Below are 142,664 nucleotides of genomic sequence, written 5' to 3' on the forward strand. Positions count from 1 at the left end.
TGATGAGTCAAAACACAAGGGAGATCTATGCAATATTAGGATGGTGGTTATAATATTATGCCTGATCAGTGTATATTTGTAATACTTTGATTGACATTTCATATGTTTTGTCACTCATTGTAGTGAAATCAGGCTCAAAGTTAAACCGTATTGCTTCTGATGTAGTTTGGCAGAAAAATCATAATTTGCATATGAGATATACAAGATGAAGGTGGCTTTGCTTTACTGTTGGTGAATATAATTATTTAATATAAAGTGAGAAAGGCTTTAATATCAGCATGGGATCATATTTGAGGGACATTCATGCAACAGGAAAATAACTCAAAGACAAGAAAGAGGTAAGCCTGGAAAGGGAAAAATTCGGCCGTGTTGTGGAAAGACCTCCCTCCCTAAGTGTGTTGGAGTGTGTGTGCAGCAGGTTTGTGTTGAAGGGGACAGTTGAGTGCGTGCAGAGCGGAAGTGTCACTCGTGCGTCCTGCAGCCTTGAGGTTGTGGTAAAACCCAGACCACGGTGGGGGAACAGGGAACATGCATACAAACACACACGGCCTACATAAGCCGGTCCACACACACAGTTACATGTGACCCTGGAAAACATTCCCAGACTCATGACCAGAACGTCTGGAGGGATGACCTCGTTTTCGTCCGGCTACTTTTTGTTCCCGTTTGTTCTCTGATGCGCGTCTCGATACATGAGGATATTAATCGTTCTTCACTGCGGTGGAGCTCTACTCATCTATATTTCACTCTGATCCGTCTAAAATTTAGAAAAGCGGATGGACAGATGCTTCTTGGGATTTTCTGACTGTTTACTGTTTCGTCTTATTTGGATTTCTGTAATAGACTGAAATAGAAAAGTCCCGAGAGCGACTCCAGGCTTCAACAAAGACCATTTTATGAAGGATGGAAACGAAAACAGTCTGACTGACCTACTACCAAACTGATGCATCCTTCGTATTCCAGCTTAGTTATTTGGATTGCTGTCATAGCTGCAAAGGTGGAAGCCGGTTTTTGGAAAATGCCACACTGCAGGCACTTTAAATTCTGCACCTCTGGTATGTTATCTTATCACAAATTTATTAATAGGCGTTTCTTCCGGAAGCTTGCGAGTTGTGTCATTTTCAAGAGGGGTGAGTACGATAACACACCATGATATTATTGCCATTAGCTTACTTTCTAAAAATAAATTCTTTGTAGTGAAATGAAATGAGAATATTTCAGCCACATGGTCCGAGTGTTTTTAAGCTACTGCCTGATGCGTCCGGAGCACGAGGAGCCCGGTGAGCTCGGCCCAGGTCAGCCACCGTACCGTACCTTGTCGTACCACGTGTACGCATGTGTATGAGCAGCCTCTGTCTATGTCTGGAGACCGGAAAAGTATGCAGATCCAAATCTCTCAGGAAGGCCGCCTTAATCCCCTCTTGTGTTGCGTCCACATGAGACGGCTGCAAATGGAGAGCCGTCTCTTTCTTCTTTCTTTTTTTTTGCGGCGTCCGCCTCGGACAAAAGGCGAGAGGGTGCTCGGCAGGAAGTTTTATCATCAGACCGAGGCTTTGTGGGTGTGCGCTTTTTTTTGCTTGGACTGGCTGGACATCCTTATCATGAAACTCTTTCAATTGATTTAATCGCTCTATTTGATGTTACTTTAAGCTGTAGATGGTATGTTGATGTTCTGAAATGTTTAAAAGTGCCTAATATCTCAAAGACTAAGCCGTGCTTTTGCTTAGCTGTTATAAATGAATACATGTTTAACTCTGGGATAAAAACAGAATACTGATTTCTTGCACAATTTACATTTATTGTCAGTCTCATACCTACATGAAACCTTTGTCTCAAAGGGATCTTCGGTCAGAAGTTGGAGGAGACCGTGCGCTATGAACGCCGCTTTGGGAACAAGCTGGCCCCTATGCTGGTGGAGCAGTGTGTGGATTTCATTCGGCAGTGGGGCCTCCGGGAAGAGGGCCTATTCAGGCTGCCAGGACAGGCCAACCTGGTCAAAGAGCTGCAGGATGCCTTTGATTGTGGAGAGAAACCTTCTTTTGATTGGTAAGGGGAAAAAAAAAAAAACACGAGCACACTGGCTGGTTGGATTTCTGTACATTGCAATGCTTTGTAGACGTGTTCAGACTCTTGGCGGATTCAATTCAGGAAACACTTTCAGCTTGGAACATTTGAAAATGTTTGGCATTCAGGAAATTTAAATCCAGCTCCACATTTTATCAAACACAAACTTTACCCATAGAAAGGCAGGTGGAAGAAGATCCATGCATCAATACAAAAAGAAGTTTAGGCCCCAAAAAAGTAACTGAAGACAGGAAGTGCTAACTACCATCAGCTAGCAGAAGCTTGCTTAGTCACCGACAGTATTTGTACATCTAATCTCTTTCTCAGTGCTTCTTCTGTTTAAAGTTGATTTCAATTCACTGCCCAAGCACAAACATAAAGCTACAGTAGCTTCCTCCATTTGGAATCTTTCAACTGTTTGCCAAGATTGATTGCTGCAAATTAGCGTGTCAGAGTTCAAGAGAGAGGTCACAGTCTGCCTTGGTATTATATGTGGTGTGAACACTGAAACCAGTTTTTTAGTGCCACAGCTCTTTACCCATAACTCACGTTGACAGAGAAATACGTGAGTGACGGTATACCACCCCCTCCACTGTAATCTCTGTATTCTCTTTCACTCCGTACACCACCCCTCACCCTCTTCTTTGATGACCATTAATAAAAACCTGGACAGGACTGTCAGGAAGCACGGCTGTACGTCAACATCCCGCCACTTCCTAGAAACACGGGATACAAATTCACACTCAGAAGTTCCGCGATTGTGTCAGCTTCCCAGTGACACATTTGTGCACTAATTCTGCCATAGCTGTGCAACAACTGCACCCACCCGTGTCTGATTTTGTGTTCCTAACTGTGCGTCACCTAGCTGGTTCCCTCGTTAGCCCCGGTTACCGCCTACCTGCTTCACCAGCTGCCCCATGTTGGCTCATTACTGTCTGTAAGCCAGACAGTGGAAATCATGTTGGCTTTTTTTTTGCAGATCATCCGAACTGCCGTTGTGTTTCTATTGTTTGTCTACCTTTCTATATTTTGCCCCATGTCCCAGCAAAATTATGAGTATTTGCTTTCTTGCATGGAGTGAGCCAAATAACACATCCAGATGTGTGGGAATGAGCCATCAAGAAGGATTCTCAGATTACTAAATCTCCAAGTGTATCTAGAAGTTGTTGTGTTTCTGTGCTACAAATTAGGCCCTTCATATCCACGTATCCACAAACCGTTGTTTTTTTTATTTTATTTAAATTAAGTGTCAGCGGGTTCTTCTACACGCTTTGAAAGTGAGTGGTATTTAGTAGGTTGTAATGTGCAACCTCGCCACTAGGTGTCACTAAAGCCTATACATTGGGCCTTTACAGAAACAAAAGAAGAAAATGAAGTGAAAGCTGGCCTACCTGCATTAAATCTAAATAGATTGTTAGTCATGTTGTTAATTAGTGATCTATGAAGATGCTAGCTTGTTGTTATGTTAGGTTTCTTGCCTTGATATACACCGATCAGCCACAACATTAAAACCACTGACAGGAGAAGTAAATAACACTGATCATCTTGTGACAATTCAATGTTCTGCTGGGAAACTTTTGGACCTGGCATTCGTGTGGATGTTACTTAGACATGTAGCACCCACCTAGACCAGACCAGGGACCTCCATCCCATAGCAATGACACCCCTCAACCCATAGGATCCAAAGTTCCCCTCAGAAGGCCCATGTCCATTCTCTAATGAGTCACAACTGTTTTGGATGCACAATGGAGACCTACACCATATTAGGGAGGTGGTCATAATGTCATGATGAATGTTTTTGTGAGGATGCACAAATTGAACTGTTGTATTTTTAAGTCACACACATTCCCTACAGTACTTTTCCTGTAAGAGGCTTGATTCGTATTTTCCTCTACTCATTAAACTTTGCCATCTTTTCTGTTTGCCGTCTCGTCTCCCTCACCAGTAACACGGACGTGCACACGGTAGCGTCTCTGCTGAAGTTGTATCTCAGAGAGCTGCCGGAGCCCGTCATCCCCTTCCAAAAGTATGATGAGTTCCTGGCCTGTGCCAAGCTTCTCAGCAAAGATGATGAAATGGTAAGAAAGAGGACATGATGACTTCCTTTTTCCCCCCCATACCTAACTACAAATTGCCTTTCACACATTTTATCCCCAGGCATACATAATTTTAAACTCACTTTATATGTATGTCAACAAAAGTTTGGCGCGGAAAGTCCCGAAGTCCTGTTGTGAGGGAATAAATGTGGTCTCTTGCCTCCCAGTCATCCACGCTCCACTGTTTCTCACACAGTGACTTTGTTGTGCTGTCATGAGGCGCGGTCAACAAGCCGTCTTTTGCTTCCTCACAGTGTCCAAAACACCTTCACCATTTGAAAACCCAAGTCTGCGGCTTTTGTGTGTGTACATGGTGTGTTCCTACCCGTAAGTCCAGAAATATGTTTTAGTGCAGGTGAGAGCTTCTCTGCTTTTTAAGCTTCTGGGACTTTGAAGTAAAAATGGAACAGAATAATACAAAAAAAAAAAATCACATTTTTCATGGAAAGAAACTTAACTTTACCAGTTAAGGTTTGCGCACAGGTAATCCTGCGTAATCCTGCAGAAATCGCTTGAGATTCAGTGGTGCATAAATGTAAGCAGCATATAAATGGTTATATTGATTAATATTTGTTTCATTTGATTAATGTTTCACACTCAGGCTTTCCTCTAAAGATGGTACACATTTGTAAAATCGAAGAAAATACCAGTGGGTTCTTCCATTAGTTGTTAAAATCCTCCTGTAAAGATTTATATATAAAAAAAAAAAATGCATCTTCTGGCAATACTAATTGTTTTTATATGAAAAAGATGGATATTTTAATCACCTTGTATTGGTCTATAAAATATAAATCCTTATTTTCATAAAAATCCTTTAATGGGGCTCATATATGCGGCCCATAACCATAAAGTTCTATGGGTTGTGGTTATTGCCACAGACACAGGTGGCGTGTGTTTTTTCTCTCTGCATGTTCATCTTGCCCTTGCCAAGACCTATAACTCTCCAGCTGTTGCAGGCTGGGTTTTCCCCCTTTTCCACTGATTTGTTTTCTCATTGGGCTGTGAATTATTGATTGAAATACTTGAAAGCATGTTGTATCTGCAGGGTATGAAGGAGCTGAGAAAGCTTGTGGAAAGTCTACCTCCAGTGAACTACAACCTCCTCAAGTACATCTGCAGGTATTGATTGAACAGCCGAAGCGGATGCGATATGAAATTGCAACCGTTATAAAGCTGACGTTTTTCTTTTTCCTAGATTTCTCGATGAAGTCCAGTCATATTCAGGAGTGAATAAAATGAGCGTCCAGAACTTGGCTACGGTCTTTGGGCCAAATATCCTGAGGCCAAAAATTGAGGATCCAGTAGCAATTATGGAAGGTCAGCATTCAAGTCTTCATTTCCGATAATTTGCTGTAATGAATAACGGTTTAAAAATGCAGATAATGACGTGCCGTCTCATTTTATCAGGTACTGTTCTGGTCCAGCAGCTCATGGCAGTTCTGATCGGCCGCCACGATGTGTTATTCCCTCGAGATGAGGACAGCCCCACAAGCCTTGAGCTTGTCAACAACAACATTGAACTGCCACGGCGACAAGCCACTACTACTACCTCCGCCATCACTACAGTGTCTCAGAATGCAGAGAACAACAACACGCAGGTGATGCGGCAGTGTGTCTGGGAAGCCCCCGAGTCTCCCTCACACCGCCAACAAGTCGACAACTCTGGCTCCCCGCGATCAGCGAGCCCTCGCAATGGTGTCATAGGACGCTTCGACATCACCCGCAGTCCCCCGCTGACTGTGAAGAAGAACCCGGCCTTCAGTAAAGGCAGCGGGATTGTTACGAACGGCTCCTTCAGCTCCTCGCCCTCTTCAGATCCCAATATGGAAAAGAGCCAGACTCTGACAGGAGGTGGGAGTTTACCGGTGCGTCGTAGTGGAACGCTCAAAGGCTCAGGCACAAAAATGGGCACGAGTGGCGTGACGAGTGGAAACAGCTCTGCGGGGAACGGGGCTGGCGTCGTGCGCATGGGTATTTCTGGCACTGACATGGTCACGGGGAGTCTGAACGGCCGCAATAGTCTATGGGTACCAAACGGCTGTGTCATGTTGCGGGAGAGCCACAAAACACGCGACTGCTCCAACGGGGATCAAACAGCCAATCAGAATCGCCTGTCAACATATGATAATGTACAATTAAACCATCAGAACCTGCAGCAGCAAAACCAGATAACCAACACCTGTCTGAACACCAGCTGTGAGGACAAGCAGAGCGTGGACAGCGCCACCTGGTCCACGTCCTCCTGTGAAATCTCTCTTCCTGACAACTCCACCTCCTGCCGCTCCTCCACCACTACCTGCCCAGAGCAGGACTTCTACGGTGGCCACTACGAAGACTTGGATGGACCAGCACAAGATAATGAGCCTCCCCAGTCTGGTGGAGGAGGAGGAGAGGGAGAGGGAAGAAACAGCAACAGAGAAGGAGGTGGCGATGGAGCAGGGAGGAGCAGTCGGGGCACCAGCAGTAGTGATAATAGTGATGGTTTCACCGTTGGCAATGGACCTGGCAGCCACAGTGCCCTGCACAGTCTAGTGGCCAGCCTTAAGCAGGAGATGCACAAGCAGAAGACTGAATATGAGTCCAGGATAAAGAGGTAGGTTTGTAGTATTGATAAGATATTTGAATATCGGAAAGCAGTGTTGCATCCAGCTGACATCTAAATTGGGTCAGTTTAGTGGACATCCCAGGCACTGGTTGTCTGGGTAGTGAAACAAATTAGTGAAACAAGCCAAATATAAGAATACTGGTAGGACAGAGCTGTCTCTTCTGGTTGTCACAGCTCTGTGTTTGAAAAGGAAAATTTGCCAGTGCCCCTGCCACTCCACCTGGGTTCCCATGATGCTCCGGGTTCACCGTCAGTAAGGTGAATGCTGTGGTAGGAACCAAAGTCATGGGTGGTAATCCTTTGGGGAACTCTGTGTTGCAGTTAAGTTTAAACGCAGGCCTATATTCCTTCCTAAACTCTTAGCTGGTTTAAAAATAATGGCAAATTGGGTTTCACCATTAAACATAAGAAATGTATTAGCTAGTAGAGTCTTCAGTTATATGTATATGGGTTTCTAAGACATACGTACTGTATAGTTTCTTCTGATCAACAATTGATCAAGTAACAAACTAGGTAGATATTAACGTGGCATATCCATTTATGCTAACAGAACTGAGGTCAATTTATGACCTCATGAGGGGACATGGCCTCGCGTTTGAGGAACTGGAAAGAGGAAGCACACAGCCGTCGAACCCTGACCTAAACAGGAGTTGTTTTTCTGTAATGATATTGTGTCCTCTAGACATCATAAAACAGGAACGGCAATGGCCAAGTTTCGATATCGACTCTGTATTCCATCTCTGCATGATTAATAAACTTAGTTCATCCTCTCGAGATTGGCATTCGGAGTTCATTTATATTAGATTAGAGAACTTCTCCTACAACAGATATAAAGAACCCAGAGAGAAGGAGAGGGAAAAGATTCCCCTTCGCTAGCATCAGTTATCAAGCTAACGTTAGCTTAGTCACTTGGTTCAGTTAGCTACATGAGCGGTACACCTGTCACTTTATAAATGTGTATAATATTTAATACTTTAGGATCTCGGTGTAAATTTGTTGTAATGCAAGTTATTTTTCATTTACTAATGCAAAACAATGTATTTAGTAAACACATTAGAGCTGTACTATGTTTTAAGCTAATAGACCACTGGCTAACTCTTGAAAGAAGTTTCCCTCCAGTACACAATTCGTCTCTCAGCAGTGACTTAGGCTGCTGCATGTAATTTATTATGGGTCATTAAGAAAATGAAAATGAACTGCAGCTGTTACCAACTTGTTTTATGCTCTCAGATGGGACATTGCCAGTTCACTGCAGGCGCTACTATCTATTTTCATAATCTTGTTTCAACCTCCTTTGCAGCTTGGAGCAGCGTAACCTGGAGCTGGAGGCAGAAATGGTGAACCTCCACGAGGAGCTGGACCAGGAGAGGAAGAAGTACACCATGGCGGAGATCAAGCTGCGCAACGCCGAGCGGGCCAAGGACGACGCTGAGCGGCGAAACCAGATGCTGCAGAAAGAGATGGAGCAGTTTTTCTCCACATTTAGTGACCTCACTGCCACTGGCAACACGACGGCCGCCGACCCCCGCCGACCGGACCGCAACAACCCCATCTGGATCCAGTGAAGGGGGAGGCTGAGAGAGTGGGCTGAAATGCCGGTGAAGACTGGAAACGGTTTACTACATGATGTGAACATCTTTGGCTGCTGACTTAAGGAGGCATATTGGGAAATGACGACGCAGGGGTTAAAGGCGTGGTTTAATTTAATAAAAAGGAGCTGTGTAAGTCATCAGTGTAAATGTAGACATCACCTGGAGTGATGCCAGAGCGACATTATCTGTATATAGCTTTATTTAAACTACTCATGAACACTGTCCTGCCTACTCAAACTGTTGGTGCTCATTCATCAGTCTGCGAAGACAAGAAAAGGGACAATACTCCACGGTTTATTATGACAGACGGTACTACTACCACTACTCTACGTTACGTTTAGGTAGATAGCAAGGAAGGTAAAATGTACAAGGCGAAAAATAAAAACATAATACCAACCTTGGACCTGATAATAGACAAAGACCATGCCAAACTCCTCCCTGCTTTTATTCACTTTTAACATCTAACCAAAAACATCTTGTCAGTGTAATTCTGTGTCTGCTCATGTACATAGTGGGGAAACAATGCAGAAAAACACAGTCACGTGCTCAAGAGAATTTAAAGTAATGCTTAAAATGTTTATCTGATATTTAAGGCAAAGTTATCGACGTGTGATTATTTTGTATTAAGATTTTTTTTTTCTTGCACTTACGTGTTTGTTTAGCCTCCGCAAGTTGGTACTGAATGTCCTGTCCGTCAGTGTACGTACCGTTTAACTTGGAGAGTATGCTGTATATGTGCCTGTGCTTTTGTGCTGTTACATTTACCCATGACCAAAAAAGAAAAAAACGAGCCTGTACTGTAAATATTTTGTAGTTAAGCGTAGACACTACTTGTTAGTCCGCACTGTGGTTTGACTGGCGTTCAGATGGCACGTTTTAAGCTGATTGAATGTTTCTTAGCTTGTAAAAATCCATTGGAGTCATTGGCATAAATCCCTGATATATATATTTTCAAGTGACAAATTGTACTCTCACCATTATGAGATGCGTAGCTGTTATCATGAATGCTATTGGGAATTTTAGATTAAGTAGATGAGTCGCCATTTTAAAAAAGACAACAACCCTCCAATCGTTTGTCTGACAATTTCCCCACAGCTGCTTTTCCGTTCTAAGCTAGCGCAGAACTACAATCGGCTGCAAAGAAGTACCAACTCAGAGCTGCATTTGTGGGTCATAACTGTGAAAAAAGGGCATTGGAGCATCAAGTTTGTCAACACTGAGGACAGTATCGGCCCACCTGCAAGATTCAGTAGCAAGTGGTGTGTGCATGATGGTGCATGAGGCCACAAGGATCCGTGTAGAATATCTGTATAATGACTGTATATTGATGAAGAGTATTTATGTCGCCTTAAACCAAATGTCTACGCGCAATGCGGATTTGCTAATGGGTACAAAACGGGACAGGTCTGAGGACGTAAGAAGTCTAAAAAAAAAAAAAGAAAAGGAGTTTATGTGTGCACACGCGCCTGCCGCTGGCTACTTCTCCTCTGGAGATCAGGTCCCATTTAAACCTGCTGCTGGTCATTGCAGGACATCTGGAATGTGCACGCGGACGGGGGTGGGGGGTGAAAAGTGCCTGAACAACCGAAGGAGGGAGGGGGGAACCTGCGCTTCTCATTTTGCCGGGAAATAATAGGCTTAGGCCAAGCTGACAGTGTCACCTCGTTCTGTGAATTCCACACAAAAGAGCAGATTATGGACGAAGGGCAAGACGGAGAGGACTGGGATAGTGGAATATTTTCATGACATGATACTTGATACACAAAGGAACTTTAAAAAAATATGACTTAATATGAATAAAGATACATTTTCATGTGCGTCTCTTTTGTTATTGTTCTTTTCTTGTGTTGGGACACATAATTGGTCCCACATTCAAGCCACCCAAATCAAAAACCAACATGTCTGGACTCAAGAAATGCAGAGCAACATAGAAAACAAAAAAAAAAGAAAGTTGCCACCTGGATTTAACTAAGCAAATAGGTACGAGCCTCCTATTGGATAATTACTGCATGGGTGATTATCTTTCAGCTGACAAGTTGTTTAACCCTGACTGATGCAATGAGTAGCTTCTCATTTCTTAAACAACCATGTCTAAAGACACATCCTGTGGTCGTGGAAAAGATGTTAGTCTGTTTGAGAAGGGTCAACTCATTGGCATGCAAGAAGAGAAAACATTTAAGGAGATTGCAAAAACTAATAAAATTGGGTTAAGAACTGTCCAACGCATTATTAAAAACTAGAAGGATAGTGGGGAACCATCGTCTAATAGGAAGAAATGTGGTCAGCGATCACTTAAATGTTTGATGAAATCAAATCAAAGAAAAACAACAGTAGAACTCAAGGCTATGTTTAATAGTGAAAGTAAGAGCATTTCCACACGTACAATGTGAAGGGAACTCAAGAGATTGGGACTGAACAGCTGTGTTGCCTTAAGAAAACCACTAATCAGTGAGGCTAACCAGAAAAAAAAAGGCTTCAATTTGCTAAGAAGCATGAAGGTTGGACACTGGAGCAATGGAAGGAGGTCATGTGGTCTGATGAGTCCAGATTTACCCTGTTACAGAGAGATGAGGGCATCAAGGTAAGAACAGAGGCAGATGAAGTGATGCACCCATCATGCCTAGTGCCTACTGTACAAGCCTGTGGGGGCAGTGCTATGATCTGGGGTTGCTGCAGTTGCTCAGGTCTGGGTTCAGCAACATTATGTGCCCAAAGAATGAGGTCAGCTGACTACCTGAATATACTGAATGACCAGGTTATTTCTTCCCTGGTGGAACGGGCATATTCCAAGATGACCAGGATTCATGGGACTCATATTGTGAAAGAGTGGTTCAGGGAGCATGAGCATTATTGTATTTTGTTAAGTTCTGGTTTTCCATGTTGTCCGTCATGTTGTCCGTCATGTCTTTCGTTTCTGTCATGGTTTCCATCATGGTTTAGTTTCTTGTGTTTCTGTTTATTGTATTTTGTTAAGTTCTTGGCTTTCATAGTTTTCTGTTCTGTTTCCTGTTTTATTTTGCTAAGTTCTCAACTTCCTGTTTTGTTATCCCATGTTTTCTTTTGATTAGATCATTGGTTTCACCTTGTGTTAATTCTTCATTTGCTTCACCTGTGTCTCGTCACCCCTGTTCCTCATGTGTATTTATAGCCCTGCCTTCCCCTTTGTTTCTGTCGCGTCATACTACTTGTTTACTGCTTGTTCGCCATGCGTTTCATGTTAAGTGTTTCATGCCAAGATCATGTCATAGATTTTCATGTTTCATGCCACGTTGTGTTTTTTTTGGATTTCCTGCCATACTGGCAGCGTCCTTGGGTTTTGTAAGTTTGTTTTTTTGTTAATTAAATATCTTTTTTTGCCAACTCTTGCCTCCCCCTTTAAGTCCTGCATCTGGGTCCAAACCTCCAATCCCCGCTACCCTTTGTGACAGAAACTAGGTGGGCTTGTAAGGAGTCATCCACAGATATTATTATTGTCAAATTTCAAGCAGTTTTCTGTAGCGGTTTGTGAAATCTAAACATGTAGTGGTTGTAGCACCCCCTACACCCCGAATTTCACAAAACTTAGCATGATTTACAGATAGGTATTTTTTATTTTCTACAGATTTCACACTGTGAGATAAAGTAACTATTCAGAAGAACAGGACTAGGCAGATTCAGAACAGCAGTACATATGATGTTACAACATCAGACTCCATGGACTCCAAGTCGACTCTGCTGGATGTTCAAGCCTCTCTGAAGGCCAGTTTCCTGTGTGGGCTGATTGAAGTTGAAGGATCTGCCAGTTATCTGAATGACAAGAAGAAATTCAAGAAACAGAGCAGAGTGGCACTTCAGTACAAGGCTACAACTTCATTTGAACGACTGGCGATATCTCATCTTGAAGCCAAAAACAAGCAAATAAAAGATGTGACCATGAAGTGCTCTGCAACTCACGTTGTCACCGGCATCTTTTATGGGGCGAATGCTTTCTTTGTGTTTGACAGCAAGAAGTTGTGAAAGTGACGGCATCAGATCACACCAGGGTTTTGCTTTGCTTCTCATTTATTGCAGCAGATGATGATTCAGGTGGTTCGGCAGAGACATCGAGTGCAATGATATGTTCAAGCCTGAGACGAGGAAGCTGCAGATGACATAGCGTGAGGCTAACTGGAAATATCACATCAGGTATTTTCATGTTGAAACAAGTCCAGGCAAAACTGTTGTTGTAGATAACAGAAAACCTGATATACAGCAAGTGACCCCCTCTTTCATTCAGTTGCACTTTCAGTGGAACACAATGATAATGGTCATACTGTGTAGTAGTACCAGTCACAAGTCACTGATCAATCAGCTTCCAGCTGGCTACCTACAATGGACATGTGCCAACATTTATTAGTTATTCTATTTGTCTTTGTCAGTACAGTTGAATGACTGTTGTATAAGAAAGTAGTCTCAATAAAATGGATCTAAAGGCCGGAAACAACTGAAGGTGTTCCTTCAGACAGGGGGTGGAGTTTTAAACATGATAAAGCTGTACGCTGGAAGCTTCACTTACGAGTCAAGAAGACTTTCAGACAACTCAACTGAACTACAAACCTCCACCAGGTAATGAAAAACTGGATAAACAGATACTTGATTTAACTGAAATCTGTAGTTCTTTTAATTTTGTTTTTAGCATTTTAGTTTCCTTACATATTAAATTGTAATAGATTTTTTACACTAAAAGCCAGTCAGTTTGTCTTGTCGAATGTGTTAAAAACACCTGCTGTACCCCTGACAGCTTTACTTGATATCAGTCTAATTTAGAAAGTGTTTGGTTTTATACATGATACTTTCTACTTAACTCAGGTTGGAGACATGGATTCATATGGGGATGTGGCTGCTCTGGGTCGACCTTTTGCACTAGGGATGCTGTACGACGCCCGGAATGATAAACTGTTCACAGGTGAGATGTGACTTATTGTGGCAAATCCACATTTGCACAAATAGCTACTGATTTTCTTTAAAAATGAAAGTGGCTGCAGTTTAGAAATTTCCTGTTTGTATTTACTTGGAGAGATTTTGGCAGTTTTTGCACCTTGAAGGTATAACTACTATTAGTAGTAGTTTACAAAGTGACCATTAAACTACTTGTTCAATCCTTGAAGTATTAAGCAACGCGAAAACTTAGGTGGGATGGAAATTCTTAAAACAGCATCTGCACAGATGATGAAAGGTTTCTTTGTCACGCAATCTCTGTGAAACCTACATCTCTGTGGGAATCCTGTTCTCATACGGCTCAATAAGAACTTTATGAAATTCAAATCTTTGGTCATTGTACAAACTCTAGATCTGATCTTCAGTTTTGACTGTGTAATGATTACACCAATATCCTGCAACAGATTTGTGAGTGCTCCATCACATACAGTAACATAGATTTCCAAAGGTCTCGAACTAGGATTAAACATAGTATTAATGGATATATGTATATGACAGCCTGCTTCAGATAATTCTGCTATTTTCTCAAACAATAATCTACAAATTACAAGACAGAAAAATAAAACAAAAGTATAAAATGAGCACTAATTTCACAAAACCCTTCAAATGTTAGTCGCCCAAAGTTGTAGATATTGTTAAACATTCAACTATTTCTATATCAGGGTGCCTACAGCTTCATGCAAGTTAAATGTAAGACTTTTTAATGCCACTTGAAATGAAGTTTAAGACCAATGACACAATCAACACAAATGGAAGCATTTATTTGAACATAAAAACATGACTTTTTGGTCCAGTGAAAAAAGTTTTGAAAAACAACACATTCCAGCTTAGGCATGCAGCTACAGGCTTTCTTCAGTTCCTCCTCCACCTGTTATAATTCTGCCAATTTCTTCGTAACGCTTCCTTAACGTGTTTGATTTGGTGATGAGCTGTGCCATCAGGGTGCCAGGGGTACATGTAAACAAAGTTGCAAGATCCCTATTGATTTTGTTGCGATTATTATTATTATTCTTCGCCTACACCTTCGCCTTCATTGTTTTCTTTTTCCCTGAAAGTGTCTGCTCAGGACAAACTACAAAGGCCAAAGGCATCAGAGTTGGTAACTTGGTAGAAGTCCTAGCATGTCACTTTGCCAAGGTGTCAATACACATGTCTGCTGCTTGGCTATAATAAGCCAATTTATGTTTTGGCTCATATCTCGAGAACCCTGTGCCCTAGAAACAAAATTCTCCCTCTGATTCCTTATATAGCACTGGTTCTAATAGACTAGGCCACGCCCATTTCCACCCACCATTTCTTTCTGCCATTTTGAAAAAATTGCACCTCAAAGCAAAACTCCTCCTAGCCCGTTCATCCAATTCTCACCAAACTTGGCATGTATCATTTATGGATAAAGACAATAAAAATTCTTCAAAAGAACTTGAGCTTCTTACAAAACTCCCATAGCTCAGAGTAGCATTTGCTCTGGAAATCTTGAAGGAGGAAGACATCCACCATTGTCTCAGTGGGTTGGTAGCAGTGGAAGGTGTCGTTTCTAGCCTCAACGGATAAGAAATCACAGAACTGCTGTGTAATCACGTCACCTGCAAGAAACAATACAGAGGCACAGGCAAAGTTCAATGAAAAATGCAAACACTTTATTTTACAGTCACACTAGGTACTAGATAAGAACAAGGCAAATTCATAGTAATAATATACGCTTGCTGGATACCTAACACTTCTTTAGATGCTATTTACCTCACTCTTAGTTTCTTTTATATTTAGAGACAGACATCATAATGAATGCAGAAAGAAAACTTTATTCTCTCATACCGGCTGAGACACCTGACAACTGCTTATCGTGCAGAAACCTTAGCTTTCCCTGTCTCCATTCTGGATCAGAGAACATCTTTCTAGGGTCCAGACAGACCAGCTGCCTCACAATGGGATATTCTTGTCTTGCACTTTCTGCAGGATAGTTGACATCACCTTGATGCAGTCCTTCTTAAACTCTAGGACTGTGAGTTCTCCTATCTTTTTCTGTCTTTAGAGTTTCTGACGGGGATAATAGAGTGACCTATGTAACAACCAGTAAATCCATTATCTGGATCCTGGTAATATTTAAAACAATGAGGGGAAGGGTCTGAAGGTCCTGATGACAGACATGGAGAAGTGAAGTTTTGCTATGATGAGATGATCTTTCCGTGCCGTTTCAAGGGTGTCAAAAGATGAGGTACCTGGATTTGGTAGCCTCTTCATCCTGACTGCATCCATGTGGTCACTGAATGCCATACCTCTAAAGCCCTCTCCACAGCTGGTAAGTTCTCAAGCCACCGGTGGCCACAGAATGGCAGTGGAAATTGTGTGGTTTTGGTAAGAACTGTGAAGGTGTATTATGGAAGAGTGTTTGCATGGCCCTCAGAACTTTGTCCAGTTGCCACATGATGATGAAGCCGCTTTGCAAGCTCTATGTAAGGTGTGGAGGCCACAGCTTCCTACCACAATCAGTTGATCATAAGGTCCACTGCGAAATATGCAATGTAAAGTGTTCCTCTGCACCCAGAGGGTACAAACTTTAATCTACTGCTTACTGTTCTACAGATTTCACACTGTGGGATAGAGAAACTATTGAGAAGAACAGGACTAGGCAGCCTCACAGCACCAGTGAATATAATGTTACGACATCAGACTCCATTGATACCAAGTCGACTCTGCTGAATGTTCAAGCCTCTCTGAAGGCCAGTTTCCTGTGTGGGCTGATTGAAGTTGGAGGATCTGCCAGTTATCTGAATGACAAGAAGAAATTCAAGAACCAGAGCAGAGTGACACTTCAGTACAAGGCTACAACTTCATTTGAACGACTGACTGATCTTAAAGCCGAGAACATGCAAATAAAAGATGTGAACAAGAAGTTCTCTGCAACTCACGTTGTCACCGGCATCCTTTATGGGGCAAATGCTTTCTTTGTGTTTGACAGCGAGAAGTTGGACAGCAGCAGTGTTCGGGACATCCAGGGCAGCATGGAAGTTGTGATAAAGAAGATCCCATCAGTTGATATTGAAAATAAAGCTAAAGTCCAGCTGACTGATGAAGAAAAAAAAATGACACAGAAATTCTCCTGCACATTCCACGGCGACTTTATTCTAGAAAGCAATCCTGCGACATTTGAAGAGGCAGTGAAAACCTACAAGCAACTTCCACAGCTACTTCACAAAAATGAAGAAAAAACGGTTCCTGTCAAAGTCTGCCTGACGCCGCTGAAGAGTCTGGAGCCAGAAGCTCCTGAGTGTGAAGGAGAGATTTGCGTTGTGTTACTGAGGAAAGCTGAGAATGCTCTAGAAAGCCTCAGGGAAATAGAAATGAGATGCAATGATGCTCTGGATGACGAAGTGGTAAAGCATTTTCCACCCATCCACAAAAAATTGAGCAAATTCAAAGATCTCTGTGAAGATTATACAAAAACACTCAAACAGGCCATGCAGAAGAAGTTTTCTTCCATCCGTGCAGGTACAGAAGATGGTAGCTCTCTGGAAGAACTTGACAACCAGGAGATGTCACCGTTCAGCAAGGAAAACCTAGACAAGTGGCTGGAAAATGCAGAGAAAGAAATCAGTGTTGTCAAGTTCTGTGTAAAAATGATGGAAGGAACAAAGATTGCCCCGAACAAGTCCGATTTTGGCACGGAGATTCTGGCTCCAGGTGATTCTCTCTGCTTTGTTTTCACCTCTCTGGAAACTGATGACCCCTTCATGGACCAGATGGCCGACTATCTGCAGAGTCATGAATCCAAAACAGTCACTCCGCCTACACGAGACAAGTGGTTCTTCTCAGATGAAGTGTTAACCAAACAGAAAGCCACTGAATTCTCTAAAACTGCCAAAGGACTGAGTAGCAGCAGCAGATTTCATTTCCTAGTTGTAGCTGTACCCAATGAGAAGTTCCAAGGAGCGACCATGTACCATTACAAGGATGGCATCCTGATCACGGAGGATTTTTCAAAGCCAGATATTCCTGAACCCAAAGCTATAACAGACAAACAGGATCTAATGTGGTGTGAGTATCTTTTTGTCAATTTCTTTATATATATATATTTTATTTTCTACTCATCAACATATTGAGGAACTTATTTTAAGAATTAAAATGATTTCATGTGAGACTGATGTGGTCAACCAGAGTGAATGGTGATAACTGGTAACAGATTATTGTCTTGTTCTCTCCATCAGACTACTGTGACCTCACCCTCGACCGAGAAACAGCAAACAACTGGCTCACTTTGTCTGAGGACAAGAAGAAGGTGAAATGTGGAAAAAAGCAGACATATCCTGATCACCCACAAAGGTTTGATATGGTGCCTCAGGTTTTGTGTAAAGAAGGGCTCAGTGATCGCCATTACTGGGAGGTAGAGTTGAGTGAGGGTACTTCTATTGGTGTTGCTGTCACATACAACAGAATCACAAGGAAAGGAAATGGCCCAGAAAATAAGTTCGGATGCAATGCCCTATCTTGGTATTTTGGTGTGAGTCCACAGAATTATTATAGAGCATGGCATAATAATAACATGTGGCAGGACATTAAGCTATGTCCTGGAAGCAAACAGATTGGAGTGTTTCTAGACTGGCCTGCTGGTCATTTGTGCATTTACGAAGTCACCTCTAACACACTCAGTGTCATCTACTCCTTCAAGGCACACACATTCACTGAGCCGCTTTACCCAGGGTTCTACATTAACGAGAGTTCCAACTATGCTGCCCTGGTCCCAGCTGAGTAAGAACAGTAGAAAACACCTGTAACCACAAACAAAGTAAACTAAAAACAAATTCTTTACTTCACTCTGAGTTTATATTTGCATATCGACCTAATCCATGTTTAAAGGTTTTGTGGTGCTACAAGATATCATAACTATTAATACCAGTGAGTCTAAACTTTATGCCTCTCTACTGATACCAGACCTGGACTCTACCAGACCACCAAAGGTGTCGTATCTGGAAGAAATACTTCAGCAGCAGATCCTTTAAGCCACCGTCTTCTTCCCAAACTGCATCTAGATGTCATTACTTATCCTGCTGTCCACATGACTCTTTGGACCAGGTGACATCCTTTCTTGACTCCAGGGTCTAGTTTAGACACTCATATTTCCAAAAACATCTTCTGACCTGTGGTGCAGTAGAGTCTCAGTGTCAATCAGTTGCCACACACCACTGCTGACTGGGACCATCCCTCAAGCCTCAAGAAGTTCCAATAAGTCATCCGGACAGAACCATCTGGTCCTGGGCCGTGGTTCAGTTCTTCACACCTAAACATTGATCCCACATCCACCACGGTGACTGCACCAACCATGTGTTGACTTGTTGTCGATACATCCAGACCCTGACAGAATATCAGTTTGCTCCATCGGTGAATGGTCATGAAGTTTAGACTCACTGGTGTAAATATTCATTGTTTTTTGATTGTTTTTTTTTTTTTTTTTTGTCTTTTTCATAGCAACAGAACATCATGTCACTGTAATAGACTTTGAGAGAATATACCGTATAATCACATTATGTTTCAGAGCATGTTGTTGTATTTTACATAGTTTATTTGTTAATGAGTAAAAAGGGGATTCCCAAAACGACTCTAATGCTTCATACCTGATCACTAATCATCAGTCAACATTATTATTAGTTGAGGTGAATGTTAGGTAACTAAAAAGGTAGTTAGGTAACATGTAATCAGTTAATTTTTTAAAAGATATGTGGGAAATGTGGTGGTGGTTTTGCATGTTCTTGTTATTATTTTAGAACACAAGTAACTCAAGTATCTCTTCTTTAATCAAGTAAATGTAGTTGCTTTTTTCTGAGATTCACAATGACAGCTATTAAGGTGACAAACCTTAAATATTAAGCAAACCAACTAGTTGATGAGGTAAAATAATAAGTGTTATTACTTTGTTCTTTTGGAAATTAAAAGGTTTGAATCTACAGGTTATTTTCATTTAGTATTGTTGGACAGCCCGGGGCATTTGATGCTGTCTGTAGCTGAAATAAGTTGGAGTGGTCATGTAGAAGGGTTGAAGCCTGACTCAATCTAATTGTACTCATTGTGATAATTAATTGGGACAATAATTCTTCTTCTTTTAAATAAATAAATGTGCCACTCAGGGAAGCTCTCCAGGTAACGTCTTAGGACATTTCGAGTCAACAACTGAATATACAACACCGACCCAGAATCCAGTGCATCAGTCTGGGTTTCAGCACATGGACGTTAACCTGTTCAGATTATTGCTAATGTCTGTAAAGTTGGAAAAACTTCTGTAACACTGTTGGTTAAAATCAATAAAGCTGAATCCTGAGTTGAACATTGTGTACTGTTTCCTATTTATTATAAAGTCCTGTCAGGAGTATACAATTATTAAGACAAATGTCAATAATAGTTTCACAGTTTCAGAGATACACTGAAAACTTATCAAGACTATTTTTCAATTCATGAATGTGTCAGTCTATTGTTTGTGGAGTTTGCATGTTCTCCCTGTGTCTGTCTCTCCAGCTTCCTCCTACCGTCCAAAGACATGCTCGTTGGGTTCATTGGTGATTCTAGATTGGCCATAGGTGTGAGTGTGAATGGTTGTCTGTCTCTCTGTGTTAGCCCTGAGATAGAAATGTCCAGGGTGTAACTCTCGCACAATGACAGCTGGGATAGGATCGCACAATGACAGCTGGGATAGGATCCAGTCCCGGCATGATTGTACGCAATCATATTATAATGACGGTGGCTAAGTTTCATAAGGATTGGGTGAATACTAAAGTTATAGGCCTTAAAGTCATATGAAATGTTTCCGTGTCACCTGTAGCGCCCCCTGTAGATGTAATGTCACACAACTTCATGGGCGTCTGCATATTTTACAGATTGTGTATGCCAAATTTCATGAAGTTAGCTATTGCAGTTTTTGAGATAGTGAAGTGTTGCTTTTGTAGTGCCCCCTAGAGACCAAGGGTCACAAAAGTAGGGGTGCTTGTACAGAATCATATTATTATCAATGATCTGAATTTTTATTAAGTTTGGCTAAATACTTCACAAAATATTAGCTTTAGAGTTATACTGTGCCACGCCGTAAAAATTAAATAGCCATTAACTTTATAATGTTAATTATAAACACTAAAGTTTGCTAAAGTTCTTTTGGAAACTTTTCATTATATTTGTCAATAAATGATACATGCCAAGTTTGGTGAGAATTGGATGAACGGGCTAGGAGGAGTTTATTTTGCTTTGAGGTGCAATTTTTTTCAAAATGGTGGGAAAAATGGGAGGCGGAAATAGGCGTGGCCTAGTCCATTAAAACCAAGGCTATGTAGGGCAGACACTTTTGGCTAAGCAGAAGGAACTTTAGAAGAATAAAAATCGCGACAAAATCAACAGGGATCCTGCAACGTCATTGCATGGACCCCTAGAAAACACAAGAAGCAAGGACACACTAACAAACACGAAGGTAAAAGGCAGGAAAACAGGTGGAGGAACATCAAGGTGAAACAGACGAGATGAAAAAAAGACAAATGAAAACAAGACTACAAACAAAAAGGCTGATGGGAAAACAAGAGACAGGTGAGGCTGATAAGGGACACACAAGTTAGGAGTGCATAACAAGACACAGGTGAAAATAATCACAGAATCTAAGAATAAATCCAACAACAACAAAAAAATTATAATTCAACTGAAGCAAACTGTAACCAGAAAGATCCTAAAGGACAAAAACACAGGAAGTAATGAGACACCAAGAAACTAGAGGTTAAAAAGCAGGAAAACAGATGGATGAACGTCTCTGGAAACAAAAAAGAAAAGAGGCAGGTGGTGGAACATCCGGGGGAAAGAGAGGAGCAGACCAAAGGGAAATTAAAACATAAGACTACAAACAAAACGGCTGGCGGGAAAACGAGAGGTTAGACTGATGAGGGAGGAGCACATGGACACACATGGAAGGAGAGGTTAACAAGACGTAGGTGGCAAAAGAAAAAACAAACACAATCACAAAACCAAACTATGTCAATATAGTATAATGTATATATCGTACCTTTAAATCCAACACATTCAGTCACTTCAAGTTAAAGAAAAAACGTCCACGGGAATGTCCAAGATCAAAGGTTTTGTTTATTTTCAATCACATACATATACTATTTTTACATACACAGTTCCTTTAAAATGTCGTGTTTACAGTAACAGCTTTCAGTAAATTTTTTTTTTTCATTTTCTTCTGCATTTGTTTTTTGACTTTACTTTGAAACGCTAGAGCCTGAAGCTTTTTGAGATCAGCGTGAAACAGATACAATTTCTTTTCTCTTTTTTTTGTTTTACTTTTTTATAATGTTTTTGTTTCTCAACCTGACAATGTCAAAAGAATGATTCATTTTTAAAACAGCACGAAGTAAAAAGAAACGAGAGAGAGAGAGACAGAGAGAGAGAGAGAAAGAGAGAGAGAAGGAATCAGAAAAGAACCGAAGAACAACGTCACCTGATTCAGATGAGCTATACAGGGTTTCATCGTTGCAGAGTTCCACATTTAAGACTCGAAACGTTTTAGCATCACCTGCCTGACCCTTGCAGTAGCTTGCCTCCCTGTCTGAGTGCAATAAAGAGTTTATTGCGTTGTTGGATTGTTTTTTATTTACAGTGAAAAGTGAAAATCAATAAGTCGGGGATTCACCTGTGCTGAGTCCAAAGAGTTTGATGCTGGCACAGCCGAGTACGAGATGTGTCCTAACGTCTTAGATGTAATTATTTTCTTCATACTGGCAATATTATTATGGCTGAATGACAAGTCAGTCATTTTGAGATTACAAATAAATGGCTAACGAACGTGATTTGTACTGACCCTGAACTCAAAACATATCATTTTAAGACAAAAAAATAAAAATAATTAACAGTTATGACAATTGACACATTTCTAATTCAACGCTTAGTGTGGCTGAACACGAACACACACGTCATCAACTACCAACTCTTCACCGACATCCTCAAAAGCAATCGCACATAAAATAAAACAAATTGATTTTATTGAAAGAAAAAAAAACATGACGGCTGGAAAATAACTTGTCCAGACACCAGATCACCTCTTCCGATTCAACCTTACATACAGTTAGTGTTGAATGCTGGTTGGTTTAAAGTCACACACACCGATGGGCAGAGCAGCAACGACGTGCCTAACTCTGAAATCATTCACTTCTACATTCAGTGCTGACCACCCAGCTGATGCTTCCTTTTTACATAAGGTGCCCCCTAACAAGCACCTTTTTGTTTTAAAATCACAATTACTTATTGTCTGGAGGGATATAAAAAGATCCAACATTCAGAAAAAGAAAAGACATTAACATGTGTCAGTAAAGCATGTAAAGATACAGAAACTGCAATATTGGGATGGTTTGAAATGCCCTGTAGAAAAAACGCCAACAGTACTTGTGTGTGTGTGGTTGTGGTGTAGGGGCCGAGTCAAACGCTTCAGACCCCGTCGGAAAAAAAAAAATATCTGAAACACAAAGAATTTCAAAGTTGCACCCTGTTTTGTTGTTTGAAAGATTGCCCTGGCCAGACCCTGAACAGAAAGCCAAGCTAGCCGTAGCTTATTCTGGAGACGCCAACCTCAGCTACCCTCTTAGCTCCGCGGAGGTGCTGTTAGTCTGTGTGTGGTTCGCTGCACACAAGTCACAGGCAGGGAGAGTGTTAACCAAGTAGCTTTTTTGCTAAGTAATTTAGGAGGTGTGTGTGTGTGAGAGAGAGATTGTATGTAGACTCCGTGCAAAGAGAGACTCTCTGCAGCAGCTATAACTGGATACACACAGTTGAACTGTTGAATGACATGATCAGAAATAAATCTCCTCAACGTCAGGCCTGGATTTGAACCTACTTTTGTATTTTAAATTTTTTTGTATTTATATAATGTTTACTGCAAGAAGGTTCTGGTTCCATCTGGGGCCTTTCTGTGTGGAGTTTGCATGTTCTCCCTGTGTCTGCATGGGTTCTCTCCGGGTACTCCAGCTTCCTCCCACCATCCAAAGTCATGCTTGTTTGGTTAATCTGTGATTCTAAATTAGCTGTAGGTGTGCGTGTGAGTGTGAATGGTTGTCTGTCTTAGCCCTGAGATAGACTGGTGACCTGTCCGGGTTGTACCCCACCTCTCGCCCAATGACAGCTGGGACAGGCTCCAGCACCCCCCAACCCTAACCCTAACCCCAACCCTCACAGGACAAGCGGTTACAGAAAATGAATGAATGAATAATGTTTACTTTTCCTTGTCTTGTGTGCACTGTCCTTAACTATGTGCTGCAAATCCCCGGACCGTGGGATAAACTAAAGGATTATCTTATCTGATTTTACATGAGCCAGTACCAACATCTGTGAAATTCCTTGTGTGTCTCATTAAGTGTGTCCTTCATCTAAAAATCTTTTATTTTTTTTTGTATGTTTTAATATACCTAATTTATTTTGGAGACTATGCCTAATTTAGTTCTTTAAACCTACCAACAACAGGCCTTTGTCTGTAGACCCATCAAAGCTGAAAGAAAATGACTTTTTTAACTAATAACACATAAAGAATACACTTACGGGTTACCTGCTTGGCTTCAAATTAGATTCAGTTTCATCTCAAGCATGAAAGAAAGCCGCAGCTGACAGCAGTCGACCGCTGTGCATGCAGCAGAAAGCGGGCTTAGGTTAAAATACTATAGCGGGAGAGTCACGGAAGATTAGGAGCATCGTCCAGACAGGACAGACGAACTTACTTTGTGTCTGTTTCCATGAAACACAATGTGTTTGCACAGTTAAATGTTAGAAGAGTGAGAGAAAAGGGGCAAAACGAAGAAAATCGACGAAGAAAATCTGGCTACAATATTTTATCTGCTCAGATTTTCTTTGCAGGAGAAATAGAGAGTAAAATTAAATGAAAATGTTGATATTTAAATTATTTTTTTTGAGTCAAACCATTGGAGGATAACAGTGGGGATAGTTTTTAAGGCAGAACGAGAAGAAGCAGAGGAGAAAACACTAAAAAAAAAAAAAAAAATATTCATATCACTTCTGCACCTGCAATGCTTCATTCCAAAAGGCACTTGCCATATTCAGACTCCATCTAATCAAAATAAATCATATATATATAAATCATGCAGTCCACATAGCCGATGGGTTGCCTCTGTCCAGTTCTATGTCAGATGTTTTTTGTGCGTGCGTGTAGTGAGATGAGAAAAAACAAGTCATTGCTACGTAGTTAACACTCGTCGCACGCCTTTAGACTTCCTACTTCTTGTGTCTAAAAGAGATCTCTGTTTTCAAAGAGTCAAATAAATAGGAATAGTCTGTTTGTGGTTACGCCACAGTGAAACACGCCCACCTCCTGTGCCTGTGAGGAGTTAATGGTACACAATGGCATGCAGGGCTGTTGCAAAGCCCGTGTTGTGTTGTGTTGTGTTGGAGGGACCGGTCGTCGTACGCTGCCACGGAAAGGGCCTATACACGCAGACCAGGCTTCTTAAAAATCCTCTTAAGAAGTCTGAGAACAATCGAAATCATTTCAATCTGAGCACGCCGACCCTTTAACTGCCTGTGGTTCACCAACACACACACACACACTCACTCACACGTCCCACTGTGACCAGACCTCCTCCTCCCTATGTCTGGAGTTGAGTTAATTTACATCGTATATAAACAAAAGTCTCTATACAGACTCATTTTTAGCATACAGTGAGATTAGCATTGTTTAAATCTAACCATGCAGGACTACAGCGATAGGCGGGGGCAACTGAGGTGGAAAGCGGTGATGTGGCAAGGTGCGCTAGTCAGAAAGCAACTCCCAGTGTACTGGCCGTCAGTCCCACTCCGTCTGCCCTTCAGCTGTACAGAATTACAATATTTACAAGTAGCTCAGGGAAGGGAAGGGAAGGGAAAGGGGGGAGGGCGGGCGCCGCTCTGGGTGAGAACGACTACATATCCCTGCAGAATTACCACATAAAAACACACAAATCAGGCAACCTTACATTTGGGATGGGTGGGGGTGTCTCAGACAAAGCTCAGAGGTCAAAATACAGCAGTGTAATTAAATAAGAGTTGAACAGGGGAAGGGCGGGGGTGAAATGTATTTAGCCACCTTGCCACAATGATCGGAGCATAAATGCTTCTGTAAGGGGTTGAGTGACCAGCAGCCAGCCAATATGCACTTTACAGGAGATGCAAGTCTAAGCACTTGGTCGTTTTTGTTTGGATGCCATATACAAGATATGTGGGGGTAATATAAGCAAAGCAACTAGAGGATCATTAACATATCAGCTCATTAACTTCAGTTTAAATACCACTGCTGTTGTTGAATGACAATGCACAGGCTTTAGATTTCTTCATTTCAGATTCTGTGTTTGTTTCCATAACTCACATTTTTTGTTCTTAATATATTAATTTTGATCTTTACTCCTATTCTCTTCTATTTTTTTTCTTTTCTTTTCTTTTTTCGTATTTTCACGTTGGACGTTTCAGTCGGGTCCTTCACCTTCGGAAGAACATGGGGTTGCGCAGGCAGGCGGCTAGTCACCTGCAACACCCCAGGGGTCCTGCAGAGGTCTCCAGGCTGCTGTCAGTGTCTGAGGCCAGGGTCTGGTCGGTGGACATGGAGGAGATGTCGTTGATGGAGGAGGAGGGAGGGAGGCTCTCGCTGCTGTTCACGGCTGCACCTGTGCTAAGGGAATAAACAGCGGCAGGGGGTTACAACGTAAAGGAGTCCTGGCGAAGGCTGGAGCAGAAATACAGACAGAGGAGATATTTCACAAGTATGCACCACACACACAAAGAGAAATAAGTTACAGCTGGTTAACATGAGATAGAGACGACATTAATCACAATCATCACAATCACAGTGTGTCTATAATGAGACAAAGGAGGTAATTAAGATTTGGGTGCAATGGGTTCCACAGGAAAGATTGTTGAGGGCAGCAGTACGGCCAGGTTTCTGATTGGTCTGCTGTCAACCAATCAGGAAGCTCCTATTCTTTGTCATGTCCTGACTTCCTATGTCACTGTTTCTAGGTTAGACAAACAACAGCAATGTGCAGGTCCATTCCCATAGCATAGTGAAACAGCTAACATTAGCAAAGTGCTAACATTGGCAGACATGGGGGAAAACGGCTAACATTAGCAAAGTGCTAACATTGGCAGACATGGGAAAAAATGCTAACATTGGCAGACATGGGAAAAACGGCTAGCATTAGCAAAGTGCTAACATTGGCAGACATGGGGAAAACGGCTAGCATTAGCAAAGTGCTAACACTGGCAGACATGAAAAAACTACTAGCCTTTTCACCAGTTTTCAGTTTTTATCTCTAGTTATTTCCTCTGTTGTGCCCACTCTTGTCAACTTTTATGTTTTTAAAGAATCACAACTATTAGTTTCAATGCTAAGTCTGTCGGTTTTCATTTTGTTTTCTGTGGGAAGTGACAGGACTTGACAAAGTGTAGGAGCCCTCTGGTCGGTCGTCAGCAGACATAAGGCAAACAAAGGATCCATTTACATGTTTTTATAGACTCATACTATTTTAGGACGCGTCTGCAACACGTGTTTTATGTTATACTCTCATAAATAAAGTTATTTTTTTTTAGTTAGTCTTCAATTCAGTTCTCTTATTTTGAAGTTTTTTTTTTAAATTACAGGCAGTAAGCCTTTTTGAGACCTTATCAAAGAACTCTTGATTCAATCTAACAATGAACCATCCATTATCCCTCCATTATCCATCACCACTTATCCCAGAGAGGGTTGCAAGAGGCCGGTGCCCATCCCAGCTGGCATTTGGCAAAGGGAGAGGTAGACCCTGGACAGGCCACCAGTCAATCACAGAGAGACAATCAACCATTCACACTCACATGTTCACCAAGGGCTCATTAAGAATCAACAATACATGAAATTAAATATAATATATTGTCAATGGGGCAGCTCTCTACAGCAAATGCAGCCCAGGAGCTGTACAAAAAAACCTGAGAATCCTCTCCGTCTATCAGCGTGCACCATTCTTCCTGATTGTACGCGTTCATGAGGAAAGTTTCCCCATCGTCAGCACGAAAACAAGATTTGGAAACAGAGTCAGTGCTGGGAACAGTCCGAGCGCAATGATTTATGCATGAAGAGTACGCGCAAATTGTGAATCTGCCGTTTGTGTCTGTTTTCCGTGAGACGTAATTGCTTAATGGAGACCAGCGGGAACACACAATCACAGAACTGAGAGGAAAATCGGAATTAGCAGTCGCTGCACTTCTGGGTTGACATCATCAGAAATAAACCGTTAAGGGTTTCTGATGCAATTAGAGCACAACTTTAAATCTTTTACATGGACAAAGCTATGTTAAACAGAAAATTAAGTGATAATTCTAGTCTTAGGAAAGGCTCTGGTAAAAGCATCTCTAAAATAGTCTAAATTATATCACAGTCTCAATTTTTATCTTTCATTTTGCATACAGTAATTTAGATTATATAGATATACAGTGTCCTACATTCAAATACTGTAGAACTGTAGTGATAAAATCTCCATTAACAGCCTTGATGGTGTCACAGTCACACGCACATTCGCTCATCCTGGTTCCGACTGCGTACTCTCATCCCTTCTGTTCTCCTGCTGCAGCAAAACACTGCCGTCTGCAGCTCCTGCACTGCGTCTGATACACTCAGCATCAGATGCAACAGGCCAGCTCATCCGTTTAATTGCAAGTGGATGGAAAGAGGAAGAAAGACGGAGGTCGTGAATTTGCAAAAAGACAAGAGCGAGGAGGGAAAAGGCTGCTTTTTTTGTGGGATCAAACATGCCCCGTTTTCTTTCAGTTTGCGCACATCCAGAGCTGAGAACAACACAGTCTGAATGCTGTTGTTTTTGGATCAGCTGAAAAGGGCTGATTGAAGCTCTCTGCAAGAGGATGGTTTCACATTGATTGGTTTGTTCATGGTTTGAAAGACACTGGCAGAGAGAATTATTTCATTGTGCAATTATTTCAGGTGTGAATTTGTTTCCCTTCACACATAAATCCGTTACCTCTCCTCATCAGCAGATGGCTGCTGTCTCTAGCAATAAGCCATTTTTCCTCATGGCTTTTCTCGTCAGTGTGATAATATGACTCAACACTGCCACCCTGGGGCAGATCATGAGAACAACATATTCTGTCCTCAGAGAAACTTAACAGCATAAAATGTCAGCTGCAGCTGAAGACTGACATTTCCTGTGATGGACCCCAAAGACCCCAAACCTTAAATCATGACATGTCATACATATACACATACACAGTCATAAAAAGGGCAGCATTTTCAATTAAATATTCAATTATAGGAAATTGCTTTACTTATTAGCTGTTTCACAGTAATATCATTTTACAAATATACTAAATGACATTTAAGTTGAGATGCAAGGGACAGAGACACATGGTCAACAGCACAATGGGTTGCTCTATTTACAAAGGGGGGTGGGGGGGACTCCAGTAAGGTTATAGTAAATTCACTTACAGATCGATTAGGGTTATGCACTGAGAGTACCTGAAGGTGAAGGTTGTCCCTTCACAACGCCATTCTTCGTTCTCTCCTCAAAGTTCATCACCTCTTTGTAGATTAGTTCTGCCGAAGCGCACAGAGACGGGTCGATTAGACACACAGCGAGCGGCAGAAATATGCAAAGTACAATCAGCAACGGCGACGGTCAAGGGAAGATTTACTACTTTTTTAGATCGCATACATTTCAGTTTTTATTTTTCTTCGGTTAAGGTGTAACAGTACTCACCTTTCCATTCATCAATGGAGTGTTCTCTTTCATCCAGCTGCTTGTCGTAGATCTGAGGTGGAGGCTAAAGGGCAGAAAGCACACTCCATTTTGGTAACAAATCAGCTGATAGGACCCGGTCGACAACAAGTTAACGCAATATGTTTATATTACAATGTGTCAGATTAAATTATTAATAAATTAGTAAAATAAAACATGGGGATGAAAAAATATCTGCACGTGGAACCACACCGAAGTATCTGCATAGTTTTAACATGTAAAAAACAACAACATGCAGTTTGTGGATGTGGATTATGACGAAAAGAAAGACGTAAATTAATGACTATACTTTATCACATGAAATAGTCAGTAATTCATTTTTTCTCCCCACTTTCTACACACATACATTATAGGAAAATACTTCAGACCTTTACAGTCAGTGACAGACAGTGAGGTAAGAAAACATTTAAAGTGTCCACGTCCTTCTCACATATCGGACTGTCATTTCATCTTCCAGGACACAAATATGCAGCCAGGCATCCGGTCCGCCCGTCTTGCCACCCATGCAGTGATTCTGCCCCTGACTCCGACGCCATAATTCTGCCCCTCTCTGTGAGTGCGGGTGACGGGACCACCCGTAAACCTCTCTGTTTATAACTCATAAGAGGTCAGCAGTGAGCAGCCGCAGCACGACAGGCCGTCCGTTTATACATGACGTGGGAGTGAGGTGCTGTCTTCAAAGGAGGATTCATGGAATTGGATTTCCTCATGTCAGGTAGATACTGCTTCTCTAAGATGGTTTACGTGCAGTCGTATGGATTTGCACATACAGTATCTGCACCTTTTTCACCTGACAGATGCGTCTTATCACCTTAAAAATGATCATGATTGGTGCGTACTGGCCAAAAAATGCATCTTTTCACGATTTAACGCTATACAATTATTAAAAAGGTGGAAAATTCCTCCTAAAATCTCATTTATGACATGCACCTATTCTAGAACTAGTGCTTTGCCGCTTTGCTGATGCTGGATACATCTTATATAGCGTCTTTAACGTCACTGCATAAACAAAAATTGTGGATTTCTCAATGAAAAAGGACATACAGATGTAATTTGAGTGACATTCACAGCTACTGCCTTTTTTCATGTCAGGAGGGACTCTTCAAGGATTGACATTGCCGGACCAAAAGCTTCCAAATATCTTCTTTCATTGAGTCTACACTGAACGGATCACTTCGATGCAGGGCGGTTGTTATTTACCATGGATATTTGGATGAGATCTCTGGCCTTCATCAGCATGAGATGACATTAGAGAAGGGGAAAACAGCAGAACATGTGTTGAGATGCCATTCACAGCCATATTACACACACTACATCAACTCTAACAACAATATCATCAGTAAAACCAACAACAGGTGGACAGCTAGACAAGTGCACAGTCATGAAATCGTCTAAAAACAGCTACAATGGGAGGCGTATGTAAAAAACGCTGCCATCAACCAGCGGGGAAAAGTCGAAAGAGAGCGTAGCCCTGAAATTCATCAGCTGGTCATGCACTCGTTAGAGTATTGCTGCAAGTGGTATCTGTACGAGTTTATTTATCATCGAGCTGCAGATGGCTTTTTTTTTTTTTTTTTTTCCCGATCTCGCTGTCACCTCGTGCTAATGAGGCGCCGATGAAGACGTTAGACTTCACCAAATCAAACCAGAAACACCACCACTCTTGCTTTAAAAAAAAAAAAGCCGGGACGATGCACTGACCCGAATTTACTAGAAAACAAAATATTGAAAAAAAATTTGAACTAAAAACCAAAACAGTAAACGGTGAGGAAAAAATGATAATGGGATGTGAATTAAAAATTAAATATAAAACACAATTCTAAGTGCAGCTGACCCAGCGTTTTCAGAATGCATACGTTTAAAACTACTACAGTTGTTTGTGTTAAAACAAGTAAATACATAAAATGAGGGGGGAGTCAGTGATCAGTAAACAGAGCTGACCAATCAAGACGCAGACAGACAGGGCTGCTCTCGGGATCAATACATCCGGCGGCGGCCTACTCACCGCCTCCACCTCGGCTGGATCGTACCACACGTTGATGTAGGGGTGCTGTAAGGCCTCGTCCACCGATATCCGTTTGGCGGGGTCGATGATCAGCATCTTAGACAGCAGGTCTCTGGCCTGGCTCGCTGCGATTTTAAACACAGACAAACAACAGTGTCTACTGAGTAACTAGGCAGAAAGGGAGGAAGAGTGTGAAGAGAGTGAGGGATTAAAGAGAATTATTAACAAAAGTAGCAGAATAGTCGCAGTTTTACGCAGTGTTATGGTTTTACTTTGATCTTGTGTCCATTACAGGCATGTACTGCTAAATAGATTAGCCAAATAATCAGGGGTCAACACTCCCTAGTACCAACAACTCAATTTTTCTCCTTTTCTTTTAACATATTATGGACAAAACTAGACTAAATCCGTAGTTTAATTGATAAAAATAGCATCAGTCGACTGATTTCTTCATTAAAATTCTGCCTTGTCCCATATATCCACTGCTGATGAGAAAATAGGTCTTTGCACTTTTTGTTACAGGCTGATTCTGTCAGCTTCAGAGCTGGCTTCTCTTTTCAAATGCACGTTTTGAAACATCCGGCACCCGCGAAGCAAAAATTCATCACCAGTCACTCAGCTGGCCAGCCTCTCCGCCCTCAGGCCCTCTCGGACTGATCTGAAATCGAGAACCCTTAAACCACACACACCATCCGTCTCCTACACACACTGACCTTCGCTATAAATAGCTCTGCAGCAGCAGAAAGAAGCTGAACCGTGAAGAGAGAGAGGGACAACGATGGAAATGAAGAAGGAAAGCTGGGTGCAACCCTGCCTGAGCATCAATGAGAAAATGTTTTTAATCTATAAAATAGCTCCTGAATGCATCAGCCACCCCGTTCCACCGTTCGTTATCCTTATCCTCTTTCATCCTCCCGATCCTACTGTGCTCGCCGTCTCCTCCCTCCTCCTCCTCCTCCTCCTCCTCCAGTTCAGAATAACCAAAGCCCAGAGGATGTCTCTCTGGTGTCTGACTCAGTTTCCTACCTGTCACACTACAAAACATACAAAACAGAAGCGCTTCAACCCAGATCTCACGCCATCTCCATCTCCATCTCTCTCTCTCTCCTTCAACACTGTTAATCCGGCAGGGAGCGGCTCGAATACAAAAGTGATTCATGAGAATTGAGAGCTTTGATGTAGCAGAGGGGAAACAGGAAAAGTACATTTTGTTGTATCTCATAGGAAGGATTCTCTTCTCTTTCGCTGCTCAGCTGAGAGAGGAGACAAGATGTGAACGGAGTCAGGTAAGAAATAAGGAAGTTATTATAGTTTAAACAGTGTTTGTCTCATTTCTCAGACCCCGGTCATCCTCATCACTCTCTCTTTTCCTCTTCCATCTTTCATTACAGGTACCTTCGTTCCCTTCGACCCCCCTGATTCCTTTCATCCATCCACTTGACCTCTGTCACCAATAATCTTTCTTGCATCTATTAAGGCGTGCACTTTGATATCAGTTTAATGAGGAGGCCAAGATGAGAGTTTGCTGCCACCCTTTGACCTTGCATGCTAACTGCTATGATTAGCAAGTGTGCCATGGTGAGTGTTGCCATCATAGACCGTATATAAATATGGACAATGCGCCCCCACTTCCTTGCATCGGCCAAACTGTCGCTATTTCTCCAGGGATTTCTATAGCGTCAAATAAGTAACTAAAACAAAACTTATCCAAAAAAACTGACACTTGAACATGCGTCGACATTATATTAGCTACCTAAAATGACAGAAAACATCCTTGACGTGTATTTTAGTGTTTTAATTTGGCCCAAGTCCCATCCACTAACATGGAGGGGGTGGAGCTTATGACCTATACTGCAGCCAGTCACCAGGGGGAGCTCTACTTGCTTTGGCTTCACTTTTGAGGAGCTGTTTTTTATACTGTCTATGGTTGGCATGCTAACATCATGCAAATTAGCAGCGTCACAGCTACAGCTAACATAAATATTATTAGTTTTGCAAGTATTGGACGTGATTAATTCGCGATTATACACTACATGAATGTGCCAAGGAGAAAATTAGTCACTAAATTAAACGATGCAAAGACAAGTATATGATTTTAGGTCTAAAACACTAAAACACATTTATAGCCCCAAGCTCCCACGCCCACAAAATGTTTGATCTGGAGTTGCACCGAGCCGATCAAATTGTTTGGCGGTGATGGAAAGAGGAGGAGCAGCATTGTAGTCACACCATCATCTTAGCGCTGTGGAGTTGATGTTGTTAACAGAAACATGGCTGCAGTCAGAGAAGTGAGATGTTTAAATTAAAGATATTAACAGCGACACAACTTTAAAGGACAAGCAGTTAACAGAGATTAAGGCACACACGTCTCGTTTCTCTGACTGGAAACGACTACGGGTTCTCACCTTTGAGTTTGTTGTGCTCAGAGTCAGCGGGGAAAAGGCAGTCGGGGAAGAGCTTGGGAAAGGTGAGGCCCGCGTACTTTGGCCGGTTCTCCACGTAGTTCCTCACCGTGGGTTGAAGCTTCTTCATGAACTCCGGTGAGGGCGTGCCCAGCTGCTCGATCACCTTGTTCCACTGGTCAATGTCTGGTGTGGCAGGTCAAGGTTAAGGCAAACACACCTGGAATACGTAGCATCCTGTCATCCTGCATGCCTCGGTGTCCACTCAGGTACTACCCTGGTGCGGTGTAATGGATTTCATTTAGGACACAAGCACCATTAACAGATAATTCTAATCTCAAAATGCCTTTGTCCCACTTGACCCCCCCCCCCAAAAAAAGCATGCATTAGAAATGGAAAGCCTTCAAGCTCAATAAGCAACACTTAATAAATTATGAAAATCATTTTTTGTGCAACAAATTGTTTTAAAATTTTAATTTGTACAAATTGAGCTTTTCTGAAACCTGAAAAGGAATCGTGTCACTGTGCTTGACAATGAACCTCCTGATGAGATGACGAGTCTGTGTTTGTGTGTGGAAAACTTTTGACAACAAGTTATTATGTCTCTTACCACTCCACACACTCAAAACCACCCCCTTATCTCCCTTTGTTCTCACTCGGAGTGTCAATGAGCTGCCAGGGTCGCCAAAGATCCCCTATTACTTTATTTTGCTGGAACACCTCTCCTCCGCCTTCTCTCTATTGCACATTGGCCATGATCCACCCAGTGCCCTTTGAAACATTTTTTTTCTCCATCCACTAAGGCTCTTATCCGTGGCTCTTTACCAAATAGTTGGATTCACTCAGACAGCGTGGCGTTTTGGTGCCAAAAACCATGATCCTCCGCTGTGCTTGGAGTTACTCCCCCTTTTCAAACGGGGCACCATACAACTGAAGTGCGCTGTTGGTCTCAACAAAATGCTGCATGCTTCCCACTGCTACGTACACCGGGAGTGAGGGAGTGGCTGAAGGTCGGAAGGATACGGTCAGTCCCAGGGAACAGCACTGTCCCTCTTATCACCTCTCCAAAGATGCAGCCGACTGACCACATGTCCACTGGGGTCACAAACACACACATACAGGCACATGCACAAGCACACACACGTTGTCAGGTTCATTCCTGATGAATGTAACTCCATTTGAGCTCTGTCTTTCTCTGTAGATTCATACTGGAATTTCATAAATTAGCCATACCACTGCAGGAACTTTTTCATCAGGCACGAGGAACTTTTTGATGAACCCAGTGTGTTTCCGCTACAGGGACCAAAGCCCCCCAAAACCACGGGCAGTAGGGAATTCTTTCTACCACGTTCAACAACAGTGTTTGGTAGCTGTCACTGTTAAGGATCGTCTCAGTTTAGTCTTATCGCAGCCAAAGCGTTGGTACATGGAGAACTGCCGGACCCCACCTTTGGGCAATTTTGATAAAGCTGCAAATCGTTCCCATAGGTCCTCCTATCAAGATTAGTTTTTCAAACTGCAGAAACTGCCAAGCAATCTGGCTACCCAGTGATTTTTAAGTGTGGAACAGCCCGTTAGCTAGCGATTAAGACACTCCTATGAAATGCAGCCGGGTCAGGAACATCTGCATTCAATAAGAGGGTAACTGATCAGTTCATGGCTTTGAAAGACAGATGAGCAAAATTAGTGATGCAATTCTAATAGTGACTTAGGCTGAAGTTATGGTCTAATTAGCGCAATGGTTTAATTGAAAACGGGTTAATTCATTGCACATAATGAGCCCCGGAGCCACTGCTTTATTTATTCTGGTGTCAGCTAAAAACGAAATCTACGTGATGAACTGAATCAGTTTGTTTTTAATAATGAACAGTGGCCTTTACTAGCTACTGAACTGCAACCATTTAGGGCTTACTGCCGGTATTACTACCTGAGTTGATCATCAAAAACCAAACCGTTGAGTGCACCTTGGCCATCTTAGCAACAGTGCAAGCGTTGTCTGCAACAACAGCTTGAGGAAAAATTGCTTGCCACTTTTCCAACATGGACTCAACACCACTCGGCACAGCTTGAATCTCCTCCATGCTTGCTCTTGTTGCAGTATGCCACAATATGAAAGCTAAAGGTGCTCCAGTGCCATAACCACGGGACAGGAAATGTTCAAATCAAAATTAAATCCTGTCTGAAAAGAGTTTAAGTGACACACCACAAACTAATCCCTGTGAGTTTTTCCCGGCCTACACAACATCAAAATACACCTCAAGTTTCCTCGCCATCCATAACTACATATTTGGCACGCTGCTGCACTAATCCATCGTGGGACAACCAGCAGAGTCCACTGTGCTGTGACCTGTCCCTGCAGAAAAAAACCCCAACACTGCTCTAAATCATCTTTTGACAGACACTCACGAAGGTGCAGATAACTTCAGCAAGGTCAATACTTCAGGCTGAAATGAGGTGAATTAAGATCGCCGAGAACAAGGTACCTTTCCAGAACTGATCCACGAGCAGAAGATTAACAGAAGTGCGTGTGACTAAACTTCATCGATCTACAATAAGAAAGGACGGATAATTAGATGATAAGAATTTCATGTGAGAGCAGAGACGGAGGGGGAGAGAGATATTGCTGAGCTCATTGCGGCGTTTTCTAGTTTTCCAGAGCATTAATCTTTCAGGGGGCCGCATGTTCAGGGCTGCACGGAGGGGAGAATTAACACAAGCACCTTCAGACACACGGGCGTTGCTCGCTGCCGACTCTGTAGTCCTGCTACTGCCTACAAAGACCAAAATGCGGCGACCCGCATGTCCCCTCTACAGGTGTGTGCGCACTGCCCGCAACAAATTAGATGTAGCTCTCAAGCGTGTGGGATTCCTATTCATCTCTGCACACAGGAAGGCTTGCAGCAGAATAAGACGACCCTTGTTTTTACAGGTCTGTGATCTACATATTGGTGCATATTTTGAAGGGAAGTCGCAAGAAGCCGAACCTTCAACAAGAAACTGCTCACAGTTGTACAGCCACGCGCTTATGTGCTTCGACTTCAAGGTAGGAGCTGGATCTGCAAGCCGCATTCAGACAACCTGATACAAGAAGAAGCATGTCAGTCCATCAACAGGAACTATTTCCAGCTACGGATGAGGCATGACAGCAGCAGGTACATGGGATTAACTCAAAATAGACAACGGCGTCCGTCTTAATGTGGCAGCACGTCGCCTAGCAAAACACACAAAAGAAATCTATGCCCCTTCATATCAGGCTTTGGCTTCATACATGTTGAGGCATGTTAGCAATTACTTTTTTATTGTCTCAGCTTCATTGCTTTTTTTTGTTTTTTTTTTAATTAAACGCTAACATGCTGACAGCCTACACCTCTAACCTTTGAACTTTCCTCACGCTGCCAAATGAGTTCGGATTAGCTGCTATTAACAGATGCTCAAAGGGAACATATTAATCATTCATTACTGAATGCTTAATAACTCCGTCTGACTCACACATGGAGGCACTCTCAGATGGCGGGACGCGCTTCACGTGTGCGCACATGTGCACGGGCGCAGCATGGGGAATATTTATCCTCCCTACTGAAAACAGGCATCCTTTCCTCCGTAGGATGCAACTGACCCCCGCCCCCACCGCCTAAAAACACTCCAAACGGCACACTCTTAAATATTCAGAGACGATATTACGATATAAGGCTGAATAAAGCTCCGGATGTTACTGTGAAAAGTGTTAAAAGTTGGGACAGGCACAAACATGTGTTATGAAGCCAGCTAGGTGTGGTTTAGTTCACCTCAGTGACACACAGCAAACATCAGGTCTGGTATCTGCAGCACCAAAAGTGACCAAGAAGTTTAAATTGATGGGCATTATTAATTGTATTTAAAATAAAGAACATTTTCACTGATGATTGTCAGCACACATAACAACAATTTAACCAGAGTTACCATCAGATCATTCTCCTGAGTGTTAAGAAGGATACAGTCCCGGCCAGGGAAAAGGATTTTGTGGCGCACCATTTCTCCCATAATGCACCCCACCGACCAAATATCCACTGCACGCATAGAGGTGAGAGGCAGAGGGAGCAGAAGAAAAGAAGGGGAGGGGGAGCAAAGGTTAGTGAGACCCACTGTGAGGCGACAGCGATAAGGAAGTAGCTGTTATTCAGCGAGAGAGAGAGAGAAATAATCAGTGAGGAGGCATGTTACATAAATTAGTATGACATACAGACAGTGAACAGAAGAAGAAGAAAGAAAAGAAAAGACTTGTGTCAGGCAATTCAAAGCCAGTGGAGCCCACGAGCGTCCATTCTTGGGAAGAATTTGGCTAATGAGTCATAGCCAGGCTGCCAGTCACATCACATGTGTTGATGTTCCGGGGGCTTTTAGTCTGTGACTCATACCTCCAACACTTCAATCAGTCTAGCATCTCAACAAGAAATGTTGATAAGGTTTCACACTGCGCACTAAAGTACAATAACTTTACCGAATTACAGTTTTTTACAACCTGGACCTTAATTCTATAATATGATCATTTACTCACCTATATAAATTTGGTGTCATTTGGAGTTGTTCGGATCCATATAGTGGGAGTGACTGGGGCACCGAAATGCAGCCTCTAAATAACGCATTATCTGCTGTGAAACTCGTTCATTTCACCAATATTTGTTATGATACACTAGCGCTATTCCCCGTTGAGTCCAGAGTTACCTGTTATCATCCGGGGTCTGTAGATTGACCTACTAACCTCTGACCTGGATGATGTCATCTCTGAGCGCCACGCGCACCTGCGACGGTCGGCTTGTTTACCTGTAATTTGCTACTGCTACTTTTTTGCAACATGGCTGAATTCTTTTCCGATTCTAAGGTTGTGGACGACGACTTTGTTTATGATGGACGTCCTTACCGTTTTGAGCCAGAGTATACGGATGAGGAGCTTGTTGAAAGGAGGATGCGGAGGCAGAGAGAGAGGAACAGCTGGCCAAAGAACAACAAACCGCTGCACATCCGCGAATAGATAACAGGTAACTCTGGACTCAACGGTGAATAGCGCTAGCGTATCATAACAAAATATTGGTGAAATGAACGAGTTTCGTAGCAGATAATACGTTATTTAGAATCTGCGTTTCGGTGCCCCAATCACTCTCACTATATGGATATACGGGGATCTAAATATCGTCCGATCGACTCCAAATGAAACAAAAGTTATATTGGTGAGTAAACGATCGTATTTTATGCCAGAAATAAGGTCCAGGTTGTAAAAAACAGTAATTCCCCTTTGATGACACAACTACACATGCACTGGTAGGTCTCTATAAGCTGACCATGGCACTGATGAAGAAAGCACAAAATAAACAGACTTCTTTAAACATGACTGAAAATCTGACCCATGCAAGCGTCAAATCGTCACTCGCTCTCACCGTTCTCTTTGTATCCCATTCCCAGGATGACCTCTGGGGCTCTGTAGTATCTAGTCACAACATAAGGGGTCATCATGAAGCTGGTGCCTGCGGTCCGGGCGAGGCCAAAGTCCAGGATCTTCAGGGTGCAGTCTGACTTCACAACTATATTGCTTGGTTTGAGATCCTGGGGAAGGACAAAAAGATCAATATGAGAGCATATTCATGCAGTTTGGATGGACAATAACGTTAGCTGGCGTTTGACTTATCTGTCTCATTTTAGTCAATGTAGGGAAAATAGGGAACATTTATGCACAGTCGCGGATAGGTCCACTCTGATGCAGTCAGTAGATTTAGTCAGATTTATATTAAGATAAGTAATTCAACATCTTTGGGAATGTTTGCAGCTAAACTAGTAGATTAAAGCCACCTCTGTCCTTTAAATCTACAGCCACAAGTCCATTAGCTTGGCTCAACTCAAAGGCCGGATACAAGGGCAAAGCACGGCTCCGTGTGAAGGTAACAAAATTAACCTAGAAGCACCTCTAAAACTCAATAAACACTTTATACCGAGGTCTAAAAATGACAACTGGCTATTTTACGGGATGTCTCTCTTGACTGACCGGCTTGTAGTGGGTGTAAAAAGGCACAGGCTTCACTCTGTTGACCTGCGGAGGAAAAACCCTAGCGCCCATTTCCTAGCATTCAGGACCCTCGATCACTCAAAAGAGTCTGATGGAAATGGAAACAGACACGGTCTTACAAAAGCCTCGGGACATTTTAGAGCCTTGCAGGTTTCTGTTCGACCTGAGACAGCTGGGTTGGAAACATCTAAATGGTGACCAAGAGGTGGTGCCCAATTAAAGCGCCTAAAACTGACCTTAAGGCGCAGATTTCAAAGCATACAACACGAACCGAACACGGCAGTTAAAACCTAGCAGCTTACCCTGTGAATGATGCCGGCTGAGTGCAGATGCTTGATGCCACACAGCATCTGGTAGAGCAGGTAGGACATTCTCTCGTGGTCGAGCTCCATCTGAATCACCTGGCACAAGTTGGCATCCATCAGCTCCATCACTAGGTACCTGAGAAAGATTGAGTTTAACGACGTGCGAGCGGTTGACAGGCTTCAAGTGTTTCTGCTAAAATAATTCGAAACCCTTCTACGGTTTCTAGCTGAATATATAAAAAAAAAAAAAAACTTGACACAAAGACGCACAGATCCCCCGGCAGTGCTGTTTGCCAAGAGATTGTTCTAAAAGTGAACACGCGCTCATTTATCATTCAGCACGAGAACAGGATACCTCCAGCAGCCTCAGATTACACCTAGAGTACTTTCTCCGGCTACACTCCAGCCTCGCAAATGGAGGAGCGATGATCACATAATGCATAATAAAATCTGACCCCTCCTTTTACTCTCACATGAGCTAACTTCATATTTTTCATGAAAACGTCATTATGCAAAAAAAATAAGTTGCTGTACTTACACATCCTGGAATTCCTCTAATGATTTCTGTGGCGTGAAGACATTTAATAAACTGATAATCTGAAAGAGAGGAGAGGGTGTGGAGGATCAGCGTTAAAAATGCACACACAGAACAAGACAATGGACTGAGGATGCAACGTTTGGTAATGGCCATGGCCTGAGTAAAAGGAGGACGGAACAAAAGAGTGCGGATTAATGTGGAAGACGGGAAAAAGAGGCAGAGGAGCACAAACTGCGACGCCGGTGATTACATTCATGGCCTTGAAGCGCTCTCTGTTTCACTCTCCTGCTAGATTCTTTTCATTTCTGGAGGCAAGGAATTTAGCACGGCCACTTGGCTCGTCTGCGTTTTGCAGGAAAGGAGCCGGAAATGCTGTAGATAGATGCAGACTGGGGAGCAGTTTGAAAGCATGCTTCAATCTGGATGCATTTTCCTCATATTCTCACATTCCCACCTTGGCCACCTCGCGGCTGAGTCGCTTACATTTTTGTGATTGACGCATTTCATGAGCACCAGCTCCCGGTATGCCCTCTTGGCGTGGGTCTGGTTCTGGAAGGGTCTGCTCAGCTTCTTGATGGCCACATTTCTGTCCAGGACAGCGTCATAGCCCGCACTGCAGGAAACAAAGAAAAAAAAACTCAGAGATCAGTACTCCTTTAGCGCTCATGGCTGGATGATTCTCGGTGCATCTGAATCAGTGAGAGTCAGAAAAGTCTCCAAGGAAACAAACACATTTGGAAATGGAAGGAAGGCAGATTAGTGTTTTAATACTGAACATGTAGATTTGCAGGTTATAAAGAGGCTGTTTTCTTTGAAGGAACCAAAAATTACCCCAAATCTTAAAATATAAACACTGATTTCTTCCTTTTAATATTAATTATTAATAAGAAATGTTTTGTAATATAAATGGATTCCTAAAATATTGCTTTAAATATTGATGCTCAAACTATTTTGGTGGCCCGTTACAGCAGCGTGCTGACTCAACACAATCCCAAACCTCTGGGATTTCAGCTCCTCTTGCGTCGATTTATGTCTGGCTGCTGCCGGTCGGCCAGCCGTGCAGGAAAAGCAGCCATAAACATGTCGCATTTTGCCTTTTCCCCCTTAAACAAGACGCTGCAAATTGAGTTTCAAGGCGTCTGCGTGCGGCTCACAGGATGGCGGCTGGATACGGCTGTAGCTCTGTGGAGACTGCAGGCCCGGGGACGATGTGTGGCCATGGAAACGGCGGGGGCCTCCATGAAAGCACTGATCCAATGGGGATTTGAACCAGTCATCACTTTCAGAGCTGAGCGAAAGATGATGTCATGACCAGCTAAACTACTTAAAGCCTTCATCCCCTCCTGCCTGAGATGCTTCTGAGAGATCATCCCGGCCGAGCGCAGGAGTCACGGGGGCAGAGATGTGCGCAGATTGGGATGTTTGGGGGCGAGCGAGTGAGTTTTGACTGCGATGTTGCATAAGTAAAGCAGAATATCTACTCGTGTTGGTTTTTACTGATAATCTCTTGCTAATCTGTGTCTGCTTATGTGCATATCGTCTGATGCGGTTAGCCGCTGTGAGCGCATGTCTGAGCGAATTCAACTGTCTGTGCAAAATCAGACAGATGTTTATGCAAATGTGATTATGTCAATCTGTTGGGGATGATGCTGAAGATAACGCTCAATAAGCAGTTACTTTAATTACTATTATTATCATCATATCAAGGCTAGACCATTCTTCCAGCACCAATGCACGGGTCTTGTAGTTTGTATTTGTTAGCATCTAAATGCTGCGTCCCATTTGATCTCCATAATCAGCAGGATATCAAATGAGTCTTTGGGGTTTTATGTGGTTTGAGTTGGTAATACCCCCCACCATATGACCAGACGACAGCTGTGGGCACAGCCAAGCAGCGCACAGCAGAGCAGGCTAAATTAGATTTGCACTCTCTGCCATCCATCTCTATACAATATCCTTCAAATGGGCACAACCCCAGCGTTAGCCGTTACAGCCTGCCCAAGCCTCCTTTGCAAAGGCACAAAATTGCTTTGGAACGGGGGTGGGGGGGAGAAGGACTGGGGTTCATGGGAAGCAAAGGAAGGACAATGCGAGAGGGCGAGTGGAGGGCAGGAGTGGCGAGAGCCGGTGAATCTTCGGACACCGGCATAAAACACGTCAACTTGGACCGTCCCGAGGGTGTCTGAGACGGGTATATCACCGCGGTGACACGACATTAACATAAATGTAGCCCATAGATCGGAAGACTGTAAGATGCATTCCTTTAAGTGGAGCCTTGGCAGTCGTCCCTCTGCATTCTGACAGGGCAGGCATGAGGTGAATTACAATGAATACGAGCTCTGCAATCTGGATTAAGGATTCACATAAGTGCCCGTCCTGTTTGGCTGTCTTAGCCCATACATCTATGATCTAAATAAAAGCTGTGCTGTAAGAAAACATATGAACCCCTATCCTCCGCAACTGCGGCAAAAATGATGATCCTGATTCTTTCAGTGAATGTCTTTTTTAATACGTATAAATATTTTCTAAGATTTCAGTAATTATCATATTGATACTACACAATACTACACAATACTACAATACAGTCCTGCAAAGGGGCAGCAATAGGATGGGCAGCTTTATCATTAAAGGGGAACTACTGTTTTTCACAACCTGAACCTTATTTCTGGCATAAAATACAATCGTTTACTCACCCATATAACTTTTGTGTCATTTGTAGTCAGTCGGGAGATAGTTTGATCTGGGTATATCCATATAGTGGGAGTGACTGGGGCACCAAAACGCAGCCTCTAAATAACGCATTATCTGCCGCGAAACTCATTCATTTCACTAATATTTTGTTATGATACGCTAGTGCTATTTCCCGTTGAGTCCAGAGTTACCTGTTATCATCATCCGGGGTCTGTATATTGACCTACAGACCCCGGATGATGTCTTCTGACCTGGGATGATGTCATCTCTGAGCGCCCCGCGCAACTGCAACGGTCGGCTTGTTTACCTGTAATTTCGCTTTCTCTGATTTTTTATTTAGCTTTGTCGCCAAAACGCTAACATATCTAGTGCATGTTCTCCTTTTCAACTGATCATTATATCAAGCATAAGCTCACTTTCAGTCTTTTCTGGATAGAAGGAGAACTATTATTCTAATTCATTAGCTGTTAATGGCATTTTTGAATATTTCACTCCAAAATCTCCAAAATATACACAGGAAATAATACAAATATCGAAATTCCCTTTTCCTTTTCACTTATGAACTTATACTTTTCATCATTTTGCATCACCACGTTTTTTCTATTTCGCCCAGCAACAAGATGTGCCTTCAGTGATGTGATGGACCAGACCTAATCAACCCACACCAGGGTTGACTGTTGCCAAATTTTCAACCCTAAATACAGAAAACAAGAAGCAGATATTCTTTCTTAACGCTCTGCCACAGCAGTAAACCACAGAAAATCCAACGACCAACAGCTAAATAAGACGATCGCACGTTAAATATTGCATAAAAGAGCAACAAACAGCTTGATGAGACATAAAAACGGGACATAAAACAAAAACGCACTTACCACACAATTCCCTGAGCTCCGGAGCCAATGGGCTTTAAATTCTGGAAACGTTTTAAAACTGTGAAGGTGGAGTCTCCCACTTCCACGCTGTAGAACTGGTTGTCCACTTTGCTTTTGCTCATGTTGTAATGCTTGGCAATATATGACACATCCACTTGTTTTCCAAAACCCTGCAATTAAGAAAACAGGAGAGTTAACCAAGAGGAAGATTAGACAAGCGATCAACACAACATTATAGATTTTATGTTGACTTGTCAACCTGCAGTTAACAAGTAAACCAGTCAACTGACAGTATGTATGGGTTTACAGTGTATTGGTAGTTTTCACAGCAAACAAAGCATGCATTAATAGGGAAGCGGCGTAAGGACGACGCAACAAATGAGTTTAAACTATTTCCATATGCAAGCGTAACCTCTTTTATAGCCATGTAATGACATCAGCGCCACTAATGTCTTTCCTCGACTGAGGACATTATTCTTTCACCAATGTGCACGCAGTAATCAGGCTGCAATTACTTGGGAGGAGCAGTCAAACAAAAAAATCAGTTAATTACAGACTCTGTAATCACAACGCAACTCAAAAACCTAAACAAAGCAGGTTTAATGTGCAAGTTTTGAAACCCTCCAACAGCCACATGCATTAATATAGGTGACGTAACCGAAATCATTCAAACCCGTGATCTGATTACTTCAATGCACGGTCAGGCGTACCTATGGCGGCTATTGAACAGCCAGCCAGACGCGCACGTGTGACGCAAACGTCTAATGCAAAGGAGAGCTACAGCGGAACAGCCTGCAGCTAAGCACACACTCAGACAGGAGATCCAGACGTTGCAGTTTATGAAATTACATCCTCAAACGAGATTTGCATTTACACTGTAGGAAGTGGAGAGCGCAAAAGCGAATTAGCTTCAGTTGTGATGACACTTCACTGCTTTCTCTTTAGCAGGGATCTCGGTTATAGATAAACACTTGTGGTTTATTGAACTTAAGTAGAAAATCAGGTGAAATGTTGGAGAAAATACAATAAACTGAAGCTAATCAAACCGCTTTGCTAATATTTCTGAACAGAAATTACTACTGAACACACATAAACACAACAATAGCATACAGAGCAAGGAAGGGGGAAACGGAAGTGAATCAATACTGTACCTTTTTTACCTGTAAGGAACACACACCTGACAAAAGGCTATCTTTACATCCAGGACTGGTTGGCTGCAGTTATATAAGAAATGTCTGCTCATAAATACCTGGAAGACACAAGCAGAGGAGAGAGCCAGAGTCACGGTGAGTGGCCGCACATGTGGTTTGAACATGAGTAATTTACAATATGTGCGCTGCGAGTTCTCACATATACAGTGCGTGATGGGAAATGAGCACGCGGCGAACACATACGCACATCTGGATTCATTCAAAGTCACCTGCAACGCCCGTCACTGGGAATAATATACAATAGGGGCGTTTAATTTATTAGGGACAAATTCTTGGAGCTTTGTCTGTTTGCAGTGAGTTGCATTTACTCTCCTGGTGTGCAATAGAGAATAAACTGCTGTGCTCCCTCTACTCCGTCCTCATTCTTGTCAATAACAGTGAGAAAAATAACAATGCGCCGATCTATAAATATGAAACGGACCAATATGTTGAATCATTACTAGAGCACAGGGCAGCATGATCAATGTCTTTGTACTGAAAAATTAGAGCTAGATATAGTATGTCGGATCTATGCCACAGTATGTGTACAATACACCGTAGCCTGACGTGCATCTACCCAGAAACTGAACTATGCGTCATATGAACACAGATTGCAACAACAGTGACTAGTCCAGGATGTATTTCATGGTTCATGCCGGCCAGACAAGCACAGAAAATTCAACCTCCTTTTGCCTCCCACATGCCATCTACAAATTTTTTTTGCGGTGTGACGTCTGAAAAAGTAACAGCACCTGCATTTTCAGCAGGTTATTAACTACACCTACAACATGAGTCATTCACTCCCCACCGTCGGTGTCGGAGGCACACAGAGGACCTCAACACAGCTGACTGGGAACAGACTGGAGATTTAGCAGAGTAATTGCAAAACAATGCCGGCACACCACTGAGACAAACAAGTATAAGTGCTCACAAAAGCGTAGGCCACCTGCGTAGGCTCTGCTTGGATCTGCTGCAGGAGCTTAAACCAGGAGTGAAAGACAATGTGATACTATATGCAGATGACGCTGTCTTCATAACACTGTTTCAAAAATATTTCTACTTCCGTTATTTATTTATTTGATTATTTTCTTTCATTGCATAAGTCCATTGCTTTAGGAAACACACCTACATCGGTCCCACAACTACATCGGTCCCATGTCTGTTAAATATGATGCTAATTAGCTTAGCATTAAGACCATGAACAGAGAAGAAAGGCTAGCCAGACGTTGTCCAAGAAAATCCGCCGCAATATGATGTTTGTTTGATATGTTGAAAAAAAGTATGATTAGGTAACATTCTGGGTTTGAATCCATCATGGAGTTTGCATGTTCTCCCTGTGTCTCCCTGTGTTTGCACAACTAAATTGTGCAATCACTGGTAAAATAATCTACCTTTCTTCCGTCATCCTGTTTGAGATTGTATGCACTTATCCGAACCATATACAGCTGAACTTCCTACCTTTTAGGAGACGCTGCGGTTTAGACACAGAGAAAACACACATTTAAATACGGAAAGTACGTTTTCAAAGAGCCAAGTACTGTTAGAAATCCCATTTGAATCACACCAGTCCAGTGATATTTTGGCACAGCTGGGAGGCTTTTACTGTGAAAGAGCAGCTAATGGCTCAAATTTAAATGTTAAAAAGTTTCTAATTTTCTGGTCCGTCATTTTCTTTTTTTCTTCTTTTTTTTTTGTCGGAAGCTCAAAACATTGCACGAGTGGAACACAGAGAAGAGAAAGCTCTGAACGGCAGCGGCTCCCACATTTAGCAGGAGCGAGGCGGGCTGCAGCTCTCGCCCACAGTCACTCTGGCTTCAAGGGTTTGCCAGGTAATGAAGCTCCAGCAGCGCTAATGATCGCGTCTCCCGCATACGCCGAGACGCTGTATTAATGAGGGCGTTAAAATAATAGAAAAAGAAAAGACTACAAAATCAAATGTCTTCAAACAGTTTGGAGGTGTCCTCATCTTTCTGAATGTAAATGCATGGGTTAGATGCACCGGGCCTCTAATGGCGCCGGACATTCATGCTGTTCTCATTGTGTATGCGTGAACCAAAGCAATGTGTGCCATTAAATAAGGGAGCAAACAATAAAACATATCATTCATCAAACAAGGTAATGAAAGAAGAGAGAATGCACAAAGTGTAAGACGGACCAGATCTACCATCCCTCAGGCCGTTATAGCAATTTCACAGCACATCTGTATGTGTGACTTGACTGACATCACAGGCTCTGCGTGGCTCCCCACACACGCAATATTTGATATTAATCCGACGGGTCAACAGTGACACCAAGCTTGCTGGATCTGTGTTGGCGCTAATCTTCGGCCATCTGTGTACATAAGATATTAAACCCCGCACAGGCCAAAATGTTTGTTTTGCGGCAGTATAATATTTCAAACACCTCCTGGATCATTTCTGAGTGTGATTGTGTGGAAGGCTACACGCAGAATAATTTATAACCTGGACAAACATGAGTGGTCTGGGAGATGAGCAAACGTTAAGAGTAGAACAAACAGGTAATAAGAAGCAATGTAAGGTGAGAATGGCTTCACCGGCATGAGTGAAGCAAAGGCTATTATTCTTTTAAACGTTTAACATGATGAGTAAGATAGTGTTCGACTGCCGTGTCATTGCCAGTTAAATTAATGTGTGTTTTGTTTCTCTTCCTGAAGACAAGCAAAACGCAGCACATTCTGCGCTTGTTTGTTCAAGGCTCTCGACCGTGTTGTGCTGATAGTCGTCACGGCTTGAAATGCGGCTCCGGGTTGTAGCTGAGGCTCAGACTCAGCAGCATTCCTTAAAACGCCCCATATATCATTCCCACAACAATGTGTCTCGTCGGTGCAAGGCAACAGCAGCTCATCGAGAGGCTGGGGAAGCCACAGAATAAGGCCGGTTTTTGCAGCTCATTAGCACAAATACATAGAGTACTTTTAATTCCCCCTGATTTCCAGTAAATGTATATGGGAATGGATTTTTATGTCTGAAACCGCACCTCAGCTGCAATCTTGCGCTGGAATGTAGGCTGTGAAGAGTTACTGGAAGAGGTCAGCTGGCTGTTAAAAGGAGAGACCATTAGCAGGAGTGTTAGAAATGCTCCTCGTACGGCATCAGAAAACTAGCAACTAGCATTGATGGCACACTTGATATTATTATTTTAAGCTATTTTGCAAATGTGTTTAATGCACATATCAGGACAGGTAGAGAGGTAAAGAGCAAAATAAGTTTTCCACAATGTTATGAGCCCAGCATTTAGAAAGTTCTACCCCCTCTACTACACGACTCTCGAGTTTCGCTTTCAGAGTGTTGCTAAGAGTTGCGTCAGGGAGAAACGGCGCCGTAAGATGTAAAGGATGAAATGTATAAAATTGACACGCCGTAGCAGGTTTTAGTTGCGCCGTCATGTCTTGTCTGTCTGCTGGAGCTGACTGCTGATGCCTGATGGTGCACTTTCCAGTTTGAACTCAACTCAGAGCCTGCGTCGAAGCGATTTCATGCAGGAACGACGCAAGTCAAGTTAGCAGGCGCACATCAAGCTCAGATCAGGAGCGTGTAATTGTCGTGCCACGTTTAGATTAAGCTTAAGGATGCTGATGTAAAGGAAATTAGAAATTACATGGTTCCGATTCTTATTTAAGCAGACAGTCTGTCAGTGATCTTTTTAAACCATTAGCTATTGTCCTCTACTAAGAACAAGAGACATATTTAAAGGTGTGAAATATCTCGTCCAGTGCACACATTTCAGTGTCACACATAGACCAACACAAACTAAAGTCTCTCATACAAACACAGCACTGATTAAGAGAAAACAGCTAAATCAACATATTAATGGAGCTAATAGGCAGTTTAGACTTCTGCGTCAAACTGATGCAGAAGCTACAGCAACAGCGCAGAGCATATACGCAGACCCTAGCGCCGCAGCTGACGTGCACCTCCCCAGAAATGTAAAAGCTGTGATTGGTCCGCTTGGTAGTAGCGTGTTTCCGCCTTAGTATTTCCGGCTGCTTCTCCATCTCCGCAACTTTCGAATTGATTGTTTTGGATCAATGAAGATGGAACACATCGAGGAAAGGTGAACTGAGGAGGTTCGGAGATACAGACATTTATACGACTCATCTTCGGTGAAATTTTGGTGAAAGCTTCAGTCGCCATTGTTGAAACTGAAGCAGGAAGTGGAAACAAAAATTAACCCGAGTGGGAAAAAAGACGTTTGGGTGACGCTGTTACAGAGTGAGCAAGATTGACGAGCGCACAAGTATAAATGGTTTGCACCGGTGCAGGCTACTTGCGTAGGTTATCCAAAAAGCATTTTCAAAAAGGGAACTGGACTTGTAGAGTTTTTGAGAAGATGTTTCACCACCCGTCCGCGTAGCTTCTTCAGTTCTAAGGGACTGGCGGTGAGTTTGAGGTTTTAATAGGAAATTCCATCTCTTTGGGGTTGAAACTTGTTTGGGACAGAAGTCAAAGCTGTACTGTAAACTGATGGCGGGTTATATCTTGGTTCACCTCCTCTGTTTAGAGAAGATTTTTTCCAATCTGACATGGATGGCTTCCTTTACTTTACTATCTTCAAAGGAGTGTCCTTTAGTAGATGGACCGCTGAATCGTTTCCTGATGAGCTGGCTCCCCTGTGTTGGTACCTGCGTTTGTGGATGGGTTGTTTGGTTTCCCCAATGTAGGTTAACTGTAGATTACGGCGTCTATGTCCCGCAGTACTCTAAAAGAGCCTTAAGACAGGAGCAGTTTGTAAGAAGGGGAAGGAGGTTTAAATGATCTGCAGTGGGCTAATGCATATAATGGATACAACTGACCATTAATGTCCTGCTGGTGCTGGTGCTGGTACATGCTTTGTGCTCTGCAGTTGTGGCTCGTCCTTGTTATTTGGATCATTCTGTTGCATCTGTCCCCACAGGCACAACAATGCCTCAGGCCAACCAGTGATCCTTCTGCACACGTAGGAGGCAGAGTCCCACTGCACAGCAGTAGTTCTTAATCCTGGCACTATCTGCTGTCGGATGGTTTTCTGTAGTTTGTTGCACACATTTGGCAGAAAAGGTTCTTATTAGCCTGTTACTGGATGGCCTGGATCAAAAGCAACTATTAAAACTGACCTTTGGTTTCTCAAGCACCTTTACATGGCTCATCTAATCTGTTATTCTTACAAATGAGATTTATTTTGCATATTGTTATTGATCACTCCCACCAGCGTGGTAGTCTATCCAGGAGAACAGCCTAAATGTGTTGCTTCCAGAACTGAGCGAAACCACAGTGATTTTTTTAAGCTAAATTAAGGTGGTGCTGTTTCTTTTTACCAGAAATCTCCGATGTCTGTCCCTTTTCAAAGACGGCGGCAGCGTCCCCTTCAGATTATCCAGTTCCCTGGTCCTGATGCTGCACGTCGGTCCGCTTTCGTTTCACGGTTCGCAAGTTAGTTTCGCCCTTTTCTCACTGTGACAAGCGAAAATATCTGCTGTGACTAAGGGCCCATTAAGGCTCAGAGGATGACGGTTTCTCCCACTCATCTGCCTGTAATCACTGTCTGAACATTATTCTGTTAATGCCGCATTAGCAAAGAGGCCAAAAGCTGGAGAAAGCCAGAAAGAAAATGGCGGACACACTTTTATTTGGGATGCTTGTAACAATGGCTGTGTTCAGGTTCCTGATAGAAATATTTTTTGACGGACTTTCACGCCAGATATTAAAAAAAACAAAAAAATACAGATATAATTAATATCAACATTGATTACTCTGCTCCGTTTATGTAACCTAGGAAGACGTAACACTGAGCTGGCGTGCAACTGGTAACAGAAATTGGATGCAGTCTTGTTATTTGTTATACTCATGGTTTTTCCTGCTGTGACATTTCAAGCGATCGCTGTGATAAAACTAAAAGTGTGCCGGCTGGCTCACTGGCACACATATGTGACTGAACGTTAATGGTTACGTATAGAATAGTTTTGTTAGACAAGAAACGGAGCGTGTCAAATCGTTTCCTCTCAAATATCATATTTCATAGAATTACGCAAAACAGTGATGAGTAGACAGAAGATAAAATCCTAATTGCAGACGGTATAACATCAGCAGAGCTAAGCCTAGTGACTAGGGGTTTGTGGATCTTGATTTTTGGGGGGAAAACGCAACCATATTTGGACAAGATGGAGGAGCTAGAGGAATGATGGGACACTGTATAATGGACATATGATGTTAGCCACAGCCTTGCATCCAATTCACTCTAAATTAGACCATTAGACAATTAGATTCATTAAATGAACATCAAGCTGCACTGGAGAAGACTTGGAACTACTGAGACTGTAAACTCATTAAGAAAATATTTTCTGGGATAATATATCAAGTGAGATGTCGGGACTTTATTTTACAGCTTTCTATAGAGTCAGACTTGGAGTCTGCCTATGCTGATCATTAGTAAAATTTACTTTTAAGACTGTGTCCAAGTTTTGCTAACACAGTACTGCATGCATGTGAATGTATTCTGAAAGTTTCTGGTATGTTGGGGTCTTTTCCCTAATCAGGAGCCTATCCCAGCTGTAATCGGAAAAGAGGTCTCCAGTCTATCTCAGGGGTAACACAGAAAGACAGACAACCATTCACACTCACACTCACACCTACGGCCAATTTAGAATCACCAATTAACCTAATGAGCATGTCTTTGGACGGTGGGAGGAAGCCGGAGTACCCGGAGAGAACCCACGCAGACACAGGGAGAACATGCAAACTCCACACAGAAAGGCCCCAGTCGGCCTGGATTCATACCCAGAACCTTCTTGCTGTGAGGCATCAGGGCTAACCACCACGCCACTGTGCCGCCTGTGGTAAAATGTTTTGTCAAAATATAAAGAAAAAGGTATTGCCTCACATGGATTGCTAAGAAAAATTTTACTGAAACAACAATGTGGCATGTGAGCGTCACCACTGCTTTTAGTTTGCATTTCCCGGACGGTTTTTGACCTGGCTTGACACACATTTGCATAGCATACTCTTCATTTTAATGTAAACTGTCATACACGTATACACCGATCAGCCACAACATTAAAACCACTGACAACTTGTGAGAATCCAATCCAACTTTTGGACCTGGCATTCATTGGTGTGGATGTCATTTAGACATGTAGCACCCACCTAGACCAGAGCAGGTACCCCCACCCCATAGCAATGACACTCCTTGATGGCAGCAGCCATCCCCAGCAGGATGCACCCTGACACACACACAAAAACAGTTTAGGAACAACTCAAAAAAACATGAAGAACAGCACAAGGTGTTCAAATTCACTAGATCCAAACCCAAACTGATCAAGTATAAGCGGGATGATCCACAGAGGCCCCTCAAACCATAGGACCCAAAGGCCCCCCACTAACAACATTCTGTTGCCAGACACCACAGGACACCCTCAGAAGATCCATGTCCATTCTCTGATGAGTCACAACAGTTTTGGAGGCACAAGGGAGACCTACACCATATTAGGAAGGTGGTCATAATGTTAGGCCTGATCCATGTGTATATATGTCTGCAATCCATTTCTGCAACCTGGTTCACTATGCTGCCACTTTTATAATCTCAACGAGACTTCCCTCGTTAAATAAAGATTATAATAATAAAAGATACTCTTGAGTGTTGTGTTTCTCCTCACTGTGATGATTGTTTAGTGTAGTCATATAAGATGTAAACTGAGAGTGTTTTATGTCTGGTTCATTTACTATGACAAGGGGTGACAATAAAGCACAATGTGCCGTTCCCGTATCGTCTGCTCTTATATCCGTTCTTTCTCTCTGAGTCAGAACCCTGAAAGCTGCACATTATCTGAATGCCACACAATGCACACCTTCACATTTTCCGCACCAGTCCATGTCTTCATTCTTCCCTCCAACCTCAACCCTGATGACCGCCTGCGCTTCCCCTTCCCTGCGTCTCTTTTGTCCCTGCCTCGCTCCCACCATTCCTGCTCCCAGGCTCCCAGCCTCGCTGCTGCTGCTGCTGCTGCTCCTGCTCCTGCCGTCTCCCCTCCCCCTCCCTCGGAGCTCCATTGTGAGTGCTTGGTTCAGCAGCCTCAGCCTCTCCTGCAGTATGCAGCGTTGCCTTGCCTTTCCTGTGCAGCCCGAGCCAAACGCAGTACAGCCTCCCCGTTTGGGCTCAGGGGAGGGGAAGGGAAGCACTTCAAACCGCAGGCTCGGCCAGGAAAACAAGACAGCGCCGACTCCAGAGCTCATCCACAGCACAGGGCCGTGAGAATCCCAACGTCCACCGGCTTCTATTGATCTGTTTCTTCGCAGCTGAAATATGTTTGTCCCCTCCGTCTCTGCTCTCATTTGTCGTCCCTCGCACATCGCTTGAATCGCTTTAAGTAAACGAAAAATGTGCTCCCTGAAAACCTGCTTACGCTGCAGTTTTGTGATTAGCTGCACGGTAACGACGTGTACATCTCTGACAGGTGCTGAGCACATTTAGGTGATTTAAAGCTTTTCTTACAAAACACATTCAGCAGACAGAGAGAGAAAGAGAGATAGAGGGCAAGACTGGAGCACACTGATGAAACCACAGTGCCTTCTCTAAAAAAACAACCTCCTGAATGGTCCACGTGAGACGATGAAAATGCAAAATTTCATCAAAGAAACACTGATGCCATGGTTACGGATAATACTTAAAATAAGCACTGGTGCAAAATCTGATCTTGCACTTTATATATTTCTATATCCACAAGTCACTCATATGTGCATCGTCATTACAAACAGTGGATTTCTGTAACAACAATGCCATGATATCAGTGTTTAGAGAAACTTAACAATGATTAAAACCGTTGTCATTTGCCGGGATTTGACGACCCCTGAGTTGCCCCAGCGTCTGACCTCTTAATTCTCTTTCCACATCGACTGTTGAGAGGAGATTGGGACCGAATCTAACCCAGCTTAAAGCCGCGCTCTCAGCTATCCGGTGGGAGCAAATAAAAGCTGCATATTTGTCAGATCAAATCCAATTATGTAACTGTGCATCTCACTCCGCGGGCTTATTTCTCTGTTTTGTCCGTGGTGGTAAGCAATAGTGCGGGCCGGGGGGGGGGGGGGGGGGGGGGGGGGGGGGTAAAGTGTCCTGCAGCAGGAACTGAGTTTTGTGGAAATACAACAAAGTGAGAGTGCACAATGTGAATGACGCGCTCAAGCGGTCGTTATCTAATATTACGGTAACGGTCATTTGATATTTCTCGTCAGCACATTTTCGAAGTACAACGCATTTACTTTTCCAACACAGCGTCTGTCTTAACCTGACTATTTTCTTTTTTCATGCACGTTAATATTTGAGCTGCCACTGTTGCGTGGAGGGATGGACTAATAATAAGACACAGTGATCCACAGCAGCCATGTTTCCCAGTAATCCATCACTTTCAAATGATGATTTTAACCTTTCAATATAATTAAAAGAAACATGACAAATTACTATTAAAGCCCGGAAAGAGTAGTTTTTTTCTTTCAACTTTTTTCTATAAACCTTTAAACCAGCTATCCTGCACCAAACTGGTTATATTTCAAATGTGGACTGACAAAACGAGGCTATACAGGCCTCCTCCTGGACTGTGGAAAACCCTTTCATGGTATTTTCCCACAGAGCAAATGATCATTCGGGACATTCCTTAATTTGCTGATGAATCAAGCCCGCAATCCAGCTATTATCTGCTGGTAATACATCGCCTTAAATAATTACATAAGAGAGGATTAGTGTACTGATGCTCCAAAGATTGCAAACCATAATGGGGTTAAATTACAAGCGGTCTGATTTCCATTGATCATCTTCCACTGGAAAAAACAAGCTACCTCCCCAGAAATCAATGTCATTATTTATCACTTAGAGTAAACCTGCAGTGGCTATACGTTCACAAGTCATTTCTGGACTTTTGGTATTCACCGGGAAGGTAATGACGACTACAAACACAGGGACCTGCTTATTTATCAAGAGAGACATGTCATTTTCCAAAGCTGCTGCAGAAACACCCAGGAAAAAAAAAGCTTTGTTTAATTGTTAAGCCTGTTCCCTGCAGCACTTTCACAGGCATGGGAGCCTGCTCCTGAATTATTCAGCACCCAAGGTCACAGCGCTAAAAAACCTCTCTCCCCCCATCTCTCTTTTCTGTCTTGAGCACGGAAGAGTTTGTTGTGACACCTTTAAAAACCTTCCCCCGACTCCCTGACAGCACAACACCGGCCGTGACTGTCCATGACACCGGTCATGCACCGAACGAGGAAAAACCTGGAACCAAAACATACAAACGTAGCAAAACGGAACGGAAAGCTCACATTTAAGCTCCCCTAACACCTCTGCTTGCATGTGCAATCAGTGTAATAGGTCAGGTGGGTTTACAGTCCAATGAAATGTCTCTGCATCGATCCGCTGAGGTGCGTACGGATGCCCAAAACAAAGCTGCTTTAGAGAAATTACCTTCCTCTGTAGCTTCATATCTTTTAATCCGGGGCGTCCTACACAGAATGCAGCCCACACCGGGGTGAAAAACACCCCATCCCCTCTGCATTATGATCACTTCAAGTTTTAATCACAAAGCCTCCAGGAATCAACTTTCTCTTGATATACACCACAAACACTTACAGCACCAGCATCCAAACCACGCCTTAGATTTTTTAAAAAACAGATATGAATCCATACATCAACACTGACGTTTTCTAGCACTTATGACGGATCTGAGGCCGGTGCCATATCTGTGGTGAAGTACTGATGGTCTGCATAATGCACAAGGTGCGCAGCTGACTTCTTCTTCTGAGGGAGGGAGGGAGGGTGGGGGGGGGGGGGCAAACCCTGCATGTAGGCCTACAGTACAGCCCCCGTGCGAGGCTTGTGTTTTGAAAAAGCATCATTCTCCCATCATCCATTTGCACCACTTCTGCACTCCCAATCAAATATGCATAACGTGCTTCCCAGCAGCCAAGAGTGAGGGTGGATGGCAGGAATAAATGCATGATTAAAAGCTCAAAATATTAAAATAAAGAAGCAGCCTGGGTGTCAGCTTATTACGTGATACTGGTGTGCATTTAGTGGCAGGGTAATGGTGAGGGTTTTAGGCGTTTGCAGGATGTCAGGATGGATGCAGATGGAGAGCGGATGGACAACATTTTGTCAGGTCAGGACTAACGCCATAATGAAACCCCGCACTAGGCTCAGAGCTGCTTGTTGTTGTAAAACAACAGCCACCAGTGTTTTAATATGGAGTTGTTGTTTTTTTTTTTTAATCGCTGTCCCCTTTCCCACCAGTGGACTTCATTAACCTTCCCTTCCGATCAATATTCATCACTCCACCCTCCAGGCAGCTGAAGGGCCAAAAGCATCGCACATCCACATTCAACGAAAACCCGGTCCCGGCCTGCCTTACCATTCCGTGCCAGCTGATGACGATCCCAGTCCGGAGTCAGTCCTTTTCAAAACATCCCGACGGGGAACGTTGCCATTGCGCGTTGAAGCCTCAGTGAAAACGTTCATAAAGATGGCGAAGAGGGAGTAATATGAATTGGAAAGAAATAAAAACAAAAACAAAACAAATACCTGTATGTGGAGAAATGCGATGAGAGAAAGAAATAAAGCAGAGGTGGACGGAACCGAGGTCTGCTGATGCTGAATCACTCTCCCTCAGCTCACCACCTTGCAACCATTGTGCTGCAAGATGCTGGCTGTACCATTGTGGACCTACCAGAGCAGAGAGGGGGAGAGGGGAGGAGAGGAGAGGAGAGGAGAGGGAGGGAAGAAGGGAGGAAGGGGGGGGGGGGGGGGTGTAGGGAAATATGTTGCCATGGCAACCGAACAGGAGCACGGCTGACGTCAAAGAGCCTGAGCAGAGAGAGAGAGAAAAGAGAGGGATCACATGGAGTCTGTCTCTCCGGATGGGAGGGGCGTGTATATGGGAGCATCTCTCTGATACCGTCCCGCCAGCGAGATCACGCGGATCAGTGATAACATGGAGCCTTCCCCCACGTCCCTCCTCCATCATCCATCATTATAGCCTATATATATATATTACTTAAAGGCAAAATAATAATAATAATAATAATAATAATAATAATAAAAACCTCATCCCTCCCTCCTTTGGTGTACATGCACAGACAAGTTTATTTATTGCACACAATGAGGGCGTCCTGTGGTGGCAACAGGATGTTGTTAGTGGGGGGGCCTTTGGTTCCTATGGGCTGAGGGGAGGGGCCTCTGTGCACCATCCCTCAGATACTTGATCAGTTTGGGATCTAGTGAATTTGGAGGCCACACCGTGTGGTGTTCTTCATGTTTTTTTGAGTTGTTCCTAAACCTTTTTTTTGTGTGTGTGCCCTCAAGGAGTATCATTGCTATGGGATGGAGGTGCCTGGTCTGGTGTAGGAGGGTGGTACATGTCTAAGTAACATCCACGCCAATGAATGCCAGAAAAACACCGGATTGTGACAAGATGGTCAATGATATTTACTTCTCCTGTCAGTGGTCATTATGTTATGCCTGATCGGTGTATTTGTAATACATCGGATGCCACATATATTAACTTTCATTGCTATTTAATTTAGCGTCGATGAAGCAGCATTATTAATAACTTACTCTTCTATATCACCATCAAATAAAATACTAAAACGCAGACTGCATATCAGAAAGCCAGAGTTGTCTATTATCTGTCTTTCGTCACCAGCCAGTTGCTAATTTTGTTAAAAGCGGCAAGGGAAGAGGAGAATGAACTGAATAGGGCCGCAGACAAAACAGAACGGAGGAAATGTAACACCTCAGGAGAGATAAATGCTAATGAAGCAGCTTCACAAGTAAACCAGACAGTGAATTGGAGGCAGAGGTTGAGGTTTCATTCCAAACTCTTGCCAAATTATTCCCCTCTGAAATAAACCACTTGAAAAGCTGGTAAAAGACCGTGACCGGTATAATGAGCTTACTTAAAATGTGAGAATTCATCAGTCTGAAGTGCGAAGCCTGCTTGAATGAGACACTTTATAACCAAAATCGTTATGGTCCAAGTTTAGACTGATTTGAACATTTAAGGTAAGGGACTTTGAGAAAGGTTTTGGGAATACATGCGCAACCGGTGGAGCTGCAAATATTAACCAACAGGCATTGCAAGCTTTTATTTTGACTCAACACAGACCTAATTTCAAAGTTGGTGTAAAAGAGCTCCAGGAAAGTTCTTAATGCTCTCCAGCTGGACCCGAAGGCTAAGCTTGATAGGCAAAAAACCCGTATGCCTTCGATTTAACAGTGCCCCACATATCCAAGATTACCATGACAGGCATATCCAGTCTTTCGAGGTTTTAGAGAAAATTGCCCCGAGGGCTCAGACCAGCACCAGGTGAAGAGCTATTAAGGATGGTGCTGAGAGAAATAGAACAAGGAAGAAGGAGTCCAAATTTCAAAACTCCCCGGTTACACTGCAGGAGACATCCAGAGTCTGTCTGCTGATGGGGCGCCTCTGCCTCAGGTATCGTACAAAGATTAAAGGTTAGTGAGCAGCTTATCTAAGGAAAAAACTGAAACCGGTAACTTAAAGACACTTTTAAAAAATGTAATGCACTAGCTTCCATGTTCAAGCATTCCCTGTAAGTGTGAGGAAAGTTAACACACAAAGGCCTACAGTCACCAGATGATTCACTTTAGCCTCCCACTCGTTTCACTGGAAATGCCATAAACTGGAACTGATGTGGCAACTGATGCTTTTTTATTGAGGCAAGATCTGCTATCTGCAGCGTCCTCTTTTGAATAGGCCAGGTAGTATGTGATAGAATCGCGTTTTACAAGCTTCTTAAAATAAATCACATGAGGTTTAGACCATTTCTCCAGACAGATCCTGTCAGGTTTTTCAATCTCGCACATAGTTTTTCAGTTCTGCCCACAAATAGTCTTTATGATGACCACTCCAATATCCTTACTTTTTTTTTGTCCTTAAGCCACTCTTATACTTGGATCACTCTCCATTTGGAAGACTAGTTTGTGACCAGGTTTTAACTTACTGGTTGATACTTCCTCATGATGCCATCTTTTTGCAAATCACCCCGACAATATGATGCTGGCCATGAGGGACCAGAGCACATTTCTCCCTAAAAAGTAAGATTTTTGTCCCTGTGTGCAGCTGGAAACCGTAATCTTGCAGTGGCTAAAAAAACAAACATGATCTGAAACTTTTGCTGCAACTAAATTAATATTACATAAGATAACACAAGATAAAATAATCCTTTTATGTATCCCACAGTGGGGAATTTGCAGTGTTGCAGCGGCATGCTGTTTAAAGGACATACCATAAGAGATAAAAAAAGTAAACACAAAACAGTGTTAGCCCAGTAGTGGAGTCTTATCACTGCAGATCATGGCTGGTGATAATATTCATGCCTTTTGGCACAGTGACAGGCACAGGCAGGCAGAGATAGCCTCTCCACCCGTGCCTCCATTTGTCTCTGGCAGCGTGTAGCGACGACTTGAAGGCACTAGATGGCGCAAGGTGGGCCGTAAATAAGCTTTGATGTGAGCCATAGGAAGGAAGTACTCAGGGGTGAATTGCTTCCTGGCTGCTTAGATTTGAATCATTTTGAAGTTGTGGGAAATAAAGGGTAATTTTTTAATTTTCTTGGTGGGAAAAATAAATAAATAAATAAACATCCCATTAAATTGGTAATAAGTATAGTATTACTTGTACATTTGTACACTGACACTTGCAAGTTTATTTATTTATTTTTATTTATTTAAGTAAAAGCTCGCGTTTACAGTAGCAAAACTTGTCCAGTTCACAGTTTGACTCCATTAAAAGTAAATATTTTTCATATAAATAATTATTTGGGGATTTATTAGGTCTATGCAACAGTTGGGAAGCTATTTTAAAGAACATTTATTTAAAGAACATTTATTAAACCAAGTTGTGCGTCTTGCTCCCGGTTGTGTGCGTTGCTAAGGAAACGGCTAAACGACGGTCCCCCCCCCCCGTAGCAGAGAGCCAATGGACGGCCATAGTAAGGTGTCTGGTTACTCCCAGTCAGCCCACGCTAGCTGGGTTTAGGGAGGGGTTATTCCGCTCCTCCGCAGTAATGGTAACTGGGCTCCGCTGGAAGAGAGCGAAATAGTGTTTAGTGGCTACCAAACGCGACTTCTGCGCATTTATTTTTTTCCTCTTCCGAAGGAGAAGTTGGGTTATTTCTTTTAATTATTAATATTATTATTTAACTGCGGCTCCTTGGGGAAACTATAGCTGCCGTGTTGACGATTTTATATCTGGATGGAAAGGTAAACCTGTTGCCTGACTGCCTGCCTGCCTGCCTGCCTCGCCGCATAGTCAACTACTATCCAAGATGTTGCTTTGTGGATGGGATGGCGTCCGGTTGTGTGTGCACTCATAGCCTCCCCCCCGGAGAACGAACATTATCCTCCCAAGTGATTTTCTAGCTCTTCTTGCCCGGTAAGTTTAAATTAAAGCAACTAAAAAAGTGACGTAAATAAACTTTATCGTGCTTTGTTAACTTTAGCGATGGATGCGTTACCCCCTCTCCCCCCTAAAAAAAAGAAAGAAGAAACCGTTGACAAGGATGCTAGCTAGCTACTTACCGTTAGTTTATATCTAACTAGTTCAGACTTTGTGTTGTGTTATTGTCACAACGACAATGCCCCCAGCTGGTGTCTGACACGGAGCGTCTGTGGTTTAACCACACCGCTAGCTGTATTTTAAGTTTGGGAGGGAGGAGACGCAGCTACTAAAATAACAGGTATCCAGCTAGCTGGCCTCTTACAAGTTCACCCACCTGCACCGTTAGCATAATTTTGAGAGAATTTGCCACCATGCAGAACACTTTAGCATCCATGTTAAGCCCAACAAAGACTTTTTTTTTTTTTTTGAGGCTCCTACAGACTGAAGGTTTTATGGGGGTAGTAAGAAGGCAGCTTGTACCCCCTCCCCCTTCATTACCAGTGAAAACTAGTAAAGTTAACTCAAAGTCAAAGATAAAAAATGTAGACTAATGAAGTGAAGGATGTGGGGCTTAACAAGAATCCCATCCAAAGTGACTGCGATGAAGGTAATGTGAGCATCAAACCAGGGGAAAAATGCACTCACTTGCCAAAACATTAGGTGCAATTATGCATTCTTTTACTACATTCCTGCACTAAACCCCCCCTTGTCACTGTTATAATGGTCAGTTTAAGTTGAAACACAGTTAGAAAGGTGGTTATTCAACTGTATCGTCATTTTGTGGTGCCGTTCAACTGGACTGAATTGAACACAGTCATTGCTGTTATTCTGGATTGTCAAAATAACAGAAACGACTAAAAACCGCAGCCTCCAAAATAAAAACAGAGTTGAATGAGCAGCTACCTTAAACAAATGCCGAATGCCATTACCTTCGTGAAGCTAAGATTTAGTGCAGGGCTGCTATATTAGAATGCATTCCCTTTCACTAGTGTACCTAATGAACTGTCGAGTGAGTGTTGTCAGTGGGTCGGGTTTTGTTGGGAAGAGAGGTGGGGGTTGCTGTGAGGTTTCGCAAAAAAAAAACATGCTCTGCATGTCACGGTACTCATAGCAACCCTGTGATTAACAGAAATGGAGCGGATGAGGTCGAGACCAAAATGAGAAGTGAGGGCTGCTGGTCCAGAGCTGGGCTGATAATCAACAAAATAGTCATTGCTTTCCTTCTCGCTCGTTCTGACTGTGCTGCAAAACAAAACATCCCGAGCGGCGGGACCGAACCGTAGCTGTAGGAGTGAAAAACGGACTACAAGAGTTCAAAACATCAGAAAATCTGACAATGGTTGACATGACTGGAATCAACAGGGAAAGTGTGATTTTCAAAAGCATGCTTGCATGTTATACAGGACTATAACTGTCTGTCAGTGTCATATTTTGTGACTGAGTGCTGTGAATCTTCGAGGTATAGATCATTAAAAGGCAGACTGTCTCTAACAACAGTTTTCCAGTATTATCATATACAGGGATGGTAGAGCTGTAGCTTTAAATACCAAAACATTTATCAGGTTTGTACGCATTCTTCATCAGATCAGCCCATAACTGGAAGGTCCATTGCTGTAATTGCTAGGTGTCTTAACAAAACCCCAATGTCTAGTTCTTGAGAAGTGATCTGGAAAAGTGTTTCAGCTAACTGCGTACATTGTGAGCAGGTTATGAATAATGAAAACCAACTATTGAGGTTTCCCTTTTACGTGAGTCACTGTTTTTGGTCCATTCCCACTACAGTGTTCTTCACAAGAATTTGCAGGAAGGTGTAATCTGGCAGATATTATCAAATTATTGTTTATAAGCTTCAGATTGTTTGGTTTGCTATATACATTTTAAGACTTACATCATCAGGCACGTTGGCTCAAAGATATCCCGATCAGGGCCCTCTTCAAAGTCTAAACGCACTGTGTGTGTGTGTTTTGAATCATGTAGTTGCAGGGCTGTATTATACAGTGTAATTCTGGGAATAGAGGTTCACTCAGAGTTTGTTGTTGAATTTTCCTGGCACGAATTACTTCAGAAAGATTTTCACCTCAATGCTGGCGCGGAGTACCCCTTCGCACCGGCTTCTGTTCCAAATGTGTTTGCCAGCTGAGACCACAGTTCTGATGTTTGGAGGATATGAACAAATTCCTTCTCATATCTTATATTATGAGTTATACTTTTGGAAATAGAAGTGGAATCTTGTGTTTTTAAGACCGACTTCTACGAAAGTGCAGCTATCCCTGTGAAGAGGGTAAAACATAAGTTTCAAAGAGGCCGCTTTTTGTTCCAGTGAGAAGAGTCTTGACAGCGTCAGAAAGTAAATTTATTTATGTGTATCCATTCTTTTTTTTTTTTTTTCAGCTGAAATACAGTTTTGCTCTGGATTGTTTTTAAATCCATTTCATGGGTTGTAGCCGTGTCACGGACAGGAAGGTGGGAGGAAAGGAAAGGCTTCATCTAAGTGCAGAGGAAAGAAGGCTATCACGTTTCCAAGATTATTTTCTTTAAAATCCTTGTGACCGTGGCCAAGACTTTCAAACACTTAGCAACGGCAGCCGGCTAATCCTTGTTTAGGGGGTCCCTTCTAGCTGTGGTGTGGGAATACATGGAAATACATGGGAACAAACATCCCCACTGTTTGAAAAAATAGAGGAAAAAAAAAAAAAGAATGAGGTGCTGAAGTGGCGAAGGCTGTCTGCTCTCGCTGTTTTGGCCCGCTGCCTCCTAAGCACCCTCAATAATGAGCAGGACCATAGTCCAATGAGCGAGGAGCTGGCCCGCACAGCAGCCTCAGCGCGGATAAAAAACATTCCACTGTAGGTCTCTGTTGAAATAACAAGGGCCGCAAAACAATCAGTCTTCACAGCACCCACTCCCCCCATTCTCATGGGTAATGAGCAAGATGGGTAGTATCCCACTTCGCCTCAAACCTCACGCCTCCCATTGACTAGAATAGCTAACCTGCATTCCTGCATAAACATTTAGGCCTGCTCACTCATTAACTGTCTTCTCCAAACCCAGATTCATAGAAAGGATGTTGTTTCTCATGACACAATCAGAAATAAAAACCTAACCCTAATGAGGCTGCTTGCTGACCCAGTTTATACGAAGACTGCATGGATTGGCAATATGCACATATTTAGCTCATAATGCCAAACACAACAAAATTGTGCTTCCTTTTGCATCCTCTTTTTTAGGGGATGGCATCGGTTGCTCTACCACTTTGGTCTGGACTGAAATCTTGTCTACGCCAGTTGGACGGATTGCCATCAAATTAGGCTAAATTTAACTTTTGATATTTGCGGTCACTAGAGATTTTGATGCAGAACCGTAAGCAGGTGCTACAGTTCTCAAAAGAGAACACGAGAGAGACAAGTTTAACGAACACACTGTTCTTTCTGTATCTTTTGCATTGCCATAGACATTTGCATAGTTGTACAACAGTTGCGTGCAACATTTTATTGCGTAGTTTGCTGTAACGTATATTTTCTTTGTATACGGGAGAAATGTCGCTGTCCACCTACACACCTGACAATAACGCATAGCATTTTTATCTTTATAGATGTAAATTTACGCTATGTGCTTAGAGTTTCTGGTGTGCTTGAATAGTCTGTAAAACTGGAGCTTCCTGTTTTGCTCACATCGGTATCATGTCATTGCCAGATTGAGGGAGATTACACTGTCATTGCAGCACACAGAGCTGGAATCTGGAAAGAGACACTGGCGTGAGAGAGGATGTGTCACGTTTCTCTTTCAGTCTTCTGTAAGGCCGACTCTTGACTTCATTTAATTCGGATCATTAATCTTGTTTGTAGACAGTTACAGCTGACAAAATGAGGCTAAAACCCCAAAACAGATCTGCTATCCTGTAAGTCGAGAGTGATTCAAAGTTTCCATATTAGGCACGGTGGGTTTTGGCATGTGGGTAGAACTAAATCTGTGTTAAGCACTGTAGCTGTAGTGTTACGTGAAATTGGTGTAAATTACACTCCAGCTTTGCATTTCTGGGATGGCCACAAGTTAATATAAACGATGGCGCTTTTGAGCTTGAGCCATTTATAGTTTTTTACAACGTAATCGGCATAAAATATTACTTGTGCGTACACTGGAAGCAGCTTTAAAGCCGCGCCTAAAACGTGTCATTTTGATTTTCAAGATTAGTGTCCATTTCAATTCAAAAGCTACTGTTTGAACTCTCGTGAGTCCCAGAGTAATAAACCGCTACGATGTTAAATGTAACTCAAGTAAAGCAGAGTGTTTGACCATATGGGCAGGTTTGCATCATGTCATGTGCTTGTGATACCTCCTCGGCTGCAGAGTGTGATAAGAGAGTAATGTGGAGGTCCCCCACGGACATGAAACTGGACAAAATGTCAGAATTAATTGCATCTATGCTTTAGGTTCTTGTGGATTCTGATATTTCCTTTCACAAAAGCCAGGTCACTCTAATTACCAACACAATATTCACCACAATAGAAGCATACGTTCCACATTTTCTTTTTTTTTCCTTGGTTGATTTGACCAAGCGCCAGAGGTTTGTATCACGTATCATCAACAGGGAAGCAGGTGGACGTTGTTCAGACTTATTTCTCTATACATTTGTGTTTATTCCCGATGATCATTTCATGTAAATTAGATCTCACGTTGTTCTTTTTATCTTCTCGCGCAGGGAAGATGCATGTGTCTCTGGCAGAAGCCTTGGAGGTCCGAGGAGGTCCGCTCCTGGAGGAGGAGGTCTGGGCAGTGCTCAGCCAGAGTGCAGAGAGCCTCCAAGAACTTTTTCACAAAGGTAGGAACATGCAGAGTAAAGCATTTTCCAGCTAATGAGATAATGTCGACATTGATTCGTTTTATGTGAATTTGTTGACTAAGGATCTTCCGGTGTGCAGATTTATTGCCAGTTCATACTATATTGGTGAATTGATGTGCTCACCTACGTTCCATCTCTGAAATAATTTGTTAATGACGTAGCCTTGCGGTGTAAATCAAAGAAACAAATAAGCACCTACAGCATCTTATGTTTTCCCATTGATTTAAATCTTTCCTAGAATGGTTGCTGTCAGTAAAACAACATTGAATCAGTGCAGCCATTTAGTTGTCAGCTTATTGCACAGTGCTTTGGCATCACTGGTTGGTAGCGCAGTTCGGTTTCTTGTGTTTTAATCATTTTTGTGACTCATTTATGCTTGGTAATCTCTGCGGTTGCCCTTGAGGAGATACTATTGGGGAGTTTTTGCGACTTAAGAAAACATCGAGTGACTATGGGAGGTTGAACTCTGGGGACAGCTGGACAGGATGTGAGTCAACAGGCACCACATTACCCTCGGTTTGGGTGGGTCCCTGTCCACTGCAAATCTCCCGTGCACCTGATTACAACTGACTGTTGTATCATCCAAATTGTTCACCACTGGATGTGCAAATTTCCATGAAGCGGTAACCAAGCTCTTCACCGCGTGTGTTTCTGCATAAACCGGCTTGATTTTAACTCCTAGGTTTTCTGGCTGGTTTCTGCTCAGACAGTTCTGGCACGCAGAAGAAATTCTCTCTTATCAGTGCGGCCTGCGAATATTTATTTCATGCTGAGGTTACATGTACGACAAGCCAATTGTACAAAATCTCCGGTATTTTACTGATTAAGGCTTCAAAGAAGTTCAGAAATGATTAAGGACATAATACAAGGCTGGATACTTGGAATATTTTTGTGGCATTGTGCTGCAGCGATTGTGATGGTTGACACCTCCTTCTTTTTCCTTTACCAACGTGTAGCAGTGCAGCTATACTGAGTAAATTGTGGCCTCTCACGTGTACAGTTTTAGACTGCTGAGTGAAGCTAAAATTTGAACAGCAGATGTCGGACCCAGCTATTATATAGTCACTGAGCTATGTAAGGAAGTCTGTTTGCCACGAGAGTGGATTAATAATGCAGAGCGTTCAAACTGCGACAAGTCTGCAGTTATGAACATTTTAGGTTGTTTCTGGTTTATGCTTAACAATAATAAAACCAAGAAAAAAAAAAGCAACGTCTTTGGGTGAATGTCCTAACATTGTCAAACTACCAGCGCAGATTTGGTCTCATGTGTATACAGTAGTGGCTACTGAGTTTGTATAAGAATGATTTGTTTAAGTCATGTAAGAATATTTATGATTTGTAAAGGAATGGGTTAAGATATTTAAGATTATACTTGTGTCTTCTGCTTATATAGTTTTCTGCACCTCAATCACTCTACATACAGTTTGTGGCTAATGGCCTGTTTACTAAGGAGTTTAACGCGTGGCGCCCTACAGTACAGTTTGTATTGTAAACATATAATTTGATTGTAGAGGCTTTTGGTACAGAACAGCCTCTTAGTATAGTAGTTCGGGATTATTCCCTGCTTCCAAAAGCTCAGATAGCAGCTTATGAAACTGACAGACTACATTGTTATGGGATAAAGACCTTAAAGTTGTACAATTTGCTGTCCTTGGAAGTCAGTGGGGAATCAAATGAGGCATGCTTAAGCCATGTTTAGAAATGTACTTCTTGTATGCTGAACAGTCAGATCCTCCTCTGCTATTATATCTTTAGTTGATTGAAGCGGTTGATTCATTTTCTATCCATCAAGAAAGAAATTTATCTCGGGCTGAGTCATGCACTTAATGCTCAGCTCTGCGATTGCTTATCCAGACAAAAGGCCTCATGTGGCATACACGTAGTATCCCAGTCCTACTTATGAGTAAGATCTCCAAATGGTCGTATGTTGGGTTTTAAACAGGAAACCTATATTTACTTAGCGAATTCCAGCTTTTGAAAGTAGATATTTGGTGCCTCAAATCGAGCTCCTCTGTTCGTCTCTTCGCTTCTCTCAGTATCAGTCAAAGAAAAGAATTTTGCAGCGCTGCTCAAACATTCCTTTGTGTATTTTTAAAGCGCTCTCTAACCATCGCGCTGACTGTGGCTTTGCAGGAAAAGAGAATTACGCTGTGTAGCCATTCCTTTCTGCTTCCATGCCTCAACAGTTATTTTCTTGCAGGCTAAGAAAGCAACATGTGTTTTTGTTTACTTCAATCATCTTGAATTTCTATAAACGCCAAAGCCTTACCGAGAAACATCCACTGTGGTGGGATATATCTAGTGTCCCTGCAAATACTCACATTAAATGCTAGAGTTTTAAAATGTAGTTCTCCTCTTTAGCAATGTGTTTGTTTGAATTTCATTAAAGATGTCCAGTATATTATACTTGTCTCCCTGGTTTCCTGATCCTATCTCCAAGTGTTGAATTGTCTGTTTCCATTTGCAGACCCTGCAGCCATGGGCTTCATTATCTCCCCGTGGTCCCTCCTGCTCATGCCCTCCGGCAACATCTCATTCACAGACGAGTATGTCACACAACAAGATTTAAGGGCTTTCACAGCTCCAGAGGTCCTGGAGGGAGGGTCCTTGGATTCCATCTCGGACATAGAGAAGGTATAAACCATTAAGACACCATGCATGGTGACAGAACCGTACAAATTGTTTAGTCTAGATATGTGTTTTATCACCTTTTCTCAAATTGTATTTTAATACTCATAATTCAGTCATCCAGAGCCTAGTGTGTCCAGAATGCAAGGCTAAAACAAATATAACTGGATTTGTTTGAGTCTTCTTGAAGGTGTTTCACCTCTCATCCAAGTGGCTTTTTCAAGGTCTGAGGTTTTTCTTTTGTAACCTAACTTGTTTAACCTGAACTCTCCACTAACCACTGTGAACTAAAGAAGCCACTTGGATGGGTGGTGTGACGTCTTCAAGAAAACTCATCAAGTCCACTTCCCTTTGTTTTAGCTTTGTTTTTTCAAGTCGTCGCTTTCTTCTCTGCCTTGTTCTGGTTTCTTGTCACGCTATCACCTCATGTCGATGAGTGGAATAAACTGAACTGTAGGTAAAAACACAACAGAAACCTGTATAGAAAACACTGGTGTGTGCAGCTGGCTGAAATTACCAAGTGTGAGGCAAATGAGGAGTAGCTATTTTTGTGCTTGTCAGATTTCCTGATGAATTTCCACAGTTTTTGTCTTGCATCATCTAACGTGCCTTTTATTTTATTTATACTTTTTGGATCCTGTAGTCATAATAGTCATCAGTTTTGAAAGACTGTGTGTCAAAGAGTGCGTTTAGAAAGCCAATCAGGACACCACATACTATATGTGCATTTGCAGTGTTCAGAACCGAGGCTGTAAGAAACCATATCGTCTCCTGCAGTGCACAGAATCACCACGCCTCCCCCTTTTTTTGACTCTGCCCCTCTGGTAAAAAAGCTGAAAGCTTGCATGACTGGATTCCCGTCTCTGGCACAGCCCCACAGACCTCAACACAGTTTTGTGCTGAGTCAGTTTTCCAGCCCTGAGCCCGTCTCCCTAGCTGAGTTATTTCAGTGTAGAAAGTGTAATCTGTTTCCTTCATTATCAGGCTGTGGGTAAATATACGTCAGCTGCAAGTGCCATGGTTTTCCTTTTGCTTTCTCAACAAACGGAGTGGTAACTTTTGCTTTTAATCAACAGCTTTTAAGTTTCCACATTTTCTGGAAGTGTTAGTGTGTCTTTAAATTCTGGACCCGGAGATCTGTTCCTAAAAGACCTTGAAGGCTGTGTCGCATTCTTTGGCAATCCCTAAATTATTCTTTCCTCTACCAAGCCCAACATTCAGGGGAAGTAATTTCTCTCCAAAGCAATGAGTGGAGAGTATTAAGGAGAGGAAAATGGAAAAATGTTTTTGGATTTAGTCAGAAAGCCCCTGTGTTTTTCCTTTCCAAAAAAAACATCAACCTTTATTACACTCCCAACAGTTGCTGAGCTTTAGTCCGTCTCTCTGTCTTTTCAGTTTGACTTATTTATTTAGGGTCAGTGATTGTGTTTTCTAAATGAAAAGGTGAAGATGATCTTTGTCAATGAACCAAGACTGAATTAAAGTTCTGTTTCACAGATGCACATGTACTCTCTGGGGATGACCTTATTCTGGGGAGCAGACTATGAAATCCCTCAAAGTCAGGTAAATCCTCACCACAAACACCTCAGCATTGTAATAGTCGCACCCAAGGTTCAACAGTTTCAACCATATTAATTGCTATTCAGCATAATAAACTTAAGGTAACTTAAACCTGTCTTGTCACACTGGCACAATGAGACTGAGAACAATAACAAAGCAGCCAGTAGTCTCTGGTAAACACAAAATATAAAATACTGTACCTGTGTCAGACATGGCCATGCCTTATAAACACATACACATGAAACACAGTGTTAGTTAAATTGGCCTTTTCAACCTATACCAGGATATTTCACCAAGATAAGAAAATGTCAGAGGTGTAAATGCGCTCTGGAATGCGTCTGAATGCGGACACGATCTGGTTCACTGTGTGCTCTCATCTCAACAAGAGTCAGTCAGGTGTAAATCACTTATCTGCACAGTTTGTTCAAGTTTGTGAGAAGGTACCGCCCACTGTTTAGAGACATAATGAGTCACACTCATCGCTCATGTCTTCACTGAAGGGCTCAGGCTCCTTCCACTCTCACTGGTAATGCCATACCCTTACCCAGCAACAACACGTCAGTGGTTCTGATGAACCCAAAGTGCCACATTTCATTGTTTTGATTTACACATTATTATCATTGACAAAACAAATACATTTCTTACTATAGCTTAACAATAAACCACCGTGTGAAATCTGAAACTTATTTCCCTGTCCTCAGAAAGAAGAGATGATTATCACAGGTGTCTTCTTATCTGTCCTGGCTCATGGTGATGTTATCTGTAGACATGCCTCTGCTCCCACTTTTAAACTCTGAGATTTTAGTTACCCAAAGGTTCATTATTTTACCCACGTGTATGAAAAAATCCATCCAGTAATATTGGTAATATATCCAAAACCAAAGCTATGAACCAAATGACTTTGCCATCCCTAGAGCCTTGCCACTAGTATAGGTAAAAACTAGTGCACATGCTTTGAAAAGGTTTTTGTATTTGTGATATTTTACATCACATAATCAAGTTTAAATATCTCTCTTGTCATGCCTCTGCAGCCCATGAAGTTGGGAGAGCACCTAAACAGCCTCCTCCTCAACATGTGTGATGATGTTACATTGAGCCGAATGTCGTTGCGCACGGTGCTGGACATCTGCAGCAAACACATCAGAAACTCCACCTGTGACCCTCCCTTCTCCTACATCAGAAAGCTGGTCCGGTTGGTACTGGGCAGCCTATCCCAGGTATAGATTCTAATTATTTAATTCAAATACAACATTCGTGTCTTATTTTTTCACATTTATATTCTCTGCAAACCTTTCCCTAGCTAAGTTAATTTGCTAATAGAGCATGATTTCAAGGTGGATTGCTGCATCAATGTTTTGTTAACTCTTGCTCTTTGTTTTTCTTTCTCCCATTACTTCCACCCTGACCGTTTTTTTTTTTTTTTTTGTCAGCTGGATGGTCTGCTGACTGATAGGGAGTCTCTCCCGGAGCGTAGTAAGGAGATTCGGGAGAGGTTGAGGGGAAAAGGTTTGCCCTCAGGTAAGATGAGCCACACTGGAGTTTGGCCACACAAGTTTGTATTATCTGTGTTTCCTCTGCTCTTTATGTGAGTGACTTGGCATCTCTCAACAGAAGATATCATTGGGTCCTAAATAAGTAGGTTTTGTTGAGATATTTATTCAATAGTTTGAATATGTATCCGTCAGATGCAGTCTGTAATACATCAAATGGGTGAAGTGAATCTGTTATTGTAGCCATTGTATTGAATATGGGAGAAAGTGGCAGGTGCAATGACCTGGATGACGTTGACAACAGACAATTCTTTAGGACAGCCAGCTTGATTCGAGCACCTGAAACAGTAAAGCTTGTGGGGTGTGTCCAAACCGCCTCCTAATTTACAGGTCTTTAAGGATTCACTGCTAATGCACTTGAGCCAGATACCACAGGACACCTCCAGAGGTTTTGTGGAGTACATACCTCGGTGGTTTGGAACTGTTTTGGTGCCATAAAAAGGACCAACAGCATATTAGGCTACGGTCGTTCCCGCCTAATAACAGAGCGCTTAACAGTGTGTGTGTGGTTGGGTTGTAGTCTTTGCATAGTGTACGTTTCTGTTGCGTCCATGTCGAGAGAATCTGATGTAAACGCCAGCCCTGGTTGACAAGCCATTCATCACTTACATGCTCACTTTCCGAGTATGTGGGAAAGTAGATGAGGAACAACACACTATAACCTCAATCCGGAGTTAATTCAGGAAAATATGACCAAATCTTCCCAGTGGTTTCTAAGAGAACTCCGGCATTTTTCCAGGCCATGGAAAGGATAGCGGAGCACAAACGTGGCCGTCGTCCCGATTATGTAAGCCCGGCATGGCATTGATTACAGATGCATATTTTGGAGTCACCAGTGAAGCTGCTGGTCTGCTGTTTGTATCAGAGCTTTGTTTCCTCAGTTGAGCTCCAGCCAGCCTTAGGGAAAGTACATGCAAAGAGTATTACTCAGTTCTGAAGTGTCTTTCTTCTTAAGGAGCAGCACTCCGCCTCTTGTATCCCTCTGGTTTCAAGTGGTAATTGCTGCTCAGGGAGGTCTGTGTATTTTATAGTTAATACTGCATGTCACTATTTCTCCAGTATGATCTGTTGGACAGCAGTAATAAAAGTAATAATAGCTGAAAAATGCATGGTAACAATAGACTTGAAAGTAAACATTCTAGCCTTGTGATTGATCACGGCCAGTAATAGATGAGTAGAACTCAAGCCCCCAGTGAAAAATAAAAAAGCATCCTGCTGAAAAAACATTTCTTTTTCCAATTTTTCTCTCGAGTCTGGTCCTTGTGTGCTTCCATGAGTTCCTGGAAGACAGTCTGACTATCTTTGATGTCTTTCCCAAGCATATGCTTTCTAGATTAAACCAACACATTTTCACAGGACTTAATGTCTCCTCCTGTTCTCTCACTTCTGCATTTCTTCCTCTTGTTTTTGATCTTGTTCGTGCACATGTTTGCCCTCTGTTCACCTTTTTCTCTTTAAAACAAGAGCCGTCATTGGCAGGTTTATATACAGCATGTGGAATAGCAAACTAGAAATTTATGGACCGTCAAAGAAAGCTGTATTCATCATTCTGTTTTAAGAAGTACTCAGTTATGTATGACTGGATGCTTGTGGCAGAAATTGTTATTGTGGTACAATGTGTTCTATTGCTTCTTTGTAAATACACTAGTTGTCTTAGGAATAGTAGGAAATTGTAGCACTTGTCATTCCTTAGGCTGTTGTGGGTTTATTTTACTTAAATAATTAATTTTTAAATACCCCTTAATGGCTCTTAGATTTCCACCCGTCCCAGAGTCTTTGTGACAGCAACTTTCTTTTGGTGCTACTCATAGTTAATACCATTTTCTGTACTGAGTGAAGAGATGGTTCTTTCTGATTCTTTAGTTTTAGTGTGCTAGTGTTCAAGATAAAGTTTTAATTACTTTATGCTGCGCCTTAAGTTGGTTCTGTGGCTTGATAATAGTTTCGATTCTCTCTTGTTTTCAGGGAGGAGTGCCGCCCCCAGGGTTCTGGAGCGCTACAGAGCCAGGACTCAGGAACAAACGTCTCTTAACCGGGGCCTCAGTCGTTCCATGGGCTCGCTGTCAATGCAGGACATGTTGAGGCGGGATGACGGTGCAGCTCTACAATATTCCATGTCCGAATCCCCCACAGAACTCTACCCCAAACCGCCTTCACTCCAGCACCAGCGCTCCTTTCCCTATGTGCACGCCGCTCTCCCCCAGCAAAAAGGCCGGCCCGTGGAACTGGACCGTAGGTCTTTACTTTTCTACAGTGGGGACGTAGGGCCAAGTCAGGCCAAGAAGACCTGGGCTTCTTCTGTGGATTTGGCTTGCATTGACCCAGAGGCTCTTCGTTTTGGTGCTTTGGAGGATGCACGGAGAGGCAGCAACGCCCTGAGTGTCCACTCCGTAGGCAGGCACAAATCGCCCTTGCGGGCTTCAGGGGAGAGGGATACTCGCCTCTCTGACTTTGGTGGACTGAAGAGTAAAAAGCCACATCACAACTCGGCCATGTCGATAGGCTCGGGCCTCACTGGAGCCTACGACAGGTTCAAGGAAAGACAGAGGAAACTTCAAGTGCTAAAACATGCAGTGGATGGTGAGTGTGCTGTTTGAATTGGAGAAATTCCTTGTGAAACTTACAAAGCATTTCACAGGCGGCAAGCATGTAAGTCAAGGTGGTAAAAGGTTTTGTTTGACTCTCACTGTGCACATGACATTGCGTGATTGATATTCACTTTCAAGTTGTCAACACACAAAAAAAAAACCCTTATTATTTTGGCCTTTCCTGGCATTTAGCACTGATGTGATGGTACGGGATACTTCTCTCCTCATATCAACCTGGAAGTCTGAAACTCAGACTGTTTTGTTAGTGTTGTTGAGACTGAGATCTTTTTAACTCCACCCTTTTACCTCATTGCAACATTGTAGGCAAATCACTCACCTGATCATTAGTGTTGCAGGATAATGGGATTTTCGTGACACATCAAAGCTTGCTCATGCCTCAGAATTTTGTTACGTGCGACTCTGAACCCAGTACTTGTCAGAACATGTAGTGGGTATAGATACAACATCGGCGTTATGTGCGCAGAGGGCCGCGCTGTCACAGCTGCGTCGGATGTAGAAGAATTTCATCAGCTGGCCTGACCCGAGAGAGGTGAAAATGTGACAGCAATGGGGCGATGTGAGCAACCAGACACTCGGCCTAGTTGCAGGTTTTGTGTCTGTCCCTAACTACCATGTGGGATGGGAGCTGGCTGCTGCCTTGAATGAAGTATCATCGCTGGTGGCTGGGCAGCAGTGTTTAGACAGAACGTATGAGTCACTGGTACAGAGGGTTCCAAGTGACTGATTCTAATTACAGGCTAGCCTAATTCTAGCCTGCTGCTAACTGTCACACACGAGTCCCTGTCTCTTCTTTTTAACATATAGATGTAAACATGCACACATACATGCAGAATAGTTAATAATACAATAGCTCCCAGGGTGCTACAGACTGAATAAACAATCTTTGTATAATCGCATGCTTAGGCCGAGCACACACAACAGAATTGTTTAACGCCCCGGTAGTCAGGCCCAAGAGCTTTAAGTTTCCCTCAGGAGCTTACTGAATTCTCAGTAAAGTCTCTATAGGCAAACTAGTTTTGTACAACAAGTCACATGTGGCTGTGTGGATCTGCTGGCCAACTGGGGGACAGTTGAGGAGCATGAGGTTTGTCTGGTTTCATGCAATAAACCACTGCCTTCTACCTCTTGTTTCCTTTCCTCCACTTGCTTTTCTTCCACACTCCCCACCATCCACCATCCACCATCCACCATCCACCATAAAGCCTCCAGCCTCCGCGCTTTTCTGGCAGCTATTTTTAATGCTGACCGAGCCACCGACCAAGCATTCTTTTCCTCTCCTGAGGTTTTTCATCCCCAGCAAATCCTGCCTTCCTTTCTTCTCCTCTCCCTTTCCTTTCAATGATTATCATCAAGGCATTTTAGGTTTCACGTGACGTAGGTATGAAGAGAGGAGCCTAGCAGAGCGTCAGAACAAGAAAATTAGAACTGTTTATTGTCACTCATCTACCTGTAAAACCTTCAGAACTTCATCATCTCATTAGGTCCCAATCCTCCAATTTCGGTGTTGTTTGGAAAGGTTATAAGCGGGAATTTCTTTTAAATTTACACATGACAAAACATCTACCAAATTCAGTCCACAACAGCTACACCCTTGAAATAATGTAAGTCTCAGTGTCCATCACCAAGCCAGAGTGAGAGTTTAAAACACCCCAACAAAGACTATATTTACTTGCACTTTACGAGATCTCCTCTCCTTTTCCTTTCAATGATTATCATCAAGGCATTTTAGGTTTCACGTGACGTAGGTATGAAGAGAGGAGCCTAGCAGAGCGTCAGAACAAGAAAATTAGAACTGTTTATTGTCACCCATCTACCTGTAAAACCTTCAGAACTTCATCATCTCATTAGGTCCCAATCCTCTAATTTTGGTGTTGTTTGGGAAGGATATAAGCGGGAATTTCTTTTTTAATTTACACATGACAAAACATCTACCAAATTCAGTCCACAACAGCTACACCCTTGACATAATATAAGCCTCAGTATCCATCACCAAGCCAGAGTGAGAGTTTAAAACACCCCAACAAAGACTATATTTGCTTGCACTTTACGAGATCAGAAGGAGAATAATAGCCGTATAACAGCGAGTCAGGAAATACACGTGTTTTTACACCTGCTTTAAATAGTGTCAACTGCAACTCTATCCAGTGTGATGCAACATAACATGAAGCACAACAGTGCTGCATCCAGAAAAAGTCGAGGTAATTGCCAGTAAGGTTTTCCTTCCAATGATAAATCCAAAGCTGATGAATTTTCTAACTCTTCATGCCTCTTGTTAACGCCAGCAACTATAGACTCCTCCAAGCAACCCACTGAGGATGTGAAAATAAAGCTAATTGATGCCTACAAAACAGGGCAAGACTATAAAAAGATATCAAAGCGCTTCCAGCTTGCAATTTTAAACACATTGTGCCCCAAGGCAGACTAAAAAACATCTCCATACACGAACTGCTCTGGAAGGAATAGTGGGAGAAAATACCCAAATCGGGGATTAAAACACTGATAATTAATTGCTACAAAAGGTGTTGGTGAGCTATGGCATTAGCGAGGGTGTGCTGGAATCGGCTTTGTGAAAGTAAACAATGCACACGCCAATTATTAAGATCATGAAAGAAAAAGTTCCAGTGCATTTAGTTTGTTTCTGGTTTTCATAACTTTGTTTGCGTTAGTAGCTTCTTATTATCTTAAATTACGATTGATGTTAGACGCAGTGCTGATGCAAAAGATTATCCACTGCCATCAGCGCTGACTGAGGATGACTATGAAGGCTGAGCCAAAATATATTTGTATTCCATCACAGTGCCATATCATTACAGTATGAGTGGGGCCTTATTAAGCATATGCAGGGCCTTGTAGAAGTCTCACTTGGCAGACTTCTCTTTCTTTCTTTTTTCTCTCACTTCTTTCTGTTCTTTTCTGCAGGAAAGTGATGGCACGGCCGTGGTCTCAGGTTTCACAGAGTTTCACACCGTTTTCTCTGCCTTCTGTGTGTGTGTGCTTTAGCAAATTGTAATTAATTGACTGTGTACTACAGCACTAAACGCTGTTCGTGTGCATGCCTGTGTGTGCATGGGCATGTTTGTACCTGGCGTCCCTCTCATCTCATACAGCGCATAGACAACCACTCCCTCCTGCTTTTTGGGTGCCAAGGTGCTTCGGTCTTCAGTGAGCAGAAGCTTTCCTTGCAGACCTACAGGCTGTAATTGGAGTCATGCATAGCGGATGAGGGAATTCCTAACATTATTGGACTTTTCCGGCACTTGGCAGTGAGTCATGTGGCTTTGGGCCGCAGCGGGTCCAGCTTGGACGGAAACGAAGGGGAGGCGTTTGTATAGGAACAACCTACAAATTCAAATTATATAACACTTTGTTGACTCCAGCTTTTAACACTCAGTTTATTTCTGATCCATTTAAATCGACTGCCGGTCTCATTTCCTCTTCACGCTAAAACAAGCGCTATAAAAGTTCAGAAACTGTGTGAAAATAGAAAGTATTGTTAATGCGAGGTTCTTCTAAGAAAGCTTCTTCTTTCTCTGTGGGAACACCAAAAGTTTAAATAACCCCAGAGTCCGAGTTTGTCTTCTCTCAACTGGAACATCCGAAAGGCCACGGCCTATAGAAGCTGTTTGCGTACTCATGGAAAGCTCATGCAAAAGTGATGGTTCCGCGAGAAATCACAGAGAGAGAAAAAACAAACCTGCATGAGAGGTCAAATGACACAATGAGGTATTGGGAAGAGTCCTTGTATTAGAGCTGCTTTGTTTGTTTGAAATGTTTTTGAGTCCCTGAGGAAAAAGTACTGTCACAAAAAGTAACTTGAATGAAGCGCTGATAACAGTGAATGTCAAGTCAAACTGGGAATGAGTTATCTGCTATCAATAAAATAAAATCCCACCATTAACCTCTCTAACTAGCTTTTGCCCTCCCTGATACTTTTTTTCCACCCATTAATGTTAAGTGTAAAGGTTCATAATTAAATGTTGGTCCAGGGCTTAAATGTGTTAATTTCCCCCTCAGCCTTATTACGATTTGACTCTAATGAAAACTTTGTAGATGGATAAAGGTTACTCCATAAGCTACTATAAAACATTTTATGCTATTGCGGATGCTGCAGGAGCTCCAGCTTCTCCACAGTCCAAAGACGCAAAGGTTAACTAAGTTGGTGACAAAGTGTGGTTGCCGGGATTTACTGGTGAACTATTAGGGGTGAACCCTCCCTCTCGTCCGGTGTCAGCTGGAATAACTTCCCGTCTTTTCAGTCTGTTTTGCAACCTCCAAAACACTCACCAATGTTTTTTTTCATTCAAGATTGCAATTCAGTATTGCTCTATTACAGTAACAGTTCTTAAATAGCCTGTGAAAAGTATGTTTACCTGCATGGGTAGATCTAAGATGGTAAGTTGCTCCTCTGTAACATTGTGATGGCACTGTGTCAACGGAACCCGTGACTCATGAAAAGCTATTTTGGGCCACGGTCTGACCAGTCCTCCTTCCTAGTAGCACAGTAGTTGTTACCGAGCTACGATACTTTTTACTTAAGATGTTTACAAATGCCAGACATCATTACAAAGAGGAGCCTGTTGCCCTGTGAAACTGCGAGGTAAAATGCCTGAGCAGTGACTGGGGAATGCCATTCATTCGAGTTATGTAGCTGAAACTGACGAGCAGGACTTTCAGGTTCCGTGTGCTAGGCAAATAAACCCGTGACACATTAGGTTAGGGTTCAGACTTAACTCAGCATTGTTTATGTTTTCCTGTTGCCACCTCATTTAGGTTCGTTATTGTGTTAATGAATCCTTGCTTTGAGAGGAGTAAATGGCTGCGGTGAGCTGGTCTGTACTTGCTGTGGTTCACCCAGTCAAGCAAGACAAAAGATTACGCCCTCTATCCTGACAGCAGCATGACTGCATTCACTTGTGCCTTCCTGTGTAGTTACATGTGCCTTTTATAAGGACTGTTTACCAACAGCATGACTAATACCTTGCTTTGTGTGTCTCATTGGCTGAGTTTACGTCAGTCAGGTTTGGGAAAAAAACCCCGTAAAAGAAAACAGTAGCTTGTCAGTTCATATGTTGGTCATGTCCTATAAAAAAAAAAAAAAAAAAAAAAATGTCCTGTGTTGTGTCACACTGGAAAAATAAACAGCTTAACATGAGCATGACGGTTATATCTTGAGGCGTTTGAAAGGCCTTTTAATGAAGTTCTTTCTCTCTGTTCTCAGACCCAGTCCACACCCACCAGAGGTACCACAGTGATTACAGTTCATCCAGTGAAAGCCCCTCAGTGGCTTCCTCTGATCCAGACTATAGACAAGGTAACAGATTTCGACGTACCGATTTAACATGATTGCAAACAGGTTAGCAAGAGGTGGCAGGTGCTGTACACCCCTCTTAGTTAGGTGCAACTTAAGAAGAACTGCAACTCTGTAAATAAGTGAATAGGTAAACTACACTATGACTAAAACTCTAGAAATGTAGCTCTGCTGGTTTTTATAATTATTATCTAATTAACAACTGATACACACCTGCAAGGATGAGTTCATTTAAGTGAGAGCCTTCTGCTTTCTGTTATGAAAACAAATGGTCTTTGTCTCCACTGATATCTGACTGCGCCCTGCTCTTAGCCAGAACCATCTTATGACCAAATCACATAAGGGTACACTTTGTAGACTTGAAGCCATGCTCTCTGCTGCTCTGACATGAATTGAAGATGCCCAGAAGCTGATCTGGGAGCTACCTGCTTCCAGGTATCATTCAAATCAGCTGTTGTCACTCGCTTGACTGGTACTGCTGGAGGAATTTGATCACGTCAGTCGCTGTGTTGTTTTACATAAGCTAGCATGCCCATTTAAAAGGAAATTGTGCAATAAGTATAGACAAGATGTCAGTATCGTGTATGTGTGTGTGAGAACTGTTCCGTGACTAATGTGGAATATTTTACATAAAACTGTCAGCACATAGGTAGACAGTTCTAAGAAACAATAACTAAGTTTGCTTTAGATGCAACACCTGGGACCTTTTAGCCTATCATGCTATGTCTCTCTTACGGCATCCCTACTATCTGAAATATTAAAATAAAAGATGACCTAATGCTCCATTGAACACTGTCTCAACAGGTTGCTTCACCGGAGTTTGACAATGTACTGACCCAGCTGTGAAGAGTTTAGACATTCTTGTTGAGAAAGTGCCAGTTTCATCTGGGAAGGGTTGAAATATGCTAAACGTGTTCCAAACTGAAAAGAAAAACTCAACGAGTCACAACTTCTAAGACAAAAGAAAGCTGGTTATATTTTAGTACTGCCTCACACTTGGCCTTTTACAATTAGTTTCAGCGCAGGACAGTGGAGATCCTGTTTGTGATGTGGATTTGCTGACTTCAGTGTTCTGTAAGCTTCTGCTCTGACATGTTCATGCAAGTACATTTGCAGAAGAGTGTGGGTGTGTTTGATTGTGCCCGTGCGAAAACAAAATTTAGTCCTTTGTGTTCTATATGTGCAGCTCATATGTACACATCTCTTCCAGCTAAGAAACCTGGCGAAGTGAAAAGGTTTGGCTCCCAGCTGGCACTTACATCTGAACACGATGCCCTCTCGCTGACGGGTCACAACTCACAGAGACACAGGTACAGTAACGCACCCTGGAGCTGCTTGTTAGTTAATCCACGTGGGGTTTTGTTATAGACCCCATCAGACCCTTCTTTAAAAAAAATAACATGTCCTGTCAACTCCTTCTCAAGCCAGTTTAATTCTTCAAAACAGACATTGTTAAATCACTATACTTAAACTTAGAGCAGCAGTAAGTCATATTAAAACCTTGCCATAGATTCATAGATTAACTGATGTGTGGTATTATCTGGGCCAGATTAAGAAGATTATTAAGACTGTACTAACTGGACCAGCTGTCTGCTTCTGGCTGCAAGGATGTGGCATTTGTAGACATGATTTAATAATTCATTTGATGATTGAGTTTGAGTAGGAAATTGTGCCTGTCCATATTCATACGAGCATGGACGCCTGGAATAGACATGTTTGTATGCGCTGGCTCATTTTTTCCGCCGCCCCATCCCCACTATTTTTTTTTTTTTTTTTTTGCCTTCGCTAAAAACCATCCACGCAACAGGGAAGCCACAGATGAAGCCGCTCTGTTTGGTCCTCTGGGCCACACACACAGCTGGTGTAGCACAGCAGGGTCAGCCCATGCTTCACTAGTGAGGTCATCTAATGTGACATCCACATTCAGCGTGCTCTATCTCTCTAATCTCTGGCATTACAGACCTCTGTTTCTACGCCTGCTCACAGGGGAAAAAAAAAAAAGTGTTTTCAATCTGTCACACTGCACAGAGCTCTTTTTCCCAGAATGCTAAAAGGAAACATCAGCTAGTATTTTTTTGTTCTAAATCTTTCTGTAAATGAAAGACAAATCTTGTGTCAAATCAAATTTGTCAAACAACAAACTTCTGCAGTTGTTTCCTTTCGGTTTGTTGTCTGCGTTAAACTGTCCCGACTCCCTCCCCCTTCTTCTCTTTTGTCCTGCAGGCAAAATGAGGGGGGCTCTGATGAAGGTTTGGTTGGAGCGGAGTTGCTCCTCCAGAGGCAGGAGGAGGAGGTGCAGCGTCTCCAGGCCCACCTGGCCAGCAGGCTGTCCAGGGTCAACCTCTACCCCACAGACGACCCCTTGGGCCCACCTCACCCTTCCGTGCTCGACATTCAGGACCCTCTCTATGCCTCTTCTGTACCGCTCCGCAAAACCAGGGTTTGTGCACTTAACAGATTCAAAAATGTGCCGGAAGGTCTTTTTGCAGGGCTTTGTTTCTCTTGCAAAAGCTTTCTTTATCACTTTATCTTACATAAACACACACGATACACTCAAGAAAGCGATTTAATGAAATTATTTCAACATTCACGCTGCAGTGGGAACTCCCTGACTATCTCTGGCCTGAAGCTTGTTTATATTGTAATAGTTGATGATGCATGTATAAATTTTAAGTTGTTGATGCTGTGCTCACTAGAGGTTCTGCTGACTGGAATGCATTATTAATTTCAGCCTCGCTATGGTAATTACCAATATGTGGGTTTGTGGGAGATGTGGAATTTTTTTTTGCCTATCTTCTGATTTATCCCACCTATTATCACAAATGTTCTAACACTAGTAGTAAACATAGCAACAAATCTGCTGATGTGTGCAGTAAATCTCTAACTCTGTGTATTATTATATTACTCACAGGTTAATTATACTTGCAAGAGTGAGGCGCGTGTCTGTGGTGCTTTTATATTAATGCAATTTAGATTGTGCGGGGTTTGAACTCTAGAAAAGGAATCTGGCCCTTCCACTTCCAGTGAAGAGGTGGAAGAACAGGAAGGGAGTGTGTGTGTATGTACAGCACTGAAAACATGAGATACTGCCACATCTGTCATAAACACAGCTGCTTTTAAAACTAATGTGATGTATGGTGTGGAAGGAAGTGTTTTTAACTGCTGGTCATGTATAGCTTTTGTATTTTTACATAATCGGCATTTAAATAACCTCACCAAGTAAATAATAATAATAAATAAATGACTATTTATGTTTCCACCAATGGCAGCTCTTTCACGGACCTGAGTTCGTGAAGATGGCCAACGAGCCCGCCGTTGCCTTATCTGTTCCTTCTTCAATAATGGTGAGGACATATATTTACGAGCCATTTTAAGCCGCTGTGTTTTTTCCCCACTTACAAACCACCGCTCTGTCGTTTTTCTTTCTTCACACAAGAAACGTGGGAAAGCGGAAGAAGTGCAGAGGAAGGTGTGTGTGGTGCTGCTGAACGGCCAAAAGCTGGAGCTGAGCTGTGACATCAAGGCGGTGTGTAAAGATGTTCTTGATATGGTGGTAGCCCACATCGGGCTCGTAGAGCACCACCTCTTCGGCCTTGCATACCACAGAGGTATGTATGCTGGTTTGTGGTTTGAGGTGTGTGTGTGTGTGTACATGTGTGAGCCGGGTGTAGCGTCAGTCTTTTATACTTACTAATAATGAGTGTTGTGTTGTGACCTTATCATAGTTTTCATTTGTTATCAACGCTACAAATAGCTGGTTCACTTTCAGATCCTTCTTGCTCACATTAAATATTCAAGGAATCCGCTTTTGTATCATGAAACACTTTTAAAATTGCTGAGAATGTATTTTAGCTGAAAGTTTAAAATGATAAGACCACCTGTATGTAACATGTTGATTTTTACGGTGATTTCAAGCAGATTAATGTTCTTTCCCTGTATTTCTAAAAATAATCACACACAGAAAACGAGTTTTTCTTCGTTGATCTTGATGCCAAATTGTCCAAAGTGGCCCCAGAGGGATGGAAGGAGGACCCTAAGAAGAGGAAATCTGACACGCCTTTTAACCTATTTTTACGCATCAAGTTCTTCCTTGATGATGTCAACCTCATACAGTAAGTATACTTTTTTAAAATAAAGAGCTGAAAATGAAAAAAAACAAAACAGTTTCATTGTAAATGAAAAACTAGCCTGTGTATTGACCTATCATGTTTAAGATAAAAAATAAATAAATAAACTGGTCTCTGCCTGGGTTTTAACAGGCATGCTATGACCAAACATCAGTACTACCTGCAGATGAGGAAGGATATCTTGGATGAAAGGGTGCGCTGTAACACAGAAAATGCCATACTGCTGGCGTCGCTGGCATTGCAAGCGGAATACAGTGACTACCACCCTGAGGTAAGAATCCACCTTCTACCTCTGTATGTGTGTAAATGGGGAAACCTATCAGTCCCGTTTAAGCTGAAATATAATGAAATGACAAATTAAAACAGTGCTTTTAATCTCTTTTGCTCAGCTCCATGGGAAGACCTATTTCAGACTGGAACACTACCTGCCAATGTCCGTCTTGGACAAGGTGGACCAGACGACCATCAAGGAGGAGCTGCCCAAACTTCACAGCAACTACTACGGAGCATCAGACTCCGAGGCAGAGTTGGAGTTCCTCAAGGTTAGCAAGAACCAAATACAAACTCACTGCAGTTCAGAAGGTGCACGAGTAAAAACAAATGCATTCTAATAAAAGAGTCCTGCACTAAATCCCCCTTATTGACTGTTATAATGTTCAGGTTATGATCAAACTTCATAAGAAAGATTGAAACTAACAAACTGGCGAGTGAGTGTAGTATTCTTGCTATTTGTTTTGTGGTAATTTACAGTTTATTTTGTGATAAAACATGATTGACATTTTGCCCCAGAGTGGTAACTAAGCTAGAAGAATTGATACATTTGAGGGTGTTTGACAGCAAACAAAAAGTTAAATGTCAGCTGCAAAAGGACGTCTATTTCTGCTACATTGTATTTTGTCTTTGTTTGTTTACTACAGGCTCTTGAATCAAGAATAATCTAAGAATATTTTATGCAATATAATAAAAATCTATGCTTTCTAAATGGATCATTAAACCTATAAAAGACCTTTTTCTGCAAGAAAATTCTGCTATTATATTTTAATCTGTCCCATCTCCATACTTACTATTCATGGTTTTCTTTGTCTCAAAGGTGTGCCAGAGGCTGACGGAATATGGAGTCCATTTCCATCGGGTACTTCCCGAGAAGAGATCTCAGACTGGCATCATGTTGGGTGTCTACTCCAAGGGTGTGCTCATCTTTGAAGTCCTCAATGGAAATCGTACCCCGGTGCTAAGGTTCCCCTGGAGGGAGACCAAGAAGATTTCCTTTACAGTACGCACCTGCTTATTTCTTATTAGACTGAAACTAGGCCACTCTAGAGTGAATGCATGTTTTTCTGCTAGTTTATTCTCCCATTCAACTAAATGTGTTTAACTTTTTCTGCAGAAAAAGAAGATTTGCCTTCAGAACACTTCCGATGGGATCAAGCACCTGTTTCAGACAGACAGCAACAAGACGTGTCAGTATCTGCTGCAGCTGTGCTCTGATCAGCACAAGTTCCACCTGCAGATGAAGGCCCGACAAAACAACCAGGAGCTGCAGGACCTAGGTAAACCGACGCATCAGCCCCGTCTTAATGTCAACACTAACGACCAAGATCAACACTCATTTTCTGCCTTTCATGTTCCTGTTCATCAGAGAACAGCCCCTTGAGCAATTTGCAGTATTCCCTTGAGTCTCGGAGTGGAGATTCAGCAGGAAGGACGGTGAGCTCAGGCAGCCTTGCTCCCAGCCTATCAACCCGCTCCAACCCGGACCACCTGAAGAGGATCTCATACTCGGAGATGGCCCTCAACAAGGCGCCTTCTGGCTCAATATTAGTCCAAGACGAGCTTCGGTTTCCGGGTTTCAATCCGGCGGCCTTCCTTTCTAATCCGCGGATGATGAGTCGATCCCACCACAACCTCGCGCTGATGCCGGAGTCTCCCGAGCACCGGATGGCGGTGTCTTATCATGGCCAGTCACAGAACAGACTAAGTCAGGTCAACCAAGTGGCCTCCCACCAGCAACATCAGCGAGCCAGCTCAGACACAGACTCTGTGTTACGCCAGCAGGACAAGTGAGTTGAGAAAAGTGAAATGTTAAAACAAGCAAGTGTTTATGCATTTTTTATTGGTTGGAATTAAGGAAATGAGGTCCTGTGTAATTATGTAGATCCTCTGTAAAGTCTTCAGTGTCAGAGTGTGCAAACTCACTTCAGGACAGACTGAGGTTACTAAGTGAGGACTTGTTACTGGGACGATACCTCTGCCTACTCCAGAGAGACACAGAGAACTCTTATCTCCGGCCTCTAATTGATCCTCTGGGGGGTCTCTGGGTGTGAATGGGTGCACAGGAGCTCTGTGTTTTTGTGAGAGTGTGCCTACCAGTTCACATTACTTTTTAATTAGCAACCAACCTGTTTTGTTCTAGCTGCTCCCCCTCGTGTCATCTTTGCACTCGACGTATGTGATTTTAAGTTCCGTGTGGATTAAAAAAACAACAGAACCAAAGTGAAAGAGTGTTTAATGTAGCAGGGCACGTCTTTTTTTTCCCATCACCTTTCTTTCCTTCGTGTTACACTTCAGGCTAATCTTGTTTTGCTTTCACCTTCTCAGATCATTTGGTACGGCGGCCTGGAGCCTCAACAAGTCCGCGAAAGAATCCGACTCTTCGTCTCTGGAGGAGTCTGGCCAAGCATATGTAGAAGGTAAGGCTACTTAAATGTGTAGGTTGGTACTGATGAACCACAGCTTGACGAGAAATGGCAAATCTGTGTAACTGTACATCTGGTACAGACTCTAGGGTAGTACATGACTTGTCATACCAGCTGTTTAAAGAGCAGTTCTGTGCAGCTTCAGCTCTCTGACTTGAGGTAATGAAAGAATTAAAAACGTAAACATCTCAAGTCAACAGTTTTTGATCATAATCACAGTTCTTACTAACGGTAGCGAATCAAGTCATTATGGTGAACATGTTATGTTCTGGAGATAAGCAGTTACTGCAACAAACGAGATCTAGTTACACAAGCACAAACAAATGACTTAAAATGCACCATTTGCTTGTTTAAATACTTTGTTTATTTGGTCTCTTCGGTTTGTTTATTCCTGCTGCCTTTGCAGTTACTTCACTGGATTCGAAACATGGCTTTTATAAAAATACAACAATTCAGAGTTTTTTGTGTCTCAAATCCTGATGTGAAGAAACGTTATCATGCATGGACAAAATCAGCCCCGTATAATGAAGTTTAAAGATGAGATGAGATTTGTTTGTAATCCTTTCTACATTTTTTGCTTGTTCAGTGACAGACTTTAATCCTTGTCATGCACGAGAGACAGAGGTTTCAGTGATTTTCACGGGAAAAGCAGTTTGGCGTGAACATTTTGTTTAACAAAAAGCTGTAAAAACTAGAATAAATGATCCAATTTTCAACCATTTATACATCTTCCTTTCTGATAGATCTAGGTTTAGTTTTTGTTTGGTCGCAAAGGGGGTATTATGTACAAAGCCAAAGTACGACTGTGCATGTTCTGTTCCCAGGTGTCAGTATGCACAGTTCCTCTGGAGCACCGTCAACCCCAGCGTCTGTTAATGGTATGTATGGAAATTTGTGACCCTCTGTTACGCCGACGCATGCACACCATTTGTCTTTGCTTCGTATACACCATAAAGTCAAAATGAAGGAGATATCTGGCTGCTCTCTGCCATCACTCCACTTCAATCGTTTTAACCGTAAACTCACAATAACTTAGCAAAGAAATGATATACAAACCAAAAATGAAAATCTGAATTATGTAATGCAGATCTGAGTCTCTGTCCTCTTAGTGCTGCCTGCATGTGGACCTCAACTTTGGCCTCTGTCCCACTATTTAATTGCTTCACGCTTGGCACTGAAGTCCCTCTCTTTCATCCGAGCTTAGTCAGTCCTTTCAGACCTATTAGTCAACAATGTTGAAGTGGGAGCCTTTCAGCAACACCGTGTGTCTCCGTGGCCTGATTAATGCTGACAGTGTATATATTAATGCTCTAATAAACGCCTACTGTTTAACCTCTGTTACAACACGATATGCATCAGCCAGAAAAGACAGAGGTAGCGTCGGGTATTTAGTTCTGTAAATGTGTGTTTGTGTTCGGGCAGATTCACTTAAGAAGAAACTCATTGCTCTGCCGTCTCCAGAGAGAGAAATCACAACTGTAAACCTGAAGAAAGATGTGAAATATGGACTGGGTGAGGAGGCATTTTGATAAAATACCTAATAAAATATCTACATCCAGCAACTTGACCATGTAAGTGTTTAAATGTTCTTGCTTGTGTGTCTGATCTAGGGTTTCAGGTTGTAGGAGGAGAGATCTCTGGTCGTAAAGACCTTGGCACCATCATTAGCTCCATCACTCCTGGTGGTCCTGCTGATGTCAACGGCTGCCTCAAACCTGGTAGGCAAAGTGTCAACCTCTCATATGGTATTAATGTTGTCTGCTGTGATGATGGTTGATTGTCGTCCCGGTGAGTGACAGTGGTAATGTTGTTTCAGGTGACCGCCTGATCTCTGTGAATGACGTGAAGCTAGAAGGGCTCTCTCACGCCAAGACGATTGATATCCTTCAAAATTCTCCAGATGACGTTACCCTGGTGGTGTCACAGCCCAAAGAGCGGCTCTACAAAGGTAACTAGGAGCGTAATGTTTTAGAGCTGTGTGTGAATTTCATGCGTTAGTGACATGTCTTGATTTATTGAGTCCAGGACCTACATTTATAGACTAATATAACTGTTTGTTTTCCTTGTTTTGACAGAATCTCCTTCAGGCTATGTTCCCTTCCAGGCCCCGTCTTCGTTAAAGTCACTCAACCCCGCTAAGAAACGAGAACTAGACTTTGATACCTCGTCAGAAGAGCATGCAGGAACAGAAAGCCCCAGCCCCCCTCTCAACAGCACTGGCACACCATCATCTGCCTCCTCCCCAGTCCACCAGCATACCAGCCTGAGTTCTCAGGAGTCTAGGACAAACAGTGTTGCTAAAATCAGCCAACCCCCTGCTAACGGAGTTCAGCAGTGCCTAGATAGAGCCACAGCTGCTGCCACAGCTGCATCTGTTGCACAACTTCCCAGACCAGAACCGAATGTGGGTCTGGAGCCTTCACCACCAGCTCTGCCACCCAAAACCAGAAAAGCTAAAGTCTCAGAAGCTCCAAAAGTTTCCGAGCGTTGTGACTGGGGCGATTCAGACGGCGATGAAGGAAATTATTCAAGTAGTCCAGAGAAACTGAAAGCCAAAAAGGTGCAGTCTTTGTGTTTAGGAATTATTGGTGTAAATTCATAATTTGCTTCTTAACACTGCCCATCAGTCTAGTTGTCTACCCAGGGGAATTAAGATACACAAAATGAAGAAATGGTTCTTCCGTAAATTCTTCCATAAACAAGCATCACTTATTACCTGCCAGATGCTTGGTATAACTAACTGTCTGTCGTATATAACCTTTGCCTGTCATTGTATTTCCAATGTCAGTGTCAGTCTGTTTATACCTCTACGCTGATATGCATGATCACGCATGATATTCTTTGAATGTACTGTGTTCATTTTCTCTGCATTCGTCTTCCTTACTCTCCCTTCACTCGTTTGTCTTTCTGCACGTTCCAGCTTGTGATAATTCACCTTCAATGCCATGTTCTCTGTTTGCAGGAACACATCATGGAAAATTTAAATGGTAATGCCCCAGGGGTCAATAGTCTCCGACCTGGAGAGCTATTTGACATTGAGCTGTCCAAAAAAGACAGCAGCCTGGGCATAAGTGTCACGGTACTGTTCGGCAAGGTTTTCACCCTCTTTTTGTTTTGCCCCTTTCCCCCAATCATCATTTCACTGTCGTTTGGGTCGTGTATAAATGTGGTTTGGTTTGCTTTTCTTTACGCTTTGTGTTGGAAACTTGTGGTGATGTTGTCCAACTAACTCCTTTGCATGTGGACTTTATTTTTTTTTTATCCAATCCTTGATTTAAAAAAAATAAAGTTGCACATTATTTTTTAGCACCTTTACAGTAAGAACCATAAACTGTATGGGTGCTCAGTGAGTTTTCTGTGGTACGTTCCTGCTGCTGATGTAGAGGGACACTGAGTAATTTACTGGAGTGCCACTAACATAATTCGTCTCTCAGGGATTTTGTACATTGATTGGCATGGGCTCATTTACATCCTAGGCTCAATAACACTCAATAACAAACAACTGGATGTCTTCAGACTTCAGTCTTAGTTGTGTCATTGGAATAATGACTGAGTATTATGTCGTAATAGTAATTTAAACACTGACGTTATCATTAAACGCACATTAACCACTATTTAAGAACACGATATTCATGTTGACATCAAATACTTATCTCATTTAGATTTAACTCCCGAGTATTCATGTCATCATTGTGGAGGATTTTTTTTCATTTACAACTAAATCATAATTGTAAAATGATAAATACTTTCTTACTTTTTAATGACGGCTAATGTGCGCTGATCATATCATCAACTGAACCTTGATGCTGTGATGAGAAGAGCCACAGACTTCAACACATAAACTTGGGTCTTGTGATGTATTAAAATGTAATTTCTTGAGCCATAATTAAAGAATTTATCATTTGGCAGTTATACTTGAAAAGAAAAAACCTCCACAAACCTACCATAATTAACCTCCATATTAAATACACGATTAAGTATTTTCTCTTTGGATGATCAGGCTAAGAGTTGTGTTCATTTCCTAGGGGGGGATTAACACAACTGTTCGGCACGGTGGCATCTACGTCAAAGCCATTATTCCAAAAGGTGCTGCTGAGCTAGATGGAAGGATACAGAAAGGTAATAGACAGACTACACTACATGAAACAGAAACTGAAATCGGAGACAGATTTTCTCTTTTTAGACTTAACCATTCTGTGTTTCGTTCAGGTGATCGCGTGGTGGCCGTCAACGGGAAGAGTCTGGAGGGGGCCACTCATCAACAGGCTGTGGACGTTCTCAGAGACACCGGACAGGTGAGGGGTGACATTTACCACGAGGGCCGTGCAGACGAGCTGTTTAGCTGCCACCAGCTGGCCTCTAACACTAGGTCGATCCTTTCCCCTCGTGTCTCAGGTAGTGCACTTGTTGCTGGAGAAGGGTCACCCACCTGCAGAGAGCATCCACGCTCCCGTCACACCTCAGTGCACCCCGCCGTCTTCGGACATGGATCAGACCAAGAACAAGAAGCAGCCCCCTGAGGTCAAAGAAAAACCAGAGTACAGCTTTGTCACACCAGGTGAGGAGACAGCATGGCTGACTAATATGAATCCTTAAGCACTGTGTGTGTGTGTTTACCTCTTAGAGCGTAATGTGTCCATTGATCCTTTGATGGTATTTCCCATTAACTTTCATTCAGTCATCCGTCTTCTGTAACCACTTGTCCTGTGAAGGGTCGCAGGGGAGTGGGGAGGCGGGGTACACCCTGGACAGGTCGCCAGTCTATCACAGGGATAAAAAACACAGAGAGACAGACAACCATTCACACTCACATGCATTTTAGAATCACCAATTAACCTAACGAGCATGTCTTTGGACAGTGGGAGGAAGCTGGAGTACCCAGAGAGAACCCACGCAGGCACAGGGAGAACCTCCTTGCTGTGAGGCATCAGTGCTAACAACCACACCACTGTGCCGCCCTCCCAAGAACTTAACTGTCTTTAATACAGCAGGAATATGTACTGAGGGGAAAAAAAGGATTTAATGCCCACAACTATTAAAGTAAAAGGAAACATATTACAATAATTCAATTCAATCATATTTTCTTAAGCAGCATTACACTGAGACCTTTTGTGTCAAACATGATTAATGTACTGCTGGTAATGTCATTAGAAAGAAATGAGCAACCTTTTAGCTGCACATTGCTGCACTTTCCTATAACTGGTTGTTTTGTGTTACTGCTCAGCGATGAGTAGCCACTGCACCTACTGGTATCTGCTTCTTCCTTATAGCATTTTATTTATAGGTAATCTTTGATTTATTTGAAAATATTATTTGCATTAGGAAGAAAGTGGTTGACATTCAAGTCAAAGATATGATTTGAATTTAAAATATAATTAATATGGGAGAAATAATGATTAAAGAGCTCTTCAGTCAAGTGTCCAATCACTTTTAAGCCCCTGAAAATAGACTCCTGTGACTATTATCCTCATCCACTATATACCATGTGCAGGATCAGGTGAATTTGAGTCTGACTTAGCATGTTGTTGGTAGAAAGTCTCCTTGGACAGGTTATCAGTACACATCTAGATATTCAACACATGCTGGCGGTTATTACAAATGTGCGTCTTTGTCCCCGCAGATAATGTGTTTGAGGTGCTCCTGCTCAAGAACACCTCAGGGTTGGGCTTCAGTTTTAGTCGGGAGGACAACATCCCCGACGAACCCCCCGGCTCCAGCATGGTGCGTGTTAAGAAACTGTTTCCTGGCCAGCCAGCTGCAGAAAGCGGTCGTATCAACGTGGGGGACGTCATCTTGCGGGTCAATCAGACCCCCCTCAAAGGACTCTCACAGCATGTATGTAAAATGTCTCTTTTGTGATTTAAATGGAAACCTAGTTGTGTAATGCCCTAATTCATTTGGTGTTGTTTCTCCTACCTTTTGTGTGCACACAGGAAGTCATATCTGCTTTGCGAGGGACAGGACAGGAGGTGACTTTGCTCCTCTGTCGACCTCAACATGGAAATCTTCCTGAGATGGACACTTCAGCTTTGGTGAGCAAATAAAAAATTATTTCCTTGTCCTTCAATGCTTTTTGGCTTTCGAACTTAAACTACTTAATTTGTCTCTGCCCAGACACCTGTTCCATCACCCAGAAAGGAGCCAGTGACCGTTTCAGAGCCCGGCATGAACTCGAGCAGGATTGGCACAGAAGGCTCCAGGAGACAGGGCCCCGTGGAAGAGGCCCTGGAGAGGCTTATGATCAAAACTCCCGGCCGACAAAACAGCTACAGTGACAGCACCGATGGGGATGAAGAAGTGGAAGAAGCCTTCAGCCCAAGCCCTCCGGAGCACAGCAGGCAGTCGTGGGATCAGAGTGTTTATCAGACCCCTAGCAGCAACCTGGGACTGGGACGCTACGGCAGCAGTGGGCAACTGGACGACACCATCCACTCTGCTTTTTTTTCCCCAAATTTGTCAATGACAAGATCAGACCTTAGCAACAGGTATGTTATCTGATAACAAAATAACAATCTATACTGTCGTTATTAGTATATCTGTCAAATAACCTTTCATCTGTCAATGTTTAATAGGGGTCCTTCATCACCTGTGGCAGCTGAACTACAGTCATCCAACCGGTCTATGATGCCCTCCCACTCTGCCCCAAGCCCAGATCCCCTCCCTCCTCCGCTCCCTTTGCCCTTAAACCTCACTGCTTCTGGCAATGGACAGGACGTGGAGGATTTAGTCCCGGTAAGACTGAGGAAGGGGAGCTTGTGGGAAGGAAAGTTTCTAAGATGGAGTAAATTTGGATCTGAAGCTTTTCTCTAATGATGGTTCTTTGTTGTTAGGAAGTAGAGCTAAACATCTCCTTGATGAAGTCAGAAAAAGGCAGCCTTGGCTTCACCCTCACCAAAGGTAATGATCATGGATGTTACATCCATGACATCGTCCAGGATCCAGCAAAAGGAGACGGGAGGCTCAGGCCCGGGGACCGGATGATCACGGTACTAATTCATTTTCTGCCTCTATTGTTGCTGCATTCATTTCATTCATTTTACCCACTTGGTCTCAGAAATAGTTTAATTTTTGTTAACACTCTTGTGGAGCTTGCATTAGATTAGCTTTGCTTAGCTTAGCATAAAGAATTTGGCTCTGAGACTGCATTTATTGTTACATTGTTAAACCAGTCCTTTAAATCTGTAATGACATTGTTTGTTTTCTATCTGTAGGTTAACAACACAGATGTGAGCAACATGGGTCACACTGAGGTGGTCAATCTTGTGCGTGCTGCCCCTCGCATGGTTGACCTGGTAGTAGGGAGGGTCCTGGAAGTTCCCAAACCCCCTATAGAAGCCCATCTGCTGCCTGACATTTGCTTCAAGAGCGACCAAGAACCACTGGGTAAGGAGCAGCCCTCACTGAGAAGATAATTCTCAGTTAATTAGCACTTCACGTCAAATTAACTCTTGTTCTGTCCTTAGGTTTGGTCCTAGACGGTGGCAGTGACAGTGTGTATGGGGTCTTATTTGTGAAAGACATCCTGCCAGGTTCACTGGCCTCTAAGGATGGAAGCCTGAAACCACTTGACTTAATCCACTACATTAATGGGGCTCCCACTCAGGACCTGACTCTCAGTGAGAGCACAAGACTGCTGGAGCTTTCCCTCGACGACCTCACGCTCAAGGCCACAAGGTATTGTCCTATAGCTCTTATTATTTTAACCTGTAGAAATTATGATGTGTACATTATCTCAGTGGCATCAGAGTAAAATTTAAATAGTTCAGTACAGTTTTCATAATTTCAACAATGTCTTTATCCACAGGGATGGAAGGCCTGTTTTTCCAGAACAGAAAAGTGTCTCATTTCTCAACAACAACATTGGCCCGAAGGTTTCACCCAGCATGAATGGTATGTTTTACACCTGAAAGACATTTTGATTGTGTCTTTTATTCATCATCTAACTGCATCATTGTTTTCTGCTCAAGGGTTCCTTAAAGGAGACGATTCAAGAGACACAGAGGGTCTTGCAGCACTTTGTCCTTTAGAGGTAAGTTAAGAAATACATTTTAATTTCCTCCCACTAAATTCTTTTATTTTTAGTTTTATATCCTTGTGGTGTACAGATAGGAAACAGCTGAAACGTTTTGCTCATGCAAAGATAAATTTGCATGACCAATAAAACTCTAACCCTTCTCAGTGGCTAGTTCTTATCGCTAAACCTATGAATGACAAATGATATGCAATTGCACAGTCTTATCTTATTTGATGAAAACGCAGGAGGAGATCATAAAGCTGGATCTGGAGAAGCCAGTGGCCGGAGGTCTGGGTTTCTCTGTGATTGGAGGCGAGAGGGGGATCTTTGTTAAGTCCATCACACCGGGAGGAGTAGCAGAGTCCTCAGGCCAGCTACAAGTAGGAGATAGGCTGCTTAAAGTAAGTACTGTTCAACTACTGGCGCACAGAATATAAAGTCATATGAAAGGGGAGATGCTATTTTTTGACCAAGTTGAGGGATAGCGACTGGTAAAGGTATTTGACATATGACTCACACTGACTGTGAACCAAATCCAAGTAAACTCTTTTTGTAATGTGCTGTGACTCACTGCCCTTTTGAAGGGTTTTGATCGTAACTGCCTTTCTTTTCCTTTTAGGTAAATGAAGATCTGATGACGGGTGTGTCCCACACCAAAGCTGTCACCACCATCCGTAAAGCTAAAGGCCTGGTACGGCTCATCGTATCCAGACCACCAGACCAGAGTCCGAACACGTACCTGGCCTATCTGCCTATCAACTCCGACAAGTGCAATGGGAACACAGGTATAAGCAGACGCCCTTAACATGGAGTTTCTGTGATGTTGTTTCTGACAAATGCTCGTAATTGTTATGCTAAAAATGTGACCTTTCCCTCTGTGTTATTTTCAGATTTGAGTGAGGACAGCGGGGTGAAGACTAAGCCGTGTACTGAGATGAAATCTGGCAGCTTCCCTGCCATACCGCCAATAGGTATAACATTCAGGGTAGAGAATGGACTGGAAGTCTCCGTAAGAGTTACTCTCAAAACTTGACATTATTCTTGTGTTTCCCAGACTATGAAGATGATCCACTAGAGCAGAAAGGAGAGAACAGCGCAGAGCTTTCAGAGGACACAGACTGTGATGGCTCTTCTTTACCTGAAGACTCTCCTGAGGTACAAATCAAACATCCAAACACATTTATACAGCAACATCTCTACCTATTTATATCATGCTTTCTTCTGATGAATTTGTATTAATTACAGTTTTTATTTTACTTAATTAGAGTTCCCGGAAAGTGACATGGCAAGAGGAGAGTGTTGACGATCCAAGGAATGAAAAGTACGATTTTGCTTTTTGTATAAAATATACTTAGTTAAGATTATTATGACATTATATACTTAGCCTGTTCATGTTGAATCAGCAGCTACCTGCAGATGAGTGCTGGGCAGCCGGACGAAGACGAGATCACTTGGGGAAGTGATGAACTGCCTATTGAAAACATGAACTCAAAAAGAGATGGTAGGACTGATTTTCTAAAGATGTTCTGTCTTTTTAATGTTAGAAGGGATGTTGGTGAGAGCAGTGAAGAGGATGTTTTCGTAGTATAACATTATGACCACTGACAGGAGAAGTAAATAACATTGACCATCTTGTGACAATACAGTGTTCTGCTGGAAAACATTTGGACCCGGCATTCATTCGTGTGGATGTTACTTAGACATGTACCACCCACCTAGACCAGACCAGGCACCCCCACCCCAGGATGGATGCAGCCTGACACAAGCACACACACAAAAACAGTTTAGGAACAATTAAAAAAAAAACATGAAGAACAGCACAAGGTGTTGACCTGGCCTCCAAATTCACTAGATCCCAAACTGATCAAGCATCTGTGGGATGATCCACAGAGGCCCCTCCCCTCAAAGGTCCCCCACTAACAACACTGTGTTGCCAGACACCACAGGACACCCTACGAAGGTCCATGTCCATTCTCTGATGGGACACAACTGTTTAGGAGGCACAAGGGAGACCTACACAATATTAGGAAGGTGGTCATAATGTTATGCCTGATCGGTGTATTTATACGAGCCAGTGCAAATTTTTCTTCTTTGTTTCAGTCTTGTTAAGTTTAGATATAGTAAATACAAGCAGACCATGTTTATACTTATACTTATACTATGATATATGTGACATGATTCTCATAATATCCAGGTGGGCCAATCATCACAGAGGATGAGCTGACCACTCTGCCCCTCGTCAGAGTTGTCCCTGACGGCCAGTACACAGGAGCAAAGCTCAACACCGTCGTCCGCATGATGAGGGGGCTCCTGGAGCAGAAAGTCCCGCTGCAGGAGTTTGAGGTAAGGCCCTTTGAATGTCTGTGGCTTTGAATGAACTGTCGCCGCCTTCAAAGGGAGCTTGCAAGCCCGTGGTTACGACATGGGAAGTTGTATACATGAAATACTTGTCCTTCAAGTTCTAACATGAGCCGGAAGTGATGAGAACACATCTGCTAGCCAACTGTTGTTGTCTAGAGCCTACAGAGGCTAACAATGTAGAACATAACCGGAGTATAATCTGAAAAGACACAGTGAATTGATGAGGCTGCTGGGAATATTAACATTTTCTTCAGTCATATAAAATTACAAAAATAAATCCAAATGACTGAGTTACAACATATAATAGCATCCGCTTCCACCATTTCTGAAAACATCAGCAAACACATCAAAGCTTTCAGAAAGTTTCCACCTCTGAGACTGTGAATACGCCAACAGGGGGAAGTTTTTATGGACTCTTGTCGTGAACACAGTAAACCTGATCCCATTTAAAGGCCACATGTGTTACATTAGATTTTCATGGAACATCTGTTTTTTTCTCCTTGGCAGAATCTTCAGAACCTCCAGCCTCTGGACGACTGTTTAATCGGTCAGACGAAGGAGAACAAGAAGAAGAACCGCTACAAGAATATTGTTCCATGTAAGTAAAGCTACAGTCTCTTATGTGTTTATTATATCATAACGGGAATAGCTTTTTAATAAACTTTACAAAATACTAACATTTTGGATACGGTTTGGATCTTTTGTAGTTGACACAACTCGCGTGGTGCTCGGCAAAGACGGAGGCTACATCAACGCCAACTTCATAAAGATGCCAGTGAAGGATGAGAGCTTCTTGTACATCGCCTGTCAGGGACCCTTACCCACCACTCTGGGGGACTTTTGGCAAATGGTGTGGGAGCAGAAGTCCAACGTGATTGCTATGATGACCCAGGAAGTAGAGGGAGGCAAAGTGAAGTGTCAGCGGTACTGGCCAGACACACCGAGGACAGCAGAGATGGTAGACGACAGGTTGCAGATAACGCTGGTGGAAGACCAATACCTGGACAACTTTGTTATCCGACACATCGAGGTCAAAGACGTCCAGGTGAACTTTTTTCTTACCTTAATATAAGCGTTCATAAAACTTTTAACGTACACATTAACATAAGAGCTTTCTTGTTTCCAGACTAATGAAGTCCAGCTTGTAACTCACCTCAACTACACCGGATGGCCCGACCACGGGACACCCTCACAACCCGATCAGCTGCTCACATTTATCTCCTACATGAGGCACGTTCATCGGTCCGGACCCATAATCACACACTGCAGTGCAGGCATCGGCCGCTCAGGGACCCTCATCTGTATAGACGTGGTCCTGGGGCTCATCAGTAAAGATGCCGATGTAAGTACAAGCATCTTATTCTTGTTTGTCTTGTCAACTGTTTACAAGGAAGTTTCTGTTCTTATTATGTCTTTGTTGTGTAGTTTGATATTTCAGATGTCGTAAGAAATATGAGACTCCAGAGACAGGGAATGGTCCAGACAGAGGTGATTCTGCTTTTTGGTATTAAATAACTCAAATGTTTTGATGATACATCCCTTTGGCTTACATGTTTTTCTCACATATTTCCTCTTCGTCTTTTCAGGACCAGTATATTTTCTGCTATCAAGTGATCCTCTACGTCCTCAGATGCCTTCAAGCGGATGAGAACATCTCAGGATAGTAGAAACCACTATCGCTGTCGTGCAGAGGCTGGGTGGCTTTTTCCCAAGAGCCAAACAAAAATGAGAGTTGACACAGGCAGAAATTGCCAAATTACACTACATATTTTTTAAATATTCGGTTCCTCGAGAGTAAATCTTTTAAAGACGTTTATATTTTTATGTTTGCTTTTTGAGTTCTCTCTCTCTGGCTGCTACTCCCTTTTAATTCATTTATGAGAACTGCTGATTGTATTTCTTATTGTCACCTACAAGAGACACTAATATTTTTTTTTTCAGATTCTTGGATATTCGAAAATAATTCTGAAATGATCAATGATTACATATTTTATGTGGAACAATATTGTGTATTTTTGAAGCCTATTTTGATGCTGGAACATGTCTTGACAGAATACTATGTCAGTATTTGCTATGTAAATCTATTATACAGTAACCGCTCGCTGCCTGAGATAAATGATGATATTAAAAGTGTACATATTCATCTCCTGAAAATTAAACTGGATACGTTTTAAATGTTGTGTAGTGGAAAAATTCATTTGGGGGAAGAAAAAAAAAGGAAATCTTGACTTGATGCTTGGATTGGGGCTGTGTTCACACTTGTAGAAACATGTAGAAACCACCACTGAAGAGTTTGAGTCAGAAAAGCTGGAGTTGCGTAACTGCAATTTCTTAAGTAATGAGGGTGATGATGTTGAATCTGTGTTGAAGCTGCCAACTAAGTGTTACCTTGACATTTTGGCACCTGGAGACCAAACATTTTCGACTATAACGCCACAAATGAACGACTTCAAAACGTTAATCAACTACTTCAGAGGCTCTACAGCGATTGCACAATGGAAACTTCACATGTATTTACTGCCAGTGATCTATAATATTTTCCAGGTGCTCCATGTCTGTAAGTATATAGTGATTCAAAATAAATACCCAGCAATGTAATTGGGTGCTGAGGTCAGAGCTTTGAGACGGCTGCACCCATCCCTCAGCTTTGTTGTCCACAAGCCATTGTGTGTTTTACCATTGTCTATTTGCAAGACCAATTTGTGGCTAAGCCTTGACTTCCTGGCTTATGTCTTGAGATCTTTCTTTGCTGTATTCATATAATCTTCCTTCCTCGCGATGCCATCTATTTTCTGAAGTGAACATGTGCCTCCTGCAGCAAAGCAGCTCCAGAACGTGATGCTGCCACCCCCATGCTTCACTGTTGGGATGACGATAACGATTCCAATATAGTCAGTTTACATTTCGTTTCTCAGACTAGAGGACATTTCTACAGAATAAAGCTTTATCTCTGTGTGCAGCTGCAACCCGTAGTCTTGCTTTTTATGAGAGTTTTGAGGCAATTAGATCTTCCTTGCTGAGCCTCTTGGGTTATGGCGATACCAGTTTCCTTCTGTGTCCTAACAAGGTCCTTTGCTGTTGTTCTGGGATTGATGTGCGCCACTGGTCTACTGCGCCTAATACAGCAGTGTAACTGACTGATCTTTGCTCTTGCACCTGCTCCCCCACCACACAGTTTATTTTGCTCACGCTGGAGTAATGACCATGTGTTCAAACATGTTTCTTTACTTTCTACAGATAACCTCAGTAAATATTGCTCAATGTACTGGATAGTGTTTTTTTATGGTTACTCGAAGGCTCGATTAGTTGACGTGCACAATGCTATACATAGATCATACATAGAAATTAGAAGATTCCCTCCATGTCAACCATGTCATTCACTGAAATACGTATGTAAATTAATTTATTGCAGTCTAATTTGACTGGTGCTTATCATGCAGTTGTTTTAAAGCGGTAAAAGCAAAGTGAGATACAAAACATTTTTGAGATTCAAGTGGTGAAAAGTACATTTTAGGTTACTTTCCACTTATACTTGACCTAATGTCAAATAAATAGTTTTGTTTCACTGCTCTTTATGTAGCAGGTTTTGTTTATTTACATTTCAATGTATTTATAGGAAACCGCTATTATTTACATTTTCCTCAGTGAATAATCAGTAAATCCACAATTATTTGTTACTTTTTTTCCAATAATGTATGAGAAGCATCACTTTTGACTTCACTAGTTTAATAACTGGCTCAGGCTAACTACTGCTAGCAGCGTGGAGTTAGCATGTTAGCCCCTCAATCCGAAATAAGGGATGTTGTTAGCATGTTAGCTCGTCAGTCTATGCAACGATACCCCTGCGTCTGCGTCAACGCGACCAAATTGGGTAAGTGTAAAACTACAAGAACGCAATAAGTGAGTGGAGTGTTATATGATAAGTTTTTTTGTAATTTAGACACCAAACGCTGCAGCAAATACACACAGCGGTCCCTTTACGCGTTTTAGTTTCAGTGCGGAAGTGACGACGACGCGACCGGACATGACGTCAGGTCCTCCCCTTGCAAAATAAATGGCAGCGTACACAGTGGCCACGCTTGCCTTGTGAAAAATTAGCCGTTTTTCTTTATTTTTTTACACAACACATCGCCAGAATCACCTGAAGTCATGTCCGGGCGACAAAACAACAAGTTGCCAAACAATTTGCCGCAGCTTCAGAATCTCATAAAAAGAGATCCGCAGTCTTACGTAGATGAGGTAGGTGTTGTTAGCTCACGTTGCTAAAGTTGTTAGCCGGTAGTCTTGTTGCTCCTTGTTGCCTGAACTGTCAGGATGCTGCTGTGATATTTCACCGATGGTTGTGCTTGTGCTTTTGGTAGTTCCTCCAGCAGTACCGACACTTCCAGTCCAATGTACAGATCTTCAAACTGCAGCCTGACAAACCCAACAAGGAGCTGTCAGATCTTGTTATGTTTCTCGCTCAGGTAAGCAAGCAAGCAAGGCTGTTGTGCACAGTGATGCGTCAGGTGTGTTATGCAGGACACAAGTAACCATTCCCGTTCTTTAGGTTGCTCACTGCTACCTGCAGCACCTGACCTCCTATCCTAAAGAGCTGTCTGAGTTGTTATTGACTTACCACACACTCCTAGAGCCAGATCTACGAATGGTGAGAAGATCTGTGTGTGTGTATTCATATTATGCCATAAGCTCATCGCTTTCAGACGACTTGAAATGTGTTTATGTGCTTCCCCCTGTCCTTGTCAGACCTTCTGCAAAGCGCTGATTCTCCTGAGGAATAAAGATCTGATCGACCCCACAGGCCTCCTGGAGCTCTTCTTCGAACTGCTGCGGTGTCACGACAAACTGCTCAGGAAGGTTAGAGCTTCAGTTATCTGTTCGTTCGCTCCAACAACAATCTGGTCACGGGGCGGCGTGTTTTTGTTTGGAAAGTTAGGATTCGTGGTGTATTCTTACATGTGTTCGTCTTTTGAGAGAAAAGGCCTGTTGGCAGTAGTTTTGGGTGGAGAGTGAATCTGTGTATCATTTTGGTCATTTGCGATTTGTCTATTAGCATGGAGTCAACACAGATCAGCCATAACATAATGACCAACTGTTTATAAACACCGGTTAAGTAAATAATACAGATTATCTCATTATCAAGACTGCAAACAAAAAAGTGGTACAAGGAAGGAAAAGTGCTGACCCAAAATCAGGACCCAAGGAGCTCTCCCTTGTCGTTACTTTGGGGAGGGAATCGGTGTACAACGCTGATCAGTTTATTTGCTTTTATAGTGTTCTGTTGTTTGCTTGATTTGTCACATGGCATGACACGCTGTTCGCCGTTTCCTCCCCTTCTTACAGATGTTAACATTTGCTTCTCTCTCTTTCTCTCTCTCCACAGACACTCTACACGCACATCGTGTCAGACGTCAAAAACATCAATGCGAAGCACAAAAACAACAAGGTCAACACGGTAAGTACGCAAGCGTAACCTCGCGTTTGACGGTCTGTAACGCCCCTCGGCGTGCACACGGCTCACTCTCTACCGTGTTGAATGCTGTGCGCTTCAGGTGCTGCAGAACTTCATGTACACCATGCTGAGAGACAGCAATCCCACGGCGGCGAAGATCTCCTTAGACGTGATGGTGGAGCTGTACAAAAGGAACATATGGTGGGTTGAGAATGAAATACGATTTGCAGAGAGATTTCCTTCTTGTAACTTTGATCTGATTGTGTTTTTTTTTTTTGTTCGTGTCACAGGAATGACTCCAAAACAGTCAATGTCATTACAACAGCGTGCTTCTCCAAGGTGACAAAGGTATGTTTCTCCAGCTGGAAAGCAGTCCTATTTTTTTTTTTTTTTATTGCATTGAATAAATGTAAAACAGACTATACTGTTTATATATTCACCAGCTCTCTCCTCTCCTGGTTTAGATCCTTGTTGCAGGTCTTAAATTCTTCCTGGGCACAGATGAAGATGAGAAAAATGATAGTGATTCCGAATCAGAGGCAAGTTAAAAAAAATTATTGCCGTGAAGAATGCAGGTTGATTTTATTTTCGTGCAGTTTCACTTAAGAATCCGTGTTATTTTTAGAAAGAGGGTCCGTCGGCGAGAGACCTGATGGTGAGATACTCCACCGGCAAGAAATCCACCAAAAACAAGAAGAAGATGGAAAAGGCTATGAAAGTCCTCAAGGTACCGCTGTTGTAACGTCTGCAGAGGCGATGTTTATTTCACACGCATGTTCAGTGTTTTAACTCTTCACTTATTCTGAATTCTCTGGACAGAAACACAAGAAAAAGAAGAAGGCAGAAGTGTTCAATTTCTCCGCAATCCACCTGATTCATGATCCTCAAGGTAGAGACCCGCTGCTCTGCAGCACATAAATCCATCTAAGGTCATTTGTGCTGCAATTTACTGAACCGTAAACCGTCACATGTCTCTTTTAAGATTTCTCTGAGAAACTCTTGAAGCAGCTGGAAGCCTGCAAAGAGCGCTTTGAGGTCAAGATCATGTTGATGGAGCTCATATCCAGACTGGTTGGAATCCACGAGGTTGGTGACTGTTCAAGGATTTGGAGCCTTCTTTGTATTTACAGCGAGCGTACGTACTCATTGTTCATTTCCGTCTGCAGCTCTTCCTCTTCAATTTCTATCCCTTCGTCCAGAGGTTTCTTCAGCCCCATCAGAGAGGTAAAAAAAATACAGAATAAGTAAAAACTGTTGATGAGACATTATCTGACATCTATCCACTGTCTCTACAGAGGTGACGAAGATTCTCCTGTGTGCTGCTCAGGCCTCCCATCAACTAGTCCCCCCTGAGGTACGCTACAGATGAATTCACTTACACTATACTGCCAAAAGTATTCACTCGCCCATCCCTCGCCACTAAATATTCCACAGTCAACTGTCAGTGGTATTATAACAAAGTGGAAGCGGTTGGGAACGACAGCAACTCAGGCCATGTAACATGACAGAGCAAGGTCAGCGGATGCTGGGGCGCATAGTGCGCAGAGGTCGCCAACTATTTACAGAGTCGATCGCTACAGACCTCCAAACTTCATGTTGCCTTCAGATTAGCTCAAGAACAGTGCGTAGAGAGCTTCATGGAATGGGTTTCCATGGCCGAGCAGCTGCATCCAAGCCATGCATCACCAAGTGTGTGGATGAGAGAGTTTGGTGTGGAAGAACTTGACTGGCCTGCACAGAGTCCTGACCTCAACCCGATAGAACACCTTTGGGATGAATTAGAGCAAAGACCGTGAGCCAGGCCTTCTCATCCAACATCAGAATGGTCAGAAATTCCCCTAAACACACTCCTAAACCTTGTGGAAAGCCTTCCCAGAAGAGCTGGAGCTGTTATAGCTGCAAAGGGTTGTCTGACGTCATATTAAACCCTATGGATTAAGAATGGGATGTCTGTTCATATGGGTGTAAAGGCAGATGAGCGAATACTTTTGGCAATATAACACGGTAGTCTAACATCCAATTTCTGTAACCTTAGTAATAATGTTCCTCCTTTTGACACTTACAGATCATCAGTCCTGTGATCATGACCATTGCCAACAACTTCGTGACGGACAGGAACTCTGGAGAAGTCATGACTGTGGGGTAAGGAGATGTCGAGTCTATCTAAGGGTTTCGGCTGCAGCAGCAGAGTTAATGAAATACACATTTATACAGCCCTCTTGTGACTGTTGCGCTCAGTGTCACCATTGTACATTAAAATACTGAAGCAATGGAAATGATCAGGTTAAAAAAAGCTAGATTTTAGACTGCTGAAACACGGGCACCACTGGAGAAGTGGTAGTAGTCTACAGGTTTTCAACATTTTTCTATTTTCCTATGGGAATAGAGCCTGGGATTGCTATTGTTTGTCTAACCTAGCAACATAGTAAGGACAATGAATAGGAGACAGACCAATCAAAAGACCATCCATAAACTTAAATGTACTGTAATTTTGTTTTGTGCATCGTTTGTTTAGGTGGATTCCTGGGGTTGTGCATTTTTTTTTTGTTCTGTTTCTGATAATAACCAAATCATTTTGTGTTCCAGTATCAATGCCATTAAGGAGGTGGCAGCCCGCTGTCCGCTCGCCATCACTGAAGACCTGCTGCAGGACCTGGCCCAGTACAAGACTCACAAAGACAAAAGTAAGGGATGGCTCATTGTTTTGGTGATTCTGTTCACCCGGGGATGGCGTGAGATTTAGAAATGATCCCCCTATGGCTTTTTCTTCTTTTATTCTAATGGTTTCAGCTTTTTGATGGTGTGAGCTGTGTTTCCATTCTGACGTCCTGACTTTGCACCCTAACTGAGAGCCGCAAGAGGTTTACCAGGTGTGCTTTAGTTTGAGCACGCACTCGTATTCATGCCACGCGCTTTGCTTTTGTTTCAGATGTAATGATGTCTTCCAGAGCTCTGATCCAGCTGTTCAGGAATCTCGATCCGCACATGCTGCACAAGAGGGACAGGGTGAGCTCACCGTGAATTGCTCTGTACTTAAAAACAAAAACTTAAACCTTAAGACTTCACAGCATGTTTTGCAAAAAAATGAGTGTGGCTGTTACTTTGATACGTACCACCACCTGAACATTGCTGCAGACCGAGGCGACGAGGTGTTCCTTGCTTTCTGGTGCCACACTATATAGTCCCCATAGAAGCGATACGTAATGCTCGTGTGCAATTTGAGCACTTTTGCTAGTTGCTGACTTTTGCCGACCAGGAACGATCCCTCAAGAGCTGCAGTTTTAGAGATGCTCTGTCTGGCCATCACACTTTGGCCCTTGTCAAGGTCACTTAAATCATTCCTCTTAGCCTTTCCTGCTTCTAACAGGAGGCAAAATATTCTCTTCCTGACATCTAATGCACCCCACCCACTGATGGGTGCCATGATAACGAGATACTCGTGTTATTCACTTGGTCATAATGTTATGGCCGATCGTTGTATGTTGTATGAAAAGAAGCAGGAAAAAAATACAGTTATCATTCGTGTCAAATAAAGTTAGTCTTCTTACCTACATTAGAGGAGAGCAGTGGCTATAAACAAAAAAAAAGCAAAAGAAAGCGGCAACATATTAAATATTCGTCCATCTCCGTAATCGTAAACCTCACTTGTTGTCCAGGGGAGACCCACCGAAGCTTCAGCAGAGGCCAAGATCAAAGACTACGGAGAGCTTGAGGCTAAAGACTACATCCCAGGAGCTGAGGTCTTGGACGAGGAGCAGAAAGAGGGAGAGGAGGACGAAGGTCAGCTGCTGTTGCGCTATCGGACCCATAGGATTTCATGCGTTCTGTTTATGTACATGGAATTTATATAAATGATTAATATACTGCGTGTTGTTTCATGTGACAGAGGGCTGGGAGAGTGCCAGCATTAGCGACGACGGCGAGGATGGGGAGTGGGTGGACGTTCACCACTCGTCCGACGAAGACGCAGGAGAAGTGGTGAGAATTTAAGAAAAAAAACTAAATCATAGATGGGTAGAGTTGCTGAGCGTTCGTTTAAATGTGCACCGTTGTGTTCGACAGGTGGAGAAGCTTCAGAGCATACCGCTAGAAGAGAGAAAAGCGAAGGCGGCGGCGGTCAGCGGCAGCAGGCTCCTCACGCAAGACGACTTCAAGAAGATCCGTATGGTTCAGATGGCCAAGGAGGTCAACGCCGCGCCGGGGAAGGCGCAGAAGAGGAAAGCTGTGGACCTTGACGACGAGAGCGACAACGAGTGAGGACATAATTTAAGACACATCTTTAGTGTGAAGTTTTTGATTCTTTTAGCTAAGTGTGATAAATGGGGTGTTTATTTACTGATTTATTTTTCTCCAAATCTCTCAGACGGGAGGTGCTGACCTTGAGAAACATCGAGAAACTGCATAAGAAACCAAAAGCAGACAAGGAAACACGACTGGCAACAGCAATGGTAAATGTGACGCTAACTGTGGAGCGATTTCAGATGGTCATAATGATGGTTGCCGATCACACGGGGAAATTATTTGCAGCATCACCAACAATTAGTCTAATGATTATTTTCTTAAGTTTTTAACAGTTTTTTAACACGTGGTTTGTCTTTTGACTTCTGCTGCGTTTGTTTTCGTAGGCGGGACGCACAGACCGCAAGGACTTCATCAAGAGGCGGACCAAGCTGAACCCGCACGCCAGCACCAGCAACAAGGAGAAGAAGAGGACGAAGAACTTCATGATGATGAGGCACAGTCAGAACGTCAGGACTAAAGGCAAACGCTCCTTCAGGGAGAAACAGGTAACTCACGCCTCTTCGACTGCACTCGATCCACTGATTAAATTGACTATTTATCATATAACGTTTTACGCATTCCTTATCTAGATCGCTCTACGGGACTCCCTCCTGAAAAAGAGGAAATACAAGTAGGGCCGCCTGTTACGTCGTGTTGGTTTTCCTGCTGGCTGTCAGGTGGTCGTCGCAAAGCCTAACTTTGACCGTGTCAAATAATCGTGTACATCCTCTCAGCTCTCAGCTGTTAAACTTCTACTCTGTCAATGGATTTCTTTCAGTGTGTGAACTTTGCTCTGAAATAAACAGATTATTCCACAAATGTGTTTTACATTAAATGCGTGTTTTTATTTCATTTTTTATTTATCAACTGCTTGTTAATGCGAATAGGGTTTAGGGGAGGGGCCTCTGTGGATCCGGCTTGTTCTTATTAGTGTAAAAGTGTATTTTGAATTATATTATCAGTGTGTCAAAGGGGTTTTGATTGCCTCTTTTGACAGTTAAAGTATTTACATAACAGCAAATAAAACAGCGTTGACTGTCTCTTGAGTGCTTTTTTTTTTCTCGACACAGTTAGGTTTGGTAATTTCTCCTCTTGCATAAGTATAAGGTCGGTTCACACCCGGTATTTCCTGACGATCTGCAGAAATATGCAGACCCTGATACGCGGTGCAGGGAACTCGATCAGGGCGCATAGGTGTTGTGTTAATGTGTAATTTCATGTGAGACTTTACTGGCCAATATAGTTGTGTAATAATTGTAATTACGATCCAACATTTCCTTACTTTGCATGTTGCCTTCTAGTTTAGGGCCTTATTTTGAACATGCCAGTGTTATCTACCGTTATATATTCTGTTTAGTCACACCTGAAACTAAATTAACCCAGTTCTGTTTAATGTGATACTGGTTTTTGTGTGTGTATGTGTGTGCCATAACTCTGCTTAACTAGTGCATTTGTGACCACACAACCTTTATGATTATTTCAGTACTTTTAACTTATTGCAATTAAATTCTAAGTGATAGATCAAATCAACTTTGATGTTATTAAAATGTCTCTAAAATAATCTCTAAAGGTTATCATTGGTTCTTGCTTTGGTTTGGGGATATATTAACATACAGTAGGGATTATTAAAAAAGAGAAGGGCTTAATATTTATGTTAATCGCCTTTAATCGGCTTTAATAGGGTTTAATTAGCCAGAAAATGTTTCTAATTCGTTCAGCTGCCTCAAAACTACATTTCCCATGAAGCACCGGGAATCACAACAAACGTGCCAAAGCCAAACATTCCACTCAATGAAGCCGGCATTTTAGTTCTTCCTGCGACATGAGGTATTTAAATTCAGCATATTTCTCTTAACGCTACGGTTATGTAAAGTTTAATAGTCATTTGTGCCATTCTGCGTTTTTCATTTACGCTAAATATGGTTATTCTTGCCGGTTTTCTGCCAGGTAACGTTAGCTGTCATGCGGATGCTAGCCTCTGTTAGCAAACAAGCTAACCGTTAATGTACTGTTAGCTTAGCTAGCTGGATTTACTGGTTCAGTAATAGCCGTTTCATTTAGTGTGTTTTTTTCCAAGACACAGACGAGAGCATGTGGAGTAGAGATATTGCTAACGCTGTGGTAAGTAGCTCGTAACTGTGCTCGCCTGGTAACCAAAGCTCCCACCGCTTCACAAACTGTTGACGTGCGGTTCAGTGTTTGTTGTTTAAGGTTTTATTTGGCACGGTTTTAAGCTAGCTGCAATAAATCCAACTACACCTTTGACTCTCGTAAAATCATCGCCACGTCAAGGCTTAGTCCTGAATGACTTCTAGAAGTGCTATCTGGCGTTTAACGCCAGACAGCCAGGTACGTGATTTAAACCTGAGCTAGCTAGTTTACTTTTATTTATTATTATTTGTGAATGCACCGTTACATTTTCTGTTGCTAATGATGAAGACTGAACCACATGTGTTTGGTTGTAATTTAAAGTTTCGGACATGCTAAGGTCAGAGAGACCTGGTTGGATTTGTTAGGACGAAAGAGCCAGACTGTATTTATACCTATCAGCCATAACATTATGACCAGATGAAGTGAATAATACTCATTATTTTGTTGTCGTGGGATATATTAAAATAAGATTAAAAAAATGGGCAAGTGGACGGATTGGAGGGCTAAATAGTGATGGGTTAGACATATCTGTGTCAAAGCATCTCCAGAACTGCAGCTCATGCTTGTGTTTAGTTCCCAGTCTGCAGATTTCTGCACCTGTCAAAGGTGATTTTCTTTAATATTGTTTGGATTTCCGAGTGTATGTGTGTGTGTGTTGTTTGTGCGGCAAAACGCATGACACCAGGATGCGAGGAATGCCACCCTTGTCCTTGCCATGGGGGTATGTTTGGTTTGCAGCAACCCTGAGGTGGTGGTGGTAGTATCAAAGTGACATCTAAATAAATGCGGTGTGGATATTGGATACTGCACATGGCTGCTTAAGCGTTCAGTCGCTTAAACGGTGGTTTGCAGAAAGAGAGTTCAGCAGTTGTGTAATAATTACTATCACAGTACTAAGACCCTGGAAGCTCAGTGCTTTGGTTGCTTTGTGCTCTTTTGAAGTAGGAGAAGTAATCCGACATGACAACAGTAGGTCCTCTGCAGTGCATAACCCTCTTCTGTATTCTTTCGTGTCTAGCGGTTTGATGGGAGTCGCATATAGATGCACAAAAAAAAAAAACGAGGATGTTATTGTTGTAATACATCTAGACCGTTAAATTATTGACCATCTAACTCCGCTTGCTCCTTATGAATAATATAGCGCAGTGTGAGGATGTTGAGGCCATTAAAGTGTCCCAGCTGTTTTTGAATGAAGGGAAATTTTACTGACATGAAGCGGAACGGTCTCAAAGACGAAGCCAACAAAGAGGAACTGAGAGAGAGAGAGAGAGTCTTTTGATCACCAGGGCATATGATGGGACTTGATGTTTTGTGCTCTTATAGCTGAGCGGACTAGTGATGAGGGGGCGATACACTGAGTCTATTCAGTGTCAAAGGCGTAGCTCAAAAGAGAGACACTGCATCATCTGTAAGGTGGAGCTGTCTGCTCTCGGTTTCTGTGTTCTAAGCTGGAAACTGCGGACATTTTTTTTTTTTTTCATCCGATTCTTCAATAGGTAGGATTTATTTATGACTTTGATCTGCTCGGTCCTTGACGTGTTTGCGTGGAGGAAACGGTTCGTCCTGTTTCTTTCGCGCTTGGCTCCGATCTTTGCTGAAAGTGACGCTGACCAAACTTGCTCAGCTGGCAGGCAGTGTCTCCCACCACTAATTACCCTTTTGTTACCTCCGCTGAAGCTCGTAGAATATTATTTACACCAGGTTTCACTAGTTTTTTGCTAATTGTTCAGGGGAATTTCAAATTTGGCCTTTTATTGCTACGGATGGAAAGTTGTTTTTGTACTAGTTACAGTTTCTCTATGTAATGACTCTGAGCTAAACTGGGCGGTGTAAGTATTTTCAGTTCCTCAATTTTTCGTAAGTGACAAAGTATTGCATTCAGATATTTTGCCGTGCTACATAAATAAGTACAAGATATAATTTGTTGGAGATCATAAACACTTGAATCCATTCATATACTTAGATTTAGAAATCAAAACCGCACCTACAAACTGTAAGAAAGCATTTGACATAAAGTCCCGTTCCCCTCTCGTCTCTCTTGTAGGTGTTGTTTCCTGTAACCCGCTATGGCACCAGGGGACGTGGTGCCAGACCATGCCAAGCAGCAGAAGTCCAAGGAGAAGCGGCCTGCGAACAAGACACCGAAAGCAGAATGTGAGCCCGACGGGTCGTTCGTCTTTGAGGCTCACGAAGCCTGGAAGGACTTCCATAACTCCCTGAGACATTTCTACGAAGTGGGGGAACTCTGTGACGTCACACTGAAGGTAGACCCCTCTGTGTGAACTCAAGTACAAAGAGAGATTTGTCTGTCTTTGCTTTTATCCCAGTTGGTCTTTTAGTCTTTCAGTAAGGGTGGAGTTGACTTTTACAGAGAACATGTTCTATTTATTTATTTTTGGTTGGTTTATTGTCTGTCTCTGAATAGATGTCAAACATGAGCTAATTAATATATAAACGTGTGTCTTGTTTCTCGTTTCTAGATCATATATTTTGTCTTTGTGTTTGTAGGTTGGCAGCAGAATGATACCATGTCACAAGCTAGTACTGGCTTGTGTTATCCCGTACTTCAGGTATGTGCTGCCCTGAACTTCCATCACGATTTAAAGGAGCTGGGTTCTTTGTTTAATGTGTTATTGCCAAGGAAAGATGTAGGACTATTATTTAACAATCTCTTTTAATAGTGTTTGCATTGTGCAGCTGCATTAAAGTCTATGTAATGAATGTATTACACTAGAAACTTGTGACCCTTCAGCTTTTTTCATCAAAGTGGTTTTGCCTTGTCTGAGTGAGTGTCCGTTACTTCCTGCAGGGCCATGTTCCTGTCAGAGATGTCGGAGGCCAAGCAGGAACTGATAGAGATCAAGGACTTTGATGGTGACGCCATCCAGGACCTGGTGCACTTTGCTTACTCCTCCAAACTCACCTTAACTGTGGACAATGTCCAGCCTCTGCTTTATGCCGCCTGCATCCTTCAGGTAGAGAAACACAAATGTAGAAATATGAGTTCCTTTTCGTTTTCAAGATCCCAACTTGAATTGTTTTATATCGTCAGGTTGAGTTGGTGGCGAGAGCCTGCTGCGAGTACATGAAGGCCCACTTCCACCCCACCAACTGCCTGGCGGTTCGGACCTTTGCCGAGAGCCACAATCGCGTGGACCTGATGGACATGGCTGACCGCTACGCTTGCGAGCACTTCAACGAGGTAGTGGAGTGCGAGGACTTCACGTGCGTGTCGCCGCAACACCTGCGCACGTTATTGTCCTCCAGCGAGCTCAACATCCACTCAGAGACACAGGTGTACAATGCAGCAGTGAAATGGCTGAAGGCAAACCCACAGCACCACGAAGCCTGGCTGGACCAGATTATGTCTCAGGTTAGAGAATGTGTTTGCATTTGGTCTGGCCGAAGTGAATGTCCTATGTTTAATAGCAGTGTCTACTCCATGAACCTGTGTTGTCCTTGCAAAGTTTGGCATAACAGTCTAGTTTACTAATTACCTAAATGTCAATCTGCATATCTGTGTTAAATTGGTGTCTCATATACGTTCACACCTTTTTGCAAACCATTTAACAAGCGCATTGCATGACTCTCCTGCAGGTACGCCTCCCTCTACTCCCAGTGGAGTTCCTGACTGGAACCGTTGCAAAGGATGAGATGATCAAAGGTAACCTGAGTTGCCGTGACCTGATGGACGAAGCCAGGAACTACCACCTGCACCACAGCAACAAGGTTGTTCCGGACTTTGAGTATTCGGTCCGCACCGTACCTCGGAAACACACTGCAGGTAGTGCTTATATTGTGGTGTTTCTCCCTATTCAGCAGTTGTTTCTTATCATCCCAGAAGCACACGACTACTTCTATAAAACCTGAAACGCTTTCTGCATGTTCATGTTTTGTAACGGTGCCCTACTTAAAGTGCAAAGTGTTAGGTCACAGTTAAACTGTCTCTGTGGTCAGCTTAAAGCGCTCCTGCTGTTTTGGTTAATGTATGTGCAGCAGATCAACAATTAAAAGGGATGGTTCTAGTTGAATATAAACCAGAGGGTGTGGTGTTCATAAATTTACACTTATTAAACAGTTGTAGCAGCAACAACAGCTCAACATATGGAAAGAAGCTTCTCCCGGAAATTATAGTTTTGCCTGAATGCTGCAGAGTGACCCAAATATCTCAAATCTGTACCCAGAGATAAATGATAAAATGTTCATAAATCTGTTTACTTGAATGCAACCATCTGCTATATTTCACACCATAGGTAGCCACAACATTGAAATAATAAAAAACAAACAAACATTGAGTTACTGTAACCTCCCACCTGTGCATCATGTGCTCTGTGCATTTTAAGGTCAGGATATTACCAAACTGTCAGAGTGCTTCTTGTTCTGGTTGGTGCCATGAAAAGTGGGACCTCAATCTCACACTAAAGTAAATTTACCAAAATAATAATTCTGAAGTTCTGTGGCCACGAAGCATGACATCTTCTCTCAATGTGCCGACTTCTTCTTCTCCTCCTCAGGGGTTTTGTTCTGCGTGGGCGGCCGGGGCGGTTCGGGCGACCCGTTCCGCAGCATCGAATGCTACTCCATCACTAAGAGCAGCTGGTTCTTTGGTCCTGAAATGAACAGCAGACGACGCCATGTGGGCGTGATTTCTGTTGGAGGTAAGATGTTTTTTTTAGTAACACTGAAGATCATAAAATACACAATCAGCCACAACATTACAACCACTAAAATGGATGAACTGCTCATAAAATGCTTCTCTGTAGTTTGTCATTACTTTTGACTGGGATCTTTGACTGAGATCAAATTAAGTATACTGATATACACCTATCAGGCATAACATTATGACCACTGACAGGAGAAGTGAATAACATTGACCATCTTGTGACAATACAATGTTCTGCTGGGAAACTTTAGGACCTGGCATTCATTCATGTGGATGTTACTTAGACATGTAGCACCCACCTAGACCAGACCAGGCATCCCCACCCCATAGCAATGACACTCCTTGATGGCAGCAGCCATCCCCAGAATGATACACCCTGACACAGGCACACACATAAAAATGCTTTAGGAAAAACTCAAAAACACATGAAAAACAGCACAAGGTGTTGACCTGGCCTCCAAATTCACTAGATCCCAAACTGATCAAGTATCTGTGGGATGATCCACAGAGGCCCCTCCCCTCAACCCATAGGACCCAAAGGCCCCCCACTAACAACATTCTGTTGCCAGACACCACAGGACACCATCAGAAGGCCCATGTCCATTCTCTGACGAGTCACAACTGTTTTGGAGGCGCAAGGGAGACCTACACAATATTAGGAAGGTGGTCATAATGTTATGCCTGATCGGTGTACAGTGTGGCGACAAGCTGGGTTTGGGCTAGACTTTTTATTATTGCTGGTCTGCTCACACAACCACAAAAACCACTCACCTTCTGTTTAATGTTGGTTTCCTCAGGGAAGGTTTATGCTGTTGGGGGCCATGACGGCAACGAACACTTGGGCAACATGGAGATGTTCGACCCCCTCACCAACAAGTGGATGATGAAAGCCTCCATGAACACTAAAAGGTACACGGATATAAACTTATTTAGTGAAAGTCCGGATTAAGTGAACATTTGAATATTTATAATATGTAGAGGACGCAGGTTTTACACTCTGACTGCTCGTTGAAACGTCTAAGTAGTGTGGAGAGATCCTGTTAAGAGACTATGGTGGCGGCAAACACTTCACTTTATCTCTTATAATGTTGTTACAAGTATATCTGCTTTAAGCAAGGGTGTGTTTTTCAGGAGGGGAATAGCCTTGGCAGCTCTTGGCGGTCCTATATATGCAATCGGAGGTCTGGATGACAACTCCTGCTTCAACGACGTGGAGCGGTATGACATCGAGTGTGACTGCTGGAGAGCCGTGGCTCCGATGAACACGCCCAGAGGAGGAGTTGGATCCGTGGCGTTAGGGGTAAATTAAAAATTAAAAATTAAGCAAAAAGCTGATAATTAATGTCTACTATGTGATGACTTCACTGATATACACCCTCTCCTTGTTAGAGTTTCGTTTACGCAGTGGGAGGCAACGACGGCGTGGCTTCACTGTCCAGCGTGGAGCGGTTTAATCCGCACCTCAACAAGTGGACGGAGGTCAGCGAGATGGGCCAGCGGCGGGCTGGAAACGGAGTCAGCAAACTCAACGGCTGCCTCTACGTAGTGGGTGAGAGGACTGAGATTTCACCTGTGACATGCATCTCTCTATATTTGACCCCGTGGGCAGGCAGATCACTTTATTTGGAGCCATATACAGTAGTTCATGTTTAGTAACTGATTGACAGAGCGTAAGGATGTGATTTTTACAAGACAAGATAAGATAACAATCATTTAATTAATCATTCTTTATCCTCTATTCTTCCTGCCTTTTAAATATTTATTATTTTTAGTGTTTGAACAACCCTGATCTTTTTTTAAAATTGATTTAACTGCATTTTCTAAAGGTGGTTTTGATGACAACTCACCCCTGAGCTCCGTAGAGCGCTTCGACCCACGAATGCACCGCTGGGAGTACGTGTCTGAGCTCACCACCCCTCGTGGCGGAGTCGGGGTCGCAACCGTCATGGGACGAGTGTTTGCAGTCGGGGGACACAACGGAAACATTTACCTGAACACGGTGGAGGCCTTCGAGCCTCGAATGAACAGGTGAGGAGGGGAGGAAGGAGGGACTGTGATGTGTTTCAGGTGTATCCAGGTATATGCAGGAACAGAGTCGATGGGTTTGCAAATAAAAATGCACATAAGCTGTTTGTTCAGACATATACAGAAGATAAAATACTAAATATGATGGGGAGGTGCACATCAGTTACGGCGCTAGGGTCTGTGTATGCTCTGCTACGGCATCAAATTGATGCAGAAGTTTAAATTGCCTATTAGCTATAAGCTGTAATTGCCTGTGTGTCAGTTTATAATGAATATCCTATAATTGGATCATCAGTAGGTCAAAGCCGCAGTCCCAGTCAAAGCCTTACAGATTGTGACTTAACAGACATCTGTTTAAATGGGCACTCTGCCCCTTACAGACCTACAACTGTGTTTCACCTCATCACTTCCTTCTAATTTGTACATCCTTGCTGTTCAGGTGGGAGCTGGTCGGCTCAGTGTCTCACTGCCGGGCCGGAGCTGGAGTCGCCGTCTGTTCGTCTCACGTCAGCCAGATCAGAGACGTCGGCCAGGGCTCCAGCAACGTGGTCAACTGCATGTGACGGCCGCTCCACGGACTACCAGGTGACTGACTGCCGGGTCGCGGTCAGATCTGCTCACTGCACAAGCACACGACACAAAACTTTAAAAAAAAAAAAAAGCACACGGTGATTTCACCCAGCAACCTGTGGTTGGTTGCTCACAGGACCTGAGGAACATTAGGAAGACTTCACTGACTTGAAATGGACGTTTGACAAATCTGATGTCTTCTCCGACAAAATGACATGTGTCTTGACTCCTGCTGGTGTTAATTGCAATCATTTATGTAGTATTTTGTACTGTATTTTCTCGTATGCTTTGACATAGTTTTGACTTTTTTAAGGGAAAAATAGTCGTGTTAAATATAAACCCCTCGTGACGAAGAGGAGAGTTTGGATTTAGAACTACTAGGCTAAGTAAAGACTTCATATCAGGCCAGTTTGAAAGCTGGCTTTAATAAGACTATCTTGGGTTACTATCTTTGGGGTTGTTTTTGTTGTTTGAGTTGATGTTGACAAATCAGTAACCTGAAGACATTCAAACTGGATCCAGCGCCAGCCCGTGCAGGTAACCATTACCACATCTGGAATGAGATGTTAAGATGCAAATATTTTTCCTATGTTGAACATGTTCCTGCAATGTTATTCCAGGTGAAATCACAGCATTTACATGAGTTTCAGAGTTATAAAGAGTGTTCGAATAATTGTTCAAGCGAACAAATCAGTCGTCGGCTCGGAGGTGACAAACCGCCGCGAGTGCCAAACGCAAAGAAGCCGCTCGACGACGCCGCAAATGCAAACTCCAAGTCGACTGGTTTACCTCGACCTCACGTCTGAGGAAGGTGTTGCCGGCTGTAGCTGAGGAGCAATCAGAGCAATACGGTGCGCCTCTTCCGTTCTTTGCCAGGTTTACATTTATTGTACAGAAATCTAGTGAGACTGAAAAACTTTCAAACTCAAGTTGACGATAGCTGGACTGTCAGCAAGTGTTTTCAGATGCGTATGAGACGGTTCTGTTATATTTTAATATATGGACATTTTTGTATTATAATAATAATAATAATAATAAAATAGGCGTATCTTTGGTATTATTCCTTACTATCTAATCTGTTGCTGTGCACTATTTTCATAGAATAGATGTGAAGTTTATTGAGTATATTTTTGTCCTAAATGAAGAATTTCATGTCGTTATGAGTTCGAAGATGTTTATTTAACACGTGACTGTTTCTGCCATATTCAAAACTTAAAAAAAAAAAAAAATACTGTTTATACAAGAGAAATATTATTGCACAGTTCGTGTTCGGCTGGTGTTAAAATAATTGATGATTTTTACAACGAAACCGAAGCCAGCTCCGTTAGCGAGCGAGTCTTTTTTTTTTGTTGTACATTTTGATGTGTAAACCTTTGTGTTGTTCTTCCTCTTTTGACTGCTTCCATCTTGTGCTTTTATTGGTATACATTGGTACAATAAAGTTATGTGTTAACTTCACCGGATTCCCTCACCTCAGTTCATAAGATTATAAGTCCCAAAAAAAACAAAAACGATTCATACTCTCAACGCACACGTGAGTCGAAAATGGCCGCTGAGCAATATAAACACACGTTTGAAATCAAATTTATTGTTTTGTAATGTCCCATTAAAACGCGTTAAAAAGTAACAGTTGGGGGCAGAGAATATAAGTTTATTGTCGGTCGACATGTGGTTGTTGTAAACCAAACTTCTGGACTTTGTGGTTTCAGTGTGTCAGATGTGAAGTGTTATGAGACTGTAATTTAAAGCCTCAAATGCTCAGACAAGTTTGTGCACATATGCAGAAATGTTGTGATGTTCAAGAAGCATATAATGAACCTGCTAGTAGTAATAATTATGATTATTATTATTATTATTATTTAGTGTGATGATTATGTGTTAGATTTCTGCCTATTTCAGCCATTGTTATTTCCTGGAAAGCAGAAAAATGTCTATAAAAATGTTTAAATCTTTAATGCTTTGATCGGGTAAGTATATTTTATTTGTGCAGCAATCAAAAGCAAACATAGGGCTTTGATTTAAGACACATTTTAGCAATAATTAACACTACAGAAAAGACTTAAATAAAGGTTATATAAAGGAGAAAATGTCTATAATTAACCAGTGAAGGCACGTTATATCTATGTCTTTCTTGTAAAATGTTTTTAATTAGTAAAGTCAGTGTTTATTACTGGTAATTATTATTTAATATGTAATCCAAGTCCTTCAGATTTTGAATCTCTGACATTTCTCTGACCCGCAGTAGCAACATTACAGTCGGGTTTAGATGCAGAAAATGGTCAGGAGGTCAAGTGTTTGTCATTTGTGTTTTACTGCTTTCAGTCTTTGGACCCGGGACGAATGCTGAAAAGAGGCGAACCAAAGAGAGAGATGCTCAGAGCATCTTGGAGCTGGAGCTCATCACACACACACAGACACACACACACACACACACACATATTTCATAGCCAGATTTGGGAGAGTTTGGAGAAGAACTAAAAGCTACTAGGATGTTCAGAAACACACCTTGAGAAGAGAACACAGAAAAGTAAAGTATGGACAGAAGATTAACAATGCTTCTGAAGCTGCTCAGCTTTGCTGCCCTTCTTGGTTGCGGTAAGTCTTTTTGGTTCTATTAGTGGATTTTTGTGTCTTTTCTATTATGTATTTTTACTGTGCAAATCATGGACAGCACTGAGACGGGTTAAGTTATGACTTATGAGTTATGAAATACTTGATCTTGCACTTTTAACCTATAATATACTTTCATGAATAGTAGAAGAACATTGATTACATGACATTGGATTTACGCTGTAGGTTGGAGAAAGTTTGTGCCAAGTGCATAATACGCAAGTCTTCTATGGACGGGGACTCATTCAAACCAGACTTTCTTTGAATAGAGATCTAAATATAAAATTTAATTATCAGGAAAACACGTGTACATTGTTAAACTATATTTAAAAGAACCATTTCCAACTGTGCTCTGACTCTGCTCATCATTTGTTTACTTTACTAACCGTTTTTCCATATTCTACTAACTTTATGTTTACAGAAAGTTAGTACTATCCTCAATAACTGACATAAAATTGAAATATACATCTAGTATTCTGAAATATCTAGTGTCTGTGGACATCCACAGGAGTGTATAAATCTGCAGATGGCAAAATTGAATACCTACCGTTTTACACTTATTGACTCTGTCCATGGCAACAATTTGCTCCAGGCAGAGAGAGGCGACTGTTAGAGTTTAAAAGCTTCATAAACACTTTGCACTTTGGGGTTTTGTGGTCAAAACATGTGATTCTATATTGTCCGTGGAGCAGTTAACGTCAAACATTTACCCGAGGACTGGTGTGAGGCGCTGAGGTTTGGACGGACTGTCATGGGACTTTTATGATTGATGAGCGCTCAAATGATTCAGCAGTTGGAGAAGCTCCACATCAGCTGGGCAGCTTCTGTACTTATCAGGCACATAAAGTAATCAGAGTACTTTATTGTGTTTGTCGTATTTAATAAATGGTGGAGTTGCTGCAGAGTCAAACTTTAAAGTGACAAGTGCATCCTAAAACTGGTCCTTATATGAAAAGGCCGCGAGCTTTGGGCTTCAGCCTGGAAATAAGAGTCGAGAGAAGTTTGTGCAGTAGCCTGGGTCAAGCTGAGTTGAGTAAACCGGATAGAGCCACATTAGCAGTGTGATGGCCTAAATGGCATGTCGTGCATGCTCTAAAATCTCTCTTATAAATGCATTATCAGTAAAATCCCATGAGATATATACACACACACACACACATTGCAACCCCAACAAGCATTTCCAGAGCAGAGCAGATAAGTTAAAGGAGCATTGCTTTTTTAGGGATAACTAATAACAGGAACAGCAAAAGAGGAGGGTTGCATTTGTGACGCCCGGACGTGTTCTGTCTCTTTCTTTTCAGCTCGGAGCCAGTGTCAACCGGGCTGGAGGGAGTATGAGAACACATGTTACTTCTTTTCGACTGACACAAAGTCGTGGCTGGATGCGAACGCCTTTTGTCAGCAGCAGAACAGCAACCTGATGAGCATTTCGGACATTCGTGAGAGGGTGAGACACGTGATAAGAGTCGGTCAGTTTTCTCAGACTGGGTTCATGATGGTTTTTACGTCTTTTTTTATTTATTTTTTTTATTTCTAGTTATGGGTGAGGACGCAAATCGGCACGGACGCCTACTGGATCGGCCTGAATGACCGAGTAACAGAAGGTGTCTATGAGTGGAGCGATGGGAGTCCTTTCATAGTATACCTATCGTACGTAATACTGTTAACATTCAAATTATGTTCGGTTTTAATAGCGGGATTTAACAGGATAGCTGTTGCATGTCTGAAAGTGTTCTTCTGTTTCAGATTCTGGATGCAGGGCCAGCCTGATAACTGGGGCGAAGACCCCGGGGAGGACTGTGTTCAGGTGGTAGGAGCCAGCTCTGGACACTGGAACGACGAAAACTGCAACAACAAGTGGAGATATATTTGCAAGCATGCCAATGGTAAGAAAACCTGCTTGTATATTATTTAAAAAGAAATATAAACCCCTTTTTTTTTTACCACTAATCAGTCCTATTCTCTGCACAACTTTTAAGTGGTGGTCAATAATCCTCATATTTCTGATATTTTGATTTCATGCAAAACCCACAGTAGGTCATGAAAGGTGGATCTAATCTCATATCAGTTTTGCATACATCAGAATCTGTGTGGTCTTTCTAGATCATGGGTTTGGATATAATTATTCACACTCTTTGGTTGTGGTGCAAAATGCAATGACAGAAAAGGCCCTGAGACACTGTTCTAGTAATATTTAGTTGCTCCAAAATTCATCACAGTCAGGCCAACCTTGCAATACCGCATTCTCTGTACGTCTCCATTTCCTAAACTACGTTTTTCTTTTAAAAATAAAAACAACAGGGAGCATTTTTAAAAAGAAAAATGCATAATTTAAATCCATGTCTATATATTTTGTGTTTTTTGCTGGTGCTTTGTTTCTTTTCCGGGCACCAAATATTAGGCAGATGACGTGAAGTTTCCCACATCCTCACAGTCATTATAACAAGTATTGGATGTGTGGATGTTTTCCCCTTTTATTGCTTTTACAAATCGAAGCATAGTCAATACTATTTGGGTTTTTTAACAAGAATTTACAAGAAGAAAACATCCATTTGGTCAGCAGGAAATAACACTGGTCAAAACACCATTAGATTCAACACACTTATGTGTCAGGTACCACTTCCTCTTCGGTTGTAGGCCTCACATCATTTGACTATAGGGTCAGACCCAGATGTTTCATCAAATTAGTCCTCAGTTGAAGCAACGCATTTCCTTTCCCGCTCCTCAGAAAACCCTGGTCCACACTGCGACTTAGCCAGCGGCTGGAGACAGTACGGCTCCGATTGCTACAAGCTTAAGTCGGACACCAGGAAGAGCTGGGCTGCAGCCCGGCACGACTGTGTGCAGGAGGGTGGAGACCTGGCCACAATTATGGATCTGGAAGAAAACAACTACGTGACAGGAACGCAGGATCAAACGCATCTCGACACCTGGATTGGGCTTTCCACTCTGGTGAGATGGACATAGTGTGTTGATGAGAAGATCACTTTGTTTTTGAGTCCGTGAATGTCACAATACGCCGCGTCTCTCTAGAAATGCAACAAGATCTCATGTCAAGTTGAAGCGGGGAACACTAACTTCGCCTGGGCCGACTCTCAGCCGTCGTCGTACAGAAACTGGGCTGAAGATGAACCTGATCCGTAAGACATCGAGATACGTTTAAAACTTTTAACATTACTCTGATGAATCGTGGTTTTCTAAACTTGTGTTCTCTGGCAGTGACCCTCAGGCGGGCTCATGTGCCGCAATAGTCAGGGACACATCAGGTTCTTTTGGACAGTGGAAGTCCCACCAGTGCAGATACGAGCGTCCTTACATGTGTAAACGTCCGCTGAACAGTAAGCTTAATCGTTTTTTGGGAACGTTTCTTGCTCAAGTCGAGATAATCTTTGTCTTCGTGAAAGTAAAACGTTTGCCTTCTTCTTTTCTCTTTTCTCTCCTCCAGCCATCTGTGCTAGTGGATGGCGGAGCTTCAACGGCAGTTGTTACTGGATCGTCACCAACATCAACCTCTTGACCACCTGGCACGAAGCCTTTACCGCGTGTGCTGACAGGGGGGCTCACCTGCTCATTATAAACAAGTAGGGATGAAGCAAAACCACAAGACTAATGTGTAAATGACACAGTGGTCCTCTGACAAATTAAATATATGAAGTTGTGTTGGGCAGCAGATCATGGTGGCTGACTTTAAATCATTAAGTTATTTATGTTAGGGTTATAAATGAGAGTGTAGCAGTGCTGCAGATGCGCTGTGTCATGTCGTAAACATCTTGTAGACTCCAACTGTGTTTTCATTTTGCAGACTATAGTTTGTGGTACTGTTGCATCCTCCCAAATGATCATACAGTTGGATTTAGTGCAGGACTTTTATATTAGAATGCATTTGTTTTAACTAGTGTACCTAATGTTTTGGAAAGTGAGTGTATATCCCAAGCGTGCTGTCCAAGAAATGGTCAGTCCACCACATTATCTTCGTTTCTGAGCTGATACGTGCAAAATGTGAATCGTTAGCCTCATGTGCATTGTGCCGATGGCAATGTAAGACATGCTAATCTAAGATGGTGAATACAGCATCCAAAAAACAAAACAAAACTGTCATGTCATTTTGTGTGAGACGCTGAACTCTTCCTTTAAGAGACTGTTAGAAAACTAGGGTTAAGTGTCATTAAGTGCCTCTTGTGGCTTCTGCTCAGTCAGATTACACAGTCTTTACGGTTTATTCACACAGAGGATTATCTTATCCATTGTGTTTGTCTTGTTCCTCCTGCACAGTCAAGAAGAGCAGTATTTCATAAATGGTAACCTCCCCGACTTTCATCAAGTGGACATTCCTGACATCTGGATCGGTTTATCAGGTATTCACTGATGCTCATCACCAAACAGCCGTCTCGTGATGTAAAATAAACCTGACCCCTTTCTCTGATTTCTCCCGTTTATTGCCAGATATGTACCAGGACGGGGATTTTAAATGGGTGGATAAAACCGCGATTAAGTTTTCAAACTATGGTCCTGGTTGGCCCAGAAACACCGAAGGCACCTGGGACTGTGGGCAGATCTACACCGGTAGGACCTGCACCCTTCCACTCTGGACATAACGGTAATCTGCTCATACGTTTTCAGCATTTATTCAGGATTTATTCTCTCGTCCAGGCAACTATGAGGGCAAATGGGAAACAACCAACTGCTTCAAGAGCCTGGCTTACATTTGTGAAATGACCGGCGGACAGAACCCGAAACCCCCGTCACCTCCCGGTCGGTCAGACGCCACGTTCCCTCCTCTCATACTATGTAGTCGCGGCTTTGTTAATAACGGTCTCCTTCTTTTCAGACTCCCACTGCGATGCTGGATATTTGTTGTACGGGGACTACTGCTATTATTTCGAGGCAGAGGACGTGAAAAACTGGAACGATGCTGAGGCTCGCTGTGTCAGCGAGCAGGGTCACCTGGTTAGCTTCCACTCACAGGAAGAACTGAGTTTCCTGACCGGTGAGCAGCGCACATGTTCATTAAAATACATCACTGTAAATAAATAACTTCACCTTTAAGTTAGTGTGGTGTTCTTGTATATATATATGGTCTTATTTTGTGCAGCTCACATGCCAGGGGAAGGCTGGATTGGTTTGAATGATGTCAGCACAGAAAACCACTTTGTGTACACTGATGGAACACCTGCAGTAAGTGTGAAAACATTTCTCACGTGCTCATATTGTCATATTGCCAAAAAATGCTCTCATCTCACTCCTTTCTGCTGCCGTTCTCTCTGGATCCCAGGACCTCCTGCCGTGGGGTAACGACCAGCCAGACAACTGGCAGGACAACGAGGACTGCGTGCTCATCAGAGGAATGAATGACCAGGAACCTGGGAAAATCAGTGACGACATCTGCTCCTCCACCAGGGACTATATCTGCAAAAAAGGTGCGATACACTCATTATTAGCACTTTAACGATCTATTCATATCCCTCCTGGTGTATTCACACTGTGTCCGTCTCGCCTCTCCATAGCCAAGGGAGAAGGACCTCCACCTCAGCCTCCGACGTCTGGACCAGGTCCGTGCTGCTGCTGCTCTGATCGAGATCAGGTTGTGTTTATTCGAATACGCGCGTGTGTGAACTGTTAAAACTCTTCCGTTACAGGGTGGAACGAGAAATGTGGTTCTTGGGCGGCGGATCCTTTCAACGACTACTGCTACCTGTTTAACTACCTGTCCTTGAGGACGTGGGCAGAGGCCCGGGCCGACTGTATCAACCAGGGAGGAGACCTCGTTAGCATCACTGACCCCTATGAGCAGGCCTTCGTACAAGGTTTGTCTTGACACCTTTACTTCTATCATTTTTTTACTACTTCTTTTATTTTAGAGTGTTTTATTAACACACGTTCATGCAGCATAGGCACTTTAATCCCAAAAACGTCCTTCTCATAAAGTATTAAATTTCATTATGTTTAAATTTAATCATCTGGATGTTTTTCGCATGTAAACTTTAATTACTTTTCAGTCCGTCGCTCCTTTAAAGCTGCTATGTGTAGAGTTTTTTTCTGTGACAGTGTCATTCCACCACCCGCCACCGGTGGGCGCCAATGAGTTTCTTTTCCTATATAACATACCGTTCTTATTAATCGTTCAAGGAAATAGTTTTGCTGCTGTCACTCCCATAAACTGACAGTTGCTTGGAGATTGAGTTAAATACAAATAGAATATGTGAGATGCATTAAAACTAAATATTGCACAAAGTATTCACAGTTTGCAGAGGATGGTTGCAGTAAATTATAGCGTAGAGTGTGAGAGTGGCGTTCTGTGGTGCATTTTGTTTGGATAAGTCTATTAATTATTCCGTTAAGCAACTGGGTGTCTAGGTGTTTTCCAGGACATCACCGTTGTTGCGAGCTGATTAATCCCTGGATGTTTTTTGTCTGCTGTTTGTATCTCTCTTCTGTGTAAGCTTGACTCCCCTTTGCTTTCGTTTTCTCGCTTCCTCTCAGCTTTGATCCAGCAGAGTTCCACCGGGACCACTCTGTGGACGGGCGGCCACGACTCCATCACCGAAGGCGGCTGGGAGTGGGCAGACGGCTCTCCTTTCAGATACATCCGCTGGAGTGCAGGTTGGCATCATTTAAGGCCAAATGTGCTGCGTGATTTCTCACAATTCTCAAGATTCATGTTGTGGGGAGAAAAAATTAAAAGAAAAAAAAAAAAAAAGGTTTTTGTGCTCTTGTGTGCGTGTCCTCTCAGGTAACCCAGACAACTACTTAGGTGAAGACTGCCTGTCCATAATTATTAACAACGGCTACTGGAATGACGAAAACTGTGAGATCAAAAAAGGACACATCTGCAAGCGGAGAGGTGAGAAACGCCGCTTGAATTGTCTCCGACACCTGCAAAATTAAGAATGAAGACAATATTTAGTGTTGATCAATGTTTTCCTCTTTCAGGAGACACACCTGAGCCTCCTCCACCTCACGATGGTAACGATTACACCGACAACCATTTATCTACAAATAACATTAAAAAGCAACGCCTTCACTGTTGGTATGTTTTTTTTATTTTATTTTCAGGTTTCTTGACAGCGCTGGTGTGCCAGGACTCCACCGCCGTCCTCCACTGTCCAGAAGAAAGTGTAATTAACATCCAGTCTGCTTTCTATGGACGGAAGGATGAAGACATCTGTCCACATCCGGAAGGATTAGGAGGTGCCAAACATTGGATGAACTGCTCATAAAATGCTTCTCTGTAGTTTCTCATCACTTTTGACTGAGATCAAATTAACTGTACTGATATACACCTATCAGGCATAACATTATGACCACTGAAAGGAGAAGTAAATAACACTGACTATCATGTGACAATTCAATGTTCTGCTGGGAAGCTTTTGGACGTGGCATTTATCCGTGTGGATGTTACTTAGACATGTAGCACCCACCTAGACCAGAGCAGGCACCCCCACCCCATAGCAATGACCCCAGCCATCCCCAGCAGGATGCAGCCTGACACAAGTTTAGGAACAACTCAAAAAAACATGAAGAACAGCACAAGGTGTTGACCTGACCTCCAAATTCACTAGATCCTAAACCGATCAAGTATCTGTGGGATGATCCACAGAGGCCCCTCCCCTCAAAGGCCCCCCCACTAACAACATTCTGTTCCCAGACACCACAGGACACCCTCAGAAGGCCCATGTCCATTCTCTGATGAGTCACAACTGTTTTGGAGACCTACACAATATTAGCATAATGTTATGCCTGATCAGTGTATATATGCTTTTAACCGTCTTTTTGTTGCTGTTCTCTAGGCGACTGCGAAGTACCTGGCATCCTTCCTAAATACAGAAAGATGTGTGACAACCGTCCTTACTGCTTCGCGTACGCCCACGTGGATGAGGACCCCTATCCCACTATTTCTAAATACCTTAAGATCGTCTACAGCTGTGAGCAGAAAGGTGAGCTCTTCCTCTTCGTTGATCCTCCACGCTTCTCAAAGTTGTCACAAAGTGGTGCGATCACAGCTTTGCTCCTTGCAGTGTGTCTGCACGGCCTGGGTCTCGAGAACGGGACCATCCCGGACCCCCAGCTCGCCGCTTCCTCCGCCCTCCACTCATTCACTCCCAACCAAGGCCGTCTGAATGGAAACTCCTGCTGGATGCCTTCAGGAGACCGTATGTACAAACCCAGCAGCGGCGCACGAAAAATAAAAAGATTTAAAAGTTTTTTTTTGGCACAGCTGAAATTTTAATATTTACTTATCTTCCAGCTACCTCAAGCTGGTTTCAGGTGAATTTAGGCCAGGTCAAAAAAGTCACCGGGATCGTAATCCAGGGTTGTCCTCAGAACGACCACTGGGTCACCAAATTTAAACTCCAGCACAGTAAGAATGGAGCAACCTGGACTGACTACAAAGCTGATGGAGATGTAAGTGAGCCTTCTCGGTTCATAGCCCAACATATGACAGATTCTTGATTTAAATATTATTAATAATCCCGTATTTTGCAGTTTTTCCCAGGCGCAATAGACAGAGACACCCCCGACACTCAGCTGCTGGGTACACCTGTGTCAGCTCAGTTCATCCGCATCCTTCCGTTGGAGTACAACGGCCAAGCAGGCCTTCGTTTAGAAGTCTTGGGATGCGCACCTGATTGTAAAGACACCAATTTACAAGTTTCTATAAGCAAACATTTAAATATATTATAAACCATGTTGATGATTAATAAGAACTGTTTCAACAGATGCAATTACGTGCGGCACCAAGCTCAGCTTAAACTCTGCCACTGATAAAATGACGTGAGTTGAAACCAGAAGCTTTTTATACACACACACACACACACACACACACACACACACACACACACAGTGGCGTACTGCTGCTCATGCGTCACAACCTTCTGCTACGACTCTTTTAGCGTCCACTGTCCGGCAAACTGCGCCAACGAGGGTTACACGGTGTACGGCACCACAGTGTATCGCGGGGTACGTCAATGTAACGTCTAATCTGTGTCGCAACTGAAATAAAACGAGATGAATGTAAAAGTATAGGATCCTCGTCTGTGTTCCTGAACAGGACTCAAACATCTGTGCGGCAGCCATCCACGCCGGAGTGGTCCTGAACGAGAACGGAGGAGACTGCACTCTGTTGAAAACCGAAGGACAGAACTTCTACACCGGCTCCACCAGGAATGGAATCACATCCACAGAGTACGTTTAGATTTATTCATTTATCTACTTTTCTGTGCGACAGTGCAACAGTTCAGAGGCTCACCGCTGATTTTAATCTCCGCAGATTTAATGGAAACTATGAGGTGTCTTTCACCTTTGCAGATGGGGGTGAGTTCAGACATGTTTGTTGTCTCTTTGCGCCTTTGTGCGTCATTCTGTTCCCGTTCATGACAACTGCTCTGACTCATCCTCCTACTCTTTCGTGCAGAGTTGAGATGTTCGGGACTCGACTGGTACGAGTTTGGAGATTTCTGCTACAAACCTTTTGGTGACAAGAAGACGTGGCGTGACGCTCAGAGCACCTGCAGGGGTCTGGGCGCCGAACTCATATCCATCCTCTCGATGGCGGAGCAGAGCTGGGTGGAGAGCTACTTGTACATGGGTATGAAATCAGATACATAGAATGTTTAAAGATGGTTTAGGAACCACGTACAGGTTTACATCAGCTCAGGACAATATTACACAGTGTATTTTATTGAGCGGCAACTAAAAACTCCCCCCATGGCGTGCATTTACAGCCACCGACAATGTGTGGACTGGTTTGAACGACCTGGTCTTCCCTGGTATGTTCAGCTGGTCTGATAATCACATGGTGACCTTCACCTACTGGGCTCCAGGGGAACCAAACAACCACGAGGGGTTCAGCGAGGACTGTGTTGAGATGTTCTACCAGGTGAACATTTAAAATAAAAATATATATATATTTAGAATATGTTTTATTGTAGAGATAAGAAGACTAATGTTATTTTTATTCCAGTCGGGTCGATGGAACGACAAGTCCTGCGCAGAACTCAACACCTACATATGCAAAGCGCCCAAAGCACACTACCCAGTGCCTTCTGTAATGCCCACCCATTACGGATGTTCTGAGGTAGCGTATTATAATAATATCACGATGCTGTTGATATATTGAGGAACGGTGAATTTGGAGATGACCTCTGTTGTGCGCCAGGGCTGGGATGCGTACGGCTACTCCTGCTACTGGATGGTAGAGACGACCATGAGCTGGTCTGATGCTAAAGACTTCTGTAAAGAGAAGGAAGCCAGCTTGCTGCACATCGGAGACATGTGAGTCACATCAGTACAGTTATCTATGCAATTTCAGAGTTCATGCTGGATATAATCTCACAGAGTGGCTCGGTTCTTGCAGTATTTACCCATTAGGAAGATTTTTATCCTCCTATTTTCACGTACACTATCAGTCCTACATCATGTCTTCAAGCAATACCTCAGACTTTTCCCCTTAGACTTCAAATCCTTCCTTAATCACCGGTAGATTTCTAGTAACGTCTCTCGTCTCGCTGCAGCTACGAGCAATCGCACTTCACCATGGCGCTGTCAGGAAAGACCGGCATGTGGTGGCTCGGCTTGCGTGCTCACGGCGGGACGAGCGGAGGCGTGGACTACGTCTGGGACAACGGCTTGCCCCTCACCTTCACTCACTGGGACAGAAACCAGCCAGGTACTGACCTAACGCTGACACGAGCCGGGGAGGAGAATATATCCAATACATCAGCCGGAAAACTATTTCCCGTTTGTCCACAGATAGCGGTGATGGCACGTGTGTGGCCATGACCACGGGTCAGAATGGCGGTTTCTGGGATGACAAGCAGTGCTCGGAGAAAAACTCCTTCTTCTGTGAAAAAGCCAGGCCTGACATCAGCCCGCCCACCAAGCCTCCCACTCCGCCACCTTCCCAGGGCTGTGCCACCGGCTGGACGGCCCTGCCTCACTTCAGGCACTGTTACAGGGTAATGACGGCGCTGAAAAATAAACATCCAGAGCCACGATCGATTCTCTCTTGGAGTCATTAGCTCGGGGGTTGATTTTTTTCTACTGATTTATTGCAGCTCTTCCACAACGTGGACTGGTCGATGAAGAAGAGCTGGGGAACAGCTTCCGAGGACTGTATCGCCAGAGGGGCTAATCTGGTCAGCATCCACAGTCAGGAGGAGGAAGAGTTTCTGTCTCTGTACACCAAGGGCACCAGCAAGTGGATCGGCCTCAAGCACAATCCTACGGAAGGAGGTGGGTGTAACGTGTGAAACGCTAAACGGAGCCCCACAAACAAATACCACAAACCAACTTCTTCCGTGCGTTAGGTTACTCCTGGAGCGACGGCACACCTGTGTCCCACACCAACTGGGGTCCCGGGGAGCCCAACAACCACGACGACCGCGAGGACTGCGTAGAGATGGTGAGCAACGCCAACGGGACCTTCTCCTGGTGGAACGATCTCAACTGCGACGCTCATCAGGACTGGATATGCATGATCGCTAAAGGAAAGAATCCCGTCGAGCCACCAAAACCCCCAACTCCTGTCCCAGGTAGGGGGTTTGTTAAACAATACGGAACATTAATGTAACGGCGAGGGCAAGTTTCGTACATCTTGGACAAATGCAGAACTTTGATAAACTTTGGAATGTTAAATAATGGCTAAATAGTACCCTTGATTTATTGTTTTTCTATGACAATAATTTGAGAGAACTCTCTATTGCACAGAATAATCATCTGTGTTTTTCCAGCTCCTGACTGCGGTACCAACCCCGGCTGGAGGAAGAACAACGACATCTGCTACTACTACAACGACACCGACATCGTCGACTTCCACACGGCGCTGGGGCGTTGCTACGCCGAGAAGGCCTTGCTCGTGTCCATCCTCAGCAGAGACGAACAGGCGTACGTTAACAGCATGGTATGTCGGGTTTTCTTTAACTTCTTTAGAGCTGAGTCACTGCCGAAAAGCGTTTTAATGAAACATGTTTTTTTTTTTTTATGTTTTACCGTGTTTCCAGGTGGGGACAGGACAGGTTGCTTCAGCCTGGATAGGAATGAGGATGTTTGGCATTGCAAGCGGACAATACCTGTAAGTGTAATGTATATCTGAGCTGATGTGAAACTGAAAACCCCAGAAAAGATTTCACATATCGTAATTAGTCAGTCTGAGGCAAAGGCTGACAGAGTGCGGTGAGGATGGAATTAGAAACGTATCCTGGAGCAGCTCAATAGACGAGATAAGAAGACATTTTTAGAAAAATGCAAATTAAGCTAAAATAAAACTCACAGTCAGCAGCTAATTCTTTCTCATAATAACTGACTTTTTTTACTTATTAAAACACGACACGGATCCAGTGTGAAGGTTTGTGTTCTATCTGCTCAGGTGGGTCGACCTCTCCCCTGTGACGTACACCCACTGGGGTCCAGGTGAGCCCAACAACGCCAACGGGGAGGAACAGTGTGTTCAGATGAACAGGTTACACGGTACGACAAATGCTGCTCGTCTGACAATTAAACTGTGCACGTTTACCGAACGGCTCATCCAGTGCTGACGATGAACTCTGGCTTGTTAAGGTGGATGGAACGATGCCAACTGCGGTCGGGCTGGAGCGGGATACGTCTGCAAGAAGTTCCCCGGAGACAGCCACACCCCTCCTCCACCCACCCAGCCCTGGGAGGGAAACTGCCCTGAAGGTGACAGACGCTTCAGATATATGAATATATCAGGAGTCGAGTATTTAATCACGATTAATGGCGCGGTTTTTCATAGTTAACGTGCAAATGTGTGTTTTAAATGTGCGTTTTAAATGTGCAAGGAAGGGATATTTTTTTTTTAAGTCAGCTGCTCAGAAAGCTCCCTGCTCAGTTTATAACTCAGTTAAACTTTATTTTTTATAGAGAAAAGCATCTATCAGGGCTTTAAACACATACAATACAGTAATTTCGTCTGCTTTTGCAACCAGTTTAATTCTCAGAGTAAATTCACTGTATTATTTTATATATTGGTATCCGGGCATTACTCACAAAGGACTTATTTAGAAATGGATTTTGTGGTTTATCTTCCTTCCCTCTCTTCTCGCAGGTTGGATGCGTTTTAAGGACAAGTGCTTCATGTTCAAAGGGAAGAAGGACGATATCAAAGCCAACTGGACTTATGCTCGGAGCTGGTGCAGAGACCAGGGAGGAGACCTGGCCATTATTGATAATCAGTATGAGAACGGTAAGCCCGGCAGGGAACGGTTACCTCAAGAGTTTTCCAGTTCAGGAAGGTTGCTCGCTTTGTTCTGATCCTCTACTTCCTCCTCTAGACTTTGTGACTAGTTACCTGAAGGACCTGGAGCACCCCACGTGGATCGGCCTCACAGATCTCCTGATTGAGAACCAGTACGCCTGGAGCGATGGGGTCAGCCCGGTGCTGTACACCAACTGGAATGACAACGAGCCCAACAATGTGGGAGGAACGGTGAGGATGCTTTACCCGAACTACTGAGTTTTTATGATGATCTGAGTAGTGTGTGAAGCTTTGTAGTTGGAGAACTCATTCAGTTTTAAATGTTCCTGTCCTGCTCAACAGGAACACTGCGTGGCCTTGACTCACAGCGTCGTGTCGAGCGGCAAATGGAACGATGACGCCTGTCACAAGGAGCAAAGCTTCGTCTGCTCCAGGAAGAAATGTCAGTCAACGCTTCGCTGGTTACTCCCTCTGCTCGAATAAATATAAATAAATGTAAAATCTGTAACTCTTCTCCGTCTCTGTTCACATCAGCGAGCACTATCGACCCTCCGCAAACCCATAACCCCTGCCCGGATGGCTACGTCTCCTGGTACCTGAACTGCTACAAGCTGGTGGAGGAGCCGGCGACCTGGGACGCCGCTCAGGCAGCCTGCCAGAAGGAGGGCGGTAACCTGGCCAGCATCGACATGAGCTACGACCAGGCCTTTGTAGCTGGAGCGGTCCTGCAGGGAAAAGCCGACTCGTGGATCGGACTCAGGCGCAAGGTACTGGAAGAGGTGTCACACGACAGTCAACCTTAAATATCTGCAAATTAAGAAGACTTCCTGGTCTCTAATAATCACGGTCTTCTGTCTTTCTGCGATGGATTGGGGTTCGTGCAGGAGGACGGCTTCTACAGGTGGATAGACGGCTGGCCGGTGCTGTTCACACAGTGGGGACCAGGAGAGCCCTCTAACATCGAGGATGAGGGCTGCGTGAGCATGCACGCTTCGATCTTTTTCCACGGGACCTGGAACGACACCAAGTGTGACCAGGCTAAACCCTACATCTGCAAGATCTCCTCAGGTATAAATAACTCAAACAGTGGTCTTTCTCTTAGACTCTTAAAGGGGAACGACTGTTTTTTTACAACCTGGACCTTATTTCTGGCATAAAATACGATCGTTTACTGAACCATAAAACTTTTGCGTAATTTGTAGTCCTTCGGGAGATATTTAGATCTTTGTATATCCATATAGTGGGAGTGACTGGGGCACCGGAACGCAGCCTCTAAATAACACATTATCTGCCACGAAACTTGTTCATTTCACCAATATTTTGTTATTTTATGCTAGTGCTATTCCCCATTGAGTCCAGAGTTACCTGTTATCGTCATCCGTGGTCTGTAGGTCAATCTACAGACCACGGATGATGTCATCTCTGAGCGTCGCACGCACCTGCGATGGTCGGCTGGTTTACCTACTGCTGTGGTTTGTCCACAACCTCAGAATCGGGAAAGTATTCAGCCATGTTGCAAAAAACTAGCAGTAGCAAATTACGGGTAAACTAGCCGACCGTTGCGGGTGTGCGCGGCGCTCAGAGATGACATCATCCAGGTCAGAAGACATCATCTGGGGTCTGTAGACTGACCTACAGACCCCGGATGATGACGATAACGGGTAACTCTGGACTCAATGGGGAATAGCACTAGCATATCATAACAAAATATTGGTGAAATGAACGAGTTTTGTGGCAGATAATTCGTTATTTAGAGGCTGCGTTTCGGTGCCCCATTCACTCCCACTATATGGATGTACGCAGATCTAAATATCTCCCGAAGGACTACAAATAACACAGAAGTTATATGGGTGAGTAAACGAACGTATTTTATGCCAGAAATAAGGTCCAGGTTGTAAAAAAACAGTAGTTCCCCTTTAAGGAATCATTACGTTATACAAAAAAAAAAAAAAGGTAAGATTTATAGACAATATATGACTTACATCATCTTTCAGAGAAACCGCCACCGACTCCAGCTCCTGAAGATGGGAAGTGTTTGCCATTCGCAATCCCCTACGGCCGCTACTGTTACTACGTGTACAACGGTCAGCAGGGCTTCTCTTGGCCGGACGCCCGACACTACTGCCAGGCGGGCAACACAGAGCTGGTCTCCATTCACAGCAGAGCGGAGCTGGAGTTCATCAGGAACCTCAATTACACCAAATATCACCACATCTGGATCGGCCTGACGCGGGACAACAACTGTGAGTTCAAATTAAAGACAAACCTTTAAAAAAACGCTTAGAGGAAGACAAAGGATTGCACCTACTTGTTTATATGTTTTGGTTTCCAGTTGGCTGGGGATGGACAGATAAGACGCCCGTGGAATTCCTCAACTGGGCTCCCGGCGAGCCCAACACAGCCTTTCAGCCCGGACAGATAGGCGAGGAGAAATGCGTGGAGATGTACCACGACGGACGCTGGAACGACAACAACTGCCTGGAGAAGAGGGGATTCGCTTGCCGCCACCGCAAGTGTAAGAATTGTCTTTAGATGGTGGAGGACATTTTTGCAGCTTTTTTTTTTTTTTTTTTTAAAGACTTGATTAACAGGTTCTCTGTGTGCATGTGTCTTTCAGTTTTCGCAACAGATGATGGCAAAAATCCAATTTTTCCGACTGATGATCCAGGTGTAAACCGTAAGTGCCAAACACCATATTTCCTTAGAATACAGTGGGTTACCTTTAGGGCTGATGACGGCACATGATTTACCGCACCAGCATTCTTCACCACCTCTTTAGTCCCGATGGAAATATCTCATCTACTACCAGGTGCATTTCCGTGACCCCCCCCCCAAAGAAAGAAAGAAAGCAAGCACAAAGGTAATTGTCGCAAGGAAAACCTTACCACAATTACCTTTGTGCTTGCTCTCAGAATTTCAGACTCTGGTCTCTGTAAGACGTCTTGAGACCATTAGGATTGTTACTGACGCTATGTAAATAATTTGAAGTGTCCCACCACTTTTAAGAAGCATCTCTGCAGCTCGGCCAACAACTGAGCCGGCAAGAAGTCAGATACAGGAATGGCAAAGAACATCGGGTCAGTTTTTGGAAACAAAAAGCTTATGCAGATTGTACATGGTATCAGAAATACAATGGAGAACAATTTGAAAATGGGCAAATCAACCAAGCCAATCAAAAGTCAACAAAATCAGGGTGACAGAGCGTCCAGCTTCTAAAGTTCTCCTGTCGGGCTAGGAAGCCACGCAGAGGATTAGAACCAAATCCCAACCAGCCCTGGTGGGAGTTTTGGGATATTCATTGCCTCCAAATGATAAATCTGACTGGCAACCTGTCCAGGGTGTACCCCGCCTCTTGCCCAATGACAGCTGGGATAGGCTCCAGCTAAAGAAAATCAATGAATGACTGAACTTCACTATTGCTCACGAGGTTGAGTTAAACACTTGTTACATGAATAAAACCAGTAAGCCAAACCTCCTGAAATGTATTTTCTGATCCTGTCACCTTCTATTGTTTAAGTACTTTTTGCTAAATAAATAAATTAGCAAATGTTTTACTTAACATATTAGCATGCTTGCAATACCTTCTTGTCATTCTTCCAGCGTTGGCAGCAAATTTTCAACTTACTCTTCTACACAAGTTTGGTGTTACATTAGTTTAAATAAAACCGAAGTTTGATGGCCAAGCAGAAACGTCCATGTTCTCCGTCCGTTTACAGATGGAGGGTCGATAGCCGGCGCCGTCATCGGAGCCATAGTGTGCGTCTGCTTAATACTCGGAGCGCTCTACTACCTGTTCAAAGTGCGTGGATACAAACTGAGCAGCCTGAGCTTGCCATCAAGGGCAACCAGTAAAGTCGATGTGGTAAGTATCGTCCTGTCACGGCTGGGTAAAGTTTGTGTGGATATAAATAAGAAGTTGTGTTGTTCCTCTGTTGCAGCCTGCGTTCGACAACCCCAACTTCGGAGAATCGGACACATAAATCATCAAGTTTTTGTACAGTACGTCAACGTGGATGCTTTTTTTTTTTTAAGCAAATCATTGTAGCTGTGAAGTTTGTGGGGTTTTATATTTGTTATTGATATTTGTCATTTAAAATGGTGTAAAATATTAGAAACACAATGACAATGTTAAAGGGGGAAAAAAGAGATGGCTGCTGAATGTATAATAAAAACAAGTATTGATAGATGAAATTTTGTGATACGACTAACAGAAATTAAATGCATCTTTTACCGCCAAATATCAAACTGTGTAAATCTTTTCTTTGAGATAAATAAAAGTAAACGACAGTAAATAAGTTTCCAGTGTTTATTCATGTCTGTACACTGCAACACATTTTTTATTTTTTTTTGCATATTTCAAATAAACTGAGAAAAAAAAACATCTCTTCAAAGCCTTTTTGAACATAAAGCCACATAAACTCAGAACACAGATGAGGATATTTATGAATGCCAGATATTGCAGTTAGAAACTCATTTTTCTTTTTGTTTGTTTTGTTTTTTTTAATAGCAGCCTGCTGGCCATCGGTACGTAAAAATAATCCCAAATTCCACGGCACCAGTGTGCTCGCTCCTTACTTAAAAAAATATCACTTTATCATTTACGTGAGAAAATAAAGTCAGGAGCACTCTGTGATCCTTGGTAAGCCCTTTTATGTAGCATGTAATTGCACTGACACACCGACTGAATTAACAGGTGAAAACTTCCATTTAAACACGCCACTAGTCTACTCCCCGCCTCCGCCCCCCCTCTTTCTTTTTGTGCATCACGATTTCATACTGATATATATATATAAATAAGAACTTGTGATAACCAACAATTCAATTCTGGAGCCATCAAAAACGCTTTGTTACTTAAAGTCAAACTTACAGTAAATAAGAGTAAATGCTGGTCTTGGGAACTTGGTCTTCTGTACAATGACGAAATTAAATACAAAATACTCAAAACGGCATTCTTTAGTAAGCTATACTTTGGCCATTCGCTCAACTACTCCCGCCGATTTAGTCGTGGGAAAACGCGTGCAAGAATTCAGATTACTAGTGCAAAAAAACAAACTTAAAGGGAAACACTACTGTAGCTTCACCTCTGTTAAACGACTGCGACGGCCCCCGCTATACTTGAAAGGTAAATCAAACCGACAAACGTGGCTAATGTGAACCACTACGTCCACCACTCTACGTCAGGAAAGACAAGCATGCCAAAGTATCCCCCCCCCCCCCCATTTTTGTTTTCGACACATCTTTGGTTAAAAAAGGTTCCCATTTGTTTTGTTTTTTTTATTCTACATACACTGCTCTCTGTAATCATTCCTTGTGTTCACTGACGGAAAAGAGAAAGTGATTTCAGAAGTGTTGGGAGGGACAAAATCCACAGTCCTCATTTTATGTTTTAGTTTTTAGCTGCAAAATTTCCTTTTAGCATCCTGTCTCTTTCCTTTGGTACGAGAAGATAACTTGTGTTTAATGTTAATACAAGTTCAGATCTACATATTATTTTCTTTATGCTGGGGGTCTACCTCCCTCTTACTGTTAGCTGAAGCTAGCCGCTAGCTGCATTAAGCAAGAGAAATGAACCAGCCCAATTAGCTAACGGTGTTAGCCAGCTACATGAAACTAATTTACATAATGAGACTGGATCAAATGCATTTACACCTGCTATTAAAATGTAAAGACCGCTTACAGACCAGGAGTAAATGTTTGCAGAAATACTTTCGCTCATAAATTAACTGTAATTTTGTAAATCAGCAGCTGGTGAAGCACTGTGGATTTTGTGCCTCAAACACTTTTAGTGAGGATCCTTTCACAGTCAGTATCAAGCGGAGGAATAATTACCAGAGAAAAAGGAAGAACTTTTAAAGTGAGCACTGTTTTCGTTCGACTCTACCGTATAGTTTCCGTTTGAACGAAGGCACAATCTTCTCTAAACTCCGCTTCAGTCTGACAAACAACGGTAGCACGGCTAGATCGCCTCTGCCACCCCTCTGATCAAAAGCCATCATCCTAAAACAGTCTGCACACCAGAGTCACCTGTCAGTCACTCCAAAACTAACCTGAGACACAGTGACCGTCTTCTTAGAGAGTCTGAGAATGTTTGAACTGTACAGATACGTCCCCTGAATTTATATTAAAAAAACAACAACAAAAAAAAAACCCTTTCCTACTCTGCCTCTCGTCTTTATTCATAATTTATCATTTCAACGTGTCCCCATTCATTAGGATTTATCTTATTAACAGTCTGGCTCTGTCGATTCGACACCCTGGAAAAACTGAAGTACAGATTCCACCACAGAAGTAGCTAAAATTAATAAATGATGATTTAATATTACCATCTGGCACTTTACTGACGTTATTTTAGCCGATTTGCACATTTGATTTATCCCCCACAGAGTCAAGATAAGTAGAAGTGTTTTAATACTTCAGCCATGTGTGACATGAACACCCGAACTCTCATGTCAGAATAAGTGACCTTTCAGACTGAAATAGGGAGAGTTTAGTTCTTAAGAGAAATTAAATAAAATCCACACTGTACAGTCTAAACATGATCTAAGTGCTGCTTGTTTTCATAATTGCTGCCTAATCAAAGGTCACAATAGTAACAACAGAAGATGTGATAATAAGAATAATAAATAAGATCTGTATCACAAACACGTGACTGAATCGTAAAGCCGCCAAACAGCACTAATATTCAATGTGCCTCAATCCAAATATGGTAAAGTTTGCTCCTGAATGAAGCCCCGATTTGAAAAATGATTTCATGGCATCCTCTGATAAACAGTGAGACGTGGAGGGATGACACCACACGTCCATGTGTTAACGAGCCAGGGAGAAACTGAAGAATTGCTCTAGGGAAATTCAAAACCCTGGCCTTAAGAACAAATAGAATAATAACATCTGAATCTACCTTGTTGATGAAATGTCCATGCAAAATACAGAAAACGACACGAGCCTGAGGGACAGTTCAGCTTGGGACCGGGGTTGAAGTGAAGATGAGGCAGCGTGAAGGGTTTCCAGTATCATACTTTTCGGCTGTCGAGCCTCAGCCAGTGAACGCCTTGTCTTGTGTAGCGCACCATAGAGCTCATGGTTGAAGTTAAACTCAGCGGGCCCATGACTGAGTCCAGCTCTGCTAGCATACCTGAAACAAACAAGAGAAATATCAGCACAGCATGGACATCTTTTCAGAAAAGTAAATTCCAGCTGGGTTTCTGCCTTATTTCTTTTTACATTTCCGTTCATTCTTACCGCTGCCTCTCTGTGCCAGCTCCTCAGCCTGCTCCCAGATGTCGTGAGCGCTCAAGAATAACGTAGTAATGTTGACGTAGGTGAAGGCCACTTGTTCAACAGCCTGAGGAATCGCAACGGTGGCGCCAACGGATCCCCCAGCCAGTCCGCTGCCACTGTGGTTCGAGCCGGGACCTGAGCTGGTGGACGTGCTGGCTGGAGACAGCATTCTGGGGGACGGGTTGTCTCCAACTCTAAAGGAGACCGGTAAAAATAAGAGGACTTGGTATGTGCTACAGTTGTGAGAGCTGAGTGCAGTGTGGAAGGTAGAGGACTTACTTTGACGTACAGACAGGGGGATTGTGTGTTGCCTGAGCAGAGTTTTGAGAGAAAAACTCAATAAGCAAAACAAATCTGACTTTAACGTATACATATGCATGATGTTTAACACTTAATGGCAACAGTGTCCATTGCTGATGATGGTAATACCTTAAATACTTACATTAAAATGATCAGACAGGAGCTTTGAATACTTTAGTGCAGTTTTGTGTTTGGGGTGAAACATGGCCATCTGCAGGATAGACTGGCACTTCAAACTACAAGACACAAAGAAATGTTACACGACTGATTAGAGAAACAAAAGAAGTAGTAGCAGTATAAGGCTCATTCTGTAAAGTTATCATGTCTGTAATTGCTGTATATTTAACACTCAGGCATCGGTTTAATTTACTACTCTCTTGAGTCATTAAGGACAAAAATGTCCACTTCCAAAAAAACTGCTATAAAAAAAAAAAAAAAAAAAATCAGCTTTTTTTGTTTATAAATCACTTAAACCACTTCAGAACTTTACAAAACTACCAAAAATGCAACCATTTTCAAGATTTTAATCCTTTAAATGCCAGTTTGATTACTTAGTCACTACTGTTTATTATGAAAAAGAAAATACACAAAAAAAACAGTTATTTTCCATAAAATTAATGTTGGGAGGCTTTTTCAAATCAGTCTTGGGTATGAACAACATTATCTAAAATATCAACTTGAATGCATTATTAGTTTTTGTGTAGCATCAGATTTAAAATGTACTACCCTCTTGAGTTATTAGTGGACAAAAATGTCCCATTGACTCCCATTTTTTTTTTTTAAATCTCTCAGCCATGACACAATATAATCATTCATTCTGCAATATTAGGGTTTCATTTTTGGAAAAATAGTCAAATCAGCCATTTCCCCGTAATAGGGCCTACGCATTCACAGTGTTCTGTTGACCTATCTTATCAAACTTTGTCGGCCAAAATAACGGCCAGATGAAGAGGAAAACTTTGCCCAAATGGACAAAAATCTCCCTAATGTATATAGAGCTAACCTTGACTATGTTTTTTTTCTTAAGTCAATTAAAATAAAGGTTTCCCCTTTATGTGCATTTATTCAAGCAAAAAAAAGACATAAAAAATATTGATACAACACATTTAACTACTGCTACTCAGTGCAACACTATCACCAACTGACTAGAACAAATAAATGTCTAATAGTCAATATATTGCAGTGTAATTCAATAGCATACTACATCTCATCATCAAGATTAATAAATGGCATAAAAGGAAGATCCAATGTGTCCAATAAGGATCTAATGAGTGACAAAACCCACACAATTCTTCATCTACACCTTACCATAAAGCTAAAAAGTCCTTTTCTGGGGGTGGAGCAGAGGGATCCGTTGTGTTTTTAAGTTTCAGTACAAACCTGTGGGTGGAAAATACAGCAGTCAAACTAAGGCCTGAATCAAAATCGTATATAAAACAAAAAAATAAATAATGTCGTAGCTTGAAGTTTGCTTTTAATTTAGAGAAGGTCAATCAATCCATGATAAGGTGGCTTCTTACTTGAGGAGTTCCACCGTTTCTGCAAACATGGTGTAGGATGACATTGAAATCTGTGGATCTTTTTCCATGGCGATGCCACTCTCTACGAAGAACATGGCCGCATCCAGGTAATTGAAAGCTTTACTGAGCTTATCTGACTGTGGGGGGGACAAACACAGTTGGGTTATTAGTTACTTGTACTGCTGTGTAGACTGCAGGACATGATAAGTGAGAGTTACCTCCGCATCTGCTTTGTGCTTCAGTCTTTTGGCCTCTTTTATGTAATGCTTCACTGGATACTGCCTGAAATTGAAAGAGGCAATGTTAGAAGAACAATAACCATAAGATAAACATGGATTTCATTTATTATTTCTCCATTCTACACGTAACTCGTCTCCATCTTCATCACCTTCCCAAATAAAAAGACCATTAACTCACCAGATTTGTGATTTTAAGAATGTTTTGTTGCTAATCTGACCTTCACTGATTTTTCACTTTGCTCTAGTGTATGTGTACTCCAGGATCAATGGGTTAGATTACAGGCACAGGTGAGATGGGAGTGAAATCTTTAATTGGGCAACAAAATGCTGCTTTCCTTCTCTGGTGTTACGTCACTCTTCTTCAGAGGATCTCTCTTAATGTGCCGGCAGTTCCCATAACGAAGGTCGTACCAACTAACAACAAGTTTCACTGTCAAAGGTTTTGCTGCTGCACTGAAAAACACCTTTTTCCTTTTTCTTTTTTTTAAATATATGTGGATAGAGTTTCAGAACTGTCTTTGTGAGTTTTCTTTCACCATGGGAAAAAACTGACAAAACTACAGGACAGGCTTGCGTGAAAATAAGACATTCGGGGTAGAAAATCCAGACTGCAGGGTTTTAGGAAGACATTTAGACAACGTCTCAACCTTACCGTTCCTCCAATGGTAGCAGGGGCCTGTTGGTTAAAGCCTCCCTGGTGGGCTGTGAAGACAATGTGACAGCAAGGCTGCTCTTTGAGGGTTTCTGCTGGGATCACAAGGCAGATCATTTTGAACGGTTCTGGTTATTATTTCATTATTTTGTTATAATTCAATAATACATTCCTGTCTAGGTACCTTTTCACGGCGTGGACGCTCTGTTTGTTTTCCACCGGTCCTCTTGTGCTTGTGGGAGTCCCCGCTCTTCACTGCCTCCTTACTGGACCCCTGAGTCTTCCCTGAACAGCCTTTTGGTAACTTTGAGTCTTTAGCTTTATCTTTGGCTGTTGCAGGATTTTTCTTGGCCATCTTACGTTCTGGGGCCTCTGCTGGATTGCTGGAACTTCTGTACGGCGACGAGATGAGAGAGAGGTTATGAGATCAGACTGACCCTACTCACTCACTCACACACACACACACACACAATGAAATGGAAGTCTAATTTAAATTATTAAATCTCATCCTCGATAAAACAAGATGCCCTTGATTTAGGTGACCTACTCCAGTTTCATAGAAACATGAGTTGATGAGGTATTCTTTTCCAGCTTCTGTTTCTTCCTGGGAAGAGTTTTATTGTCTGCTTCAACCTAGACGAGGACAGATGACACATTATAATCAGAATTTGACTTTCCTAATGTTAAATGAATGCTTACTAGAGTATTTCTCACATTTTGAGGTATGCTCTTTTTGCTGGTTTTGGAGCGTTTGTGTGTTATAAGGGCATCGCTGCCCGCTCCGTCTTGCTCTATGACCAGCGCTGATCTCTTTGCCTTGCTGGGAATCCCTTGATGAACGCTGGAGGTCTTGGGAACTCTTGAGAGCAGACTCAGATCTATCTTCACCAGCAGGGATTTAGGAGGATGGTGTAGCTCCTGAGAACCTTTGGCTGTACGCCCAGACTTCTCTAAGTGCTTGTGGGTTGTCTTGTGAGGCATTTTGTTGCCCCTTTGGCAGACTGTCTCTGCCTTAGGTTTGCTACAACTGATTCTGACTGGTGGGACAGGAGACAGCTGGTCGGGCTGAGCAGGACTTTTGGTGGGGCAGGAGCAGAGGTTTGGATAACGCACACCACATAAAGGACAGTGCCCATACAAGACGAGTGCAACTTCAGGAGCAGGTTCTGATTTATTTTTCTGCTTTTCGAGTGATTTAGTCCTTTTACTGTCTTTTTTAGAGTCACTCCTCTCTTTGCTTTTCTTACAATGTCCTGCTTTCGTCTTAACCTTTGGTCTATCTGTGAAACACGGCTCTTTTTTCTGGATTGTTACAACCTCCTCACATTTCACGCTGACTGCTGCTTCAGCGTGATCTACGCAACCTGCCTCCACCGATTTTGAGGGTTTCCACGAAGAGCTTTTCACATCAGCAGAGAGGGATTTTTGGCTACTGTGCTGGGAACTGTTGTCCTGAGGGCTTTC

General features: G+C 42.8%; 7 protein-coding genes across 23 annotated transcripts in view; 5 read left to right on the top strand and 2 right to left on the bottom strand.

The window, feature by feature from the left end:
* Positions 1–10,340, top strand: part of arhgap24 (Rho GTPase activating protein 24) — a 13,489-nt gene extending 3,149 nt beyond the window's left edge. Inside the window, exons 2-7 of the mRNA XM_084572145.1 lie at positions 1,839–2,046; positions 4,010–4,142; positions 5,206–5,279; positions 5,356–5,477; positions 5,568–6,753; positions 8,066–10,340. Of these exons, the coding sequence (XP_084428271.1) occupies positions 1,839–2,046; positions 4,010–4,142; positions 5,206–5,279; positions 5,356–5,477; positions 5,568–6,753; positions 8,066–8,330 (1,988 nt within the window). The 3' untranslated portion in view covers positions 8,331–10,340. The remainder of the gene's footprint in view (positions 1–1,838; positions 2,047–4,009; positions 4,143–5,205; positions 5,280–5,355; positions 5,478–5,567; positions 6,754–8,065) is intronic.
* A 2,853-nt stretch (positions 10,341–13,193) lies between these two features.
* On the top strand, positions 13,194–18,060 carry LOC311507894 (neoverrucotoxin subunit beta-like; the record flags this gene model as incomplete). The annotated part of the gene is made up of 4 exons (XM_084572438.1): positions 13,194–13,281; positions 15,894–17,345; positions 17,516–17,586; positions 17,977–18,060. The coding sequence occupies 4 exons, from the start codon at positions 13,194–13,196 to the stop codon at positions 18,058–18,060; spliced, it is 1,695 nt and encodes a 564-aa protein (XP_084428564.1).
* Positions 18,061–25,717: 7,657 nt separating this feature from the next.
* Positions 25,718–45,521, bottom strand: mapk10 (mitogen-activated protein kinase 10). 10 transcript variants are annotated; one of them, XM_084572823.1, is made up of 13 exons: positions 45,105–45,521; positions 43,928–44,097; positions 40,848–40,977; positions 40,365–40,423; positions 39,824–39,962; positions 38,899–39,064; positions 37,462–37,533; positions 33,491–33,673; positions 31,086–31,210; positions 30,281–30,307; positions 29,042–29,105; positions 28,801–28,878; positions 25,718–25,966 (listed from the first exon to the last, which is right to left on the bottom strand). In XM_084572823.1, the coding sequence occupies exons 1-13, from the start codon at positions 45,240–45,242 to the stop codon at positions 25,824–25,826; spliced, it is 1,494 nt and encodes a 497-aa protein (XP_084428949.1). In that variant the 5' UTR covers positions 45,243–45,521; the 3' UTR covers positions 25,718–25,823. The 10 variants fall into 10 exon arrangements, with proteins under 10 accessions (XP_084428949.1, XP_084428953.1, XP_084428954.1 ...); XM_084572827.1 differs by lacking the exons at positions 30,281–30,307; positions 37,462–37,533 and adding an exon at positions 34,511–34,582; XM_084572828.1 differs by lacking the exons at positions 30,281–30,307; positions 37,462–37,533 and adding an exon at positions 34,511–34,582 and having other exon boundaries at positions 29,042–29,093; positions 31,065–31,210.
* Positions 45,522–60,186: 14,665 nt separating this feature from the next.
* Positions 60,187–98,436, top strand: ptpn13 (protein tyrosine phosphatase non-receptor type 13). 7 transcript variants are annotated; one of them, XM_084572753.1, is made up of 48 exons: positions 60,187–60,547; positions 65,253–65,372; positions 67,861–68,027; positions 69,519–69,584; positions 70,613–70,798; positions 71,012–71,099; positions 73,097–73,711; positions 78,959–79,051; positions 80,259–80,358; positions 81,272–81,488; positions 82,318–82,392; positions 82,485–82,656; positions 83,010–83,160; positions 83,308–83,446; positions 83,565–83,717; positions 84,266–84,448; positions 84,563–84,725; positions 84,815–85,235; positions 85,774–85,865; positions 86,696–86,749; positions 87,294–87,383; positions 87,482–87,589; positions 87,688–87,819; positions 87,947–88,431; positions 88,834–88,965; positions 89,897–90,166; positions 90,267–90,429; positions 91,492–91,706; positions 91,805–91,903; positions 91,986–92,356; positions 92,444–92,603; positions 92,702–92,857; positions 93,083–93,254; positions 93,335–93,545; positions 93,676–93,761; positions 93,839–93,900; positions 94,131–94,286; positions 94,505–94,670; positions 94,776–94,856; positions 94,940–95,040; positions 95,151–95,206; positions 95,292–95,386; positions 96,080–96,228; positions 96,754–96,844; positions 96,954–97,291; positions 97,373–97,588; positions 97,672–97,734; positions 97,833–98,436. In XM_084572753.1, exons 2-48 carry the CDS (start codon positions 65,258–65,260, stop codon positions 97,908–97,910), a joined length of 7,752 nt encoding a protein of 2,583 aa, XP_084428879.1. In that variant the 5' UTR covers positions 60,187–60,547; positions 65,253–65,257; the 3' UTR covers positions 97,911–98,436. The 7 variants fall into 7 exon arrangements, with proteins under 7 accessions (XP_084428879.1, XP_084428880.1, XP_084428881.1 ...); XM_084572754.1 differs by lacking the exon at positions 60,187–60,547 and having other exon boundaries at positions 65,061–65,372; positions 89,897–89,990; positions 90,081–90,166; positions 95,289–95,386; XM_084572755.1 differs by lacking the exon at positions 60,187–60,547 and having other exon boundaries at positions 65,061–65,372; positions 89,897–89,990; positions 90,081–90,166.
* Positions 98,437–100,017: 1,581 nt separating this feature from the next.
* sdad1 (SDA1 domain containing 1) lies at positions 100,018–107,323 on the top strand. The gene is made up of 22 exons (XM_084571656.1): positions 100,018–100,485; positions 100,608–100,712; positions 100,796–100,894; positions 100,993–101,103; positions 101,630–101,701; positions 101,799–101,899; positions 101,989–102,046; positions 102,163–102,237; positions 102,324–102,425; positions 102,518–102,587; positions 102,681–102,784; positions 102,865–102,922; positions 102,994–103,052; positions 103,764–103,840; positions 104,285–104,382; positions 104,628–104,704; positions 105,355–105,478; positions 105,585–105,676; positions 105,761–105,951; positions 106,062–106,146; positions 106,324–106,485; positions 106,570–107,323. The coding sequence occupies exons 1-22, from the start codon at positions 100,396–100,398 to the stop codon at positions 106,612–106,614; spliced, it is 2,055 nt and encodes a 684-aa protein (XP_084427782.1). The 5' UTR covers positions 100,018–100,395; the 3' UTR covers positions 106,615–107,323.
* A 428-nt stretch (positions 107,324–107,751) lies between these two features.
* On the top strand, positions 107,752–116,846 carry klhl8 (kelch-like family member 8). 2 transcript variants are annotated; one of them, XM_084572146.1, is made up of 13 exons: positions 107,783–107,806; positions 108,057–108,100; positions 110,175–110,394; positions 110,639–110,700; positions 110,940–111,105; positions 111,183–111,503; positions 111,728–111,914; positions 112,645–112,788; positions 113,591–113,702; positions 113,925–114,093; positions 114,183–114,342; positions 114,620–114,821; positions 115,258–116,846. In XM_084572146.1, exons 3-13 carry the CDS (start codon positions 110,197–110,199, stop codon positions 115,379–115,381), a joined length of 1,845 nt encoding a protein of 614 aa, XP_084428272.1. In that variant the 5' UTR covers positions 107,783–107,806; positions 108,057–108,100; positions 110,175–110,196; the 3' UTR covers positions 115,382–116,846. The 2 variants fall into 2 exon arrangements, with proteins under 2 accessions (XP_084428273.1, XP_084428272.1); XM_084572147.1 differs by lacking the exon at positions 108,057–108,100 and having other exon boundaries at positions 107,752–107,806.
* Positions 116,847–135,515: 18,669 nt separating this feature from the next.
* Positions 135,516–142,664, bottom strand: part of aff1 (AF4/FMR2 family, member 1) — an 18,983-nt gene continuing 11,834 nt past the window's right edge. The window contains exons 9-19 of the mRNA XM_084571969.1: positions 141,915–142,664; positions 141,748–141,833; positions 141,385–141,592; positions 141,201–141,295; positions 140,528–140,591; positions 140,310–140,446; positions 140,098–140,169; positions 138,932–139,025; positions 138,769–138,800; positions 138,451–138,683; positions 135,516–138,343 (exon numbers count right to left, since the gene is read on the bottom strand). The exon at positions 141,915–142,664 is cut by the window's right edge and continues 240 nt beyond it. Of these exons, the coding sequence (XP_084428095.1) occupies positions 138,222–138,343; positions 138,451–138,683; positions 138,769–138,800; positions 138,932–139,025; positions 140,098–140,169; positions 140,310–140,446; positions 140,528–140,591; positions 141,201–141,295; positions 141,385–141,592; positions 141,748–141,833; positions 141,915–142,664 (1,893 nt within the window). The 3' untranslated portion in view covers positions 135,516–138,221. The remainder of the gene's footprint in view (positions 138,344–138,450; positions 138,684–138,768; positions 138,801–138,931; positions 139,026–140,097; positions 140,170–140,309; positions 140,447–140,527; positions 140,592–141,200; positions 141,296–141,384; positions 141,593–141,747; positions 141,834–141,914) is intronic.

This window comes from Chelon labrosus (assembly GCF_963514085.1).
Source record: "Chelon labrosus genome assembly, chromosome: 22".
Classification (NCBI taxonomy): Eukaryota; Metazoa; Chordata; class Actinopteri; order Mugiliformes; family Mugilidae; genus Chelon; species Chelon labrosus.

Coding starts and splice junctions, on each gene's coding strand:
- ptpn13 (XM_084572752.1), top strand. CDS start 65,198: ATGATCATTTCATGTAAATTAGATCTCACGTTGTTCTTTTTATCTTCT. Junction 69,585..70,612: donor ATGAAATCCCTCAAAGTCAG/GTAAATCCTCAC, acceptor ATGCCTCTGCAG/CCCATGAAGTTGGGAGAGCA. Junction 87,820..87,946: donor CAAAGAGCGGCTCTACAAAG/GTAACTAGGAGC, acceptor TTGTTTTGACAG/AATCTCCTTCAGGCTATGTT.
- mapk10 (XM_084572821.1), bottom strand. CDS start 45,242: ATGTTCAAACCACATGTGCGGCCACTCACCGTGACTCTGGCTCTCTCC. Junction 39,963..40,364: donor TTAGAGGAATTCCAGGATGT/GTAAGTACAGCA, acceptor AATCTTTCTCAG/GTACCTAGTGATGGAGCTGA. Junction 31,211..33,490: donor TGAGCACAACAAACTCAAAG/GTGAGAACCCGT, acceptor TTAAAATCGCAG/CGAGCCAGGCCAGAGACCTG.
- sdad1 (XM_084571656.1), top strand. CDS start 100,396: ATGTCCGGGCGACAAAACAACAAGTTGCCAAACAATTTGCCGCAGCTT. Junction 102,238..102,323: donor ATAGTGATTCCGAATCAGAG/GCAAGTTAAAAA, acceptor TGTTATTTTTAG/AAAGAGGGTCCGTCGGCGAG. Junction 102,785..102,864: donor GACTGGTTGGAATCCACGAG/GTTGGTGACTGT, acceptor TTCCGTCTGCAG/CTCTTCCTCTTCAATTTCTA.
- klhl8 (XM_084572147.1), top strand. CDS start 110,197: ATGGCACCAGGGGACGTGGTGCCAGACCATGCCAAGCAGCAGAAGTCC. Junction 112,789..113,590: donor GGGCGTGATTTCTGTTGGAG/GTAAGATGTTTT, acceptor TGGTTTCCTCAG/GGAAGGTTTATGCTGTTGGG. Junction 114,822..115,257: donor TTCGAGCCTCGAATGAACAG/GTGAGGAGGGGA, acceptor CTTGCTGTTCAG/GTGGGAGCTGGTCGGCTCAG.